Below are 117,803 nucleotides of genomic sequence, written 5' to 3'. Positions count from 1 at the left end.
ACCAGGCAAATCTCTAACAAAAACCCTTGACTTCTGACGGGCGGACTTCCCTCAAATGAGGAGGCTGGTTAGAAGGAGGTTGAAAGGGAGGGTAAAAAGAGTCCAGTCTCTCCAGAGTGCATGGAGGCTGCTTAAAACAACAGTAATAGAGGCCCAGCAGAGGTGTATACCGCAAAGAAAGAAGGGTTCCACTAAATCCAGGAGGGTGCCCGCATGGCTAACCAGCCAAGTTAGAGAGGCTGTGAAGGGCAAGGAAGCTTCCTTCCGTAAATGGAAGTCTTGCCCTAATGAAGAGAATAAAAAGGAACATAAACTGTGGCAAAAGAAATGTAAGAAGGTGATAGGGGAGGCCAAGCGAGACTATGAGGAACGCATGGCCAGCAACATTAAGGGGAATAATAAAAGCTTCTTCAAATATGTTAGAAGCAGGAAACCCGCCAGAGAAGTGGTTGGCCCTCTGGATGGTGAGGGAGGGAAAGGGGAGATAAAAGGAGACTTAGAGATGGCAGAGAAATTAAATGAGTTCTTTGCATCTGTCTTCACGGCAGAAGACCTCGGGCAGATACCGCTGCCCGAACGGCCCCTCCTAACCGAGGAGTTAAGTCAGATAGAGGTTAAAAGAGAAGGTGTTTCAGACCTCATTGATAAATTAAAGATCAATAAGTCACCGGGCCCTGATGGCATACACCCAAGGGTTATTAAGGAATTGAAGAATGAAGTTGCAGATCTCTTGACTAAGGTATGCAACTTGTCCCTCAAAATGGCCACGGTGCCAGAAGATTGGAGGATAGCAAATGTCACGCCTATTTTTAAAAAGGGAAAGAGGGGGGACCCGGGAAACTATAGGCCGGTCAGCCTAACATCTATACCGGGTAAGATGGTGGAATGCCTCATCAAAGATAGGATCTCAAAACACATAGACAAACAGGCCTTGCTGAGGGAGAGTCAGCATGGCTTCTGTAAGGGTAAGTCTTGCCTCACAAACCTTATAGAATTCTTTGAAAAGGTCAACAGGCATGTGGATGCGGGAGAACCCGTGGACATTATATATCTGGACTTTCAGAAGGCGTTTGACACGGTCCCTCACCAAAGGCTACTGAAAAAACTCCACAGTCAGGGAATTAGAGGACAGGTCCTCTCCTGGATTGAGAACTGGTTGGAGGCCAGGAAGCAGAGAGTGGGTGTCAATGGGCAATTTTCACCATGGAGAGAGGTGAAAAGCGGTGTGCCCCAAGGATCTGTCCTGGGACCGGTGCTTTTCAACCTCTTCATAAATGACCTGGAGACAGGGTTGAGCAGTGAAGTGGCTAAGTTTGCAGATGACACCAAACTTTTCCGAGTGGTAAAGACCAGAAGTGATTGTGAGGAGCTCCAGAAGGATCTCTCCAGACTGGCAGAATGGGCAGCAAAATGGCAGATGCGCTTCAATGTCGGTAAGTGTAAAGTCATGCACTGAAGTCTTTTCTTCAGCCTAGAAAAGAGACGCTTGAGGGGGGACATGATTGAGACATACAAAATTATGCAGGGGATGGACAGAGTGGATAGGGAGATGCTCTTTAAACTCTCACATAATACCAGAACCAGGGGCCATCCACTAAAATTGAGTGTTGGGCAGGTTAGGACAGACAAAAGAAAATATTTCTTTACTCAGCGCGTGGTCGGTCTGTGGAACTCCTTGCCACAGGATGTGGTGCTGGCGTCTAGCCTAGACGCCTTTAAAAGGGGATTGGACGAGTTTCTGGAGGAAAAATCCATTATGGGGTACAAGCCATGATGTGTATGCGCAACCTCCTGATTTTAGGAATGGGTTAAGTCAGAATGCCAGATGTAGGGGAGAGCACCAGGATGAGGTCTCTTGTTATCTGGTGTGCTCCCTGGGGCATTTGGTGGGCCGCTGTGAGATACAGGAAGCTGGACTAGATGGGCCTATGGCCTGATCCAGTGGGGCTGTTCTTATGTTCTTATGTTCTTATGTCAGGTCAGCAGGTCTCAAGTCATCTGGTAGGGAGCAGAGCAGCATATCCAGCATTATTTTCCCCAGTTGGATGAAACTACCTGATACTGAGTCAGACCACTGGCTCATCTAACTGGCAGCTGCTTTCCAGAATCTCCGGCAAGGATCTTTCCCAGACCTGCTACCTTTCTAAAAGCTGGGGGGCAATGCCAGGGATTGACCTTAGAACCTTCAACCTGCTATATATGTCACTTGGTTGTGACCCTCCATTAAGGTCTTACAACTTGGAATCTGTGTCCCTAAGCTTATGGCTGCCCACTCCTGATAGAAGCTGTGGACCGTTTCAAACTTTGCATTTTGTGTAAAGTGTGAACGTGCTGAGGAGACCCTGTGAGTGATTGCAGCAGCAGCTCCCCCACTGAGCATACGCACCATGGCAAAACTGGTTTTACGTCTGCTTAATGTATGAAAAGACCCTATAGAACAGGGTCTTTAGGTTAACGCTGGCACAAGCAAACAGGAACCGTACCTCTCCCAGCAGAGCAACAACATAGCAGATGTTCAGGGTCAAGAACAGTCATGGCGCAGGAGGGAGCTGTGTGACGCTGCAGTTTCTATCCATTACATAACGGCGAACGCGCCCAGCAGCAGCACCATGTTATGTAACCAGCCAAAGCCGCATCCCTGAGAATACGAGATACTTGTTTTGACCACTCTTTGTGGGCGGGCCTGCCATCTCACACCCACCCCATCAGTGGTCGGAATAAACCCTGTGCAAACCTCAGCAGCTTCCAGCTCCCATGAACAGACCTTGTCAGCATTGTGCCCGCTAATGTCTTCCGACAGCAATCTAAAATGGATTCATTCAGCCCGACTTGGCTTGAATACAGCTTGTCAGTCCTAGTGAGTGGTCAAAAGAGACGAGGCTCCAACACGTACACAACCAAGCATGGTAAGGTGGTACTTGTGCCAAGGCTTTTACACCAAACCTCAATGACTCCAGATTATGGCTCTGGGGAGGGGCCAGGACCTTGAGAGGGTGCTGTTCATGGCCCTACTCAATGGTGCAACATGTCTGCAGCTGAACCTGTTTCATGCAAACTGGAAATGTGAACATAGTGACCACTGAGAGTTCTCTGGCACAACATTGCCCTCATTTCTGCAAAATTGCTTTAGGCTGCAGCATGGGATTTTTCTTGGCACAGAATTAGGTAGGTAGAAATGATTTATCCATCAGGAAGTTCAGTCACATTGGAGCCATTATGGGATGTTTTAAAGCCCTCCAGGCTTGGAACCAAAGTATCTCTCTCCACATGGGGTCACCATCCTGTTCAGGAGCCCCTCTTGCAGGTTCCACCACCGTCTAAGACACAGTTGGCAACCTTCTCTGTGGTGGCCCCTTAACCCAGTTGGTTGACCTCTCTCTTTCAGCAGGGCTTGGTCCACCTGCTTTGTTGCTGCCTGGTAGTTGGAATGTTTGAGATGCTGCTGCATTCCTCACTCTTGGGAGTTTTGTGTTTTGTTTTTTTTTGCTGTTTTTAGAATTTTGATTTCCATTTTTTATCTCAGCAATTTTCAACATTTTTGTTTTCACAGCACACTGCCCTCTATGGTCTTCTCTATGGCCTTCTCCTTTTGTCAGTGGCGTAGCTAGTGAGAGGTGGGGGGCAGTCCATGCTAGGTACCAGCCTTGGGGGGTGACACCAGAAGTGATCAAAATCGCAAACATCACAGTGGTTAAGAATAATACCATCACGCTATATACCGTTGGATGCAAAATTTCCAGCAGAATGCAATGAAAAAAAAAGCAGAGTGAAATATCTCCATTCTATCAAAAGTTATGGCCAAAAAACTGGAAAATAGGAATTGGGCAGGAGGTCTGGTCTAGAGGGTTGAGCCTCCATTTGCCTGAAGATAACATCCGAAGGCCGCCAGTTCGAGGCCACCGGCACCGTGCAACCTTGAAGGAGCTGACAAGCTGAGCCGAGTGATACCATCTGCTCCAAGCATGGGAGGATGGAGGCCAGAATGTGAAACCAGATCAGAAAGAAACATCTGAATGTTGTGGTTTCTTGAAAGATAGAAACCTTCTTTCAAATTGTAAAAATCCCTATGGGGATTTAAATTTGCCTGCCTATGTAAACCGCCTTGAATAAAGTCTAAGGAGAAATCTGAGGACCAAGAAAGGCGGTATAGAAATACCTGTATTATTATTATTTATTATTAAAACAAAAAATGCATGCAGACCTATAGAAAGTGAATTTTGGCCATATCACGCGTTTACTCGTGAATAGGCGAACGTGCCTTAGTCCTTTGGAAAGGGCAGGCCAAGAGGAATCCAATGACACCAGAACGGTCCTGATCCAATGAATACAGCCCCCCAAAGACACCTGAGAAGGAGGTTCCTCCGTCCAAGCTGACGAAACTAAGCCACATGGCCATGTTTACTCATGAGTAAGCAAACGTTCAACACAAAGCAAACACAACACAAACACAAAAAACACAAATTTTTCAACACAAAGCCCCAACATAGAGTCTCTTGGAGACATCCAAGATCAAAGCACTGGCACCAGCTCGACCTGATCCTCACCAGACGCTCCAGCCTTCCCAGCATCAAGATCACACACAGTTATCATGGTGCTGCCTGCGACACTGACCACTCCCTGGTGTGCAGCAGAGTGAAACTGCAAACAAAGCGACTGTATCACACGAAAAAGGAAGGAAGACCTCGCATTGATACCAGCAAGACCCGGGATCAGAGAAAAGTGGAGGAATTTGCACAAGCGCTTGAGGAATCTCTTCCAGGCCCGGCCGACGCAAACGCATCCAACAGATGGGAACATTTCAAGAATACCGTTTACAACACCGCCTTGTCCATATTCGGCAAGAAGACCAACAAGGCGGCAGACTGGTTTGAAGCCCACTCTGAGGAGTTGACGCCAGTCATTGAGGAAAAGAGGAGAGCTCAAGCAGCATACAAGGCCTGTCCCAGTGAGCGCAACCTGCAGGTCCTCCGAACTGCTCGCAGCAAAGTCCAACAGACTGCCAGGAGATGTGCTAACGACTACTGGCTCCAGCTCTGTTCCGAGATACAGATAGCAGCTGACACGGGCAACATCAAGGGGATGTATGATGGTATCAAGCAGGCCCTAGGTCCAACACAGAAGAAAATTGCCCCTCTGAAGTCTGCCACAGGCGAGGTCATCCAGGATCGGGCGCAGCAGATGGAACGCTGGGTGCAGCACTACTCTGAGCTATATTCCAGAGAAAATGTAGTCACCGAAGAAGCACTGAACAACATTGAGTGCCTGCCTGTGCTGGAAGAGCTTGACAGTGAACCAACCCTAGAAGAACTTCACGTGGCCCTGGACTCCCTTGCCTTTGGCAAGGCACCTGGAAAAGACAGCATCCCTGCTGAAGTCCTAAAATGCTGCAAAGAGATCATCGTCACTGAGCTGCATGAAATCCTCTGTCTCTGCTGGAGAAAAGGTGAAGTACCTCAAGACATGAGGGATGCAAACATCATCACGCTGTACAAGAACAAAGGTGACAGGGGTGACTGCAACAACTACCGCGGCATCTCTCTCCTTAGCGTTGTAGGAAAGCTGTTTGCCCGAGTTGTACTAAAGAGGCTCCAGGTACTTGCAGAGAGCGTCTATCCAGAATCGCAGTGTGGATTCCGAGCCAACAGGTCCACCACTGATATGGTATTCTCCCTTAGACAACTGCAGGAGAAATGCAGGGAACAACGACAGCCACTCTTTATAGCCTTCATAGATCTCACAAAGGCTTTCGACCTGGTCAGCAGAGACGGCCTCTTCAAGATTCTCCCCAAGATTGGATGTCCACCCAGGCTCCTCAGCATCATCAGATCTTTCCACAAGGACATGAAGGGCACTGTTGTCTTCGATGGCTCCACATCAGACCCTTTTGACATCCGAAGCGGAGTGAAGCAGGGCTGTGTTCTTGCACCAACCTTGTTTGGGATTTTCTTCGCTGTCCTGCTGAAGCAGGCCTTTGGAACTGCAACAGAAGGCATCTATCTCCGGACCAGATCAGACGGAAAGCTCTTCAACCTCTCCAGACTGAGAGCAAAATCCAAAGTCCAGCTGAAATGTCTGCGTGACTTCCTCTTTGCCGACGATGCAGCTGTCACTACCCACTCTGCCAAAGATCTCCAGCAGCCCATGGATCGTTTTAGCAAGGCCTGCCAAGATTTTGGACTGACAATCAGCCTGAAGAAAACACAGGTCATGGTTCAGGATGTGGACTCACCTCCCTGCATTACAATCTCTGAGCATGAACTGGAGGTTGTCCATGACTTCGTGTACCTTGGCTCAACGATCTCCGACACTCATTCTCTCGATACCGAGCTAAACAAGCGCATCGGTAAAGCAGCTACCACGTTTTCCAGACTCACAAAGAGAGTCTGGTCCAACAAGAAGCTGACGGAACATACCAAGATCCAGGTCTACAGAGCTTGCGTCCTGAGTACACTTCTGTACTGCAGCGAGTCATGGACTCTTCGCTCACAACAGGAGAGGAAACTGAGCGCTTTCCACATGCGCTGCCTCCGACGCATCCTCGGCATCACCTGGCAGGACAAAGTTCCAAACAACACAGTCCTGGAACGTGCTGGAATCCCTAGCATGTATTCACTGCTAAAACAGAGACGCCTGCGTTGGCTTGGTCATGTCGTGAGAATGGATGATGGCCGGATCCCAAAGGATCTCCTCTATGGAGAACTCGTGCAAGGAAAGCGCCCTACAGGTAGACCACAGCTGCGATACAAGGACATCTGCAAGAGGGATCTGAAGGCCTTAGGGATGGACCTCAACAAGTGGGAAACCCTGGCCTCTGAGCGGCCCGCTTGGAGGCAGGCTGTGCAGCATGGCCTTTCCCAGTTTGAAGAGACACTTTGCCAACAGTCTGAGGCTAAGAGGCAAAGAAGGAAGGCCCATAGCCAGGGAGACAGACCAGGGACAGATTGCACTTGCTCCCGGTGTGGAAGGGATTGTCACTCCCGGATTGGCCTTTTCAGCCACACTAGACGCTGTGCCAGAACCACCTTTCAGAGCGCGATACCATAGTCTTTCGAGACTGAAGGTTGCCAATACAATAAAAAAGCAAACGTGTATTGGCTCCAGGTCAAGTTGGGCACAGGGGAATGCAAGGCTAGCAGCATGGTCCTGATCTGATGAAAGTGGAGCTCAACAAATGCTCCAGAAGGCAGCACCCCCCCAAAAAAGAAAACACAGGCTTGAGCTGGTAAGGTGGGCAATAGGGAGGGCTGAAAATCATACTGATTTATTTGTGTGTGTGGGGGGGGGGGGGTGTTATTGCATGCAGGCTACAGACACAATTCACTTGGTGAAACAGGGTTAACTTCCCCTTATTTAATAATCTGTTTTTCTTTTATTTATAATTATTTTATTTTGCTTGATGATGTCACTTCCAGCCATGAGATCACTTCTGGTGGGTCCAGACAGATTGTCATTCTAAAAAGTGGGTCCCAGTGTTAAAAGTTTGAGAACCACTGCCTTAACTCAAAACAGGCCAATGAGACATCTTTGGGGGGAGGGGGGGTGTGACACTCTAGTGACCAAAGTTGTGAATATTGTGGCTTTTAGGAATACCACTATCATGTTATATACCATTTGATTCAGAATTTCATCCATTGCTTGTGGGGAAAGATTCACTGCATTTATTTTCTGACCATTATTATTATTATTATTATTAATTTCATGTCATGACTATTATTACCTCTCAGTCATACCTACCTCACAGGGTTGTTGGGAGGACAAAATAAGAGGAGCAACCATGCACACCACCCTGAGCTCCTTAGGAAATGTGGTATAAAATGTGCATAATTAATTAATTCATATGGGGGAGGTGACAAAAATTTATGGGCCGCGGATGTCAAAGGACCTAGCTACGCCACTGTCGCTTGTGATATCACTTCTAACTTCCGGGAGACTCTTCCAGGTTCTGGGGAGTTTCTAGGGCAACTGTCTGTAGCAACAAATTGTCTGTGCCCTCTGTCTCCACCAGCACTCTGCAGACAATTCATAACCGCCCACCAACAGTTGCCCTAGATACAAAGCCCAGAACCCAGAAGAGTTTCTCAGATTTTCAACCACTGTGCTCCAAGCTCCCACGGCTCACCTGTGGACCTTTTCATGACACACCAAGGTGCTGTGATACACTGAAAATGGTTGTTTTTCACTGACTATATTGTAAGCTCTTCTGAATCTTAGGAGAAGGGTGGGGCACATCTTTTAAGAAACAAACAAAAGAGAGCTGGTACAGATTGAGGTGCAAAAGCTGGTCTTAGAAACATAATGGAGGAACCCATCTTTATGGTAAGCAGGGTCTAAGATCAACCCACCACCACCAATCAGGAGCTGCTATCCTGGTGTCCCTGGAATGTCTTTCCACCCTAGCAAGTGTCCTCTCCCAGGCAGGGCAATGGCTGCTTTTTCAGTGAGTAAGCTGCTTGTGTTTCTCCATCTGTCTCAGGAGGAGTCTTTTTCCTCCAGGTGCTGGAGGATAATAATGGAAATTGCCATTAACACCAGCACCCTAATGGCTTTTTCAGCTTCCTGTGCGAGTGTGAAGCTTATTCCCTCAAAACACCTTTGAGATTGTTAAGCACAATTACATGAGGAACAGAGCTTCTGGTGCCTTCTGGCTAAGAACTAGGTTTTTAATGAGTTTTTCCTCCACCAGAACAAGAGTGAAGAAAAAGTTATGCAGAAAGTCTCGTCCTCCCAAGATCCTCTGGTCCCTGTCCCAGCATATGTGATCTTGAGGTTGGGTCTTTGAGGGCCTGAGACTGGAGCTTTTGCAGTTGAACCATTCAAACACTGCAGCAGAGAACATTCCAAGCCCGTTGCTTTCTCTTTGGGCTCAAAGCAGAGCCCTGCAAAGTCCTTGCTTTTACTCCCGTCAGCTTCTCTCCTGGAGCTTATAGCAGGTGGGGGGGGGGGTCAAGAAAGGAAAGGATGAAATCACCCCCCCCCCCATTCTGCATGCTGTGGACCAGGGGACATCCACTAAAACTGAGTGTTGGGAGAGTTAGGACAGACAAAAGAAAATATTTCTTTACCCAGCATGTAATTAGTCTGTGTTACTCCTTGCCACAGGAAATAGTGACTGCATCTTGCCTAGACACCTTAAAGAGGGGATTGGACACATTTCTGGAGGAAAAATTCATCACAGGTTACAAGTCATGGTAGGTATGTGCAAGCTCCTGGTTTTAGAGGTAGGTTGCCTCTGATTGTCAGATGCAGGGGAGGGTATCAGAACACAGGTTGTGTCTTGTCTTATGTGCTCCTTGAAGCATTTGGTGGACCACTGTGAGATACAGGAAGCTGGAATAGATGGGCCTTTGGCCTGATCCAGCAGGGCTTATGTTCTTATGACCAGTCTTGATGGCTGCTTTTTTCCTTAAGCCATTTCTGCTCAATGTTGCATATATGCAACAGGGATCAAATGTGTACACTTGTGGGCTGGGCAGAAATGGGTTAAGGAAAAAAATTGGAATGCCAATGATGCATTCAGTGTCCCGTCTTGTTTCACCCTCACCTCCTACAGCTACAGTCAGACCTCAGATGCTGACTGGCTGCTCCCAGCATTTCTCCCTTTCCCAGGTCTTGTTTTAAAAAAGTAGGAATCCTCAGTGTTTGGAGTCTTGTCCTCCTTTTGCTGTCACTTGAACCCCTTGGTTGGTATTTAGGGTTCCTGATCATGCCTAACTCTGTTCCCCCCAGGATCTCCCATGTGCCCCAAAGCCATGCCTCAAGAGTGGCTTGATCTGCAAAAATCAGTACAGGAAGCTTTTCATGGGGTGGAGAGAACATCATCACCTGCCAGTTGTTACTAATCAGAGTACTAGGAAAGGCACAGCTAGTAGCTGCTGACTGGAAAGTTGACTGCCCATCCTACCTCAGCAAACCTGGAAAGAAAAAGAAAACAGAGAGAGAGAGAGAGGAGTAAAAGGGGGAGGGAGTGTGTGAAAGAGATTGGACATGATGAAAGGTTCCCCAGTTTCCATGTGAAGATGGGTTCCAGGCCTGGAAAGTTTTCGCTGCTTAGTCTTATCCTAGGTTCTGAGTCAGTTTGCTTCAAGGGAAGACATGGGGTGCCCCACTTGAAAGTGCCACTGTTGTTCATTCTTCCAGTGTGCACTTTACACCTGGGGCAGTGAAGGACCCAGAAGAGAAGAGCAAACTGCACCAGAGTGGTACTTTTACCAACACACTGCAGGTCTTCATTCAACTTTAGCAGTAAACACCCTGGAGCAGGGGCCTCCAAGTCTTGGTCTGCAGGCCAGATCCAGCATCCCAAGGTTATCCGTCTGGGCATGGCCGTGGCTAAGGCTTCCCATTCTGTATGTACCACAGCCTCCACTGTTCACAGTCGAACTTCGCAGAAACTCACACTCGGCAGCCGCTTCCCCCACAAAATGGGGGGGCAGCGGAAGCAGCTGCCGTCACAAATTTCTGCAAAATGTGGAGGCTGCAACATGGAATGGAAAGACTTTGCCACTGTCATGCTGTGCCCAGATGGGTAATCTTAGAATGCAGTGGGCTGTAGTTTGGAGATCACTGCCCTGGAGGAAAACATGCATTGAGTTCCTTTTCCATTTTCCACCCACTTGATATTGAAATCTGAGGTTGAGCTGAGACTTCACCTCTCTCTCTCTCCTCCCCCCTCACCAATTTTCAATGTCTACATTAAGAACATAAGAACACCTGGGGCATTTGGTGGGCCGCTGTGAGATACAGGAAGCTGGACTAGATGGGCCTATGGCCTGATCCAGTAGGGCTGTTCTTATGGAACAGCTCCACTGGTTCAGGCCATAGGCCCATCTAGTCCAGCTTCCTGTATCTCACAGCAGCCCATCAAATGCCCCAGGGAGCACACCAGATAACAAGAGACCTCATCCTGGTGCCCTCCCTTGCACCTGAGATAGCCCATTTCTAAAATGAGGAGGTTGCACATACACATCATGGCTTGTAACTGGTAATAGATTTTTCCTCCAAAAACTTGTCCAATCCCCTTTTAAAGGCATCCAGGCCAGATGCCATCACCACATCCTGCTGCAAGGAGTTCCACAGACCGACCACACGCTGAGTAAAGAAATATTTTCTTTTGTCTGTCCTAACCCTCCCAACACCCAATTTTGGTGGATGTCCCCTGGTTCTGGTTTATGTGAGAGTGTAAAGAGCATCTCTCTATCCACTAAACATTGTCACAGGTTTAGAGGAGGGCAGTGAAGACGGTCAGGGGTCTGGAAAACAAGTTATGAGAAAAAGTTGAATGAACTGGGTATGTGAAGTCTGGTGAAAAGCAGGCCAAGGATAGCAGGCACAATAGCACTCTTCAAATACCTAAAGGGCTGTCACATAGAAAAGGGCAATGCCCTTTTCTCTGCAACCCCTGGGGGCAAGAATACCTGAAGGGTGTAAGTTACAAGAGGATAGATTTCTGCTGAACATTAAGAGCTACTTCCTAATAATAACAGCAATCTGACAATGGAACTGCTTGTTTAATTGGATGTTGGGCTCTCCCTCCCTGAGGAATTCAAGTAGCAACAGCACAACCATCTCTTAGAGGTCTTCTGGCTCTAGACATCCATGTTGCACAATAAGAACATAAGAACAGCCCCTCTGGATCAGGCCATAGGCCCATCTAGTCCAGCTTCCTGTATCTCACAGCGGCCCACCAAATGCCCCAGGGAGCACACCAGATAACAAGAGACCTGCATCCTGGTGTCCTCCCTTGCATCTGGCATTCTGATACTTGGCCCATTTCTGAAATGGGCTCTTTACTTGCAGCTAGCCTCCTGCAAAGCCCCCTTTGCTGTTCTTAGCATGCAATAGTACAATATTTTTATTTTGCAGTGCAACTTCTGCAAGAAGTTTAATGCCTGGGGGCCCAATCCTATCCAACTTTCCAGCACTGGTGCAGCCACAATGCAGCCCCAGGGTAAGGGAAATAATGTTCCCATACCTTGAGGAGGTCTCTGTGACTGCCTCCCCACCACAGGATGCAGTGCACACCCCATTGGCACAGCTGCAGCTGCACTAGAAAATTGGATAGGATTTGCCCGAAAACATTGCTGAAGAAAATAGGAATGTCATTTTTGAGGAAAGGGCCAAAGCAGAAAGAAACTTGGAGACAGAAGATAGTTAAAAGGAGCAGAAATATTGTATAGCCTTTCCATAGAGAGTCTGCTTTTGTTTCCTGCCTCTAGCCATACATCCCCATTGCCCTTACCTGGATTTGACCATTCAGATGGGATGTTGTGATGAACAACAGCACAATCCTATGCTCCTCTGATCAACAGTAAGTCTTATTGTGTACAATGGGGCTTACTCCCAGGAAAATGTTATAGCAGTGTTTCTCAAACTGTGGGTCATGAGCCAATTTCAGGTGGGTCCCCATTCATTTCAATATTTTAATATATTAGACTTGATGCTGCCATGGTATGTGACTGCATCTGGGGAAATGTTACAGACCTGGACTTTTAATAACCTACTACATATATTCTTTTAACAATGATGATAAATGGGACTTACTCCTGGGCAGGTGTGACTAGGATTGCAGCCTCAGATTGTTAAAAATTTTCCTGCTTAATGATGTCACTTCCAGTCATGACATCTCTTCCAATGGGTCCTGACAGATTCTCAGTCTAAAAAGTGGGTCCCGGTGCTAAATATGTGAGAACCACTGTGTTATAGGATTGCAGCCTCAGCATGTACATTTCCCAACCAAGAGCTCTCTAGACATGCCCTTGGAGCTTATTTGACAGGGGAACCTGCATTTTTCCCATCCATCACAATGGGTTTTATACTGATCAGACATGCTCTATTCTAACTCTGCCACTGACTTATGGCTGTTTAATCCATGCTTGTGTTTCCCCCTTGTGGAGATATGGATCACTGCAACCAGAAAATGTTCTGCATTCATGCCGGAAGTGAGGATGCTTTCACAGTTCTGAAATGTCTCCCATCCAGGGATTTAAAGGGCAGCAGCAGTGACATTGAAGGTCTGAGAAGAGGATCACTCACACTGTCACCTCACCCTATTCCCGCCCTGCCTTCATCAGTCACCAGGACGTGTTTATCATAATAAGAAAACAAGGTCTGTTACTTGCAGCATCCTTGGTCTTTTGTCAGGCGCGCAAGATGTAGCAAGATGCCAGGGACATGCAGTGAGGCAGAGCCTCCCCACTGGAGTCCTTCAAAAAGCGCAGCCACGTGTGAGATGTGCAAGCACACACAACCCGCATGAAGCCCACCAGGTTCAAAGGACTCTGGTGGGGAAGCTCTGCCTCACCTGCCTCCCCATCCACTGCACAACCCTGCAAGATGCGATACAGTGGACAAGTGGCTACAGAGGGGGCGATGCAGTAAGTGTTGTAGGCGCCACAATACACCATGTAAGTGGCCCCCACACTTGCCATCCTGGTGCCATTCAGCTGCCCAGAATGGCTTGGATGGCAAGTGGGAGGAGCTGCTGACATGGGGAGTTGCAGTGCCTAACGCTTAGTGCACTGCCCCCTCTGTAGCTATGCTACTGCACTGCACTTGATCTTCTGAGTTCAGCGTGGGCTGACACTTGACCAGGGCATAGTATGTATGTGAGTCAACCAGACTCTGCAGCCCTCTGTGCGCCACTGTCGTGCCCGGGCCCTGCCACCTGGACAGAAGCAGCCTATCTCCAACATATTGTCCAGACCGCCTCCCTGCTACTGCACTGCAACTGTCCTCCATTCAGGAGATACCAGCTACCGCCCAATGGTCCACCTGGTCCAGTTTTGTCTCCTGACTGTGACTTTTGAGGAGCTCGGCAGAGCAGGGTGCTGGGGCCCCATCACCTACCTCCTCACTCCAGCGGCACCTCTACAGGCCTTAAGACACCCCTCCCAGTGACCCTGGCATTGGAAACTGCTTTAGCTCTATCTACTTGCACAGCAAATATGGTTTTCCTTTTAGAATCTCAGTTACATCCTAATCACCCCCAAGAAGTTGCCTTTTACCTTCCTTCCATCTAGCTCAGAATGGTGAACACTAACCAGTAACACCTCTCCAGGATTCCAGACAGGAACCTTTCTCTGTCCAACCTGGACATGCTGCCAGGGATTGAACTTAATGGGGCCTTCTCCATGCAAACTACCACTGAGCAATGGCCCCTCAGACACATTTATGGCTCTGTACGAGGAGACCATGTAGTTGTCCTAGCTAATGGCCATTGATATTCTCCATGAATTTGCCCGATCTTTTCTAAAAGCAGATCTCCATGTTGTGTGGCAGTAAATCCTTGTATTGATTATGCACAAAAACCCCTTTTCCTAAAGTCCAGGTGCTGCCTTTTTCTCTCAGTCAAATGGCATATGAGTCCTCAGTCTCAGACTCAAGCCACCAAAATATTCTCTTCATTCCAAATACTCTTTGGAATTATTTGTTTATTCTAGTGATTTTCAAGTGGTGTGCCAAATACATTGGTGTGCTGTGAAAGGTCTGCAAGTGTGCCGTGGCGGTTTGGAGCACAGTGATTGAAAATCACTGAAAAACTTCTGCGGTCAGCCACAGAACCCAGAAGAGTCTGCCAGAAGCCAGAAGTGACATCACAAGAGGCAAAGGCCATAGAAAAGACCACAGAGGTCAGTGTGCCGTGAGAAGCAAGACACTGAAAATTGCTGGTTTATACAAGCATGCAACTGTGTGACAATTTGCAAACATGTCACCTGGTTCGGTTGAAAATGGTCCACATTTGGCGCCCCCAAAAAAGGAATGTTGCCAAATCAACATTGTTAGATGCTGCACTCCAGAATGAGCTACAAAATCAGTATATCCCAGCAATGGGTACAAACAGTGAGAAAAACCAGATACTGCATCTATTAGCAAGATACAGGTCAAGAGAGGATGCCAAGATCCTCACTGTAAGAAATCATACCATGCCTAAATCTTGGATGGCTCCAAGATGCTGTTGACACTGAGTTCTCTGCAGAAGATCAAGTTTATATTTGATCCAGCTGAAGAGACCAAGAAGCAAGAGGGCATCCAGCTGGCACATTGCTAAGAGATCCTCACTCATCCAGCCATTCCTTGGCAGAGATCTTTTTCCACCCAGGATTAACGGCCTGGCTCTTGGGTCTGCTTGTGTGCTGAGAATTAAGCAGCTGTCAAGAGAAGTTCGAAAGCTGATAGCAAATGAAACAATTAAAACCTCCTTCCCCTGGCAGAGAAGCAGAAGCTTTAATCTTTCTCCCCACTCTCAAACGTTGGTTCTTGAGCCTGAGGTTCTTCATCTGCTTTCAGAGCCATGTCATGCTGCTGAGGGCCTCTCCAGGAGTGACTCAAACGTCTATGGAATTTGGTCATGGTAGGCCTGCTGTCATAAAAGGCCCAGTGATGGCAGGAAGATCCAGGCCGTGCGGTCCATTTGGATGGCCATTTGGAGCTACTGCAGCACAGCAGAGGCATCTCCAAACCCCAGCTGCTGCAGACCCCAGGCTGAATTATGCCAGACACGCTGGCGGCAGGGGCATGTCACAGACAGGTAGGGCAGGGCGAGTTTGGGGTTGTTCCTAGAGGCACTAGCAGGTGTGCTTCTCTCCTTAGATTTATGCCAGTTATATAGCTGATGTAGATCTGAGAAGACCCATTGACCACCAGCAGGCCTGTGCAGAGATAAGTAGAAAATAGTTCTACTCCTGATCACCCCTCATAGCATAGCATAGAATACGAATTGGAGCATTTGTGAGCCTGAAGTAACTGTAGTCAATTTTTAAAAAATGAAATACAGGTTTCAATTGATTTTTAGGCACCTCCTGCATTTCAAAAACTCATGCTATCAGCATAACATTGTAGGAATTCAAGCTGACAGCAAAAATGTTCACCTACAGATCAGTTCCATTATCACCTGATAGGGCTTTTATTCATAAACACCAGACAGAACTTGTATTTAGTATGTTAGCACAGGGGAAAAAATGTAATTGCTCTCAGAAATCAAAGCAGTTCCAAGTTCTACTCTTGATTGTTTGAAGTATAGAATACTTCATCTTTATTTAAATTTTTTTTAACTGAAGCCAGAGAGAGAGAGAGAGAGAATGTTCTGCACAAACCAGTCCCAGAGACTGTCCATAAATATGTCATATGTTTAAAGGTCTGTTTCCAACCCCACTTCTCCCCTTGTACTGCACCCGTTTGGTCCCCTTGGCCACATTGCAGTGTCCCGTCCCCCCCCCCCCAAGCATCTGAGGTTGTAGGCATCCCCCACGCACTTTCTGGGAAGCGAATCTTCTGAGTGGATTTATGCTGTTTATACAAAGATGTGTTGGAGGCTGTAAATTTAAGTGTCAACTTGGACCACAAGAGCACAGAACTGCATTGCAGAGTGTGCTGTAAATCAGGAAACCAAAGGCCTGCTCTAGGAGCCAGCATAGTCCGGATGTAGGAGGCTAAAGATCAGCAGAGTCTCAATTATTATTATATTATTATTATTATATTATCAAACAACTGTTTTTTTTAAGTTTTAAAAACTTAAGTTCTTCAGGAAGGAGGGCTTGTTCAGATGACCACTAGTTACCTACCATGCCTGGGGAGTCTGTGGAATGGGTGGCCACAGGATGGGGTTAAGGACACTCAACTGGATGACTTCAAAAGGGAATCTGACAAAGTCATGGAGTGGCCATCTGCCTCTGAATACCACTTGCAAGGTGGGAGAGAGGGATGCCTTGCTCTCTTGCTGGTGGGCCAGTGTGGGAAGCGGGATGCTGGACTAGATGGGTCTCTGGCTTGATCCAGTGGGGCTGTTCTTAACTACAATTCCCAGGAGGCCTTGCAGGTTTTCTTGTTGTCTGGTGTGCTCCCTGGGGCATTTGGTGGGCTGCTGTGAGATACAGGAAGCAGGACTAGATGGGTTTCTGGCTTGATCCAGTGAGGCTTTTCTTATGTTCTTATGACTCCTGGATTATTCACCACCACCCCAAATGCCTGAGCAGATGAATCTCCCACAACTCACATCATGCCCTCCTCACTCCTCTTGGAAGTGCAATTCTAAGGCCCCCCCCACCAGGAAACTCTAAAGCACATAGGGATGACTAAAGGGGGGTGGGTGGGTGTAAAAAAGATTCATAAAATGATGCCTGGTGTGGAGAGGGAGTTTTTCTTTCTCACTCAGGATTAGAACCAGAGGCATCACTAGGGTTCGTGTCACCCAGAGCGAGAAGTCATTGTGTCACACACACACACCCTCTTCCTGTACAAGACCATACAGAATAAATTGCAATATCACACACACAGCCTAAATGCAGTGGCATCATTATGGTTGGTGTAACCCCTCCCCCACTAACTTTATTTTTATCAACAAAGCACCAGTGGCTGACTCATACTAACACCTGATTGGTTCCCTGCTGTGTCTTAATAACACCTCATTGGCATTCAGAAGAATCAGTTTCACTGATTAGTGATTAGTTACTGATTAATTTTCAGTTTAGAAAAACCCACTTTTGTTACATAAGGCACTTGTGTTTTCATTTGCCATAACTTTTGATAGACTATAGATATTTCAACATGATATTTCAACACATCGAATTATAGATAACATGATGGTATTATTCAGAAATACCAAGATTTCACAAATTTTGCCAGTTGTTGTGTCACATGCCGCCCCCTCCGAGTGCGTCACCCGGTGTGGTCCACACCCCCACATCCTCCTAGCAATGCCACTGATTAGAACTTCAGGCCACCCCAATTAAATTGATCAGCAGCAGATTCCGCACAAGGAAAAAAAGGCCTTCTCACAACACACCAGTTGTGGGATTCGCTGGCACTGCCGACAGGTGACACGGATGGTTTTGCAAGGGATTTGGGTGGTTCATTCACAAAGGCAGAAAGGTCTGTCACTGGTTATTACTTATCATCATGATGAGCAGATGGAACCTCCAGGATCAGAGGCAGTCAAACTGAACACCATTTGTTGGAGAAAAACAGTGACAGACAGCTACTGCCTTCGCTTGTCGGCTTCCCAGGGCAACTGGATAGCTGTTGTTGGATGCAGGATGTTGGACTACAAAGATTTTTGGTCTCATAATCAAGCCAGATTCTTATCTGAAAGGCAGTCCTAAGGACTGGTTTCAACAGGTGCTTCAAATTGTTTGCTTTCTCAGCATCACAACAGCTGTATGGGTGAACCGGCTCCACTGCACGTGAGGCAATATGTTAGATCTGTTTGTGTTGCTGGACTTGCCATGACCCATTCACACATGCAAGTCATTCCTTGATGCCACAGTCAAGAGATAAGCGTGCATGTGTGAACCACTCCTTAATTAGCTTCCATCCCACCAGGAGAGTATGCAGTCTCCCACCTTAGTTTGGCCCCATTTCCTGGCCACGATCTTGACTCCAGGAACCTCAAGACCATAACATGCCCCAAAGGAGGAGAAAAAATCAGACTACTTTGAAATAACTCCACCCCTTATTTTCTTCATTTGATGTTTTATGAAGCACCCTGCACTGCTAGTCCATAAACCCGAGTGACATGAACTATAAGGGCAGAGATTGCAAGAGACTTTTAATTTGGATTTGGCTGGGTCTTCAGCTTCAAGTTATTGATTTCCTAAGGTGATGGATCACAGCTGCCTTGCCCCGCCTGACAGTCAGTACCCAAGCGTTTTGCTTACTCCTCGCATGTGGAAATATAATGTTTTATTAAGTGTCAGATCAGAGCAGGGGAGGGGAATCAATTGGCTCCTTTATGCTTTTATCCCAAAGATAGGAATAATGACACACACTTAATTTTGATTGCAAAAGGTCAGAGTGATTAATAGCACGGACAATGACTAACAGCTCCTTGACAGAGAGATCTTGCTGAGAAAGGAAAGCGTGGAACTTAATGTCTCCATATAAATTTACATTTGCATTAATCGCCTTGTACATTTTTCTGGGCCAAATGGAACTCGGGTACAATGCCACTGAAATGCAGTTGCCTTCTGTACAGAATGGTTCCCTTAAGATTATTTATACATCACACACACACACTCATCAGCATTGCAGATTTTCTGCAGGAATTTCTAATTATCAGACCCAAGTGTGCCCCCCTCCATCGTCGAAGAGACAAACAATCCTTGGACTGATTGTGGGCGCTGAATGCACACAGGATACCAAGGTCAGGCCTCCCAACCTCAGGTGAAAAACAGCATCAGCCAACAGGGTAGGATGATTTGCAGCAGAGAAAAGGAAGGGCGCTTAACCATCCCCCCCAACTCCATCCAGGATTCTGGAGCCTCTCTTTCAGCCAGCATCCAACCATCAGCCAGCTCTTTCTCACCCCTGAACCTCCACTGGTCTTGGCTGGTCCTCCCACTTCCTGGTTCCACTCTCTGTCTGGTTGCCCTCAGCAAAGCAAAGCCATGCAGCATTTTTTCTTTTTCTTTCCAGGCAGCCTTTCAAGCCAGCAAGACACACCATTGCCACCGGTTGCCCCCAGTGGAATGGTTGGCAACCTTCAGTCTCGAAAGACTATGGTATAAGCCTACAGCACCCGGTATTCCCATGTGGTCTCCCATCCAAGTACTAACCAGGCCTGACCCTGCTTAGCTTCAGAGATCAGATGAGATCAGGCATGTGCAGGGTAACAGTTGCTGCATACTAGTACTCACTTCTTATTTACAGAGGCATCGCCAGGTTTTGCATCACCCACTGCAAAGGCTCATTGCAACACCCCCATGATGAGCCTCCTCCCATACCAGCCCATACACAATAAATTATAATATTATACGCACAACATAGATGCAGCAGCATCACTAGGGTTGCCGTCACTTCCATTGACTTTATAACAGTACAGATCACCCAACAAATCAGTAACCACAAAAATTCAGTGGCCAATTTGGTGACACTCACACAACTGAATACAAGGTCTAATTTTAGCTCGGATACATGGAAATGAGAGCTGACTTACACTAAAACCTTAATGGTTCCCTGCTGTGTCACAGCAACACCTCATTGGCTCTCCGGACAAACAGCCTCATTGGTCAGTTTTCTGTTAGGGAAATCCATTTGTTGTTACATAAGGCAGTTGTGTTTTCCTTTACTGGTTATTTGGCTATAATGTTTGATAGAATACAGATATTTCAACATGGTTTGCTTCATTGCATTCTGAATTAAATTACCGATCTACAGAGTATGGTGGCATTATTTGAAACTACCCAGATTTTCCCAATTTTGGCCAGTAGTGGTGTCACACACATCCCAAGTGAGTCACTGGTGCAGTCTGGACCATTCACACCCCCTAGTGATGCCACTGCTTATTTACACACCCAATGCTTTCTCCTCACTTCATGAGCAGGTATTTTTTCAGGGCTCGGGGAAGCAGAGTTTCAGAGCAAAGGAAAACAAAACTGGAGTGAAGTCGGGGGTGGGAGAGGAAAAGGAAGGGGGGAAAAGAAAAAAAAAAGAGCAGTGCATGTGTCTGAAGAGGGACCCTAGAGATAGAAAGCACATACGAGCACTTCCCGAGGCACCAGAAAGGGGGGGGGGCTTGGCTGCTGAGCCCAGACTTGTGCACCCTCTTGCTGGGGTGTGTGAGTCTCCCAACTTCACACAGCCAATGCTCTCAGAAAGACACACTCAGCAGCTTCTCATCTTCCCCGTTTCAAGTGGCCCCTCCCTTAGAGGCCTCCAGAGGAGAAGTCGGAAATAGGAGGAAGGTGAGAAGCTACTGAGCGTGATCCGGCTGCCATTCACTCTTGGAGGTCTCCAAAGGAGAAAGGCAACCGGATCATGAGGAGGAGGAAGCGGGGGGTGCAATCTGGCCACCCCCCATTCCTTCTCTTTTGGAAGGAGAGCATCCAGAGGAGGAGGAAGCAGGGTGGCAGCCAAACTGGGAAGTGGCAAGGTAATGCCAGGAGAGGTGACAGCCGTGGCACTGCCTCACATGACGCTCTCCAGCATGGAACCCGGGGTCAGGCACCCCCTGTGCCCCCATCTAGGTACACCACTGAAGACAGGAGAAACAACATGGGTACAGAAAAAGAGTGAAGCAGACCCAAGAAACCCCAAGAGGAACTCGCATCCCTGCCGCACTGTCACCTCCATGGGAACCCCCAGCTCATGTGCATTAGCGCCACCTCCGCAGCTCATGTCACATCTTTGAGACAAAAACAAAACAGGACTCACTGTCAAAAATACCACTTGCCTCGCCCTCTCCCTGAGCTCACCCACCTGCTCCTCTCCCGGTGGCAACAGAATCTCTGCTTATCGCAGCCACGAGAGAGCTTCTGCCGTACCACTCACTTAGAGCAGCATGAGGAAAACGGGGCAAGGAAACTGAACGCAGCTCCTACCCGGCTAGTAGGTAACCGTGCTAGTCCACTGGAAAACAACCCAAAAGCCACCGTGTGGCACAGAAGCAAAGCTGAGCTTTGCTGCACACAACTTGGGATCATTTTGGATGTCCCTAAAAATGATTGGGGGGCAAAGAAGCATCAAGTGACACTTTACATGAAATGTGTGAAATAGCCTAGTGGAGTTTAGTGGCCCAGAGTGGCAAAACATGGCAGGGGGTTGGGCCCCTGGTTTCACTCCTAAATCTGTGCCCTCAGCCAGTGGCATAGCTAGAGGGGGTGCAAAGCTGTGCAGGGAGCCTCACCACAGCATGCAAGGGGCCGCCCCTCCCTTGGAACCATTCCAATGGCAGCAGAACGAAGGCATATGCCACTCCCTCTAGTTACGCCACTGTTCTTAGCTCACTATTTTAAAGAGAAAAGAAGCTTCTATGGGCTTTCAATAGAAGTATTTTATGTCTTTAAAATGGCAAGCATGGGGGGAATCAGGAAAGGGACTGCAGTGGGGGGCAAAGTCCTAAGTCCCCCAATCAACCCCCACTGCATGGCTCCCTAAAGGCTTCAAACCCTCCCATATCTTTTCCCTGCTCTAGATCCACAACTGCCATCTCCCCCTTGCTTCCATGAGCCTTTGCAGAGTTTCCATCCCTTGCTGTTTCATGCTTTCTGATCTAAAGAGTGACTTGAGGGGGGTTATGGGTTGCTTCAGATCACTTAAACCAAATGCATCACAGTCACCTGCAGGTCAGGTGTGTGCCGTGTCTCTTTTCTGGGCACTGCAAGACCAGAACCGCCCATGAGATGAAAGCCGTTCTGTTTGGGGTGGGCATTCTCTGATCTTCCCCAAGCCCAGTTTAACAGGCAAATGGTTGGGGCTTTCACCTCTGGTATGCTGGCCTCCACCTCTGATTTCACCTCTGATTTAATCCATTGCCATCAAGTATCCAGGATAAAGTGCCATTTCAACCAGGAGAGAATATAATTCATGGGAAGAAACCTGGGGCACACTTCAGTGGTTCTTCCACTTCATGGGGAATCTGTTGCTTGGGGAACACTCCAGACCCCAGCAACATCCAGGTACATGTTTCACTTGTCCATTTTAAAGGTAACATCTGTGGAGTGAAAGCAATACTTGCAGTATCTCTGGTAGATGTTTACCCTCTCAGTGTAACTTGTGAAAGAGCTTGCCTTGGTCATCATGACTGAGAGAAGTGGCCACACTCTGTATTGAGGCCACTGTGCTCTCAATGTAACTTATGAAAGGGGCCCAAACTATGCAGTGCAACTTATCCAGGGACCAATCTATTTGCACTCAGGGCTCATTATCACCAGGGCTACAGCTTGAGTCTGGAGCACGAGAAGAAATCATTGCACTTGTTTATTTATGGAAAGAATCTACATCTTAAGCCCCCCAAAAAGCAGCCAAAGGAAAGATCATAAAACACAAAAGAAAAGACAACAAAACAGTAAATCTCAACAATGGAATACTAAAAGAGCAGAAGCAGCAGAATACAAAACATAAAAATGTTCAAAGCAGCCATAAAACAACATCCTCGCTGTTTAATGACAAGATTTGGAGAAAGAGATGGCAGGTACTAGAGAGCAATAAATAATTAAACAAACCCAAATAAAAACTAGCTTGAGGTTACAAAAACAGTCCAGCCTAAGAGAACAGAACTAGGAGGGAAAGGACCTAGGAAGGGCCAATTCCCAACCCATTAAGAGCCCCATTAGGCTAATCCAAGCAGTCCATTCAGGAGCCTGCAGAGTAGGTCACGCCCATCAGCAGCCATTTGCCTTCCTGAGCTTTTGTAAACTCACCTGGGAAGGCCAGCCCCCTTTCAATCAGGAAGGAAGGAGGGGGGAGGAGCCAGCCAGGAGTATAAAGCTAGGCGGGCCATCGCGTGAGGCTCTCTGCAGACGCGTGTGGCCTCTGGGAACCAAGTGCCTCTGGGAACTAAGTGCCAGGTAAGGCACAAGAGTTTAGCATCTGGGCTTCATCTGGGCAGCAAAATGGCAGATGCGCTTCAATGTCAGTAAGTGTAAAGTCATGCACATTGGGGCAAAAAATCAAAACTTTAGATATAGGCTGATGGGTTCTGAGCTGTCTGTGACAGATCAGGAGAGAGATCTTGGGGTGGTGGTGGACAGGTCGATGAAAGTGTCGACCCAATGTGCGGCGGCAGTGAAGAAGGCCAATTCTATGCTTGGGATCATTAGGAAGGGTATTGAGAACAAAACGGCTAATATTATAATGCCGTTGTACAAATCGATGGTAAGGCCACACCTGGAGTATTGTGTCCAGTTCTGGTCGCCGCATCTCAAAAAAGACATAGTGGAAATGGAAAAGGTGCAAAAGAGAGCGACTAAGATGATTACGGGGCTGGGGCACCTTCCTTATGAGGAAAGGCTACGGCGTTTGGGCCTCTTCAGCCTAGAAAAGAGACGCTTGAGGGGGGACATGATTGAGACATACAAAATTATGCAGGGGATGGACAGAGTGGATAGGGAGATGCTCTTTACACTCTCACATAATACCAGAACCAGGGGACATCCACTAAAATTGAGTGTTGGGCGGGTTAGGACAGACAAAAGAAAATATTTCTTTACTCAGCGCGTGGTCAGTCTGTGGAACTCCTTGCCACAGGATGTGGTGCTGGCGTCTAGCCTAGACGCCTTTAAAAGGGGATTGGACGAGTTTCTGGAGGAAAAATCCATTATGGGGTACAAGCCATGATGTGTATGCGCAACCTCCTGATTTTAGGAATGGGTTAAGTCAGAATGCCAGATGTAGGGGAGAGCACCAGGACGAGGTCTCTTGTTATCTGGTGTGCTCCCTGGGGCATTTGGTGGGCCGCTGTGAGATACAGGAAGCTGGACTAGATGGGCCTATGGCCTGATCCAGTGGGGCTGTTCTTATGTTCTTATGTTATGTTCTTATGTACTTGGCAGGTGGAACCAAGTAAAGTTGATGCCAGGCCAACCTTCCGGCCTTGGGAGGCTTTCCATAGACCAGGAGTGTCAAACAAAAGGCCCGGGGGCCGGATGCAGCCCGCAGAGGCTTTTTATCCGGCCCTCAGGCTCTCAGCTGCTGAACAGTGCTAAGGAGTTACTGCTGAAAGGGCAGCCCACGTGAAAATTGGGTGTGTGTGAAAACACACAGAGAGCATATAGATTCCGCGCACTATTGAGACATTGGCCATCTCCTCTGACAACTTATGAGGGAGGAGATGAAATGTGCGGCATTTGAGGAACAAAGGGGAGAAAGCCACAGTAACGCAGTGGCTTTGATCTCTGGTTCGAATCTCACTTCTACCTTGAGGTCATTTGGTGGCCTCAAGCCTTCATTTGTAATATGGGGATGTTCTTCTATATTTCATTTGCAGTGGAGATAGAGGGGGTGGAACAAGGATAGATCAAGCTAAACTAAGTGTGTTGTGTCTAAGTCGTGGGTTGAAGGTGAAGGCCACCAAATAAGAGCTTTTAAACTTACTAACTTGCATGGAGAAAAAAAGGCAGGGTAGGCGGATGGCTCAGAAACAGAAATAGCAAAGGCAGCATCTCTCAGTTGCTTTGGGGCAGAAGGTGAGGAAAGTGGGCCTGGAGAAGACATGCAGAGCACCAGTGAGTAATGGAAACTGTTCCAGAGGGTGTCAGCCAAGGGAGATAATGCAACCAATGTGATAAGCTGAGGAAATTACTCAAGGTTTGAAGCCGAGGTGGGATGAGAGTTAGAATCAGTTACTGTAGGGTATCTATCCTGGTTATTTTTCAACTGCATGTGTCATGTAATTGCCACTATAAGGTTGGATTTTGTTTGATGTAATCCTATATGCTGTACTAAATTAAATTGGACTAACCTGTTATCAGCTGAGTCTGTGGTGCACTCATACAGAGTAAAGAATGTTAACATTTTGACAACCAAGACCCCTAAATCTGTTCAGTTTGGGGGGGGGGGGGCAAAACATTATTCTGGGTGACCTGAGGCAGCATAGGTAGATCACCACTGGCACGCAGGCAGCTCGCTCACTTAAAGCAAGTATTTATCAGCACACATCCTAACAGACTCCACTCAAGGCAGAAGACTCTAAGACACACCCCAGTGCCAATGACCTCCCTTCACCAGTACCCACAACGAGGTTTAAAGAACTTAACACTGTCATCTGCATATTTTGTGGTGCAAGGCTGTTCTTGGGGATGTGACTGTGGGGGTCCCATCGCTTCCAAGAGGAGGGGTCTCCCACCACTCGCCCCTACACCCAAGTCCCAACCAGCGTGATGCTTTCCTCTTCCCCGGGGAAGTGTGCTGTGAGTCTGCAGTTTGGCCTCAGGAGCCAGGTGGGGAGGGGGTTAAGACACACCCAGTTCCTCCTCCATGCTTGGCTGTGCTGTCAGTCCTCTGGCAGGTCTTCTTGCAAAGGTAGGGTGATGGGCTGGACCTCTGCCCTCAGTGTTCTGTTGCTTCCTGCACTCAGACTGGTCAGCCTCTGGTCACTGGCCTGGGTGGTTTATACCTTTGAGAGCCCCGAGTGCATCCCCTTAAGCTGCCCCATTCACCTCCCTTTGGGAGATCCACCTCTCCTTGTGTTTCTTCCAGCCTGGTGAGGTGACACATCCCAATTCAGCAGATGACCTTGGGGCTCTCACAGTGACTGTCAGGGGAGTCTTCCCATCTGCCTCTGTGTCCACAGCATGCCCAACTGACATCATGGCAACCAAGGCACGAGCAGGGTTACCAGATGTCATAATCGCAAAAGAGGACAAGCCACCCCAAAATGTAGAACATTCAAGAAAAATGTAGGACATGGTAAAATAAAAGCTAAAAACACTCTTTTATTGATTTCATGTGGTTAATTTAAACACTATATAAAACTATATTACATATAATTTATTTATTACAAGAAGGGGCTGCTTACAGGGAAAAGGAGGACATTTAAGTTCTTTTCATATTTTTTTAAGTTGTAATTTTATTTTAAAAGATCAAAGATTAAAACATACAGACTCAGTAAGGAGGCCCTTTAAGTTCTTTTCCAGGACACGAAGCTAAAAAAGAAGACATGTCCTGGAAAAAGAGGACACCTAGTCACCTTGGGCACGAGCAGTCTCAGCCACCATCTTTGATCTTGCAGCCTCAGCAAGGGACAGCATGTCGGCAATCAATGACTTTACAAAGCCCCAAAAGCAGCCCGTGCTGCAGAAAGCCGGGTGCCACCAGCAGCTGCCTCTGGATGACTGGGGCCAGGTATGCCGAAGCCCAGACAGACATTCCAGGCAGGAATATCATGCTACCCAACACCATTCCTCAATATTTATAAATAAAGCACATATTACAAAGACCTCTCCTTCACTGGAACTAAGGAACCCCATAGTGCTGCAGCCCCTGGTATTTCTCATCACTTGGAAACTGGTGTAGAGAAACATCAAAATACAAAAAGCCCTGTGAATTAACATGTTTGGGCACAATCCTATGCAGGTCTACTCCGAAGTAAATCCTATCTAGTTCAATGGGACTTACTCCCAGGAAAGTGTGGTTAAGACTGCAGCCTTTGTCACCCTCTGTGTCCCATTAGAATCCTCAGAAGTAGCCATCCACCCTCAGGGGCAGAACAGTAACTAATTCAAAAAATGCATCATTCTGGGCCTAATTAGGATCTGAAAGGCTCTTACTACACTATAAAAGCTAGGAAAAGTATTGCTGATATCGAACCCTGAATTTTCCAATGTATCCCTCATCATTAAGACAAGTGTCCCTTTATGATGTCCGTCTTTGACGTGATCACAGATTCATAGCATGCAATACTGTAGCTAGAGGAGGGACAAAACAGTAAGTACTACAGGCACTGCAATGTGCCAGGTAAGCAGCCCCTCCCACTCGCCGCTGGAGCCATTCTGGGCAGTAACAGTGACACCAGGTCACTCACCAAACAGTGACAGCAGGTGCTCACCAAACAGCATCTCCTGTGCGTTGCTGCTGCTGTTGCTGCTAGAATGGCTCCAACAGGAGAGGGAGGAGCCGCTTACACAGCACATTGTGGCACCTGCAGTACTTACTGATTCCCCCTCCCAGTTATGCTAATGATAGCATGGCAACTGGAACTCTTCCTGGAACACAATGAATATGCCCTGGTAACCTCTCCAGTTGACTGCTCTCACATGTTCTACATGAGGCAGTTTTTCAGGGCAATTCTGAAACGCCAGTTCAGCTGGGCTAATGTCTACTGGTAGCCACATAATGCCTATCCTGTATGAGCACCACAGGCTGCCAACTTCTTTCCAGACTAAACTCAAGGTAAGACTTCCCTGAGGGTCTAGGCCCAGGATACTTGGGAACATCATCTTATCTTTCCACTCACTGAGATCTGGAGACAAAACCCACTTGGCAGCCCCAGCATCCATCCGGTTTGTTTCTTTATTTAGGCAATTTGTAACCCCCCTTTCCACTGCACTCAAAGTGGCTAACAATATTTAAAAAAAATACAATAATTATAAATACAAAAAATCAGTAATAAAAGCAGCAATACAACAGGTTAAAACACAAAAATAGACAAAAAGGCAACGCATCGCATAGCTTAAATAGTCCACAGCACATAAAAGCCGCAGACAAGACAGCAGCATGAATCATTAAGTCATAGCAGCATAACAGCAGTGTTAAAAACCGTAACAGTCCATAATAAAAGCAGCCAATAAGCAGCCATAAAACAAGTGGGATAAATGTAAGACACCCAGACAAACCCCCACTCAACACACTAAAAAGCCAATCTAACAAAACCATCTTCAATCTTGGCTGGAATGTCTCTAGGGAGGGAGCAGCACTTCATCTGCAACCACAACTGCAACCACCATTTGATGACCAGGCCAAGCTGCCTGTTTGGTGGTGTCCTCCAACTTTGGAATCCAGGGTGACAAATTCAGGAGATGGGGCCTTTTATACAAGCTGTCAAGACTTTAAATGGCTGATGCTATTATATTGCCAGTTCTTTTTAATCTGCACTTGTTGCAATGCTTTATTGTTATGGTTGAAATTTTATTGATATTTTAATTATCTTTTACCTGTAACCCACTGGGAACCATTGTTGAAAAGTAGGCTATACACTTGCCAAACAAAAACTGATGAAGATAAAAATACATTCTATCAAAGGCAGAGCCTGCATCACATGTACTTTGCCACTGCAACTGGATGCTTTCACTGCTTAGCATAAAACTAACCATTGTGTAATTTTTTCAGGGTAAGTAGTTAGATCCCAGGCACAGAGCAGGCCAAGAACATCACCCACAGGGATCACAGACATGGCTTTTCCCAACAGAATTGAAAGCTTTCAGCAGCAAAGCAAAATGGCAGATGCGTTTCAATATAAGTGTACAGTATTGCACATTGGGGCAAAAAATATATGTGGCAGATCAAGAGAGAGATCTTGGGGTGCTGTTGGACAGAGAGATGAAAGTCAAATCAGAGTGCGGCAATGGTGAAAAAGGCCAACTCCATGCTTGAGATCATTATAAAGGGATTGAGAATAAAACTGCCAATATTATTATGCCATTGTACAAATCAATGGCAAAGCCACATCCGGAGCACTGCATCCAATTCTGGCAGCCACATTTCAAAAAGGATATAGTGGAAATGGAAAAGGTGCAGAAGACAGCAACCAAAATGATTAGTGGGCTCATATGCTTCCCTTATGAGGAAGGGCTACAATGTTTGGGGCTCTTCCATCTAGAAAGAAGGCACCTGAGGGAAGGACATGATTGAGACACATAAAATTAGGCATGGGAAGTTATTTTTCTGCTCACACAACCCCAGAACCAGGGGACATCCACTAAAATTGAGTGGTGGGAGAGTTAAAACTGACAAAAAAATTTCTTTATCCAGCATGTAATGAGTCTGTGAAACTCCTTGTCACATGATGTGGTGAAGGCATCTGGTCTGGATGCCTTTAAAAAGGGACTGGAAAGATTGCTAGAAGAAAAGTTCATCTCAGATTACAAACCGTGATGGGTATGTGAAACCCATCTTCTAGTTATAAGCTACCTCAAAATGCCAGGTGCGAGTGGCAAGAGGATGCAGGTCTCTTGTTGTCTTGCATGCTCCTTGAGGCATCTAGTAGGCCACTGTGAGATACAGGAAGTTGGACAAGATGAGCTCTTGGCCTGTTCCAGCAATGGCTCTTCCTCTCTAAACAACCCAAAATTTAAAACAGTTGGAAGCCAATTCAGAAAGGAAAGGAAACAACTTTGCTGCCCTCTTGTGGAAAACAAATGTGTGCAACCAAGCAATAAGATGGGGCCTGGGCCCAGTCCAGCAAAGGGTGTTCTTCTGTGCCCTACCTGTCCCTTATTTGTACAAGGAATGGTGCAGTGTAAAATCTCATGCATCTAGCAGAGAGAGCCCCAGTCTAGGAAGCTGAGCACAGGGGCAGCAAGATACTGTCCCGCCACTACTGTTTATCAAAGCGAGAACAGCATAGGCAGCAATGTCCCTCCTCTTGTGGGGGGGGGGGGAGAGAATTATAAATAACAATTTCTTATTTATGAAAAGCATTATCATTAACTGTGATTTGCTCCAATGTCTGCACATCAGACTTTTGTGAAAGTCAGAGCTGAAAACTTCAAGCTGCCTTGTATTGAGTCACAGCCCAATCCTATGCATGTCTGCTCGGAAGTAAGTCCCATCAGAGTCAATGGGGCTTATTCCCTGGAAAGTGTGGATAGGATTGGGCTGTCAGACTCCTAGTTCCAGCAATCTCCCCACCCCTGGCTTAGACAAGGGCCTTTTCCAACACTACTGTACCCCTGCTAATTAGGTAAGAGGCACTTTTTCAAGTGAGTGCTCCTTTTTTTTTAGCAGGGGGAGAGTAACTGGCACACCTCACCCCAGCAGTGTCTGTTTTAGTGGCTGTCTACTGGTATTCTTTTTGCATCTTTTTAGATTGTGAGCCCTTTTGGAACAGGGAGCCATTTAGTTATTTGATTTTTCTCTGTAAACCGCTTTGTGAACTTTTAGTTGAAAAGCGGTATATAAATACTGTTAATAATAATAATAATAATAATAATAATAATAAGAAATGTTGCCCAGGATAGAAACTGGGGCCTTCTGCAAGCACAGCATGTGCTCCACCACTTACCTATGGCCCTCTACCTCCCCATAAAGAGATACAGCCACCTGATCCCCCTGGGCAGGGCTTGTTTGGGACTGAACCCAGGAACCTCTGTCATAGGCAAGCTGTCTGGCCTGATGTGCCTCTAGTCTAGAGAAAAAAATCACAAACACATCTCCAGGTGGACAGACTACAGTCCCATGGTCTGAAGGCCTGAAGCAGTCCTGCCAGGTAAGGCAGCCCCTGCTGTTGTGTATACTGAGAAACAATGTTGCCTAGCCAGGTGAGCATGGGCACTACTGATGGGAAAGGTGCAGAAGAGAGCAACCAAAATGATTACTGGGCTGGGGCACCTCCCTTACAAGGAAAGCATCTGGGCTCTTCAGTCTAGAAAAAAGATGCAAGGGGGGATGACACGATTGAGACATACAGAATTATGCAGGGGATGGATAGAGTGGATACAGAGACACTGTTTTCCCTCTCACACAACACCAGAACCAGGGGACATCCACTAAAACTGAGGGTCAGGAGAGTTAGAACAGACGGGGTAAAAAAATCTTTACCCAGCGTGTAATTAGTTTGTGGAACTCCCTGCCACAGGATGTGGTGATGGCACCTGGCCTAGATGCCTTTAAAAAGGGATAGGACAGATTTCTGTAGGAAAAGATCATCCCAGATTACAAGCCATGATGGGTGTGTGCAACTGATTTCAGAAGGAGGCTACCTCAGAATGCCAGATGCAAGGGATGCAGGTCTCTTGTTGCCTTGTGTGCTCCCTGGGGCATCTGGTGAGCCACTGTGCAGGAAGCTGGATGAGAAGGGCCTCTGGCCCCATCCAGCAAGGAGGCTCTTCTCATGTTCTTATGATGCTGCAGATATGTATGGACGGCATGCTGGCACTGATGGGGAGATTAGCAGCTGGCAGGGCAGAAACAGAAAGCATGGGCTTTGCCTAAACCCCAGATGGAGTAACTTTTGCCTTTTAGCAGACAGCGGTCCCTACCGTGGCGTGGAAAGACCACCACCACCACCCCCGCCTTGGAGCCATTCCAGGTGGTGGGTGCAAAACGGAGGCATGCCTCCATTTTCCACCCACCACCCAGAATGACTCCGAAGGGGGGGGCGTTTGCACGCCATGGGGAGGCTCCCTGCAAGACTTGGTGCTTTGCACCCCCTCCAGCTATGCCACTGGGGGGACACTGGGTGTGGGGGGGTGTCTGGAGCAGCTTAGACACCCCACTCCACAAAAGCAGGGGGGTCTAAGCCTCCTCTTGTGCCTTTGGATAACCTGGTGAAGGGGGTCTGGGGTCATATGGGGCCATACATGGGGGGGGTCTTCTGGGAACATATAGGGCCATCCATGGTGGGTCTTCTGGGGACATACTGGGCAATCCATGGGGGGGTCTAGTTAAAAGAACCCCTGTCCCAGACCCCTGCTTCCAACAGGAGGGCTGGACTAGATGGCCTTGAAGACCCCACCCCATCCCCCCTTCCTCCATCATAGCTATTCTGGGGGGGGCATTTTAGCCAGCCACTAAATGGACTTGACAAGACTCCTCCCCCAGCCCCCTTTGAGGGTCTCGCTGAGAGCCCCCCCAGCGCCCTCTGCCCCCCCGACCCCCTTGAGGCAGCCTCCTCCTCGTCCTCCTCCTGCTTGCCCGCCACCAGAACGCGGCCCCTGCGGAACAATGGGTCGCCATGGCCACGGGGGAGGCCTGCGCGCCCCCTCCCCGTCTGCCCCCGCAGGCTCTGGCCCAGGCAGAGGGGGAGGCGGGCTGGCGGGCGGGCGCTGCCCCGGGCCCCACCATGCTCAGCCACAGGTAACTGGGCGGGGCCAGGGCCCTGCTGCCCCCCTCCAGCTAGCACGGGGGGGGGAAGCTCCCCCCTCCAGAAAGGACGGGGGGATCCCCCCAGGGGGCACCTGTACTGTGGGGCTGGGGGGGCGCCTGTCCGGCAGGAGAGGAACACCCACCTCTGCCCCCCACTAGGGAGGGGGGATAGGCATCCACAGCCCCTCCCCATTTTAGCCCATTTCTGACTTGGGGGCTGCCCCCCCAGACTGGGTCCAAGTGAGGGATGAAGTGCCCCCCCTGGCACACCTGGAGAAAGCAGGCACCCCCCCCCCACTCAGTTATGGGGGGAGCTAGGAAGTGGCTCACTTGTGCACGGGGTGGGGGGCCTTCGTTTTTCACCCCCAGAAGCGCAGGACCACCTGCAGGACCCTTGGTGAGGTGGAAGGGGTGTGCTTGGCTGTCTGGCTTTGGGGGGGATTTGAACCCAGCTTCCCCTAGTCTTGGTTAAGCCATTTCTGCCCATCGTTGCATATACGCAACAGGGTTCAAATGTGTACACCTGTGGGATGGGCAGAAATGGGTTGAACACATAAGCCTAGCTAGAGGGGGAGCAAATTTAAATTTTGCACTGCAGTGTGCAAGCGCCCCCCCCTTGGAGCAATTTTGGGATGCTGGAGCAAAACGGAAGCATACTAACGTCCCGGAATGACTCCGAAGGGGAAGGGCCTCTTGCACACCCTGGTGAGGCACCGTGCAAAACCTAGTGCATTGCACACACACCCTAGCTAAGCATGCTAACCACTGCCCCATGCTGGATCTGTGCTGTCCACATCCTGGGACCCACTGCCCGAGCAATGCATCAAGTGATGCAAACTTGGGTGTGCTTTGCCATTCCAGAGATGATTTGGCAATGCACCATCCATGTACAGCAACTGGTTCACACAGTATTTGTTTTGCCATAGGATTGTGGCAATGCTGGGTAGGCCTCTCATGCTGGGCAAACTGATAACAGCTGCTTCCAGCTTCAGTGGCTATTGATAAACTGGCAGATAAGTTTTGAGGTTGTTTAGAGATCCTGCCCATCCATGAGGTTGACTGGGACCCACAGTCCACTTCCATCTGCAGTCTTCCGCTCCTTCTCCTCTTCCATGGATAGGAAATAGAGTGGCAGAAAAAGTATGGAGGATGGCAGGATGGGGTCGTAGAGTGGAGTTTCTCTAACCCACCCATCTTCTCTCCTCCAAACGTCCTGTGCTCTGTCCTCTTCTTTTCCAGTCTAGAAAGTGGGAGGAGAAGCTGGCATGTCCATCACCAGGTATGGGGAGAAAGAATTTGGCATGTTGCCTCAGGCACCCAGAGGTTTTGAGCCAGCTGTGGCCCAGTAGCATAGCCAAAGGGGGGTTGTCCTGTGTGTTGCAGTAGCTGCCCGGGATGTGGGGCTGCTTACATGGTGCATTGCAGTGCCTGCAGTACTTAACGTGTGCCCCCTAGTTACGCTACTTTTCTGGCCATCTTCCCTCATGGAAAGAGACTGAGAAAGATAAAACAGCCTGACTTTAGGGGCTCCGAACCTAGCCAAAGGCAAACAAAACAATTGACCAAGGTCACAGCAGGGGAAAGTCAAAGACTCTATTTAATGGCCTGTTGATTTTGTTGCTAACTCCACAGCAGTTGGATATTATCCAGCATGGAACATCCTAATTTGCCCCTTCAGCTGAGTTCAGGCTAAAGGAGCTCAGCTGTTTGTGGCTGTTATACCTAGTGGCCGAATGACAGAGTTCTGAGCCAGGAAGGTCTCACCTCAGCCCCTGAAGTAGAGATGGTCTTGATGGCCTGCTTTACAGGGTTGTTGCTAACACTGCATATGATACAGTGCAATTAATATTAATTGATAGAACTCAGTGCATTGTTAGATTTGAGTTTAATGAACCAACATATTTTGGCAGGTTATTAGTTCAGTTTTTTGTCATGGTTTATTGATTTATGACCTGCCCATAACACATAATTTTAGAGTACACACCTATTGACTGCATGAGGCAGGGATCCCTGCGCTTGTGATCATGGACACTTAGAGCCCAAAACTATTCCCCCCCCCCAAATGCACTGGCACAAAAATGCCTACCACTGCATCCTGTGTTAGGGAGCAGTTGCAGAGGTCCCTTTGAGGTAAGGGAACAATTGTTATGAAACACATATGTCAGCTGGATACTAATCCCACCATTAATTTTTGAAAGGCAGTCTGTCTCCCGAGTTGTATAATAAGTTAAAATGACTGTAAGTGAGGAGGGACTGAGAAAGGCAGTGAACAATCACACAGATGGTCCTTTTCACTCTCCGTACCTTTTGCCAACATGCAGGGATTTCAGATCTCCCAGCCCCCACTCTCCTATTCCCTGTGATGTGTTTTTTGTGATAACCCTCTTAACTACTGTTTTTAGTAGGTTACATTTTTGACAAATATTGGCAAAGAGATTTTGTGATGGTGGGGGAGTTGATGAAACCTCCAGAAGTGATTGGACCAGCTGCCTGCCTTTCACAGAGGGCTTATATAGCCAGAAGGGTCCCACTGACTGTGTGGTTCTTGAGTTTTTGCCTGTAGAGTCACACATCAGCTATCCCACTCACATCTTAGAGAGAAACGGTGGGCAAAAAGGCCTATGCGAGAAGGCAAGAACTGAAGAGGGGTCTAAGAATGGGATTCTTGGGATCACCGACAGCAGCCAGGCAGGAGAAGCTGGAGGGCCCAGGAAAGTAGGAGGAATCCAGAATAATGAAAGGAAGAGGGGAAAACCAGAAAGCGGGGACAGGAGAGAAAGGGGTAGGGAGCCAGGAGCTTCAGAACAAAGTAAGGTGGCAGAAGTTCACCTATTACAGTAGTTTGAAGTAACAAATCAATTCTTTGCAAACCTGTTCTTGACTAGCTTTTCCTTTGGGTCTTTGTCGTTGGTGCTTTCTAGTCCAGGCATGATGAACATTGGAACTATTGATGTCTATCTGAACAAGTTGGGAACCAACCACCAGGCCATGGTGTACAGTGATGAGGAGCAGGGGAACGAAGCCTGGAAGATGTACATGGAGCGGAAAAATGTTGTTCTGGAATTCCTGCACTCTGGCCTGAGCCTCCACCTGCTCAAACGGCACCACAAGAGGATTGAGCTTCTAAAAAAATGTTCCTATTACATTGAAATCCTGCCTAAGCACTTGGCACTGGGAGATCAGAACCATCTGATGCTCCCCACCACCATGTTCCAACTGATAGACCCCTGGAGGTTCCAGAGAATGAAGAAAGTGGGGACCGTCCAAACTGAAATCCAGCTGCTGCTCCTGTCTGACCTGCTGGAACAGCTGGAGAGAGGTCGAGAAGAGCTGGTCCACATCCTAGAGACCTATGACATGATTACTTTCCTCTCCAGGTGGGACGCTGTCAAAAAACGGTTGTCCAGTCTCTCTGAACAGATGGAGAATTTCCTTACTATGCTGGTACCTGGAAGGTTGTACGTCAAGCACCGCCTGGTATCAGATGTTGGGGTTACCAAAATCCCACACATCAGGCTTGTTCTTAGCACTAAAATGCCAGTAATGTTTGACCGAAAGGAGTCAGTGGCACACGAGAACTGGGTGAGTCTCAAATGGTTTGTCACTAGTCAGCAACCGCAGCTTGAACAGTACGAACTCTGTTTTAAACTGCTGGAGCCTAGAACTCCCCAAGAGAGAGTCCACTGTGGAATAATGCCAGTCACCTCAAACACGTGTGAAATCCGCAATCTGCTGTCCGACCGGTTGTATAGGTTCACAGTCAAAAGAGCAGAGACCTACACCCTTGTCTATGAACTATGGCATGATTCCATCACGCTCAAGACAAAACCATATCTTGAGGAAGCCATGGAGATCTCCATGTCCGAATCCTGACTTTTCCATCTTAGCAAATCACAAGGAATGTAAAATAAGCCAAATTAAAAACTTATTTTTAAAGGTTTTGCATCAATGCATGAGCTTTTTCTTGATATGCAGGGAAACTGGACAAAACTTAAGCTGCCAAGAGAAATACTGTAGTCAGTAGACCAAATTTGACCTGAGATTTCTTCCTAGGAGACTATCTAGGAAGGCTCCTGCTGGTCTAACACAAACCTTCAGTAAACATTTTAGATATCAAGGGGCAAGTTGGCTTGATGAAAAATTAGGTTATGGTTTAAGGCAGATATTTAAAGAGTACTACATTACTTTAAAAGTGGAGCAATTTTTATAGTAGCAGGGCTGTGAACAGGAGTTAGTCTAATTGCCAATCACATAGTCATTTTATCAGCTCTTCCTGGTAGAATTGCTATGAAACAGCCACTCTTTCTTGCTACATCTTGTGGTATTGCATCCCAGGGAAGGGCTGCAGCTCAGTTGAAAAGCACCTGCTTTGCATGCAGGATGTCCTTGGTTGGTCTGATTCAGTAGATGGCTGGCTGTGTTTGTGACTCTTGTATTAGTTTCTGTTCAGGTAGTGTATGCTACATCCACTCTGAATGTCCTTATTCATGTGCTGGGATGTCCCAAGTGAAGACGACGGGGGACATCATTGTGTTGTCTGGTAGCTGGCCCACAAGGGAAAACAATGTTAACAATGTAAGAATGTAGTGCTGGAATGTCATGGGCCACATTTCGTGGATACTGGGCTGTAAAACAATTTCTTGTGACTTATAGGGGAATGATGGGTTGAATATTGCCCAACCGGGCCCAATCCTATCCCCCAATAGCCCAGACCAGTGATTCTCACACATTTAGCACTGGGACCCACTTTTTAGAATGAGAATCTCTCAGGACCCACTGGAAGTGATGTCATGACCGGAAGTGACATCAACAAGCAGGGGAAAAAATTTTCACAATTCTAGGCTGCAATCCTACCCACACTTACCCAGGAGTAAGTCCCATTGACTATCATTGTTAAAAGAATATACCTAGTAGCTTGTTAAAAGTACAGGTCTGCAACATTTCCCCAAATGCAGTCACATACCATGGTACCATCAACATACCATGGTAGCATCAAGTCAATATTTTATATTAAAAATAAAATTTTGAAGTGAATGGGGACCCACCTGAAATGGGCCCAAGACCCACCTAGTGGGTCCCAACTCACAGTTTGATAAACACTGACCCAGACCATGCAGTGCCACTGATGGGAGTGCACACTGCATGCCATGGGGGGGAGAGAGAGACCAGATGGCCCAGGACAGGTATACAAATCTCTTTACTTCCTGCCTGTAGGCTGCCTGACTTCCAGTCTGTTCCCTCTAAGGATCTGCACTGCTGCAGGGACCCTTTGGGCAGCTGTGTGGCATTGTGAGGAGTGGCAATGCTGCCTCTAAACATTGGGCAATAAAGTTATCGCATCATTGCCGAACTTCCAAGCTGTCAAGCTCCACACGTAGGAGAGTTTGGTTGGGAGTTGCATGGCCACACAATCATACTCCTCAGAGAGAACAATGCCATCAGTGTGCCTCCTTGGACTTACACCAGCTCTCTTGCTGGCATAAGTCCACAAAGACTCCTGGGTGTGGTTCTGGGCCAGGAAGGGGAGACAGGATTTCTTGTGTGCGCTGCTAATGCCAAAGTCCTCCCACCCACCCCAAAACTGCCAACAACACGGAAGAGGTTCAACAAGATTATCTCTCCATAGTTCTGAAAATGGCATCTCACAGTCACAAAGACAGTGATGACCACCAGCTTTGATAGTTTTATAAAGGGAATATAATAGATCCATTTGGTCCTATTCTGCAGAGTTCTTCTAATCTAGCTGATCCGTCTTCTTTATCATTGATGAGTCTGACTTTGCTCTGTAGCCTGTTATTCAACTTCAGCAGAATGAGATGGTAGATTGGACTTTGGCACTGCAGATGGAAGATGCCATTTTTAAATACTCCCCAACCTATAGGGAAAAAATGCGCACACCCCAACATCAAGGAGAAGAGTTGTAGCCCAGCCTTCTTTGTTATGCTAGTTCTCTACTTGCAGATATTTTTTTTTTAAAAAACTGTATTTCAAAGCATTCACAAGTGTGATTCCCCTCACACACCTGCAAGTCTGAAATGACACTGTTGATTCTGCTGCTTCAGGATTCTTGCACTTCACTGTACTGCATTTGTAGACCAGGCCTCTGTGGCGCGCAGGAGCACACACACCACAGTTTATCACCATAAAACATGTTTTATTCTGAATACAATTCACAATACATAATCAAAGAGGAATGTCGTGGATCAGATGAACACAAATATTATCAGTTTACAATTTTTAAAAAGGTTTTGAATACCAGAAACTCATCTATAGATATAAAAGATTTAAAATTTATTTTAATATCCAGTCCTCCCCAAAGAATTCTCACAGGAGATTCTATACAAATTCTATTTTTTAAAAAAATATAATAGATCATAAAATAGAATCCAACACAGAAGATTACGATTCAGAAATTGTTTCATCCATTTCAGAGGTAATTGACATTTCAGGTGCAATCCAGAACGCTATCCATCCAAATACATGGAACCCATACAGGAACAGTGTCCCATTCATTTCAGTGGGATTTCTGCAAGAGAGCTTCCTACTGGCTTATACCCTTCCTTTTCATTTAAGCCAAATTACTGCACAAAAAAATAATTTTAAATTGCATCTGCTTTTAAGCTCCTTTTTTAAGGAGAACTGTGTCCCTATAAGATACCAGGCTGAAATGTGACAGTTTTAAATGTTCTGGTGTGTTCTTCAGAGAAGCCAATAATTGTGTATCTGGAAATATGGATATTTCAGTTAGAATTTTGTTGAGAGAAAGGCAAGTTAACTGCAATGCCTGGTTGCTAAAACTGAGGCATGGCCGAGTTTCTTCACATAATGCAATTCCCTTGCTCCAGCAGGTGCTCCCTGCAAAAGAACTTGGCCATAATTCACAAGGAACCTTCCCTTGCACAAGCTCTACTGAAATGATTTGGGCAAGAGCACTGTGTAATCTTCCACATCCCATTCATTCCAGCTGACACATGCAGGAGACATTTCCAGTGGATTTAGCCTAGCAATTTCTCCATTGGAATGGCAATCACAAAACCCTAGGCTTCCAAGTTATAAAACATTTGAATGGCAACTGTGCATATAGTTTACAGTGTGAATGCTACAGGTCAAGAGCAACTTCCTGAATATTTTCTTGACATATTTTCTTCCTTATTTTAAGGACAGGAGAAAGATCTGAAAACATATTGCATCTCAGAAAGGAAAAGCGGGACATCAATAAACGGCAATGGATAATGTTGAAGGGAGTTCAGAAACAATAGAGGCTACTGTGGTTCAGGAATGGCAGTTCCACACAAATGCCCTTTGGAGGGGATAGGAAAGAACAGGTGGAAACAATGACTCTTCACAAGGTGCAGAAGAGCATGGAAGAAGGTGGAAAGGTCAATGTGGGCCTTGGAGATGGCTAGTAGCAGTGGAGCTAGTGTGGAGTGAAATGACAGAGGGTGAAAGGAAAGAGAACATAAGAACAGCCCCACTGGGTCAGGCCATAGGCCCATCTAGTCCAGCTTCCTGTATCTCACAGTGGCCCACCAAATGCCCCAGGGAGCGCACCAGATAACAAGAGACCTGCAAGGCTTCCTGGGCATTGTAGTTAAGAACATAAGAACATAAGAACAGCCCCACTGGGTCAGGCCATAGGCCCATCTAGTCCAGCTTCCTGTATCTCACAGTGGCCCACCAAATGCCCCAGGGAGCGCACCAGATAACAAGAGACCTGCAAGGCCTCCTGGGAATTGTAGTTAAGAACATAAGAATAGCCCCACTGGATCAGGCCATAGGCCCATCTAGTCCAGCTTCCTGTATCTCACAGCGGCCCACCAAAGAGGTGTTGAAACAGAAACTGGCAAAACGTCTAAGACAGGCTTGTAGTAAGCCCCTTGCCTGGTCACCTATAATGAGTTGCATCTTGGTGCCTAGACATGGAAGGGCTTTTTTCATATAATTTTAAGGCCACATTACAAAAGTAGCAGGACTGTGTGTGTGGGAAGGCTAATAAACTTCTGGTGTTGTATGCAAGGCTGCTTGAAGAATCCATTATTAAATCCATTATGGGTTACAAGCCATGATGTGTATGTGCAAGCTTTTCAACCTCTTCATAAATGACCTGGAGAAAGGGTTGAGCAGTGAGGTGGCTAAGTTTGCAGACGACACCAAACTTTTCCAAGTGGTGAAGACCAGAAGTGATTGTGAGGAGCTCCAGAAGGATCTCTCCAGACTGGCAGAATGGGCAGCAAAATGGCAGATGCGCTTCAATGTCAGTAAGTGTAAAGTCATGCACATTGGGGCAAAAAATCAAAACTTTAGATATAGGCTGATGGGTTCTGAGCTGTCTGTGACAGATCAGGAGAGACATCTTGGGGTGGTGGTGGACAAGTCAATGAAAGACGCAATGTGCGGTGGCAGTAAAGGCCAATTCTATTCTTGCAGTCATTAGAAAAGGTATTGAGAACAAAACTGCTAATATTATAATGCCGTTGTACAAATCGATGGTAAGGCCACACCTGGAGTATTGTGTCCAGTTCTGGTCACCACATCTCAAAAAGGACATAGTGGAAATGGAAAAGGTGCAGAAGAGAGCAACTAAGATGATTGCTGGGCTGGGCACCTTCCTTATGAGGAAAGACTACAGCGTTTGGGCCTCTTCAGCCTAGAAAAGAGACACCTGAGGGGGGCATGATTGAGACATACAAAATTATGCAGGGGATGGACAGAGTGGATAGAGAGTTGCTCTTTACACTCTCACATAACACCAGAAGCAGGGGACACCCACTCAAATTGAGTGTTGGGAGGATTAGGTCAGACAAAAGAAAATATTTCTTTACTCAGCGTGTGGTCGGTCTGTGGAACTCCTTGCCGCAGGATGTGGTGACGGCATCTGGCCTAGATGCCTTTAAAAGGGGATTGGACAAGTTTTTGGAGGACAAATCCATTATGGGTTACAAGCCATGATGTGTATGTGCCACCTCCTAATTTTAGAAATGGGCTACGTCAGATGCAAGGGAGGGCACCAAGATGAGGTCTCTTGTTATCTGGTGTGCTCCCTGGGGCGTTTGGTGGGCCGCTGTGAGATACGGGAAGCTGGACTAGATGGCCTATGGCCTGATCCAGTGGGGCTGTTCTTCTGTTCTTAAGAGCCTGTTCTGCAGGGGTTGGCAACCTTCTCAGCAAAGGGATCGGACATTCAGCAAAGACATCATCATACCATCACCAAAACGTCCAGGTTGCCGAGCTCCCAGAAATGACTGTGCAGAGCTCGGCTCCCGTCCCATGTGCCACACACCAGCAAGAAATACTGCACAGCACAGGGACTCTGTAAGCCTGGGCATGCCACTCTGCCATTCCCCGTCCAGTGCATAGCAAATTGGGCAGAAGACTTTGCCTCCCAAGCCAAGCTCCACAGAAGCCAGGTGACCTTGGGTGGCAGGCCAGATCCAGCCCACGGGCCATAGATTGCCAAACCCTTGCTGTAGTGCATGCGTATTATGAGTGTTCTTACAAGCCTGGTTCTCCTTTCCAAAACTTGTTCCCTGTTCCAGTGGCCAATGAAGGGTTGTGGTTGGGAGTGGGGCATTTTTGAATTTATAACAACTGCCAAAAAGCAGCAGCAACAACCAGTACATGGCATTTCACATTCAAAAAGACTGAGGTAGAACAATGGAGAAGAGAGAGCTGCCTCCTTTCCTGTCCACTGCAATTAAGGTCCCTGACAATACATTTATATTTCTGGAGGGGGAAAGCCTCCAGCCGAAGTAAAAATATCAATGGTATCAAATTTGCACAATTTAGTCAATGTGTACAACTTTAGAATTCTAGGATGTTCTTCTCCCTCCCCCATTAAAAAGAAGCTCCATATATTGCCATAAACTGAATACATTAAAATCTAAGAGCCCAGTTCTATCCCTCCCCCAGCAGCAATTATGCAGCCACACTGATGGGGCACATGCAGCATCCAATAGTGGGGGGGGGGGGCCATCGGGAGGCCTGAATGAGGTAAGTAAAAACAGTTCCTACTTATCTCTACTTAACCTATGGGTCTCCTTGGACCTATACCTGCTGTATTAGCTAGTATAAGTCTGAGGAGAGAGAAGGGGAGCGACCAGCTGAACAAGAGGGATAGGATAGGATCCTGGCACAGTAGTGTAGCCAGAATGGGGCAGCCCAGTAAGTACAGCAGGTGCTGCACATGCATCGCTGCCTGGAATGGCTCCAGTGGTGACTGGAAAGAACCACTTACATGGGTAGTTGCTGAGCTTGCTGTACTTACCGTGCTGCGCAATGCTGGCTACACTACTGTCCTGGCTATACTGGTGCCAAAGGGATCTTTCCCTTCCCCGTCCAGAAAACACCCCCCCCAATCAATTTACAGGCACCATTGGAGACTCTGAGAGCTGCTACAAGCATTGCACCACTGTCATTTGTGGCAGCAGCCTGGAAGCCTGCAATGGCAGCCCACTCCAGCAGCAAAAGACCCAGATATGATTGAGCTCAAGTCAGCAAAACAAAGGCAGAACAAATCACAAAGCAACTGCAGGACATCACAGGACTTATTGCACATCCCCCACTGTCCTAGGCATTGAGGAAGAAGCCTAACAACATCCTCTTAGCGCAAACATGGTGCTAAATTCTCTCCTGTGGGCTTTGCAGTTTTTGTGGATACACCAGAGCAGCTAAATTAAGCACAAATGAGGTCTAGCAACAGCTAAATCCAGGTCAGTTTGACTTCCAAGGAGTTAGCCCCAGGTGGTTTTGAAAACCTCATGCATGGAGTTTCATGAATAAAGTAGGCACTTGTGTATTCAAAGCTGAAATGACAAAGACGCTCCCCCCCCCAAACCCTGACGCAGCACATACAATCCACGTGGGGACAGCGCAATGCACATAGACCTGCTTACACAGAAGCACAAGGACTACAGACCACAGCCAGCAAAGCTGTGCATGTTCTCCATGTGGTTACCTGAGCCTGCACACTAGGCACTGCTTATCTGCAGCTTCTCTTGAAGTCTCAGCAATCCTTCTGGGCTGCGGCAGATTGTCATCAAGGTTCATACTGGGTGAAAGAAAGGCAACCTTGCAAGGAGCCAGCCAAAATGTCTTTTCCTTCATTGATGCTAGGCCATCTTCCTATCAGTGTTGGTAGAACAAGAAGTGCAGAAGCCAAGAGGGAAAGCTTCACCAAGTGTTTCTTGGCAAAAGGAAATACTTTCAAGTAAAAGTCAAAAACAAAGCCAAGTGGCCCCTCCCAAAGTGGCAGGATGGGAACCTTTTGATCCCTCATACCAAAAGCTTATCTCTTCTGGAGAGAAGAGAATATGCCATCAAAAAAGAAAGACAAAGAGTTCACTGAAGTTCTCAGAAGAGTCTTGTTCGGGGGGGGGGGGGGTCAGGCTTCTTTGCAAGTCACAAGTCATATCCAAAGACAAGGCTACAGTCCAGCTGCAGCGCCCCTCCCCATGCAGCCAGGTGGTTTTGCCATCCACCTGCTGATCAGAAAGAGTCAAGCTAGAATGCAGTGGATTCCCTGCCACAGTCAGGTCACTGTGTGACCTGAGCCACCAGTACTGCCTGTCTCATGTGGTCACAAAAATGAAGGTTGGAGGAGTCTCACTGTGCCCTGCTTGCCACCCAATGCCTACAAAGGCAATGTCATATGAATGTCTGGTCAATCACTGTCAAAAGAGAGCTAGATGGGCTATTGGTCATTCTTTTAAAAGCTGGAAAGGTGTCTGGAAAACAGTGCAGCCATGTCAAAAGCAGTCCGTATTTTGTCCAGGGTGGAGTCTCATCGTCGAATGGCTGGCATTTGCCTAATTTTAATTGCAGGAGCAGCCGTGTAGCATCTCTGTTTCCTATAATGTTCCACAAGCCTTCGCCATAAGGTGTTGCTTTCTAGGAGGTACCGGTTTCCTAAAAGCAAAATTGGGGACAGGGAGAGTGGAAGAGAGACAAGCAACAATGATGAACAGACCCAAGACTTCAGCTGAAACCAGACTGTGTCGCTCCAGACTGCTTTTCCCTTCCCTACCTAAGAAACTGCCATGGGGTCAAATCATTAGTCCAGCTAGCTCTATTCTGATGTGATGTCTCCAAGGGGTTCAGACAACAATTTTTCTCTTCCCCAACTGGAATTGCTAAGGACTGAGCCTGAGATCTTCTGCAAGCAAAGGAAGAACTATACAGCCGACCCTTCTTAGCCGCAGGCATTACTTACCAATAATACAGAGCCCCTCCTGTGCTCGAGTGATGCAGACATTGATCTGGTTTGGGTCAGTCACAAATCCCAAGTGCTTCTTCTGCCAGGTTTTGGTGGGTCTTTTGTCAATCGCTGTGCGGGGACATGAGCGGACAGTGGACACAATCACATACTTCCACTCACTGCCTGAAAGTCAGAAATTGCAGCAGCGTTAGCCCATTTCAGCTACGAAACTCACTGGGGTACCTTGGTCCGTGCAAAATCTCTCAACAGAAGCTACATCACATCGCTGTTGTGAGGATAAAGTGAGGTGGCCCAGACCCCCAGCACCATGAAGGAAGGGTAATATAATACAAACGAAGAACTGAACAGCATGGCAAATAACTTCAGCAATCGTGCGCATTTGCCAAGGTAATGTAAATGTTGTTAGCTCTTTGCTCTGGCACAGTCAGGCCTGGTTGGAAACAGCTGGTTCAGGGCAAGTTGTAAACATCTGTGATAGCTTGACTACCTGAACACCTGTGCAGCCATGCCCTAATTAACCAGGCAAAAACTAGATTGGGTGCTGAATCCCATTTAAGCCTCTCCACGCAGCTCCACCTTAGAAGTGGGTGAACTGAGAAGCTACTGCTGGAGGCCTTGTCAGAACAAACACTGTAAATGACCATGGACTGACTTTGCCTTAAGGAAACTGGACTATAACTAGGTAACTCTGAATTGCTGTATTACATGTGCATGACCTGGATTGCTCTAACTATTCTGTGTATGGCTCTGTACTCAAAATACAATTGCACCTGAAGACTCTGCTGTGTCCGCATGTTTGATTGCACCCTGCTCTGAAGTAGGACATACCCAGGTTCTTACCTAACAGATGTGTAGGAAGGGGGTGGGGGCTTGTGTATGGGGAAGTTGTCCAATGGGAGAAGGGATGCTTGGCCCTGCTCCACCCCAAGAATACAAAGTGAAAGTAGACTGGAAACCCTGCATTTGCCTTTGCAACATCTAGTTTCACCTGAAGAAACACACACTGAAAAGAGATTAAAGACCACTGTTTACTGGTTTCTTCCCTCAAAAATAAAAGCCTCAATCCCTGGCACTTACAGCTGATCTATTTCAGCACCTAGAGATTCTTGTGAGTCAGCTCCCATGTCACACTCTAAGTACAAACAATCAGGTGGAAAGCAGGCTTTCAACGTTTTTCTTCTCATGGCACACTGAGCTCTCTATGGTCTTCGCCTCTTAGGATGTCACTTATGACTTCCAGGAGACTCTTCCAGGTTCTGCAGCTGTTTTGATGGCAACTGTCTGTAGTAACAAATTGTCTGTCTTCCACTGGCTCTGCCTGTCTTTACGACAGACAGTTGCCCTAGAAACTGAGTCACAGAACACATAAGTTTTCAGCAATTTTCAACTACTGTGCTCCAAACTTCCACAGCACACCTCTGGACCTTCTATGGCACACTGTTAAAAACTGCTGAGCTAAAGGCACCTTGTAAAGGAGGAAAGTCTGGCAAAGCACTCATCATCTCCACCCAAATCAGAGAGTCATGACACATTCTCAGCAAGGAGCAGCAAAAAAGTTACAAGCCAGGCTTTTTTATCTTCCTTTGCATAACTTGTGGAGCTAATCTTCCTTAGCAGTTGGGCAGGGAATAGGGAAAATTAGTAGCATGAGCCAGAGGCGACTTCGGAGCAGAATATTTAAACACATCAGTGCAGAAAAATTTCTTCTGGCACAGAGCACGCACCGCTGCTGTCATGGTTGGCTCACCTCACAGGTCAACAGTGGACAGTCTGTGACAGCCTTGCCTTGCCTACCAGCAACTTACCTTGACTTTTCATGATGGTGCAAACAGTTATAGCCTGCAGTCCTTGCTGGAGAAGAAGCTTCTTGATCTCAACGACCTGAGCATTGTAAGGGGTCAAGACCGCAATCTGCTCTGGCTTAGTGGTACGATCCAGCGTCAGCTGTTTGGCTATCCTCACCTGAAAGTGGACCAGAAAGACACCAAGAAATTTAGAAGCCAGTTCCCAACATGCTGTCAAGTTCCTGCATGAACCAAAAACAGAACCCAGGATGGGACTGCACAGACAGAGGTAGGTTCAGGCTTCAATTCTATCCACATTTACCTGGGAGTAAGCCCCATTGACTAAAATAGCATTTACTTCTGAGCAGACATGCATAGGACTGGGCGCTCTGTTGATGTCCTTTTGCTGGTTTACTCACCACCTGCTCTGCTTCTTCAGGATTTGCCCTGGAGTTCTCATTTCCATCTTCTGTCGAGACCATGAGGCTCTTCTCCCGGCCTTCTATGTGGCCAAAGATGATGGGACAGCACTCTCTGTCTTTGTGGTAGAGGGCGCTGGGACGGCGAATGAGGCTGGGGCAAGTCTTCAGTTTGCTGTGATAAAAGGCCTCAGATGGGAACTGACAGATGTCCTTGTGCTAATGGGACAAAAAGAAAGATGTCCTCACAAGTTACCCTCAGGTTAAGGGAGCTCAGAAACACAGGTATGACACACATCCATCCATCTCCTCGCACAAGATGTCCTAACCTCTGGGACTTCAAATTTGATGCAACACTTTCAGATATTCATAGGAGTTCTACGCTAGAAGGAAACATCTGCACAGGTTCGTTATACAGTTCTGATTAGATGAAATTTAGAATTGTGCTTGTTCTGGTCAGTATGTTTAATGACAGCATGCATACTATGTTCTTTTAAAAGCAAAAAATATTGTCACAGATGTGTGCAGGAGATACCACCATCACCATGCCCCAAAATTTTGTATGCAACAGAAATTAGGCAAAATCAAGAGGGCATAGATCCAACTGAATTGATACATTAGTCTTACAACTGCAGTATATGTGAACAAGTTGGTTTTATCATAACATATATGACCTTGGGGAGGACCATTCTATCTTCACAACAACTTGTGAAGTAGGAGCTTTAGATTGATCCAGTTTGAGAACTTCTGTTTTCAGACAGTTAAGTTCTTACCATTCGATACTGGGTGTCTAACATCAAAGCCTGACGGTTGTAGCGCTCAAAAAGTGATGTCTCCATACCCAAGGCCTTGCACAAGTCATTGTTGACCACAGGCCTCAGTTGCTTATGGTCCCCCAATAAGACAACCTGGAAGAAAAAACCACACACAAGAGTGAGCACTCAGCTTCTCTCCTGCCCAACATATTCTGAGATTATGTGCCCCAATCCAATGATTCACTGCAGGACTGACAGTTCTGTTGTACCCGTTTTACTGAAGTTGAACCAGTTAAGAACTCAGATTACCCAAGGTCAAAAGGTTTGTTTATTATTGTTCATTTACAGTCATTTAAATGTTCCTATATTATAGGTATATTTGCATCCTGCCTTTCCATTTTTGACACAAAAAATGCCCAAAACAGCTACTGCCAGATAAAAGCAAGGTTATGAGAATATTTAATGACTCAATAGAAGTACAGTAAAAACCAGACAGAGCAGCAGAACATTTCAAACTTCCACAGGAAAAATCAAGATAGTCTTCAGAAGATGATGAACAGAGGGCACAATCCAGCCCTTGACTTGGGCTGGCACAAGTCCCTTGTGCCGGCCCAGGAGGGTCACAAATGTGCCATAAGACACATTTGCACCTCCTCGGGAGGAAGCAGGGCCGGCACTCAGAGGAGTGCCGGCCTGAAGAAGCTGACATAAGCCTCCAATCTGGCTTCCTCTCCGAGGCTTGCGTCAGCCCGTTTGGACTGACGCAAGCTTCTGAGATGGGCAGGGAGGAGGCGGGAGGGATGTGTTCCTGGAGGGCAGCCCTGCGAGGAGCAGGAGGCGGGGCTCAGATCCAGCGCTTATGCTGGATCCCAACCCCCATTCCTGGGTAGAACAGAGCAACTTCAAGTCTCTCTGCTCTCCTTGGACTTGTGCCACCTCAAGAGGTGGTGCAAGTCTGAGTAGTCCCATAAGGAAAAGGGCACCTTTTCCAGGGGTAAGGGGAAAAGTTTCCCCTTGCCCCTGGCTGAACCGCTTTTGGCCTCTATCCTGCACTGGATACAGTGCAAGCCTCTTGGACAGAAATGAGCTCAGCAGTACTTTGGGAAGGGTCAGAAGAAGCTTTACAAATTTCAGATCATTATTAAAAACAAACCACTCCTCTGACTAAACACCCTACTACAAGATGAATCTATATCAGCTCATACCAGCTCACTCACCTTCTCCAGTTTCTCATAATTCACCAGAGGAATGAGGGTCTCTGGCTCAGTGGACATGGCGCATTCGTCAATGAGCACCTGCTTGACGTGCAGGTTGTCTGTCAAGGCGCTGGCACAGGAGGCAGAGCACGTGCACAGGATGACATCATGGCGCTTCAACTCATGTACCCGGGCATGACTTAGCAGCTGCTTGTACCTGCAAGGCCACAATGGAAACACTCAGAACCCGGACAGAACCCAGGACACAGCAGGCAGGGCTGCGTCAATTTGGTTTACACACCTGTCCTCGAGGGCTTTGGCAGAACTGCACACATTTTACAATCCATATCAAGCCTTGTCACTAGCCCTGTGATTAATAGTCCATTTTTACAGATAATGAACTAGGGTAGAAAAAATAATTTGCCCCGAGGATATAGATGGTAGCTAGTACCATCCATACTGGAATTCTGGGTTAAGAACATAAGAACAGCCCCACTGGATCAGGCCATAGGCCCATCTAGTCCAGCTTCCTGTATCTCACAGTGGCCCACCAAATGCTCCAGGGAGCACACAAGACAACAAGAGAGCTGCATCCTGGTGCCCTCCCTTGCATCTGGCATTCTGACATAGCCCATTTCTGAAATCAGGAAGTTGCGCATACACATCATGGCTTGTAACCCGTAATGGATTTTTCCTCCAGAAACTTGTCCAATCCCCTTTTAAAGGCATGTAGGCCAGATGCCGTCACCACATCACGTGGCAAGGAGTTCCACAGACCAACTACATGCTGAGTAAAGAAATATTTTCTTTTGTCTGAAATCTCTGATTTGTTCTGAAATCTCCTACGGATGGAGATCAAAGTAGTGACAAGGCTTTGCCATCTAAGGATTGTGTCAAGGCATCCCATTAAATTACAATTCAACCATGGTTTCACAAGACACTCCTAGTCCTAAGAACACATGCTCCCTCTCCTCTCTGCACACAAGGGGAGGAATAACTACTTCTGGCAAGTCCTGGTTTAATTCTAACAACAATTTTCAAAATAAATCATACCCTAACTATGGTTAGAACAAACCAAGATTGACTGGCTTACACATCATGGCTGATCCAGGTATTACGAAGTACAATAGGAAACAGAATTACTCCTCCCTTTGTGTGTGGAAGGGACGGGGGAGCATAGCTTCCCAGAACTATCACACAAAACCATGCTTTAATCCTGGCTTTGAATGATGCCTGATCCAGCCCCATGGAAGCTCTGATATATATTGCACTCACTTCTGAACTTCATCCTCTGTTATCTCTTCTCCATTCTTGACACGTGCATCAAATGCACAGATTTCTTGCCAGTGAGGGTTTGACGGCTGCCTGATCCGGTAGTGCAAGGTTATATCCCTATGGAACAAAAGGGATTTTTGGAAGTATTGAAAGTATCCAAGCTTCCTTAGGTTTTAGCAGCCAATTAATTAGTGCCTACGCTGACTAACCAATACCAATTTTAATTGATGATGCTGAGAGTTAAAGTCTTGTTGTCTTGTTTGTTTTTTGAGTTACCATAATAGGAGATGAACAAGAAAGTAGTGTTTGCCATTCTATTTAACCATTAGTTTTTGTTCCTTAAGTTGCCACACTTCCGTTCGTGTCTCAAAAAGGGACCAGTATGGAGGTTTTGCTAACATGAAATGCATGTAAATACAACTGATCGATCAGTTAAAAGGCAGGTGATTCACAGCCCGATTCTATGCTGGGGCATTACCAGTGGCCAGCATGCTGCCCTGGCAATGGCGGTTGCAAACATGCAATAAAGACACATTGAGGCAGCAGGTCAGGGAGAGGTATCGGCAGGGAAGTCAGTGTAGGCGCTGCTGGGCCTCTGTGCCAGCAGGAGGAACAAGAGGAGTGTGCTATGATAAGTTGCCCGCATGGTGGGAAGGCTCTTCAGGGTGGGAGAAGGGGCAGACCTGGGCAAGGGATGTGGCTTAGGCCTGAGAGGGAGGAAGGGATAGTGGCAGAGGATGCCACCAAATTCTATCCCCCCTTCCAAGCCTCAGAGCTTAACACAGCTTTCTCTGTTCTACACCACCTAAATAGCTGGCGCAGCTCTGAGCAGACCCATCAGGGCTGCCGGAGCTCTACACGGGGTAAGGGAACATCTGTTCCCTTACCTTGAGGAGACCTCCGGCTGCTTCTCTGGCCCTGCAGGATACAGTGGCGGCCATTTCAGCGCTGCTGTACCTCGTGCTGCTGCCGGAGCACAGGATTGGGCCCAAACAGCTGGCAGCCCTACTGATTATGGAAATCCCCTTTTCAGTCCCTGCACACTTCTCAGAGGCAACAGTTCAGTGGGCCTGCAAAGCCAGTCTGGTACTTCTAGAAGAAGCCTCCAACTCACACCCTCCCCTTGCGCGATCAGCTAACATAAGAACATAAGAAGAGCCCCACTGGATCAGGCCATAGGCCCATCTAGTCCAGCTTCCTGTATCTCACAGCGGCCCACCAAATGCCCCAGGGAGCACACCAGATAACAAGAGACCTCATCCTGGTGCCCTCCCTTGCATCTGGCATTCTGACATAACCCATTTCTAAAATCAGGAGGTTGCGCATACACATCATGGCTTGCACCCCATAATGGATTTTTTCTCCAGAAACTTATCCAATCCCCTTTTAAAGGCGTCTAGGCTAGACGCCAGCACCACATCCTGTGGCAAAGAGTTCCACAGACCGACCACACGCTGAGTAAAGAAATATTTTCTTTTGTCTGTCCTAACCCGCCCAACACTCAATTTTAGTGGATGTCCCCTGGTTCTGGTGTTATGTGAGAGTGTAAAGAGCATCTCCCTATCCACTCTGTCCATCCCCTGCATCATTTTGTATGTCTCAATCATGCCCCCCCCAGGCGTCTCTTTTCTAGGCTGAAGAGGCCCAAACACCGCAGCCTTTCCTCATAAGGAAGGTGCCCCAGCCCCATAATCATCTTAGTCGCTCTCTTTTGCACCTTTTCCATTTCCACTATGTCTTTTTTGAGATGCGGCGACCAGAACTGGACACAATACTCCAGGTGTGGCCTTACCATAGATTTGTACAATGGCATTATAATATTAGCCGTTTTGTTCTCAATACCCTTCCTAATGATCCCAAGCATAGAATTGGCCTTCTTCACTGCCGCCACACATTGGGTCGACACTTTCATCAATCTGTCCACCACCACCCCAAGATCTCTCTCCTAATCTGTCACAGACAACTCAGAACCCATTCAGCTCATTCAGTTTCTTTGTTTACCATTACAGTCTGACTGGCCAACTATGGTTTCTGCTTGCCTTGGAAACCATCAGTGCGAGACAACTTCAAATTAGGGCTTCAGGGCAAGTGTCATCCAGAGCTTGCCAGAGGAGATGTAACAACCAACAAATCAGGAACAAGTCAATTAAGCCAAGCACACGAAGGGAGGGACAGAATGCACAAGCCCCAGGTTCCTTCCAAGCTAGTGTTCAGTTATTAATTTTCAACCAGCAACTGATTCAATTTCCAGAGGCTCTTCCTTCTGGTTTCAGGTGGCTAGAACTGAAAACAGCCCTACAAACTGATGAAAGCACTGCCAATTTTTGGGTGGGAGCTTGAGAGGATGAGAGTGAACTTTGCTTTCTTGAAATGTGAAAGGCCATCCTTCTAAGAGAAGCAGCAGAACAAGTACATCTGACAATGCTCAGTGGAGGGTGGGCACCATTTTCTGTCCCAGAGGGCACCAGGGCATCATGCTGCCATCACAGCTCTCAAAAAGAGTGGCTTTTCAAATTGAACAGAAGACAAGGCTGCTACCATCCCTTATGGAAGCCCCCCAAAGGCCCCCTCCAAAAGCCATTAACTTTCATGGGGTTGCCCACCAAACAAGGGAATCCTCCTCCATTTTCTCCAATATTTCACAGCCTGGAGAATATGGTTGGGGAGTTTCCAATCAACCCTAGTGGGTTCATTCTAGTCACACCAAATCTGGGCTAAGCATTTTGTCTAAAAGACCCCAGAACGAATGGATAAGAACAAAGTTGTTATCCATTGAAAGTGCAACATAGCCCCAATCTAGACAGATAACCCAATTAATCCTTCAAATCAAATATGGACAAAAACTCTTGTGTCTAATCTAGCAAGAAAATGGTTCAATCCATACCTGATCTCCAACTTGGGTTTTGAGTCTCTCTGGGATTTCTGGGAGATATGCAGGCTGCTGCCAGGGTAGGGGAAGTCTGTGCTCTCTATAGACTCTCCATACACTCTCAAGGGCCTCAGGAAAGACCTCATCTTCATCAGCATCTCTGTGTGTAGAAGAAGCAAAACAGCCACCTGAAAACAAACTCTGCTGCCTACTCAAGGTGCCCCAGGGACAAACATTTGGAAACTATAGACACAACATTGCCCCTTTTCTACATAACATAATAAGAGTCCCTGGATCAGGTCAAAGGCCCATCTAGTCTTGACGTGCTAAATGACTGTGGCTTAGAGCAGCTAGTCACGGAGCCCACCAGAGGACAAGTGACTCTGGATTTAATATTGTGCGGTATGCAGGACCTGGTTAGAGATGTAAACGTTACTGAGCCATTGGGGAACAGCGATCATGCTGCGATCCGTTTTGACATGCACGTTGGGGGAAGAATACCAGGCAAATCTCTAACAAAAACCCTTGACTTCCGACGGGCAGACTTCCCCCAAATGAGGAGGCTGGTTAGAAGGAGCTTGAAAGGGAGGGTAAAAAGAGTCCAGTCTCTCCAGAGTGCATGGAGGCTGCTTAAAACAACAGTAATAGAGGCCCAGCAGAGGTGTATACTGCAAAGAAAGAAGGGTTCCACTAAATCCAGGAGAGCGCCCGCATGGCTAACCAGCCAAGTCAGAGAGGCTGTGAAGGGCAAGGAAGCTTCCTTCCATAAATGGAAGTCTTGCCCTAATGAGGAGAATAAAAAGAAACATAAACTGTGGCAAAAGAAATGTAAGAAGGTGATATGGGAGGCCAAATGAGACTATGAGGAACGCATGGCCAGCAACATTAAGGGGAACAATTAAAGCTTCTTCAAATACGTTAGAAGCAGGAAACCCGCCAGAGAAGCAGTTGGCCCTCTGGATGGTGAGGGAGGGAAAGGGGAGATAAAAGGAGACTTAGAGATGGCAGAGAAATTAAATGAGTTCTTTGTATCTGTCTTCATGGCAGAAGGCCTCTGGCAGATACCGCTGCCCGAACGGCCCCTCCTGACCGAGGAGTTAAGTCAGATAGAGGTTAAAAGAGAAGATGTTTCAGACCTCATTGATAAATTAAAGATCAATAAGTCACCGGGCCCTGATGGCATCCACCCAAGAGTTATTAAGGAATTGAAGAATGAAGTTGCAGATCTCTTGACTAAGGTATGCAACTTGTCCCTCAAAATGGCCACGGTGCCAGAAGATTGGAGGATAGCAAATGTCACGCCTATTTTTAAAAAGAGAAAGAGGGGGGACCCGGGAAACTATAGGCCGGTCAGCCTAACATCCATACCGGGTAAGATGGTGGAATGCCTCATCAAAGATAGGATCTCAAAACACATAGACGAACAGGCCTTGCTGAGGGAGAGTCAGCATGGCTTCTGTAAGGGTAAGTCTTGCCTCACGAACCTTATAGAATTCTTTGAAAAGGTCAACAGGCATGTGGATGTGGGAGAACCCGTGGACATTATATATCTGGACTTTCAGAAGGCGTTTGACACGGTCCCTCACCAAAGGCTACTGAAAAAACTCCACAGTCAGGGAATTAGAGGACAGGTCCTCTCATGGATTGAGAACTGGTTGGAGGCCAGGAAGCAGAGAGTGGGTGTCAATGGGCAATTTTCACAATGGAGAGAGGTGAAAAGTGGTGTGCCCCAAGGATCTGTCCTGGGACCGGTGCTTTTCAACCTCTCCATAAATGACCTGGAGACAGGGTTGAGCAGTGAAGTGGCTAAGTTTGCAGACGACACCAAACTTTTCCGAGTGGTGAAGACCAGAAGTGATTTGAGGAGCTCCAGAAGGATCTCTCCAGACTGGCAGAATGGGCAGCAAAATGGCAGATGCGCTTCAATGTCAGTAAGTGTAAAGCGATGCACATTGGGGCAAAAAATCAAAACTTTAGATATAGGCTGATGGGTTCTGAGCTGTCTGTGACAGATCAGGAGAGACATCTTGGGGTGGTGGTGGACAGGTCGATGAAAGTGTCGACCCAATGTGCGGCGGCAGTGAAGAAGGCCAATTCTATGCTTGGGATCATTAGGAAGGGTATTGAGAACAAAACGGCTAGTATTATAATGCCGTTGTACAAATCTATGGTAAGGCCACACCTGGAGTATTGTGTCCAGTTCTGGTCGCCGCATCTCAAAAAAGACATAGTGGAAATGGAAAAGGTGCAAAAGAGAGCGACTAAGATGATTACGGGGCTGGGGCACCTTCCTTATGAGGAAAGGCTGCGGCGTTTGGGCCTCTTCAGCCTAGAAAAGAGATGCCTGAGGGGGGCATGATTGAGACATACAAAATGATGCAGGGGATGGACAGAGTGGATAGGGAGATGCTCTTTACACTCTCACATAATACCAGAACCAGGGGACATCCACTAAAATTGAGTGTTGGGCGGGTTAGGACAGACAAAAGAAAATATTTCTTTACTCAGCGTGTGGTCAGTCTGTGGAACTCCTTGCCACAGGATGTGGTGATGGCGTCTAGCCTAGACGCCTTTAAAAGGAGATTGGACAAGTTTCTGGAGGAAAAATCCATTACAGGGTACAAGCCATGATGTGTATACGCAACCTCCTGATTTTAGAAATGGGTTATGTCAGAATGCCAGATGCAAGGGAGGGCACCAGGATGAGGTCTCTTGTTATCTGGTGTGCTCCCTGGGGCATTTGGTGGGCCCCTGTGAGATACAGGAAGCTGGACTAGATGGGCCTATGGCCTGATCCAGTGGGGCTGTTCTTATGTTCTTAGTCCAGCTTCCTGTATCTCACAGTGGCCCACCAAATGCTTCAGAGAGCACACAAGACAACAGACACAACTTGTGTTCTGATGCCCTCCCCTGCATCTGGCAATCAGAGGCAGCCTACCTCTACCTTGCACATACCTACCATGACTTGTAACCCATGATGAACTTTTCCTCCAGAAATCTGTCCAATCCCCTCTTAAAGGCATCCAGGCAAGATGCCATCACTACTCCCTGTGGCAAGGAGTCCCACAGACTAATTACACACTGGGTAAAGAAATATTTTGTTTTGTCTGTACTAACTCTCCCAACACTCAACTTTAGTGTATGCCCCCTGGTTCTGGTGCTATGCGAGAGGGAAAAGAGTGTCTCTATCCACTCTGTCCATCCCCTACATAATTCTGTATGTCTCATCATGTCCCCCCTCAGGCGCCTCTTTTCTAGACTGAAAAACCCCAAATGCTATATCCTTTCCTCATAAGGGAGGTGGCCAGCCTAATAATCATTTTGGTTGCTCTCTTCTGCACCTTTTCCATTTCCACTATATCCTTTTTGAGATGTGGTGACCAGAACTGGACTCCAGGTATGGCCTTACCATCGATTTGTACAACGGCATTATATTAGCCGTCTTGTTCTCAATACCTTTTCTGATTATCCCAAGCATAGAATTGGCCTTCTTCACTGCCGCCGCACATTGCGTCGACACTTTCATCGACCTGTCCACCACCACCCCAAGATCTCTCTCCTGATCTGTCACAGACAGCTCAGAACCCATCAGCCTATAACTGTCATCAACTGCAAGTACAGTCCCTGCCCCAGCAGTTTCTGAAAAGTCACAGAATATTCACAAACAACTTTGGAAAGCCAATGTGGAATGTTGACAACCAGCTATTATAGTGGAAAAAAAGCACAACGCTGCTTTGATTTGTGGGGAGGGGAGAAACTCTTGGATCTGCCTTGGGGCAAGCGGGGTGCTATGCTGCGAGGATGAAAAGTGGGAAGAAAATCCTGGCGTTAAGCCATTTCTGCCCAACACTGCATATACACAACAGGGACCAAATGTGTACACCTGTGGGCTGGGAAAAATGGGTTGACAACCTGCCTCAGGGGCTCTGGTTCCTTGAGAAAGGGCAACAGAGCAGAGACTAGGCTAAAAAGCAGGAATCGGTGGGGGGGGGGGGGAGGAAGACACTATGGGAAATTGAATCCAAACTGACCTCTTGCAAGAACCACCAGATTTTGCAACTAGTTAAGGTGCAGGAGGTAGATGTTGTTGGCAACCTTCAGTCTCGAAAGACTATGGTATTGCGCTCTGAAAGGTGGTTCTGGAACAGCATCTAGTGTGGCTGAAAAGGCCGATTCGGGAGTGACAATCTCTTCCATACCGGGAGCAAGTGCAGTCTGTCCCTGGTCTGTCTCCCTGGCTATGGGCCTTCCTTCTTTGCCTCAGACTGTTAGCCAAGTGTCTCTTCAAACTGGGAAAGGCCATGCTGCACAGCCTGCCTCCAAGCGGGCCGCCCAGAGGTCAAGGTTTCCCACCTGTTGAGGTCCACTCCTAAGGCCTTCAGATAGATAATTAAATCCATTGTTTAACTCAGCCATTTTCAACCACTGTGCCGTGGCACACTGGTGTGCCTCCAGTGGTCCACAGGTGTGCCACAGGAATTTGGGGGAAGGTCATTTATTAATACGGCCAATGGGAGATGAGAGCCCCCACTGGTAGCATGGTGTGCTTGTCAATTGTCAAAAACCTGGTGGTGTGCCTTGACCATTTTAGTGCCTTGTCAGTGTGCCATGAAATGAAAAAGGTTGAAAATCACTGCTTTAAATTTTTCATGCTAGCTCATGCTTGTTAAATAACATTTGCCTTGACTTGGTTGTCTGCTTGTACACTAGCTTTATAGTTCCCTGAAGGACCCAGACTTATTCAGAAGCCCATCCCAGCAGGCACAAACTGAAACGTGAGGTAGATGAACAACTAAATGGCAGGTTTAGGATAACTGGCAGGAAAAAGGGTCTAGTTCAATGGAGCTTACTCCCAGGTAAGTATGCTTAGGACTACAGCCTTAGTGGATCAATGAAGCAGCAACTGACACTGCTGCAGCTGCTGTCCCACCTAAATTTACACAGCGGCCCATTATTTCTCAAAGATTCAATCTCCTGTAGCCAACAAAAATATTTACCAGCAACCACATCAACAGACTTATTCGAGGGCCCACAGTACAGGATGTGCTTCTGTGCTATGTCCACATCATCCAGGGTCTGTTCCTTCTTGCTGCTCTCCTGATTCAGTTGATGAAACCAGTAGACAATGTGAGTACCAACCACAGTTTTTCCTGTTCCTGGGCAAGAAAAAAATATAGCAGTGAGTAGTCTTTCAACACGCCTTGTGGGTGATGGTGTCACAAAGCTAATACAGCTCCATAACAGGTCAGTTTTAGTCTTCTGTGTTCACTTCTAGGTCAGTTTAGTTGCCTCCTTGCCACGGTCAGGACAGCTTGGCCCTGTAGGAAGCCATACTTAAATCTAGACTGGGCAGTATGATCACTAGCTCAAGGTCTCCACAGGCCAGTGACTGAGAGTTGGGATGCAACAGGCAGAAGATACTGCTGACCAAGCCAGGTCCATCTGTCAGTGCCATACATGGTTAATTTAAAAGATTATACACTCATAACACCCATAATCCTTTGCACTGAGTAGAAAAGGGCGCTGCTTGTCTATCCAGCACTGGTTATTTGGGGCCAATGGAACTCACTGAAAGCCTTTTCCCATATCAGCCTTCCTGAGGATTATCAAGCAAGGTTATCTGAGAGCCTTTTAATTAGAGCAGCAATTTTCAACCAAGTGCTGTGGTACAGTGGTGTGCTATGAAAGGTCCACAGGTATGCTGCTGGAGTTTGGAGCACAGCAGCTGAAAACAGCTGGAAACCAGGTTCTGCAGCTCTGTTTCAAGGGCAACTCTGTAGTAGTGCCGTAGTTAGAGGGGGTGCAAAACACTAAGTTTTGCAAGGAGCCTCACCATGTGCAAGCAGCCCCTCTCCCTCAGAGCCATTCCAGGTGGGGGGAGCAAAATGGAGGCGAATGCCAGAGAAGACCTAGAAAAGAAGCAAATGCCTCAGTTTTGCTCCCCCAAGCCAGAATGGCTCTGAAGGGGAGAGGCCACACACACTGTGGTGAGGCTCCCGTAAAACTTAGTGCTTTGCACCCCCCCTATCTGTGCCACTGTTCTGTAGTAACAAATTGTCTCTCCCTCTTCACAGACACAGCCACAATTATCATCTTCTCTCTGTACTCCTGGGGTATGCACCTACCAACTTAACTGAACACTTCATGCACTTGACAAAGTGCACCCTGGCACAGCCAAGCCCCAAGATAACTGCTCATCTTTAATGTGCCACAAGGCAAGATTACAGAGGTCTTTTTACACATTGTGTTTAATCCAAGTCCACTAGAATCCAGTCATTAGAGGAGATTTGTACAGGAGCGGCTGAGTTTAAAAAAGTCAGCCCACAACTGGAGCACGACTGATGGCAGCATCCCCACCAGCTGTATCTCTGGGCTGTCACCTCACCTGGTGGGCCTTGAATCAGAGTGAAAGGCTTCTGCAAAGCCTCCGAAATGGCCTTGTTCTGGCTCGGGTTCAGTTTCCTCTGGCTTCTTGGAAGATCAAAGTTCTTGAGCTTCAAAAGTTTGGATGTAATTGCTACATATAAAAGAAAAACAAAAGGAAAGATGAAACAGAGCATGCAATGCATGCCTCAGGGAGAAGAGACTATGAGGTAGAAAACACTTCAGAAGTCAGAGGGCACTCCAGGGTTGGTTACATTTGCATTCATTTCAAAGGACATGTTATCAATTAACAGCACAATCCTATCTCGTGCTGGAACTGGCAGGCCAGGAGGCCCGTGCTGTAGCCAGCACAAGACTGGGGCCAGAATTAGCTCAGCTGGAGGCAAGGAGAAATTTTTCCCCTTACCCCCGCGTAAGCCACCACAACCCCACTGGGTCTCCTCAGAACTATGCCACCTCAGGAAGTAATGCAAATCTGAGGAGAACGGAGTGGCTTGGAGCCACTCTGCGCTGCTCAGGAAACGGGGTTGGGATTCGGCATAACTGCCCAGTCCTGCCTCCTACTCCCCGCCCGCTCCCTAAAACCTCCTTCCCCGCCCTTCCCAGACCCCTTTACAGCATGTCTGCAAACCTCCTGAGCTGGCACAAGGGACTTGCACACGCCCAACTGATAGTTAGGATTGCAGCCGAAGACTGTCATGCAAAAAATGCAGGCCTTGACTTTTGAGTTTTATGGCCAGGATGCAGGTCTCTTGCTATCTTGTGTGCTCCCTGGGGCATTTGGTGGGCCACTGTGAGATAAAGGAAGTTGGACTAGATGGGCCTATGGCCTGATCCAGTGGGGCTGTTCTTATGTTCTTAACTACAATTCCCAGGAAGCCTTGCAGGTCTCTTGTTATCTGGTGTGCTCCCTGGGGCATTTGGTGGGCCACTGTGAGATAAAAGAAGTTGGACTAGATGGGCCTATGGCCTGATCCAGTGGGGCTGTTCTTATGTTCTTAACTACAATTCCCAGGAAGCCTTGCAGGTCTCTTGTTATCTGGTGTGCTCCCTGGGGCATTTGGTGGGCCACTGTGAGATACAGGAAGCTGGACTAGGTGGGCCTATGGCCTGATCCAGTGGGGCTGTTCTTATGTTCTTAACTACAATTCCCAGGAAGCCTTGCAGGTCTCTTGTTATCTGGTGTGCTCCCTGGGGTATTTGGTGGGCCGCTGTGAGATACAGGAAGCTGGACTAGATGGGCCTATGGCCTGATCCAGTGGGGCTGTTCTTATGTTCTTAACTACAATTCCCAGGAGGCCTTGCAGGTCTCTTGTTATCTGGTGTGCTCCCTGGGGCATTTGGTGGGCCAATGTGAGATAAAAGAAGTTGGACTAGATGGGCCTATGGCCTGATCCAGAGGGGCTGCTCTTATGTTCTCATGGTCCAATCGTATCCCCCTTTCCAGCCAGCATAACTAGCACTGTGCAAGCGGAGGCTGCTTTATAGCAGTTGCAAAGCTGTCTCCAAAACACACAACAGGTCCACTGGCAGGGAGGCTGGAGTGGCCTTATGGACCTGTTGGAGCAGATAAGCTTGCGCAGAGGGTTGAAAGTGGGGGGAACTGAATGGGACAGGGAGGCCAGAACAGGGGAAGGGCTGGCAACAGGGATAGATCATGCAATTGTGATTCATGTCCATGTGCCACCCAGGACCAGGATCGCAGAATGCTACATCCCCCCTCCTAGACGACTGCTGTTCCCCTACTTACCAGTCACTCCAGAACCTTGAGCAACATCCTCTGGTTCTCTGAAAGCCTTCTGAGGCCTCCATAAGGCCTTTAAGCATTGCCTCTGGTTTGTGACAGAAAACCAGAAGTGATGTTTAATGGCCCTCTGGAGGCCCCAGAAGGCTTTTGGAGGGTCAGAGGACATTGTACGAGGCTCCCCAGCCCTCAGAAGGGCTCTGGAGGGGCAGCACCACCACCCTCACAGACATAGCGTCTTGGGGCATTCCCCCCCCAACCCCCACAGGAACGCCAGTGAGATAAGGCCTGGAACGGCGGGGGGGGAGGATCAGTCGGGGAAGTTTGTCGGTGGACACTCCATTTGCTGCCACCACATGCAGGGCCACTCGGGCCTCTGCAAGGGTGTTCCAGAAGCGAGCAGCTCTGCGTGCTTTTGGAAGGCAATTCACAATGGCCAAACAGTGTGCCCCACCACAGGAACACTACTCTTAAATAAAAGTGAAGCATTTACTTTCAGATATCCAACTCCTAATTGTAGTGCCGCACCTTGTTATTCAAGTCCACCTACCTTTCTCAGGAATTCCCTTGCCAAGGGCAATACTCTGTGCAAGCTCCTTTGCATGTTTCAGTTTCCAAATAGCTTTCTCCTGGCGGCTGCACAAACAGGAAGGAAGAAGGTAAGGAAACAGGTCTTGAAGGGAAAATGGTCAGTAATTACAATGCCATCCCAGCCTTCTTCCAGAGAGCTCAGGGCTGCAAACATGGTCTCCACACCCATAAACTCACAACAACCCTGTGAGGTAGGATAAACTCTGAGAGGGGGGAGCAGAGTTACCCAAGTCACTCTGGTCAAGTCAGGATTTTCCCCAAGTCTCAAGCCTGTAGAACAGAATGTAAGCTCTACATTCTGGCCGCTACATTCAGTGGCTTTCGCAGTCCACAAGGACCACACATCCATTTTGTTCTCCGTGCTTAACTTTTTCTTAATCATTCTTGCCAGCTTAATGAGTCTCAAATGTGCTTTTTTTTTTAACCCCATTCAGTAACTGCAGTTCCCATAACTTGGGGTTTTCCAGGAACCTAACCCCAACAGTTAATGAGAATTTATTATACTTTGGTGAAGGAACGGACAGCTATTGGCCAGTGAGATCAGGCACACTTTATACTGGAGTTTTAACTAGACTGACAGCTGAAATGCTCCAACAATGTTGGCTGCTCAGCTCAGAGCAATTGCAGCCTCAGAGGCCCAGATATGAACTCAACCAAGATAATCAGGATAAGGAACCAAGCAAGCTTTCAAGCTGCATGTCCTCCATCCAACGTAAGAGTGTTCATCATATACCAGGTTGAGGCTTCCTCTCACTAGAAACAAAGAGCAAGAGAGCCTGTAATGATTATGTTCTGCTCAGAAAACTGGGCAAAGGGCATCAGATGACATGGGCCTTCTGGAAGAAATACAACACATGAAAAAAAATATGCATTTCCTGCAAACAAAAATATACTGAACTGGGAAGGAGGCATTGCTTTGGTTTTTTGTTCTGCTCTGTGCAAATTCAATGCACAAATTGTGAAATGGTTGGAGGTGGCAGTGTCATGCACAGGTTTAACTGGCTGTCAGGTCCAACTCTGACACATCTGCTTTCAAGCCCAAGGCCTCGGGCCCCAGAATATTCCAAATAGGAATTGACTGAAGTGCCCCTACACGAGAACAGTGTGCATTTCCACCATCACTGTACATGAGGTTTACATCAGGGTTTAAGAAGGGCTTCCATTGTTCAGAGCAGTTCTCAAACTTTTTTCTTGATCTCCTCCAGGATTTCCTCATGGGTCTGAGCAAGCAGGAGACTCGATTCTTGTTGGTTACAGGTTGCCTTTGCCTCAGCTTCACAAAAGCAAAGTCCGATATGGTATTCTGTCGTTTATCATTGTAAACATGTATATAGGGAAGAGAGACATGTATCCTCAAATATTTTATGTATTTACAACAGTGATGGTCATCTCCTAAACTAGAGTAACTCTTGATGTTAAGATCATCCTACTTCCGGGAGCTGAATGAGTAAAAGGCACACCAACTACACTGTACCTATGAGTACAACAGAACAACAACAGGGGAAGGAAGCGGGGATATCATCATTGCGCAGTGGAATTAAGAGGGGAAGCAGTTGCTTTATGTAACATAATCCATCTAATTACCGTGAAGTGTTAACAGAATAGTTTACAATATGAAAAAGCTGATAAAAAAACTAGCCAGGAAGGTGGGGCAGAATAGGAATGTGTGGTGGGTGGGGAGGAAAGTGAAGCAGAGCGCATGGGTTGTGAATGCCTGCACAGCTCACCTTGCTTTTCAAAGGACTCCGGTGGTGAGGCTCTGCCTCACCTGCCTCCCCACCCACCGCATGTCCCTGGGGCACAGACAGGAGACATGGCCGTGATGCAACCAAAATAGCACTAAGGAACACAGACTTACACATCAGGCAGAAGCTCCGGAATCAGCTCCACGGTGAACCTGGAAGTCTCCTGGGTGACCTCAACAGGAACTTTTTCCATAGACATAAAGTGGACGTGGAACTGCACCAGCAGTTCGCCACGCTGATCGGATTTCTCATTGTCTTTACACTCCTCAGTACGCCCATGGGCAACCCAAGTATATGTAGCTGGATCAACTAGGAGTTTGCTGGCTTCCACTTCTTCCTTGGTCAAACTGAGATTCTGGAGACTGTGGCTGAGGGCATCAGTAATGTCTGGCACTCCGTCAACTTTCAAACCCGAGAGGCGGATGCACAGGTAACAGTAGCTGAAATCTAATTCAATGGCACACTGCTTGAGGAAGTCTTTGGTGAAGGGCAGTGTCCCCTGGAGCTGCCCTGTCTTGGTCCTTTTCTTCTGCCAGATGATCTTGACATCATGCAGGATGATTGAGTCATTTTCAGACACAGCGCATGAAACCGCTTCCATGTCTAAGAGAGGCAACCACACTTTGTAATATGCTGAGGCATCAATGTAAATCTCCTTGGATGCCTGGGTGGCATATTTGGAAAAGCAGTCGATGGGCTTTTCAGTGTGCTCCAGACACACATCAAAGCCTGGAGTCACAGTCCAGAGTTGCACGGATGGCATGAGGAAGCCGCGCTGGACATACGAGGTAAGCTGGAGGTGCAAGACATCCCCAGCATTTAGTTCCAGTGACAGTTCCACATAGTGTGAGCACTTGCTCCTCTTCATGCTCCCCACGCTTTTCAGCTGCAAGCTCCTGCCCTTCTCAAGTAGAGAGATTATCTTCTCAAACTCTTTGTTTCGGATAGCTGCTAAGACATCACACCAGGCTTCACTGTTGAAGAGGGCTACACTCTTGTCCCGAAGCACTGACCATTTTGGAGTGCAATCCTTTGCAGTGACCATGGAGTAGATTCTCCTCCTCCAGGTCAGCTTAACAGTGTTCCGACCTTCCATTAAAGATGGCTGTGCCACCAACTGGAGAGCTCTGTAGTTGATGACGTGAGGGTCTGGGATGGATTCCTTTTCCAGAGGAAACAAGACTTTGAAGCTCTTGGCCATGGCTTCGAAATTCATCACAAAGGCAACCTTCTGCTGGACCTGACACTTCAACTGCAGTGCCATCTGCAAAGAATGGGCTTTCTTCTCATAGGCAGCCGCCAGTCCATTCTTCCGGTTGAAATCGTGGCACAGAACCTCAATATCTGCTGGGGAGTACAAGACCGGCTTCTTAAGGAGCACTGAGGTAATTTGTCGCTGGACCACAATATCCATGTAGCGCCGAATGGGAGAAGAGGCCCAAGTGTAAGAGTCCACATGTAAAGAATAGTGGCCTGCTTTGGACTGAGCAGATGAATTGGAGCGAAGAAAGTAAGAGCGCCCCAGAAGCTTCCGGAACTCCAAGTTCACAGGGGCCAGCTTGGGGTGGATGTCGTCTGTTGTAATTATATCAAGCATCTTGGGAAAGTCGCGGGCGCTAGCGGCTGACCTGAGGTGATCCCACAATGCAGTTAGAAGAACAAATTTACCACTGGTCTCCATGTGGGCTGCAGGGGTCTGAGCTCTCAAATGGTGCGAGAGGTGGGTGGACAGAGGGATTAGATCTCTGTATTTGTCCCTCATCTGAGACACCTGCTGTGGACTGGGCTCCCCCTGGCAGCGCAGAGGGGCAAGATTTCTGGTGGGACCCTTGTTGGTGAGGAACTCTCCCACAAAGCTGTTGAACATGATCATGAACTCCTGCACCATCTGGTGCGAATACCTCTGGCCCAGAGGGCAGTCCTTATCCAGCTGGTCGTAATAACAGTCATCCTGGAGTCTGAACATCCGGTGGACCCGGGAGAAGTGGTACGCCACTGCAATGCAGTCTTCCAGGGTGTCAAAGCGAAGAGCTGGTGCTTCTGCCTTGCAGTAGTTCTTAATTACTCCCTCTGCCTCTTCATAGGTCAACTGTCGGTCTGAGCAGATGGTGGACACAGTAAAGAAACCTTTCAGCACCTGGTCGGTCTTCTTATCCACCAAGATAAAAAGAGAAATCACATCCCGATCTTTCTGTGGAAGGAGACTGCAGAGATCTTGGCTGAGAGGGGGCGGGAACATGCACACCGGCTCCTTTCCAGGGGCATAATAAGTGGCTCCTCGGTTCCTGGCTTCTGTGTCCAGTGCACAGTCTTTGGGGATCACAGAGGCCATGTCAGCAATGTGGATCCCAATCTCATAATTGTCACCCAAGTCTCTGACACTGATGGCATCGTCCAGATCTCGAGCACCTGGAGGGTCAACGGTGAAGGTTGGATAGGCTCGGCAGTCCTGTCGACTCCCCTTCGTAAGAACGGATTTGCCAGATGTGATTCTGTCCACCTCACTGTTCACCAAGGCTGGGTATTGCCTTGTAAGGCAGTACTCTACGTCAAGGATGTGCAAACCTTCCTCAAGTGTTGACGCTACAGAAAGCAGCTCTGTAACAATCCCCAGAGGGTAGTAAAAGCCCTCCCGCCAGTTGACAATTTGAACAGCAAAGAGACACCTCTTTTTGCCTTCTTGCGTTATCCTCTTGCGAGCCTTCAGTGTGATCTTTCCCCCTTTCTCCAGCTTGCGGATCGGGACGACGTCTGGCTCATCTCTCAGCCCCGGGACAAAGATCTTCGTGACGGTGTGATCGATGGGGATCATAACACGGAAATCAAACTCATCCATCGTGCAGATGAAGGTACGATCCCTCTCAGCCTTCTTCATCACACCCACCACTTTGCCGTGGAGACCTCCCTCAGGTGTGGCCTTGCTCTGCAGGATCTCCACCAGGACCTGGTCCCCTGTGAAGGCCATTCCACAGTGAACCCTGCCTCTGATCTGGATGTTCAAGGGAGGGACGTCGTCCAGAGTGAAGGCAGAAGCTCTGTCAAATCCCTCCTTGGTTAGCTCACAGCGCTTGTACACGTTGGGCTGCATGGAAAGGTATTTCTTCATGATCTGCACGGAGAAGTTGACATACTCCTGCCCGCTGCTTTGGGGGACAGAGGCCTCAGTCGTCACATTCAACAGCCCTTCGTCAGAGACTGTCACCACCACATCCTTGCTCTCATCCAGGAGTTCTTGCAATATTGGGTCATCGACATTCAGGCTTTCTGCATCAGAGAACCAGGAGTCTGTGTCGCTCTCCTCATCCTCGGGCTCCGGACTCCCCCTGTTCCAGCTGGCCCTGTCACACACGGTCTGCCTGATCTCCTCCAAGGTCAGGGTCTCAGGAGTCACTGTCTTCTTCTCTATGCACTCCTTGATAAGGCCTTTCCAGATCTTGCTGCACTGGCCGTAGGAACACAGCGCCACAGCATCCCCTACAGCAATGACTTGGGACTGGGCCCTTGTCATGATGGTGTTTAGCACTCGCGCATCATTGAAGACATCCAGATTAAAGCAGCCGCTCTGGCCAAGGCTCTCCCTGGTGTGGACAGTGCTGATGATGATAACGCGGAACTGCTTTCCTGCAAGAAAAACGCCAAGGAGAAAGAAGAGTTACTGCTTGATAAAGGGAGACCAAAGGTGCCTATGGATAATTCATGGAGTCTTGTGAAACAAGGAAGTACATGCAGAGCCAGCTGACTACAGCTTGTGACACATATCAAACATGACTGGGAAAAGGCTGGAGGCAGAGAAACTGAATTGATACAGGTATCCAGCCCTACTCTGTTTATAATCCAACAGAAGGGAGCAGTCATTTTCAGCCTTATTCATCTCATGGCACACTGACAAGGTGCTAAAATTGTCAGGGCACACCATCAGTTTTTTGAAAACCGACAAGACACACTGTGCCTCACACCGTGCATCACATCCCCCACCAATGGCCCTACTAATAAATGACCCTTCCCCAAACTTCCACAGCACACCTGCGGACTATTTGTAGCACATCAATGTGCCACAACACTGGTTGAAAATCAAAGGAATAGAGTCAGATTTTCACTGGTGTGGGGAAGAAAAGATTAACATTTCTTAAGGGCTGCTGGCACATTCTCAGATGCCTCACAGGCCTGACAGTGGGATTCTTCCAGCCTTTTACACACATTTTGAAAAAGGATGAGATGACTTTAATCAAAGTGTTCTTAGATTCCACCCAAAATGAAATTGCCTTGTGAGCCACAAGCAACAATTCCCCTTGCACATAAGAAAAATCTGAAAGGAAGACCCTGGTAAGTAACAAGACAAACACATGAGTGCTCACAAGAGTCCCTCAAACCCCCGCAAAAACTTCTCACTCTCACCACTCTGTTGCACAGAAACATGCGCATGGTCTCTTACACCACACAGTCAATACTGTGATGAAACCCACCACCAGGAAAAAAGGGGCCCATGTGTGTAAACAATAAAAAATATGCACCAGCATGCTCTGCACCTGTAGTTTGTGCAACCAATCAGTAAATGGAGCACTCACACAAAAATCATATAATTCGTGAGCCCTGAAAAATAATACAACAGCAAAATAAAAATTTAGGCAGAAAGGGACATTAGATACAGTAGATTCATATTGGACAGTGACTGACAATTCATCAGTCCAAAATTCCTCTCTGCATGAGGGGAAATCCCATAATATCAGATTCCATTCGGAAGTCCAGTTGCATTTTTTAAAAATTCCAAACAATCCAGAATGATCTATAAGCCACTGGATGGCAAAAAATCACAAAATGAGACCTGAATTTTCAAAATGTATTTCTAAGTACATTCACAAATGGGAGAGTCAGAATGGAGATTCCACCTTACCCTTCCTCCCATAAACTCTGTTTCAATGCAAGTTGCCACTGACCTTTAGGGAATTGAGGCACTGAGGGTTTGAAGTGCTCAGCTTCCCAAGGTCACTCAGTATTTTCCAGGGGGTGCCCAGGAAAGTTTTGAAAGTATACAGCAAGAATTACACAGTAGTAGCTATTCTCACATGAGGTGGTGCTTTTGCAAAGGATGCCACTTGCCTGCCGCTGCTCTAACCCAGTAATTAAAAAAAATGTTAGAAGCTGGCAAGGCTTCAGCCCTCATGAGCTGCAGCACTGAAAGGTTGCAAAAGTGCAGGGCACTGCAAGGGGGGCAAATCAGAAGTTCTCCACAAACTGTGGAACACAGGTGGGGGGGCGCAGCTCACACTCACAGCAACCAAATTCCACAGCATGTATCCATGTGGTGCCTGCTGTTTAGAGGGTGCGTCTGCTGCAAGTACGAGCAGAATGTGCTGAGCTGCTCAACAGCCTGGATGGCAGGCAAGTGCTTTTTCAGGGTCATGAATCGGTGGAAGACTTCAAATATGCTTACAGGTCTTTTCACAGATGGTTACTAGGAAAATAGATGTTGTCACAAGGATCCAGGAGATGAAGCTAATCAATATTTCCTTACAGATACTGAAGTTTGCGTGTGCCTGGAAATAGTCCCTTCCTTGCTCTTTGGCTGCAAGACATCAGGCACCCACCTGGCAAATTTTCGTAGCTTTCCACCACTACCTCTCCCAAGCGCAGCTTCCTCAGCTCCTGCCTTGCTGTTGCCACCTGACAAAAGAAAACAAGATACCTGAAGAAAACTCAGAGAGTTAGTGCATTGGAATTGCAGAAGATCTGGCAAGGACGCAGGATGTGGTGTCAGCAGTGGCCCCTTTAAGGTTAAGTCCTGGGCATTCAGCAGAGCATGTGCTGCACAGCTACAGCCACTTGAAAGCAATAGGGCCTTCAGACATAAAAGCACCTGATGAAGGGAGAGTTTGGTGTGGGTAGTAGGAGGAGGAAAGCTTGGTGACTGGATTAAAGAATTAATAGACTGAGGAGCTAATGGACTACTGGAACTGCTGATGGATGAAGGGACTTTGGAGAATGCTGGAACAGAGACTGGTGTGTGCCCAAGACCTGCTGAGGAACAAGGGGCTGCTGTAGTGGTGGAGGAGCTGCTGGTAAGAGAGGGGAGGAAGGAGGACCTCTGTAGGTTGAACAGGTGAGCTATCCTAGTGGTGGGGTCCAGCAGTGCTGCAAGGCAGAAATAGGGCCATTGTTGGGGAAAGAAGAGGAGCTAATTAGCTGAAAGTGGGCATAATTCTCTAAGTGAAATTTGGAGTGGGGATCTGGCAAAACAGCTAGCTAGAACGCCTCTTTAGAATACTCATTGCCAAATTCTGGCATCTTGCAGCAGTTCTCATGTTGGGTTTAGATCTGGAAGAACCAGGTTCAGATCCACACTAAGCCACAAAACTTCCTGGGCAAGGCTGCTGCTAGAAAGGTTAGGTTCCAGCATGCACCATCACTGCCAAGTCCACCCTCTCTACAGCCTCCCCACTCCTCTCCCTCCCCATCCCCCTCCTTCCTCCCCTACCATCTTACCTTCCTCAGTAGGTGGCTGGCACTCTGTGCAGGAAAGCTCCAGCCTTCCCACCATGGCCCAGGCAGCACACTACTCAGTATGCTACCAGAAGGTGCTTTTCTGGCTGCTTTTCATCAGCCAGCGCTGATGGAATGTGTACTCCACCAGTGTTCAAAGCCCACAGGTTTGGGCCACAAGACAACCACTGCAGATACTCGCTTATAAGTTGACCTCACAGAAAAGTTGAGGGCAGGTTCTGAGCAAAAGCAAAAATTCATGGAATTTTCTATGACCCTCGGATAAATTAAACCCTCGGGGGTTAAATTTAGGGAGGTGCCTGACTATAGTTTTGTCAGATTTTGTCTGAGGGCAGATCCTGAAAAATAACCTGCCAGTAATTGTTACCTAAGTACTGTACAGTCTCAAATTTATTAAAAACATAGTAAAAAATCATAAGATACATTTTTACTCTTTTAAAGTTCTGGTCACCACCTTTTTGTAAACACTATCAAAGTAACTGCACTGTAAGCAACATACCAGTAGAACAGTGGTTCCCAACCTGGGGTTTGTGTATTCCCAGGGACACTCAACAGGACCTTTAGGGGTACTTGGAAAAGAATGGAATAATGGCAGAAAAAGGCAGGCAGCGCTCCAGAATGCCTTGCAGGACCAGCAAAGCAGGAAGGAAGGTAGCTAGTTGGCTGTGAGAGCCCCACCAATAGCTAGTTTTTGGTCATCAATTCATCTATGATTGAAAACCAGCACAGCAAAAAAGCTGAAACATAATATGGAAAGTGATCAATCACCCGGAATTTCTCAGCACACTTCTGGTGCAAAACAGTGCAAAGGCAGAGTCTTCTGTTCTTCAAACAAATAAAAAGAGAAAATACTGTGATAAATACATGGAAGTTTGGGCTTTCATATAGAGGAGATGAGGGCTTGTATTATTAATTACAAACATTTTGCTAATATGAAAGGTACAATTTATGGAAATAGGCTGCCAAGGGATATGCAAGTGAAAAAGGTTGGGAACCACTGCAGGAGAACCATTAATCAAATCCACCTCTAAGGTGTCTGGTGTGTTAAGCCAGAAGCTCTACATACAACACGCAACCCATAACACACAACTGGGAGTGTGCAATTCAGTTCACAGCAGAAAGATGAGCAAGTGCAGCTGCATATAGTTGCAATCCTTTTTACTCAGAAGTAGACCCACTGCTTTCCATGGGTATCATTCTTAAGTAATGGTGTACTGAATTGTAGCCTGGGACTTGTTTCAAATGGAAAGGAGGATCCCATCCTGGTGTTGAAAAATAGACCTCTGCCAAATGCAAGCATTTTGCAAAACAGGTGAATAAAAGGTTAACTTGGCTGGAATGTCCCAGGGAACATAGAAATAAACAGTCCTGTAATGATATCTGAATTGCTTCTAATGATTAAGGGGTGTAGTGCCTGAAGCACAACTGCTTAAACAGGACAGGATGGAGTTGAAAAACTCCTCTGATCAACCTTGGAGATAAGGCAAGGTGATAATTTCAGTCTGATTACTCGACCCTGTAAGTATCTACAGTAAAATAGTGCTTTTTATTGACCAAGCATGGATGTTTCTGTAAACTGAAAGAACTGGGTTTTTCTCCCCCTCCTTTCGTATGGCTGATGTATAGTGAACAGGGCTGCAGTCCTAAATACAGTACATTTATCTAGTAGTAAGTCCCACTGAATGCAACTGGGCTTACTTCTACAAAGACATGCAGAACACTGCACTGTAAGACACCTATGTGTGGGCAGGCAATAAAAGAAATTCCTTGTACAACTACTAAGCTTTGTTGATGTTAACTTGCAAGGCTGTCACAAAGATGGGCACAAACCATGAACGCATTGAGGTGTGCTATAATAAAAGGTGGTCTCAGAAGCAAATCCTACACCTTCAAGTCCACATGGGAGAAGACAGCCTTAAAGACCAGGATTAAAGCCCTCCATTGCACTTTCCAATTACTGGCCTCCCCTTGTCACCCACCTGTATCCCAAAGGTCACCACACAGATCTGCCCGAGTTCCAGCGCTCCCCATTCATCCGGCCACCTCTGCCTCATCTCCTGGATCTTCTCAATGACCTGCGCAATCTCAGAGGTATTGTACCAGGATGTCATGGATACATCCCGCTCCGCAGTGCCAGCCACATGGCAGAACATGAGCGGGTGGAACTCTGGGTGAGGAGGTATGTTGCCCATGGCACGGATGGCGTCTCCTTTGCCAACATAGAAATGCCTGGAAACAAAGTCAATGATGCTGCTGGTGGAGCGATAATTCTCACTGAAAATGATCCTACTTTTCAGAGCCACCTCGTGCTTCTCCTTCTGGTAGTACTGGAAGAGGCGGTTCAGGAGCGTGTGGTCAGCCGACTGCTCGCCCGCCTGCAGGCAGAAGAGCTTTTCCGTCACCTGCATGTGGTCGCCTGCTAGGATGACACGAGTCTCCAGAGTAGCAAAGCAGAGTGGAACCAGAGCCTCGCACTCTAGCATCTGGGCAGCCTCATCAATCAGGATGTGGCTGAAATAGCCAGGGGCTACTCCAAGCTCCTGGGAGAACATGCTGGTGATGACAATAATGCGGTGCCGCTCCAGCTCTTCCTTAGTAGGCAGTCTGTAGGAATCCCGATGTGGGGATAGGCAGCAGTACTGCTGTGTGATTGCGTCTGTTGATTTGACCGAACGCTCCACAAATTTTATCCTTAGCGGGATGGCCTCAGGGTGTCCGGATGCCACATAATCATGGAAATATTCCCGAATGTAGATATCAGCTGCACTGCAAGAGAAGGTGGGTTTAGTGCAATGTTTTCAACATTTTTGATCCCTAAGAGCACAGGGGTTTTTGTCTGGGTACAGACTGAATCTTCCCCCTCCCCCCCAGCTGAATCTTCCAATGGGCTTCCTTGGACCCATGCTAGCCATTTAGCTATGGTCAACCTGCACAAGTCTGGGTGCAGCATTTTGAGTCCTGTTAGTGCAACTTGCTACCTGCCTCATTTTAAGAGAAAAAACCAATTGGTGGACAAGCCTGGGAAGCACTCCAAGCCTACCCACTGCAAGACCATCTGGGAAACAGACCCAAATGTATCCACCTGCCCTGCTTACCTGTTGGTATGGGTGCAAATCAGCACACGTGTCCAAGGCTGCTTGATGATCTCCAGGGCAGCCATGGCCAATGTGAAAGTCTTCCCCGTCCCAAAAGGTCCATAGATCAGGAGAGGAGGCACTTGGCGGGTCCCGGCTGCCTGCCCAGTGATGAAGGAGAGGGCTTGGTTCTGCTTCTTGTTGCCTCGTTGCAGCACCAGCCCATGAGACTGTGGGACAGAGCATGCAGCCACATCAGGCAGGACCAGTCGTTCATCCAATAGCTTGTCCACAGCATAGTGCCACTGCCGGAACTTTAGAAGGTCAATCTGGAACTGGATCTTCACTTGGAGGGATGAGTCAGCTTTCAGACTCAGCTCAAAGCAGCAGCGTTTGGGCAGGAGGAGACAGATGTTCCTCTCAGTGGAGAACTTATGCTCCACAATGACTTCATAGACGCGGTTGTTGGTGGGCGGGTCCAGGGCCAGGAAGGCAGTCCTTACAGAACGGTGCAGCAGGTATCCTTCCGTGGAGTCTGGGGTCAGGGAGTAAGGGATAGGGATGAGAGCATACAACTCTCCTGCAGTAGCAAACTTCATACCCTGAGAAAGTGTCTCCACCATTTGCTGAAGGAAGGCGACCACTTGCAAGTTGAGCCTGTGTCAGAAGGCAGATCAGGGGGTCAAGAGGATGGGAAAGGGCAGGGAAGCAAGGGAGACAAAAGGGTCCCGGCATTAGTGCAAGGATCACAGATCTCATAAGAACATAAGAACAGCCCCGCTGGATCAGGCCATAGGCCCATCTAGTCCAGCTTCCTGTATCTCACAGCGGCCCACCAAATGCCCCAGGGGGCACACCAGATAACAAGAGACCTGCATCCTGGTGCCTTCCCTTGCATCTGACATAGCTCATTTCTAAAATCAGGAGGTTGTACATGCACATCATGGCTCATCATGGCTTGTAACCTGTAATGGATTTTTCCTCCAGAAACTTGTCCAATCCCCTTTTAAAGGCATCCAGGCCAGACGCCATCACCACATCCTGTGGCAAGGAGTTCCACAGACCAACCACACGCTGAGTAAAGAAATACTTTCTTTTGTCTGTCCTAACTCTCCCAACACTCAATCTTAGTGGATGTCCCCTGGTTCTGGTGTTATGTGAGAGTGTAAAGAGCATCTCTCTATCTACTTTATCCTTCCCATGCATAATCTCCACTCACACATCTCCTACAATGCTGAACCCACAGGTCAAATAGCAGCCTCATTGGTCTTTATCTGGCCCTCACTGGCCCTAGAGCATCTTAATTATAGTTTGGGGTAAAATCTTCCCTCAGTTTCAACACTGAAAACAAGAAATTTGTTTTCAAAAATGGTGCGTGCATTGAGAAAAACAGAGATTTTTCCACATTTTCCCACATATTCATGCATTGGGCCTCGCAAGAATGTTGGCTTTCATTCAGGAAAGGAAGAACTCGTTCCTTGGCATCTCAAGTTGCAAAGATGGACTTAAGGAGTCAAGAGAATTGCAGAATATGGATTTACTTAGGCTAGAGGGTTGGGCTTCAGGGGCCAACTTAACTCCAGAGGGTTGGATATTTGAAGGGCAGGTGGGGGTGAATCCCAGTGGCAGTTGCGCACACTGGGATCCTATTGCCCTTTTCCCAGCACAATACACCCTCTTGAGGTTCCTCAAACTTAATCCAGCTAAAGAGCCGGCATAGGTCTAAGGAGACCCACTGGCAGCCTGGTGGCTTATAAAGAGGAAAGTTCTTTAAAATTCTTTAAAATTTTGTCCATCTGGTCACCCCTCCATCATAGGCTGCAGTTCCCATTCCGTTGGCACCACTGTATTGTATAAACTGTGAGGGATAGGAACCCCATGAACCTGAATTAGAGGCTGCCCAGAGAGGGCTCCTAGAACCCTGCTGCAGCTCCTGGGTCACTTACCTGGCAATTTCAGCCTGCAGTGCCTCCTCCTCTCTGAACAGAAGGTTGTGCATTTGCTCGCGGTAGTTTAAGCGAGAAATCGGCTTGCCCTCAGCTCCCCGCTGGAAACTCAGGGACAGAGAGGGGGCCTTGTACTTTGCCAGCAGCTCCAGATCCCTGCTGGTGCGCTCTATGCTGGGCACCACCACACGGTTGCCGCTGTGCCAACGCTCAGCATCCACAAAGTGGCTGCTCTGCTCTGCAGACTGATGAACGTGCCAAAGGGTTTCCTTTTTACCAATCTCAGCTTGAAGCTTTCGGACCAGCACAGGGCGGCTGCCAAAGTCAAACACCAGCCACTGCTCATAGGTGCCAAAAGTGCAACACTTCAGGCACACCTCCACCTGGAAGGCCAGCGGAGATGTCTTCTGAATCTGGAATCTCTCTCCTGAGGCATAGGTGAGATCCCGAGACAGTCCAGGTCCTGCTAAGGTAAAGGTTGCTCCAGGGACTCTCTTCAATAGTGCCACGTGCTCTAGTGGCTTCTGAAATGAGAGGAAAAGGAACCGTGTTGGGTGGAAGAAAAATACACACCGCCCCCAACCAGAACTGGCCCTTCTGTACCAGATGCTGAGGCAGAGCGGCTGACTGAAAGTAATTCCCTACAGTATGTCCCCTTATGCTATGACTTCAAACCCCACCTTCTCTGGGACCAAAAGATGCCTGCAACTTTGGAAAAACCAGGATGGACTGTAGATCAGGGGTGCCCAAACCCTGGCCCAGGGGCCACTTGCAGACCTCAGGGGCTCCCAATCAGGCCCTCAGGGAGCCCCCAGTCTTCAACGAGCCCCTGACCCTCCAGAGATTTGCTGGAGCCCATGCTGGCCGGATGCAACTGCTCTCAGGATGAGGACGACTGTTCAACTTCTCATCTGAGCTGTGGGACACGGGGCTCTGTCCATTACTTGCTGTTTCACATCTGTGATGCAGCAGTGGCAGTGAAGGAAAGGCCAGTCTTGCTTTGTGCAAGGCCTTCTATAGGCCTTGAGCTACTGCAAGACCTTCATTCATTCATACAAGTTCCATCTCTAATGTATTCATTTATGCAAATTTATTCAAATTTTAAATGTAAATTTAAATTCTTTTGTAAATGTAAATTAATTCTTTTTTTCCTCGGCCCCCAAGGCAGTGTCAGAGAGATGATGCGGCCCTCCTTCCAAAATGTTTGGACACTCTTGCTGTAGATCGATGATAGCACGTATGAACGCAGAAGTCCTAGATGTGATCCCTGACTGTTCATGCAAGAAACTATGCAGAGTTGACCTCTCCAGCCCATCCAAACAATCTTACACAGAGCAAAAGCGAGGATATGAGAACCTGCCTAACCACCCCTGTGATCTGTTTTATACTTTCAAGTTTACCTGGGAAACAACTTCAAAAATCCACCGGTATTGCAGCTTCTTGTCCTCAGATTGCACCTGCAGAGGCTGCTGGCACGTTATGGTCACACCATCCACCTGTTCTGAAATCTGATGAGAGATGCAACAAGATGAGAATGGTGGCAATAGATCACAGGGGCTTTCCACTTTTTTTTCCAGTCAAGAATGAAAAACAAGATAAATGTAACTAATTATTTGCATTGATCTGTCCATATATACAGTAGAACCTGCAAAGTTGACCAACTCTCTATAATGACCACCTCAAGTTGACCTAATTTTCTAGAGCCTTGGGTTTTTCTAGACCTAATTTTCTATAGCCTTTTTCCCCCCCATATGTTGACCACCTCCCTATGTTGACCAATTCCTCCAGTCCCTTGGGTGGTCAACTTAAAGAGGTTCTACTGTATATATGAAATGCTCTCCTAATGTTGGCATGTGCACACTAGTTCATGGTTGCAGCGTTAGGGCCCAATCCTATCCAACTTTTCAGCACCAGTGCAGCTGAAATGCAGCCCCAAGGTAAGGGAACAGACATTCCCTTATCTTGAGGAGGCCTCTGTGACTGCCTCCTCACCAAAGGATGCAGTGCACATCCCACTGGCACAGCTGCACCGGCACTGGAAAACTGGATAGAATTGGGCTCTCTCTCTCAAATTTAAATATTAGAAACATGCTCTGGACAACTGGCTCAATCTGAATTTTGGGGTGACTTGGAATAGTATCCGAGTATTCCTTCTCCCCCTCCTCCACACACTGCTCACCAAGCCTAAATGGTAACACTTTAATCTGAACTTCAAGGGGAAAAAGCATTCCTAAATTTTTTATCAATTAAGTTTGAGAAAAGAATCATCTTCCAAGTTTTGGATTTTGCATTTCCAAATCGCATTCCAAGGGTAGCCATGCTGACCTGTTCTGTGGTACCTTAGAAGCCTCTTACACTCCTAAACAGCCCTTAAGTGGGGCGCAGGACTCATAGCTAGTTTTGCTACCAGAGACTATCATGGTTATTCTTCTGGATGGACAGTCACAGTTCACTAAACATCTCGCCGTATAGCTCCTTCAGGAAACTGTCCCCAGTGACAGAGTTTGGGCTGCAACCTGCTGCTTTAGGAGACTTATTTGAAAAAGGAACAGGCAAATCAATGGAGGAGTGGTCTAGTCATCAGGATGCTGGGATGGAACCTCCAGTGCTAGATGCAGAGAGTAAGAACAAGGGAGAAGGCTATTGCTTTCATTCTCTGCTTGGAAGACACTCAAAACAGGATGTTTGACCAAAAGGACCTTTGCCTGATCCAGCAGTGCCCTCCTGATGTTTTTCTCATTTTTGCCAAAATAAAAGCTTTCCCTCCACTGCCCAAGACCTTCCAGCCTGCAGTTTTGCTCACCAAACAGCAACTTACAATTAAGACCTCATTGTGGCTTTCGTGGTATTCAGCGAGGAGCCGGGCCTGGTAAGCGAGGAGACCACCCTGCTTGGCATGTTTCTGGTTCTTCACTGCAACTTTTGCTCTCTGGATCCATTCCTCCAGCTCCTCGGCGGAATGGGCCTTGGTGCAATCCTGTCCAAACTCACAGATATCAGCACTGCAGGGAGAAAGCAGCCCACGGGCAGAGAAATGTTACGCAAAAGAATGCAAGGACGGCAACCCATCTTCTTCTCCAACAGCCCAACCCTATTAACAGCCTATAGCAGTGGATCTCACAATCTGCTATCGTAAGTCCCAGCCACTGTCATAAAAGCTGTGCTGCTGCCATGTGCAAATGGCTGGGGGGCCAAGCCAGCAGCTCGCCCAGTCCAACCCAAAGCAGGCTCGCCCAGTCCACCCCAAAGTGTCCAGTTCAGGGGCAGTTCAGGGCAGGGATTAGCCTGAATGGGGGTGGTTCAGCAGCAGTTTAGGGGAGATCTTGGCTGCAGCGGCACATGCCAAGATCTTATTCCCCTTTTTCCGGCCTAACACCCCCCCCCCCGGCACCACCTAAATAGCTGGCATAGGTTCAAGGAGATCTATTGGCAGCCAGGTGGCTTACGGGGAGGCAAGTAGAAATGATTTTTAATTACCCTTCCCTGTCACCTGGTCATGGCCCACCACAGTATTCCACACTCATTCTGTCAGCGGCACATTGCCAGTGCTGTGGTCTAGCAGAGAACAGGATTCGGCCTGCCTGTGCAAGAGGGATGACTTAGCAATTATGCTGCTAACATGGGATGCTGGAAATGGTAACTGGATTCCCTGCTCTGTGCCCCAGTTCCCTTGTCACAGGGCAACTTAAGACTGTCAGTTCACACCAGTTATTCTGAATCAGGAATCCTTATCTGCATAGAAAGGGAATCTGCGGTGCCTGTGTGGTCATGTTAAGCAAAACCCTTCTCATTATCTTTTATCACTTCCAAGCCATGCCTCCCCACAATCCCTAATTGAAGTCTGCAGGCATAATATTTAAGAAGGGGTGAAGACTTCAGTATCCTGCTTTCATTTAAAAATGTTTTTAAAAGCATGCCTTTATTCTTCACAGCTATGAACAGCAGCTTGAACACACCAACCAGAGCGCTTGGTGAACTGTCAGAAGTGCAGCCAAACCAGTGGCTGGAGGCAGGCAGGCAGAAATGCTTTAGGGGGTCTCTAACCCACCTTGTTCACAGCAGTGATCTTGCACAACTTGGATGTATTCCAGCAGAGCTTATGCAGGGGACTTCCTGGTTCATTGTGCTCCAGGATATTCAGACCAGGGGGTGAAATGGCTCCCTGTCCCTGAAGTCCCCGTTCATTCAAAATCAAGCACCCCATCTGCAAAACTCCACCTCTTTAACTACATGGCCCCACCCCTGATGCTGTCAATAGTGAAAGAACATCAGGAGGGTAGAGCAGAATGCTCAGATTCTCATTAAACAAACAGTGAACTCTTGAGCATTAACAACTAAACTCCAAATTTATAGGAAGAAGTCATAAAAAAAGTCCTGCTTACCGGCTACAAAGAGCAAAAGTCCTCAGGCCATAGGGAGGAGCGCGGTGGGCCCACTCGATCATGGTGTCAGTGGCAATCATCTGAGTGTGCTCCACGGAGGAGCAGTGGTTCTCAAAGCTCTCCTGGGAGTTGCAGGTCACCAGGCACACTCTGCAGTAGAAGTGGGCTTCAGGCTGGGAGGGTTGCTCTCCTGGTCTGCAGTTGGCCAGAGGGGTCAGAAGGTCTGTGCGCACTAAGCTGCAGTTCCTCTCTGCCTCCCAGACTGCCATTTCCACATCACTGTGAGCATAGTTGCATCGATGCACCCCATGCCTGCACGGTTTGCCAGCAGAGATGTATGTGCAGTAACGCAATTTCTTCACACCCCTTGGGCAGGGCCGGATTTCTGTGTACTGCTCTTTCATCGTGCCATTGGTAATCACGTGCACCAAAAGCGCATTCCAGTGTCTTGCACAGGTCTCAACCGAGTCCTTAAGGCAGATCCTTGGGGGGCTTTGATAAAAGCAGAACTTGCAGATCTCCTGGAAATGGCCCCCAAACTCACTCCAGATTTCTTCAGTGATGCTGGTCTGTGGAGGCCTGGAAAGACCATTCACAACACTGCCTGTCTGAGACTGCTGTAGCAACTTCTTCAGAATGTGCCTTTCCATGTTGCTATTCTTCTCAAATGTCCACACTACCACCTCCTCCTGACTCCAAGCAAAGGTGCAGTCATTCCGATGCCTTCTGCATCCCAACCCAGCAACATAGTACCTGCAGATGCTATACTGGGCCGGCTTTGGAAAGCCTGGCCTTCGGGCGACCTTCCTCCAAAGTTTCTCTGGTTTCCCCCTGCTTCTGGCCAGGAGGATTTCCATCGCACAGCAATGCTCCACCTCTTTCAGCCAATAGGTGCTCTCGTTTTCCTGCAGGCTGCATTTCGAGCAAACCAGGCGCAGCTCCAGTTGCTCCTGGAGGCCATCCAGCGGCTTCGGAACCACCCGGTTCATCTGGGGCATATTCTCAAAAAGTCCAACAAATCTGGACAATCAAAAATTCCCACAGATGTAGCTCCAGCACATCAGACATCCACAAATGCCCAGCAAGAGGACTTCAAGCCCAATTCTCAAAATCCTAGAAGTTACAAAAAGAAGTTGTTGTAAGTCACCAAGGGACTGGCATCATAAACAGTTGTCCTTTGCTTGCTACCAAACGCACGTTAAGGCAGGCAGATCAGCCTCAGACAAACCTCAAGAAATCTCAGCAGCTTCTCAAATAATGAATGATCGAGGCAAACCTGCCGGGAAGCTGCAACCTGTGGCTGTTACTTCCTGGTGCAGGACAAAGCTGGAGTCTCGACTGGAAAGCCTTCCTTTGGGGAGACCAAGGCAAGGGCCTGGTGGAAGGACCTCAGTGCTGTGGGAGAGCACCTGCAATTGCATGCAGAAGCTTTACAGGCTCGGTGCCCCCCCCATCTCCAATTATCTCAGAGAGCAAAGCTGGGGAAGACTTGGCAGAATCCAAGCTTGGGAGATCTGCCATTAGTTGGAAGAGGCAGTACTGGTCTAGAGAGAGCCCTGGACAGACAGTACAAGGGAACTTCATATGACACTTGAGGACTGGCTCGGGAAAAACCAAGGTCAAAGTGAAATTGCACATCAAGCTAAAAATACACAGGTACTCATATGGAGAAACCACTGAGGTGGTAAATCTGAGTCTGGGCTATACCACTCAAGGTGAAAGCTCACATGATAGGCTGCACCTCCCAAACTAAAAGTTTCTTGCACACAGAAAACCAGCATCCTCTGAGCAACAGCCTAACCCAGATTAGCCTTCTCCATGAGATGCTAGCTTTCCATTTTCAAACTTTGCACTTTTCATCCCCTCTAGCTACACCTGCCTGTTGGCAACCTTCAGTCTCGAAAGACTATGGTATCTCGCTCTGAATGGTGGTTCTGGAACAGCGTATAGTGTGGCTGAAAAGGCCGATTCAGGAGTGAAGCTACACCAGAGTTTTAACAAAAGCTTTCTTAAAGTCCATGTATACATTATCAACTGGTTTACCTTTATCAACATGCCTGTAGACACTCTCTAAAAAGTTACACAGGACCTATAGTTTTTTTGCAGCAGCCATAAGACTTTCCTCACAGCAAGACTTCCAACAAGCGGTGTGGCATTGCACTTGATAAACATGGGATGCGCGTGTGTGTTAAAGGCTATTGCGTATTGAATTGAGGATGTCTCAGAGCAGGCACTGCATTTATCTGCAGCCCCTTGGTGGATATATGAGCTTTTTTCTCCTAGCTCTTTTCTTATGACTTAAGTGAATTTGCTGTTTAAAAGTGCAATGCCACACCACTTGTTGGAAGTCTTGCTGTGACTGGAAATCCACTCCCAAAGGTTTCTTACCCAAATGTCTGGCTGATTTCCACAAGTTTCTCAGAACTGTGCTCCATCAGACACCATCTGGTAAATGCTATGTGACACGGTCAGCTCAACAAAATAAGTTGCAGCATGCAGTCAAACAGGAAGCACTTCTCCTCCTCACATGGCCAAAGGCCAGCAAGACCTCTTTGTCCACACAGGCTGTCTAAATTGGACCAAGTGTGCCCTTGTGTTCACCATCCATGAGCCAAGTCAGGACAGAAAGGGCAAGAATCACCGGGCAGTCTCCATTTATTGCACCATCACAGCATATGAAGCTGCGTGTTACTGGATCAGTCAACAATCGGTTCAGGTGGCCCAGTGCTCTTGAGTGGCAGGGGCTTTCCCCAGTCCTACTACTCATCTGAGTCCTTGGGATTGTCCCCAGGGCAGCAGTTCTCAACCAGCATGCCATGAAAGGTCCATAGCTGTGTTGTAGAGGTTTGGAGCACAGCTCTGAAAATCACTGGAAAACGCATCTGGGTTCTGCGGCTCTGTTTCTAGGGCAACTGTCTGTTGTAAGGTAATGCCTGACCCTCTTCCTCCACCAGCAGAACCACAGACAATTCATTACTATAGACAGTTTTTCTTGTGACAGAGCCACAGTACCCAGAAGAGTCTCCCAGAAGCTGGAAGTGACATCGGAAGAGGCAAAGACCAAAGAGATCAGTGTGCTGTGTGAAGAAAAATGTTGAAAATTGCTCCTCTCCCAGTTGCACAGTCTCCCTACATATCAAAGGGCCTGCCTCTTCCCCCATATCTCCCTGTTTCAGCATACATATATTGCACACCATTTATGGGCCTAATTCAAACCTTTCAGAGAAAAGCTGTTCTCTATTCCCTTAAAGTTTGCCAAAGCCAAAACACCTTCTCTAGGAGCCAGGTCAGCCTTCCCTGTTTGGAAATTTAGGGCACAGTCCCGTCCCCCCCTGCACATCCTTCTGTGTAAGTCCTATTGCCACCAACAGGGAGCAGGCAAGAGTACTCCTGACCCTACAAGGCTGCCTCAGGCTGCCTCAACCTAATCCTCACTTTCATGGGAGTAAGCCCCATTAGCTACGACCAGGCTTACTTCTGAGTAGACATGCATAGGGGTGGGTACGAAGGCAGTTGTTGCCTGCCTGTGTGCTGATTGCCCAACCAGAGAAGCCCGGTGGAGCCAGGAGGTGGGAGCTGCAGTGAGAAGAGGGAGCCAGAAGCAGGCAAGCAGGTATATCAAGCAAGTCTAGTGAGTTTAGCATCTGTGCTTTGCAAGAATAAGGGGAAGGCAAGTGGAACTCTGAGTTTTGGAGAAGGAGAGGGAAGACTCCCTGAGTTGTGAAGAGGAGAGGAGGAAGAGAAGGAGAAGGTAAGTGCACTCTTTCTAACGCCTTGTCTTCTAACCTTAAATCAACCTTAGATCAACATTGAAATTTAGCTTTACCTTTAGCTTAGCTTTATCTGAGCTTTACCTAAGTTAACACCTAATCTGCCAATTGGAGGATAGCAAATGTCACGCCTATCTTTAAAAAGGGAAAGAGGGGGGACCCGGGAAACTATAGGCTGGTCAGCCTAACATCTATGGTGGTAAGATGGTGGAATGCCTCATCAAAGATAGAATCTCAAAACACATGGCCTTGCTGAGGGAGAATCCGCATGGCTTCTGAAAGGGTACGTCTTGCCTCACGAACCGTACAGAATTCTTTGAAAAGGTCAACAGGCATGTGGATGCGGGAGAACCCATGGACATTATATATCTGGACTTTCAGAAGGTGTTTGACATGGTCCCTCACCAAAGCCTGCTGAAAAAAAACTCCATAGTCAGGGAATTAGAGGGCAGGTCCTCTCACGGATTGAGACCTAGTTGAAGACCAGAAAACAGAGAGTGGGTCCCACAGGATGTGGTGAAGGTATCTGGACTAGATGCCTTTAAAGAGGATTGGACAAGTTTCTGGAGGAAAAATCCATTACGGGTTACAAGCCATGATGTGTATGTGCCACCTCCTGATTTTAGAAATGGGCTATGCCAGATGCAAGGGAGGACACCAGGATGCAGGTCTCTTGTGATCTGGTGTGCTCCCTGGGGCATTTGGTGGGCTGCTGTGAGATACAGGAAGCTGGACTAGATGGGCCTATGGCCTGCTCCAGTGGGGCTGTTCTTATGTTCTTAACTACAATTCCCAGGAAGCCTTGCAGGTCTCTTGTTATCTGGTGTGCTCCCTGGGGCATTTGGTGGGGCCACTGTGAGATACAGGAAGCTGGACTAGATGGGCCTATGGCCTGATCCAGTGGGGCTGTTCTTATGTTCTTAAGTCTGCTGAGGCCCCCAACCTAAGGACTGGCTGACTGATAAAGGTCCTTGAAAGTCCCTTTTCCTTGCTAGTTTGCCTACAACTCCCCAAAGCGACCCTCCCTGCACTTTGGGGCTTTCAGAGGAAGGGCGCTGGGCCACAATCCTATCCACACTTTCCTGGAAGTAAGCCCCATTGACTATAATGGGGCTTACTTCTGAGCAGGCATGCATAGGATTGGGCTTTTGGTTGCACTCTTTTTTCTCAAATACACAAGCAGTCAATTGGCACTTCTCTCTTCTCTTCTTCCCCCACCCCACCCTCTTCCCCAGGCATATTTCCCTCCCCCATCTCACAATTACAGTTAGCAACTCTTACTGTCCCTGCCCTCACTTGTCAGCACCTTCCAAAGATACAGAATCACTGCCTCACATTCTCTCTGTCTCTCCCCCATGCCCAGTTTAATCCTGCACTTGTTTCAGTCATGTCTCCTCACTGCCCCTCACCTGCATTTCTCCACTATGTGATTGACCTGCCCTGTCTTTGCCAACACTTTCTGGCACTTTTGATCAGAATTTGAACATAGGATTTTTCCTCCTTTTCAGAAACCACATATACTTCCCTCTCCATGCTTCTTGTCAATTTTTTGTCATGTAATGATTTAATTGTATTAATTCAATATTAACTTTAATGTAGTAATTTAATGTAAGTAAAAAACTGGTAGTGTGCCTTGACAATTTTAGTGCCTAGTCAGTGTGTCGTGAGCTGAAAAAGGTTGAATATGGCTGCACTGGAAGATGTGCTGGAGGGCAGAGTCTTGAGTGGCCAGGAGTGACCTTGTCTGGTGTAGCCAACAGGGCAGCCAAATATCTTTTTGCCAGCCCCATTAGGCAAATAAGAAACTGCGAGTGAAGGTCATTCATCCAGCGGTCAACCCATTGCCAGGTTTCCTAAGCATCATGTGCTTCAAGAGACACCCCTTCTACATCAAGTGCAACAAACCAGGTTATCTCAGTTGCTACCTACTACCAGCAAAACAGGAGCCAGTTATCCATGCTGGGGAGACAGTGCAGAATGGAGACAATCCTGTCAGACTAGGACTGGGACAACCTGGATTCAAATCTCCACTCAGCTATGAGCTCAGTGGGTGGCTTTGTATCCATCACCATTCCTACACTGCAGGGCTGGTGTGCAGATAATATGAGAAGAGAATCATGTGCCCTGAACTCTTACTATCCTTACAGAAGGATAAGACAGATCTATAATAAAACAAATAAATGGTCAGAACAACAGACCTTTAACTACCACTGGCTTTAACTACTTTACTGGCAGAGCAGAGATTTATGGTATACTAGTCAGGGTGTCAGAGGAGGACCAGACAGCCTGGCTTCAAATTCCACAACCTAAATGAGCAGGGTGAATGTAACAAATAGGAGGTTTCTTCAACCAGTAGTGCAGCTATGGGGGGGGCACGGCACTAAGTTTTGCAGGGCACCTCAATGCACAGCGTAAGCTGCCTCTCCTGCATGCCATCAGAGCCATTCCCAGTGGTGAGAGCAAAGCTGAGGAGACACCTCCACTTTGCTCTCACCACCAGGATTGGCTCTGATGGCAAGGACAGAGCTTACACTGCACATTAAGGCATCCTGCAAAACTTAGTGCTGTGCCCCTCCAATAGCTACACTACTGTGCTCAACTGTCTGGCATCATTATTTTATTTATTTATTGGATTTGTATTCTGCCTTTCGCCCAAGGCAGCTGTCTTGGCAGACAGATATCATCATCAAAAATTGACAGACATCATCTGTCTGCAACATGGTATCTATCCCCCTTGAACAGTGAGAGCTGAATGATGGGAAGGTTTCTTTATAATTATATTTGCTTGATTTGTACATGAATGTCATAAGAACTGCCCCACTGGATCAGACCATAGGCCCATCTAGTTCAGCTTCCTGTATCTCACAGCGGCCCACCAAATGCCCCAGGGAGCACACCAGATAACAAGAGACCTCATCCTGGTGCCCTCCCTTGCATCTCCCCTGCTAATTGGGTAAGAGGCACTTTTTCAAGTGGGTGCTCCTTTTTTTAGCAGGGGGAGAGTAACTGGCCCACCTCACCCCAGCACTGTCTGATTTAGTGGCTGTCTGCTGGTATTCTTTTTGCATCTTTTTAGATTGTGAGCCCTTCTGGGACAGGGAGCCATTTAGTTATTTGATTTTTCTCTGTAAACCGCTTTGTGAACATTTAGTTGAAAAGCGGTATATAAATACTGTTATTATTATTATTATTATTATTATTATTATTATTATTATCATCATCATCATCATCATCTGGCATTCTGACATAACCCATTTCTAAAATCAGGAGGTTGCGCATACACATCATGGCTTGTACCCCGTAATGGATTTTTCCTCCAGAAACTTGTCCAATCCCCTTTTAAAGGCGTCTAGGCTAGATGCCATCACCACATCCTGTGGCAAGGAGTTCCACAGACCAACCACACGCTGAGTAAAGAAATATTTTCTTTTGTCTGTTCTAACTCTCCCAACACTCAATTTGAGTGGATGTCCCCTGGTTCTGGTGTTATGTGAGAGTGTAAAGAGCATCTCCCTATCCACTCTGCCCATCCCCTGCATCATTTTGTATGTCTCAATCATGTCCCCCCTCAGGCGTCTCTTTTCTAGGCTGAAGAGGCCCAAATGCCATAGCCTTTCCTCATAAGGAAAGTGCCCCAGCCCTGTAATCATCTTAGTCGCTCTCTTTTGCACCTTTTCCATTTCCACTATGTCTTTTTTGAGATGCGGCGACCAGAACTGGACGCAATACTCCAGGTGTGGCCTTACCGTAGATTTGTACAACTGCATTGTAATACTAGCCGTTTTGTTCTCAATACCCTTCCTAATGATCCCAAGCATAGAATTGGCCTTCTTCACTGCCGCCACACATTGGGTCGACACTTTCATCGACCTGTCCACAACCACCCCAAGATCTCTCCAAGATGATCAAGAATGCAAGATGCAACTACCTATTCTAAAGCAAAGAATCTCCTACTTTTGCAGCTTATAAATTATTGACTATAATAGAGAGGTCTCTGCCCAAAAAGCTTACAATCTAGAAACCAAAAGCAAGGAAGGGAGGGAAGACCAGGAGAGGCAGGTATCAACTAGGAGTGGATGGGGACTAATGGGTACCAAAAGTGACTTCATATCCATGAAGCTATTTCTGACTACTACAGGCACTCAGGAACCTTGACTATTGTTACAAAATTAGCAAAGACTCCGGAGACACTTTGAAGACTAACAGAATTGTGCTTTCTATTGCAGTTGGAAACATTTTACATCTCTCCATATCGGCCCTGCTTCCCCTCCTCTCTGCTGCAGTAGGAAAAAAGTACTGAAGAGATAAACTTAACCAAAGGTTGGCTAAAGTAGCTCAGAGCTCCTGCTCTTCTTTGTGGAAGTGCACAGGGCCTTTCAGCATTCTGAGTGTTTGTACTTTCATACCTCTTACTTCATATTTATATTGAACTTTTAACTTTTCAAAGGGCTTAATGAACAGCACCTTCACAGTTCTTACAGCAACCCTGTAAGGTAGGCCAGTATTGTTATCCCATCTGGCAGAAGAACTGACTTGACCGAGATTCAGTTTGGAGGTTTTCTGACTCACAGATCAGCTGCTTAGCTGCAACATCATCTTTAGAATTAAACTTCCTGGCTGATGAGGAGGAACAACCATCAACTAGGCATAGCCACCATAACTGATCTACCTTTCCACAAGAATTGTCACCTTTCTCTGCTGGGTCAGCACCCAAGTGTTCAACAGTTGACAGGCAGGCAGAAATTCAACAGGCTGTGACAGGGCAATGTGGTGGGGTTTTCTTTCAATGAATGTTATTCATTTTCAGAAAAGAAGAGTTACAAAAAAAAAATTTTGTTTATACCATGCTGTTAATTTGAAAACAACAAAGCAACTTAAGTCTCATAAAATCAATTAAAATACCAACAATAAAAACTAAATGAGCATCAGCAAATAAATAAAACAAAATGAGCACAAAGTCAGTTCATAGCAGAACTTAAGTTTTCCGAAAACAGGAAAGTCTTAATCATTAAAGGCAGACAAAAAGGAGCCAGTCGAATTTCCTTAGGGACCAAATTTTGCAGCTTCAGTGAATATTGACAAGGTTTCTCTCTGGTTACTATCACCTGAATTTCTATTAATGATGGGTTGAAAAATGATCATAGGCATCTGACCTAGCATTCATCAGATCTCACACACATTAGTTAAGCTATTTCTGCCCAACGTTGCATACACGCAGCAGAGATCACATGTGTACACCTGTGGGCTGGACAGAAATGGGTTAACAATTTTTGTTTGCTGTAAGCTAGAGAACAGTTATCAATATTTAACCCAGCCTAAACTCTCTCTTCCAAAAATAAGCAACACCTTTCCAAATAATCTCTTCCCTTTTATGTCTACTATCTCTTGCATGAAAATAATAAAATTTAGGAGTTAGTTTTGGATGCAAAAAGTCTCACCTGCTTAATGTCTCTGTGCTGCAGCTGTGAAACCACTGATCCTCAGACTGCATGCCAGAAAAAATACATTTCTTAAAAAAAAAAAATGCATATGCCTCCCCATAAGCTCAAGAGCTCACACACAAAAGAACCTGCCTGCTGCATCTCTGCACAATTTGTTGCTGTAATTCTTTCCTCCTTCACCAATCAGCCTCCCACCGGAGAGAAGCAAGTCTGCAAGTCTCTAGGACAGTGATTTGCAACCTTTTTCATCTCATGGCACACTGACAAGGTACTAAAATTGTCAAGGCACACCACCAGTTTTTTGACAATTGACAAGGCACACCATACTGTTGGTAGGGAGCTTGCATTCCCCAATGGTCTTACCAATAAATGACCCTCCCTCAAACTCCCAGGGAACACCTGCAGACCATTCGCGGCACACCAGTGCGCCATGGCACAGTGGTTGAAAATAGCTGCTCTAGGAGGAGTATTACTAGCTCAGCCAATCCCAATGTAGAGATGCAACAGAATTACCCAACAACACAGGACACTGTTCATAATATCTCTGGATGAGTCACTGTCCTGGTCTGGTCTTGACTTCTGCCAGTCAGTATTTACTGGGAACCAGCAAGTGAATCTTTCACATTTCTGCACTGAGCATATTTGGATCATTCAGTAACTCTGAATTGGGGTGAATTCAGCACTTGTGTTGAGGGGGCCATGAGTACTCCTTAACTCCAGAACCCAGGTCAACCAGACAGGCAGACCTGGGAGCCAGTTGAACTCTGTGGTCTCCATGACTGAGGTTTGCTGGGCAAGTAGACCTGGGCTCCCACCTGGACTTGGGGCCCAGATCTACCTTCCAGGAAGACCTGGGGTCCCATTCCGACTGCCTTCTGGAGCTACCTCTTTCAGACAAGTAGACCAGGGCTCCCAGCAGTGCTTGGGCTGATCCCCATCCTGGCAGGCTCCTTTCACTGCTGGCATGAGAGTTTGGGGGGGCCACACACCCATGGCGCCCCTGGGATCCACCCTTGCTTTGAATGTGGATACAGTCAGAATGAGTCTCCAAGAAACCTGCCTGCTGTTTTTCTGCATAGGGCTCTAGCCTTGCCTCCTCCCAATCAGGAAGTACAATATTTCTAGATCAGCAGAAACATGAGAAGGGCTGCTCTGACAGTAGACTATTCTGACATACTCACTTTAAACAAAAACTGTTTCAGGTGGAAGCAAAGTTCAAAAAAAAAAAAACACCCTGTGCAACAGAAGTCTTGCAAACACTGAGCTAAATGCATAGGAAATACTATTTTTATTAATCATTTTAATCCAAACTCTTCCTTCAAGGAGCTCTGAGAAGCACTCAGTCCTTCCCCCATTTTTTCACAATAACCCTACAAGGTTGGTTGGGTTGAGAAAGAGTGGCATGAGGGCTGAACGGGCACTTTAAATGCAGGCCTCCTCTGTACTAACTGGATACTCTCACTACTAGACCAAACTAGCTCTCCACACAGGCTGGACCAGCAATTTTCAACATTTTTCTTCTCATGGCACACTGACCTCCATGGTCTTTGCCTCTTGTGATGTCACTTCCAGCTTCGGAGAGACTCTTCCAGGTTCTGTAGCTCTGTTTCTACTGCAGCTCTCTGTAGGCCTGTCCCTCTTCCTCTGCCAGCAAGAATAAGAGGGGCGGCAGCAGAAGAAACAGCAGCAGAACCTAGAAGGGGTTCTAGGTTTCAGCAGTTTTCAACCCCTGCGCTCCAAACCCCTGCGCACACCTGTGCACCTTTCATGGCATGCCAATTGAAAATCGCTGTGCTAGAAGGAAGCACAAGGGAGCTGCAGTTGCATCCCAAAAGCACAGCTCCATGGCAGCAGTTAGATGAGGAAGGGTAGGTGGCTAGCTGCACTAGGGAAGGAGGGGAGCAGCCTCATGGAAGGGGTGAGTGTGCATGTAACTGATGTAATGCTAAACTGATTTTTTTTACAAGCTGAAGTTCATTCATTTTAGTTCATTCTAAAATTACGCAAAAAGTAGCCAAGGAAAATTACAAACCCCTTGAGAGTTGCTTTTCAGGGGCCTGGATTCATGACTCAGTGGATGACTTGATTCAACAACTGGGTGGAGCAAGATCACAAAACATTTGTTTTCAAAGAGATGGCATTTGTGTGGAATGAGATTTGCTTTGTGTACAAACAAACAGCCTGTTTCAGGGAATTGGCCCAGGAAAACTCACCACCACATCTTGGGCTGCCTCTTAAGCGGAACAACTTTTATGAACTTGCTCAGAAGAAAATGGAATATGGAATTACTTCTGGGGTTCTAAATGCAAAGGAAAGACGCTTTTGCTCCCAGAGCCATGAAACACTCATTTAAGACAACCTTTTGCAAACCCTTCTGAAAGAGAGGGGGTTCAAAAGGTATCCTGTCTGCTAGCTTCTACCCAGCCAAGCTGCAAATCTCTTGGTGTCCAAGCACTAAGGAGCTTTCTCTCACAGTCATTTGTTTGAGGATCTGTGGATTGGGTGAAGGGATATATGAACAGGGATGGCACCCAACTGAATACATCCAAGCCAGTTAAACATATGGGTTTTAATTAGATGCATTTGCATAGGGTAAAAGTAATCCTTCTAAACCAGGAAGTAGACCGTTTTTTAGACATTGCACCTACACATCATAACAGACATCATCTCAGAAGAGTCAGCCCTTACTGTGAGAGAGAGAAGGGGAAATGCCTCTTTTCAGATGGTTGTTGCCAACTGTAGTTCTTTTCATAAGTGCTTGTGTGCTTGAACAAGGCTGGAATGGCCAAATTCATGCCATCCTTGTGCCACAAGGCTGTTAGCGAAAGATGATGTTGGTGCAGTTGGGAGGTGGGGGCACTGCCAAGAATTGTACAGGCCCTTGCAGCAGGCCTCAACATCAGGCTGTGCATAGGGGGCTGATGATCTTGAGCCAGCTGACAAACATGTGCCAGCCATAGCTACAGGGGGCATGGTAAGTATTGCAGGTGCTGCAAGCAACCCCTCCCACTGTCAGAGCCACAGCAACTGTGTTGCTGTTGTTGCCCAGAATGGCTCCATAGCGAGTGAGAGGGGCTACTTATGTGACACACTGTAGCACTTGCAATACTTACCAACCTGCCCCACCCCCAATGGTGCCAGCTGCACTTCATTACTCAAGGGCCAATCCTGTTCAATTTTCCAGTGTTGGTGCCGCCATGATAATGGGGTGTGCGCTGCATCCTGTGGTGGGCAAGCAGTCATGGAAGCCTCCTCAAGGGAAGGGAACATTTTTTCCCCTTACCTTGGGGCTGCATCAAAGCTGGATAGCATGGGGCCTAAGGCAGGGAGGACTGAGTCCAAGAGTGGCACAGCTGACCCAGTGAGAGCCAGGAGATGGAGAAGAAAGCAGGTGAGCGAGCCACTGGTAACTTCAGGAACTGTCAGGACAGTTCCTCAGGCTGTCCTGAGGTCACTTGAGGGGAGTCTCCTACTTCTGCTGCCCTTAACTGAGGCAAGGTTGGCAGCCACAAGGGGTCAGGCCTTCTCTGCAATGATGCCACAATTACAAAGAGACTTCCCTCTCTAGGAGTTATAATCTATGCCCTCCCCTTTATCCTTCAGTTTGCTTTTTCCACCGTAATGTTTACTAGCTTTTGGTTTGATTAAGTTCTTTTGTTTCATCTTTTTGGCTATGGGTCTGTGTTTTCTGTTCTTGCTGCTGCTTTTAACAAGTTTTTAAGCATGTTGCTATTTTATGCTGCCTGGTTTTGTCACTGTATTGTATGGGCTGCTTTCTATTTTGTATTCTCTGTTCATTATTGTAGTTTACAGCTGTTCTGTTTGTCCTGTGTTTTAAGTGTTTTATGAGCTGCCTTGAGCACCCCCTTATGGGAAGAAATGCACAATAAAAATCTCCTAAATACATAAATGAACCAACCCCTCTTTATATTTGTGCTCAGACAGAGGTGTTGGGAGGAGATTGAATTCCCCCCACCCCAGTGGGGGTGGGAAAGCAGGCATTAGCCCCATTCACTAACCCAGGTTGCAATCCTATTCACACTTACATAGAGTAAACCCCATTGACTATAGCAGGACTTACTTCTGAGTGGTCGTGCTTAGGCTCTCAGTGGTTTGCAAAAGGCATTCTGAGGAATTTGGAATTATCAGGAAACTTATCAGAGGTTGAAGGTCAAAAATGGTGAACAAGCTTCCCTGGCTAATGGCTTGCCAACATGCTGCTGACCTTCCTTTGCAATGTATAGCCACAAGCAAGCGCTGGGCAAGTCACAGGACATGGTTCTCCGTTCACACTGGGCAAAGGTGAAGCTATGCGGGCAAAGTCAAACCCCACACAAACCAAGTGTGCACCCTAGAACTGCGGTTTTCAAACTCTCCGGGAGTTTGAAACCCGCAGTACGCCTTTGCGGGGGCAGGCAGCAGGGGCAGAAGGAAGGCAGCAGTGCAATCCCCAGGATCGCATCGCTCAGGGGACTGCAGGGACTGGGATGCAGAATGGAATGCCTCTTCTAAGATGGCATCTCCTGTGACACGTCTGCACATTTAGCCAACATCAGGGTGTAAGAACTCACCTTTAATGCCAAATATAAGAAAAGCATGCAAGGCTCTCTATAGAAGCCAAGCCTGACATGGTCTGTGCTTGTGCTCTGAATTTAACTGTGCCCTGATCAATACAGTCTGCTGCCTCTGTGGCCTGGTCAATACACTGGGCACAGTGCAACAAGACATGAAGGCAATCCTGAATACAGATAGGTTTGTTAACCCTCAAAGAACTCAGTGGAACTGAAATAGTCTAATTGTGTGTTCTGCATTAAAGCAAAGATGAACTACATCCTAGCTGGTAAATACTAAACAGTGACATTTCAACACAAATTGTCGCAATTCATTGGACAGACTGTTCTTTTATAGCTTACTTTCATCAGGTTGACGCTTCCAATGGTTCCATTGACACCTCTTCCCTTTCTTCTCAGTTCCTGGGGTTTGCAGCACAGAAAAGTTCCCAGCTTTTCTACTAGACCTGCTTTTGTATCTTTACCTAAGAGTCTCTGAAGATGATCTTAGTATTTGGACTGGCTCAAGTGGGACATAAGATTTGGCACCAGGTGATTCTCCTTGCAGAGAATAGTTGGGAGATGATGACTCAGAGGATGCTACGGTAAAGCAGTGATTTTCAACCCATATGCCGTGACACACTGGTGTGCCATGAAACGTCCGCAGGTGTGCCGCAGGAGTTTGTAGCACAGCAGTTGAAAGTAGGTGAAAAACTCTTCCAGATTCTGTGGCTCTGTTTCTAGGGCAACTGTCTGTAGTAATGAATCACCTGTCCCTCTTCCTCTGCCGGCAGAGCTGCAGAACCCAGAAGAGTCTCCTGGAAGCCAGAAATGAGGCGAAGACCATAGAGCAGGGGTGCTCAATAGGTGGATCGCGATCTACCGGTAGATCGTGAGGCAAAATGAGTAGATCGCGGAGTGCCGACCCCCCCCCCCTTCAGGTGCCTCTGGGAGGAAACGCCGGGAGTAAGGCCCATTGTACTCAATGAGGCTTACTCCCAGGTAAGTGTGGCTAGGATTGCAGCCTCACAGCCTAATCCTAGGCATGTCTACTCAGGAGTAAGTCCTGTTATACTCAGTGGGGCTCAAGGTACACCAACATACATTGTACACATAAATGTTATATGTTATGATGGCGCGAACATTGTAAAAAAAACTCTGGTAGATCTCCGGGCCTTGCTGGGTTTCAAAGTAGCTCTCAAGCCAAAAAAGTGTAAGCACCCCTGCCATAGAGGTCATTTTGCCACATGAAGAAAAACATGGAAAAATCACTGCTGTAAAGTGAATGACCATAGAGAGGACCATTTCAATTATGGCACCCCTGACTGTGGAGTGCCCTTCCCAAGGAATATGGGGATAGTAAAACCTGGTGCCAAATCTTATGTCTTTTCAGGGCTAGTCCTTTTTATGACCCCTGGTCTTCAAGCTATCAATTCCCCATCCTTCTCCCAAAAGGGCAGCTCTATCTCCAGGGATGCTTGGGCAGCCATGGGAGGGGGTAGCAACAGGAACTCAGGCAAGTTTCTGGCCGAAAGAACTTGGGATTTATTGGACAATCAGTACAACCACACAGAAGGCAAACTACATAGCTAAGATGGCAGCAGCAAAGCAACCCACAGAACTGGGATGACCACATGTTCCAGGCTGCCTGGCATCACCACCCTATTCCATCATTCATCTCTCCCCACTTTTTCTTAATTAATATTAATCCTCCCTGATGCAGGGATTAGAGAAAGAGTGCCATATCTTTCTGGTGCCATATCTTTCTGGTGCCATATCATATGACATAGAGTGTCATATCTTCCTTAATTAATATTAAGAATTTTAATTAATTATAATATTATAATTATATTATATTATTATAATATAATTATATTCGCTTTGCGCACTGGAGAAGACACTCTGTTCCAGAACACTATTCAGAGTGCGATACCATAGTCTTCCAAGACTGAAGGATGCCAACAAGATCATATGACACAGAGTGTCATATCTTTCTGGAAGCACTGCTGCCAAGTAGTAGGCACTCATTGCATCAATGGTTCTGCATAAATAATTAAGTATAAATGGCACATCATAATCTCTACCATGCTTATCACTGTTCCCAGGATACTTTTGTCCATCACCAGAGAGAGATTGATCAGCCCTGGAAAGGAAATCAGAAAAGAATGGGCGGGGTTGGGAACCTTTGTTCAGAAAGTTTTGAACTGCGGTTTTCAAACTCTCCTGGAGTTTGAAACCCACAGTAAGTCTTTGCAGGGGCAGAGGGAGGCAGCATGGGCAGGGGGGAGGCAGCAATGTGATCCCTAGGATCGTGTCGCTCAGGGGGCTGCAGGGTGCACCCTCCAGTCCCTGCAACAGCCATTCCTGTGTGGAGGGAGCCCTGCGCAAGCGCCTGCAGGGCGCCCCAGGTCGGGGAAAGGGAGAGTGGAGTGATCTGCACTGTCTCCGCAAAAGACAGTGCTCCCCGCACACAGAGCTCCCCGCACACAGGGACAGCTGCTGCAGGGACTGGAGGGTGCACCCCAGTCCCTGCAGCCTCATCAGAAGGGAAAGCGGAGCGATCGTGCTCCGCTTCCAGTTTTGCGGAGTGGGGTGCAATCGCTTCGCTTTCCCTTTTCCTGACCTGGGGAGCCCTGCCAAAGGTCACGCAGGCCCCCCCCCAGAGGCTGCAGGAGGCTTGGGCAAGTGCACCCAAGCCCCTGCAGCGGCGCGATCGTGCCACTGACTTCGCCCTATCTCCTGGCTGCCCCCGCCCCTTAAGGGGGCAGAGACCAGGACCCACAGGCTTGGGCATCGCGATGCCCCAGTTTGAATACCACTGGTTTGGAATATCAGTACACAGTTCCACAGTTCTGCCAAAAACATGCTATGGCATCTAGGATAAGTCACCTGGCATTCCAAAAATATCTGTGCTACCTTTCAAGTCAGTTATTTTAAAGATCTACCTGCCAGGAACAGTAGATGCACATTTGCTGCTCACCCTGGGATGGAAGGCAACAGTCAAAGCACAGAGATCTAGCGCTCTGCTATAGCTGAGTGACTGAGAGAAGGGATCTGGCTTTCCCTGGTTGAATCTTGCTTCTGCCATGAATTCTCACTAGGAGAGCGTAGTCAGACAACTTCCTTTCAGCCCTCACTGCAACCTGGGGATAGTAAAATTCATTCACCCTACAGGGGTTTTGTAAGGGCAACACCAATACATGTGAAGGGCCTTGCAAACTGAGGCTGAAATGCTATACACATTTTCCAGGAAGTAAGCCCCATTAAACATGGGACTTTCTTCTGAGCAGACATGCATAGGATTGTGCCCTCAGAAACGTAAGTGTTAAGCTTTATTCTCACATGTCCAATGGTCATGCCCCAGAGGCAAAGAAGAAAGGCCCATAGCCAGGGAGACAGACCAGGGACAGACTGCACTTGCTCCCGGTGTGGAAGGGATTGTCACTCCCGAATTGGCCTTTTCAGCCACACCAGACGCTGTTCCAGAACCACCATTCAGAGCGCGATACCAGTCTTTCAAGACTGAAGGTTGCCATCATATTGGTGTCCTACATCTTCCCACTCCGTCAAAAAAAAAACCAGTAACAGGAGAGTTTTGAGCACCTGATCTTCCTGGTGAGGACGTGTATTTTGTAGATTGGACATCTGTTTGCACATGGTAGCAACTACTGGTATGTGTCAATGAGCCAGAAAAGATTAAATCACCCCAGACAGGACTTTGACAATGTCAACACAGAAATGCTTTTCCATATTGGCTCCAACTAGGTGCCAGTAACCAACCCAAGTTCTATTTTTCCCCGTGGAAGAGCAGCAAAGCCACATGACTTCATTATTCCTACATCACAGTTTGTGTGTGAACTGACTGGTTGTGCGATCAGTCACCAAAATCTGAGAGTCCTGGAGTAACAAGCCACTGCTGACTCCATTTGTCAGCCCTTTTACAGAATACTCTTCTGAACAAACCCCAGCCTAAGGCTGCAATCCTATTCTTTCCTGGGAGTAAGACTCATTGAACACAAACAGTAGACATGCACAGGTTTGTGCTGTTATATTGTTAAGACAACAGAAGTTTTCCAGCACCTTAAAGAATAATGAATTTACAGCAGCATAATCTTACATAAAAAGACACAAGAGGCAAAACCAATAAGCTGCAATTACTATTTAGTGGCAATTCCCAACATCTTTTGACAACTTTCATCAGGGGACCCTCTGAGGCTCTTGGGACAAAAACTAAAAGTGATGGGTGAAGAAGGTGATTTCAGAGACGAACCTGTGTCAGCCTCTTGCAGCAAGAACAAGAAAGTTTTTGTGCCAACCTAATGACAAACACTGACTATGACTGAAGTTTTTGCAAACTAGAGCCCACTAGAAGTGTACTGCCTTCTAGGATGGTATACATACAGTGAGTACAGAAAGGAGTGTGGGGAGGGGCAGAGAATGTCTCTTTATAGAAGGAGGCCAGAAAGCCAGGAATGCAAGAGACTGCACTGAAGCACTGGCTAGCAATAGATTTGTTAGGCTTTGACTCTGTTAACTTGCTTTTCCTCTCTGTAATCTTGTCTTTTCAACTCAAGGCCCGCCCTTACCAGATGTGACACCTGGCAACACTAACCATGAACCTGGTGTAGCCCTGTGAGTCCAGGGCAGCAAGGAACAACACAGAGTCTTCTGGGACTTTCTGGGCTGTGGCAGCCTTCCCAGGATAGAGTCCTTTCATCAGAGGCATGATGTACACCTGAGTAGATGAGTGCACACCAAAGGCGTAGGCAGAGGAGCTGCAAAGCACTAAGTTTTGCAGGGAGCCTCAGCACAGTGACCAGGGGCCCCTCCCCCTCAGAGCTATTTTGGGCAGGGGGAGCAAAACATTTGCCTCAGTTTGCTCCCCCTAACCAGAATGGCTCAGAAGGGGAGGAGCAGCTTGCATGCTGTGGTGAGGCTCCCTGCAAAACTTAGTGCTTTGCCCTCCCTCTAGCCACACCACTGGTCCAGTCCACTGACCTCCCTGAGGCAACCCACTCACAACCTGCCCGCAGCCACCCCTCTTTCACAGGGGTACCCTAGTTCCCAATTCATGAAGCTCCCGTTTGTTTCTCCACAAATTTTGGGTTCTCCCTGCCCCCCACTCACAACAACCCTGTGACCTGGCTGCCTGGTCAGCTTAGTGGCAGAGCAGGGATGGGATGCTGGGGCCAGCCTTAGACCCTCTCCAGCAGTGGGGGGGAGTGGGTTTTCTACCCAGAATTCAAATTGCTTTTCCCCACTCTTTTCCCCTGATAACAGTGGTTCTCACACATTTAGCACGGAGACCAACTTTTTAGAATGCGAACCTGTCGGGACCCACTAGAAGAGATGTTATGAGTGACATCATCGAGCACGGAAATTTTTATGAATCCTAGGCTGCAATTCTACCCTCACTTACCCAGGAGTAAGCCCCATTTACTATCATTGTTAAAAGAGTATACAAAGCAACCAGTTAAAAGTACAGAACTTTCACATTTCCCCAAAAGAGCAACACACCATGCATCAAGCCGAAAATCTCAAAAATTTAACATTGAAATGAGTGGGGACCCATCTGAAATGGGCTTGCAACCCACAGTTTGAGAAACACTGCCCTAATGTTTTTTTGGGGGGGTGGGGAAGGGTCATCGGTGACCCCGCTTGGTGCCAGGCGGGGAGGGCGTTCAGCCCAGCCATGCTCCCAGGACTCTCTTCCCTCCCGGCTGGGAGATGCGCACTCCCCACATGCGGAGTTCCACCCTGCTGGGGGAGGGGGACACGAGGCAGCGGCTCCTGTTTGGTGGGAAGTAGCCCTCTGGACACGCTCTCAGAGTGGGGTCTGTCCAGGCACGGGACCCCCGTCCGGATTGGGCGCATGGGAGGCTGCTGCCCTGCTGAGTTGGGGTCCAGGGGCCACCTGGGCGCTCAAGGCTGGTTGAGGAGTGGGAAGCACTCCCAGCCTTGGCTGAGGATGCGCCGCCAGGTGAGGCAGAGCCTCCCCACCGGAGTCCTTCGAAAAGCGCCGCCGCCGTCGCATCCTCAGCCAAGGCTGGGAGTGCTCTAGGACCTCGTGGTCCTCATGGCGGCGCTTTTCGAAGGACTCCGGTGGGGAGGCTCTGCCTCACCTGGCGGCGCATCCTCAGCCAAGGCTGGGACTGCTCTGGGACCTCGTGGTCCTCATGGCGGCGCTTTTCAAAGGACTCCAGTGGGGAGGCTCTGCCTCACCTGGCTGCGCATCCCTCTCGGCGCTGGTCTGCGCTGCGCTCCAGGTGCTTCCGCCCCCCCGCGCGTGGGGAAAGAAAGAGGGGCGGGAGGGGGGCGGGAAACCCCTCTCCCCCCCCCGGTGAAGGCAAAGCCCCGCGCGCGCCCCCTCCCCGCCTGCTCACCTGGCACCCTCGGCGCGCTCTCCGCCCGCAGCCCGACTGGGGAGGCGCCGAGCCGGCGCGCCTCTTTGAAGGCGGCCCGCTTTCGTTTCTCCGCGGGGCCGGCGGCGGCGGACCTATGGCAGCGCGGCTCGGAAGTTGCATCAGGAGATGCTCCAGCCCTGGGGAGGAGCGCGCGGCAAGGCTGAGCGCGCCTCCCCCCCGCTCCTCCCCCCAGCGGGCGGGCGGGGCGGGGCAGCTGAGCCCCGCTGGTGTGCTTCTGGCGCCTTTTCTGCCCCCCTCAGGGCTCTGCCCCGCCATCCCAGGCCTGGCAGTGGTCCTCTCGCGCTGCTGGTCCAGAAGCTCTGGGCTGGAGGGGGCAGAGCTGAGCAGGCTGGCAGGACCTGTTGCCAGTGGGGCTGGAAAGAGTCTTGCCAGCTCAGCTGGAGGGCTCCACTGGCTCCCTTCTACAGCACTGCGCACCTTTCCCCTCAGAATGCCTCATGCCAGGCGGGTGAGGCAGAGCCTCCCCTCAGGAGTCCTTCCAAAGGCACAGATGCCGTGTGAGCACCACGCCACTGCTCTGTGCATGGGTTGTGAGTGCTTGTGCGCCTCATAAGAACAGCCCCACTGGATCAGGCCATAGGCCCATCTAGTCCAGCTTCCTGTATCTCACAGCGGCCCACCAAATACCCCAGGAAGCACACCAGATAACAAGAGACCTCATCCTGGTGCCCTCCCTTGCATCTGGCATTCTGACATAACCCATTTCTAAAATCAGGAGGTTGCACATACACATCATGGCTTGTACCCCATAATGGATTTTTCCTCCAGAAACTTGTCCAATCCCCTTTTAAAGGCGTCCAGGCTAGACGCCAGCACCACATCCTGTGGCAAGGAGTTCCACAGACCGACCACACGCTGAGTAAAGAAATATTTTCTTTTGTCTGTTCTAACTCTCCCAACACTCAATTTTAGTGGATGTCCCCTGGTTCTGGTGTTATGTGCGAGTGTAAAGAGCATCTCCCTATCCACTCTGTCAATCCCCTGCATAATTTTGTATGTCTCAATCATGTCCCCCCTCAGGCGTCTCTTTTCTAGGCTGAAGAGGCCCAAATGCCGTAGCCTTTCCTCATAAGGAAGGTGCCCCAGCCCCGTAATCATCTTAGTTGCTCTCTTTTGCACCTTTTCCATTTCCACTATGTCTTTTTTGAGATGCGGCGACCAGAACTGGACACAATACTCCAGGTGTGACCTTACCATAGATTTGTACAATGGCATTATAATACTAGCCATTTTGTTCTCAATACCCTTCCTAATGATCCCAAGCATAGATCCCGCCTCAGAAGGCGGCAGCGTTTTTCAGAGGACTCCGGTGGGGTGACTGTCTCACCCGCCTTGCCTCACATGATAGTGGCACTTTGCGATTGACTCCAATGGGGAGGCTCTGCCTCACCTCACATGATGGTGGCACTTTGTGAAGGACTCTGCTTCACCTCACACAGCAGTGGCACAAAGGACTTCACTGGGGAGGTTCTGCCTCACCTGCCTCGCCTCAGGTAGTGGTGGCACTTTGCAAATGACTCCTATGGGGAGGCTCTGCCTCACCTCACATGGCGGTGGCACTTTGCAAAGGACTCCATTGGGCACTTTGTGAAGGGCTATGCATCACCTGCCTCACCTCATGCAGTAGCAGCACTTTTCAAAGGACTCCAGTGGGGAGGCTCTGCCTCATCTGCCTCCACACCCCACCACATGTCCCTGCTCATTCGATTCAGAAAGCAGCCCTTAGAGTGGAAATCTGGCTATCAGTGGGAAAAATTCTGACTCTTTCCTGTCATTCCATGTCCACCCCAAAATCACCGTAATGGCCCAGGAGGTCAAGGGAGCCACCAGTCCAAAATGTTTGGGAGCCACTGCTTTAGTTCATATTCAGAATAATTTGTAGAAACTTTGCACAAAAACAGATACACTGTAAACAGAAAAGGCTGTGCATTGTGGCCTTTCCCAGTTTGAAGAGACACTTGGCCAACAGTCTGAGGCTAAGAGGCAAAGAAGGAAGGCCCATAGCCAGGGAGACAGGTCAGGGACAGACTGCACTTGCTCCCGGTGTGGAAGGGATTGTCACTCCCGAATCGGCCTTTTCAGCCACACTAGACGCTGTTCCAGAACCACCTTTCAGAGCGCGATACCATAGTCTTTCGAGACTGAAGGTTGCCAACAAAACAAAACATGTAAACAGAAGCAGGTGATGCATGACCTGGAAAGTGTGGGGATGCACTACTCATCATATACATTGCATTTGCAACCCACACATCTTCAGAGCTGGGCACATGAGCTTACCCCATTTTTCCTCACAACAACATGAAGTAAATTAAGCTGAGAAAGCATGCCTGGACATGTTCACTGTACACATCATAGAAGAGTGGAAATTTGAACCCAGGTTGCTCCATTCCAATTCACTCACCACAACACCAGCTTGGTTTTCTCAGCTGCAAGGAAAGTGCAGTCTATAATGTATACTCTGCAATGTATGCAGACACACCCACCTGCCCTGCTGTCTTTATCCTGCTTCCCAAATAATTCTATCCATCCCAGTTCCATCGCTGTCCCACCTTCATGACATGGGCACAAGGCAGATTACTGCACACCATTGTTGTTGACATTATTTAAACACATATTTAATGCCAGCTGTGTTTGAAATGTTGCACCATACCTCACATGACACAGACCATGTCCCACAGGGTTTGCAGTGTGCATTAAATGTACAAGGACTGAGGAGAGAGATGAGAGATTACAGAATCTCCTCTATTTAAGAAAACATGAGGTTCCAGGGGCCTGTGTTTGTAGGTCATTTTGTATATCCATCCAACATCACTGTTATCTGTGGGTTAACTTGACAAACGCCATTTTGTGCAAACTCCTCCTCTATTTAAGAAAACATGAGGTTCCAGGGGCCTGTGTTTGTAGGTCATTTTGTATATCCGTCCAACATCACTGTTATCTGTGGGTTAACTTGACAAACGCCATTTTGTGCAAACTCCTTTTTGAGTCCAAAACTCCATCTTGAAGCACTTGGGAACATCATCAGGGAGGCTTTTGTCTGCCAGTACCTTGATAACTGCTGTTAATTGGAATTGTTCTCAGGAAAGGCACCTTATCAAATTGGCCAGCGCCTTCAAGGCCAAAAGCCCTTAGATCAATGGTTCTCAAACTGTGGGGTCGGGACCCACTTGGTGGGTCGGGACCCGAGTTCTAGTGGGTCGCAAGAAGCTGGCGGCAGCCATCTTGGAAGATGGCAAAAGACCTAGGCGACGCCATTTTAGAAGTGAGCAAAGCCTGGGCATCGCCATTTTAAACTTCCCGGCATTGAGACGTAACTAAGAGCGGCTTGCACAGGTGCAAAGAAAGCAGCGTGCCACTTTCCCCCAGAAAGCGTGCTGCTGCCTTCCAGTGGGACCTCCCTCTGCACTTGGAGACTTCCCTCAGGGGGGCCAATTGTGGAGTGCAGGCTTGGATTGCAGGCAAAGAAGGGAGAGCCAGCCAGGCTTCTCCCCACCAACCTTTGTCAGCTTGGCTGCCTTGATGGGATGGGCTGCCTCAGGGTTGCAAGACAGAGCAGCTCTACCCTCTCCACAGCCACCCTACCTTTCTCTAAAGTTCCCAATTGGCAAATGCTAGCAGATACCCAGCCAGCCTGCAATACTTTGTCACCTGCCATTGCCGAACAAAGAAGACGGAAGCCCTGGCCAGGCATAGCCTCTTGCTGCTGCCTCCAGCACTTGCAGGCACACTTTCCTCAGGCACACATGACCAGACATGTCTGTATCTTGGGAAGTTTGTAAGCTGAATGTTTGCAAATAGGAATGCATCCCTACTGGGTATATGTATGTTGGCAACCTTCATTCTCGAAAGACTATGGTATCGCGCTCTGAATGGTGGTTCTGGAGCACCTACTGGGTATGGAGAGGCATTAAGAGAGTCAGGATTGGAGGTCAAGGTCAAGTGAGCCTAGGGGTATTCAAGTAAAGTATTTTTTTTTCTCAAACCAGTCCTGTGAGGTAGGTCAGGAGTGAATGTGACTCAGTAGTGAGTTTAGTGGCTGAATGCACAAGGATTTGCTCTAAATTGTGAGAACAAGAGAGCAGCATTCTGAGTCTCTGTAGCGTAGCTGGGGGGATGATACAGGTGCCGCAATGTACTGTATAACTCAGGGGTGTCAAACATAAGGCATGGGAGCTGGATGTGGTCCATGGAAGCTTTTTATCTGGCCCTCTGACTCTCAGCTGCTGAGCAGTGCTGAGGTGTTACTGCTGTAAGGGCAGCCCACATGAAAATTGGGCTCTCTCACATCTTGAAATATGATCAAGATTTGTGTATTTTCTCTTCTGTCATTTGCAGTGAATGAGCTCCTAAATGAGAAAAAAGTGCTTATTTTTGGTTATCACCTGTTTAATGACATCACTTCCTGCCTAATGACATAACTTTGGCCCTCAGCAGGCATCACGAATGGTATTCAGCCCTCGGTATGAAGCGAGTTTGACACCCCTAGTATAAGTGGCCCCTCCAACTCGCCACTGGAGCCATTCCAGGCAGTGACAGCATTGCCATTGCTGACAATTATATGGTGAGATGTGGTGCCTGCAGTACTTACCATTTTGCCCCCCCATTAGCTATGTTACTGCTGAGTCTGATTGACTGCTTATTCTCCAAGATTTTGGTAAAAGGCCTGATTGACTGTTTGCACAGAGCTGAATATCTGCGCACTCCCCCTCTGTGACCTGGATGCTGATCATAATGCTGCTATAAAACTCCTACATTCATTGCAGATCCAAAGTACTTTTGTTTTGTTTTTAAACCTTTTCCCTTTCTCTTCACTGAGTGGATTTGCATTTTATCTTCCTCTTTTCCAGGAAAGAAAAACCAGCTCCTAGGTTTCCATTTGTAACTGCTTTCAGTTTCTGTTTCCTGCTGGTGTTTTCAAGCAATTGCAAGGAATGTCATCATGTATTGGAAATTGGAGAAATCTGATCCAAAAATAGCTTGGAAGCAAGGACTCTCCCTCCCACCCCAAAATGTATGTTGTAAGACTGTCCTTCCTGCTGTGGATTTAACTAATGTCTTTCAGCCCAATTCTAACCAACTTTCCAGCACTGATGCAGCCATGCCAATGGGGCAAGCTTTGCATTCTGTGGTGGAGGGGCAGTCATGGAGGCCTCCTCAAGGCAATGGAATGTCTGTTCCCTTACCTAAGGACTTAGTTGCAGTTGCATCAGCACTGGAAATGTGGTTAGATTGGGCTGTTTGTCTGCTACCTTTGTTGTAGCTCTTCTCTTTTTCAATTAATGTTATGCACCTCAACCTATCTAGGCTAATGAATACCAGCCAGCTTGCTTACTTATTCAGTAAAATAATTGTAGGAAAAGTTCAGATATTAACAGGCCATTCCTAACTCTTCATGACAGTGGAACACAATTCTGCTGTCCTACATGTTTCGATGGTGGCCTGCACAGCAGCCATTTTGGAACCGCCACCTCAAATGGCCATGGTGTTCCTCAGAGGCCCATTGCCACTACCAGCTACCCTCAGGAGCTCAGGTAAGCCAAGGAAGACAGTGGGTGGCGGGAGGAATGCGGAGGTGGAGGAAGTCTGGCCAGGTAAGAGGCAGAATGGAGGAGGAAGGAGATTGATCCCAGCAGCACTGGTGTGTGCCAGGATCTTATTCCCTCTCCTCTTCCCTCTTCCTCGTGTGTTGGCAACCTTCAGTCTCGAAAGACTCTGGTATCGCGCTCTGAATGGTGGTTCTGGAACAGCATCTAGTGTGGCTGAAAAGGCCGATTCGGGAGTGACAATCTCTTCCACACTGGGAGCAAGTGCAGTCTGTCCCTGGTCTGTCTCCCTGGCTATGGGCCTTCCTTCTTTGCCTCTTAGCCTCAGTCTGTTGGCCAAGTGTCTCTTCAAACTGGGAAAGGCCATGCTGCACAGCCTGCCTCCAAGCGGGACGCTCAGAGGCCAGGGTTTCCAGCTGTTGAGGTCCACTCCTAAGGCCTTCAGATCCCTCTTGCAGATGTCCTTGTATCGCAGCTGTGGTCTACCTGTAGGGTGCTTTCCTTGCACGAGTTCTCCATAGAGGAGATCCTTTGGGATCCGGCCATCATCCATTCTCACAACATGACCGAGCCAACACAGGCGTCTCTGTTTCAGCAGTGCATACATGCTAGGGATTCCAGCACGTTCCAGATCTCAGGATAGATATTAAGCAAAATAGAATATCTTTTTGCTTAGCAAAATAGCAAAAAGATATAGAGATATAGTGAGATATAGAGATCTGTTATATAGCTCTATATCTCTATATCTATCTATGATATATTGACATATAGAGATATATGACAAATATATAGAAAGAGAAACAATGAAAACACCCTCACCACAATTTAGGCCAAAAGCTAATTAAACAGCAGGAAGTAAAACAAAACCGCCTTGGGTGCCCTTCGGGGAGAAAAGTGGAATATAAATCGAATAAATAAATATAAATAAATAAATAAAACAAAAAACAGTCAATATCCTTTTAAAAGACTGTAAAAACAGTGAAGGTTTATTAGAATAAAATGGACTTCATTGGTTGTTGAAAAATAAAAAGTGATGGGGTTAGGTGAACCACTTTTGAGAGGCTGTTCTAGATCTTGGGTGCCACAGCTCAAAAGGTGCTGTCTCAAGCCAGCTCACAGGAATCTGATCTCAGATGTGGAATGAAAAATCAAGCTTTCTTTTGTGGTTGAAAAAGCAAACAAGGGAGTTTTATAGCAGCCCTGGGTTCTGCTCTCTGAATCTAAAGCCCCCAGCCCATGTTATCATTCTTTGATCAACAGCTAAAGTAAGAAGAAAAACCAAGTTAAGCATTTTAATATTTGAAATCGTCCAAGTTATGTATCTGGATATATCATTAAAAAAAAAACAACATATCAAGATACTGTGTATTTTGCTCCAGGCTAAGACAACTCTCCCTTGAAATCTTAATGCTGCCTTCTGTAAATCAAATAAATAATGATCCAGGTGCTACCTGCTTGGAGATCTTGTTTCAGTGGGTCTAATTATACCTGCTTATACTGTATATGCAAAAGAGCTGCAACACCACATTAATATACTATATATTTGTATATCAGCCGCTGGGGGAGGGAAGAGAACTCAGATAGCAGGAGCCAGGGAGGGGTGTTGAACTACTTTGTGTCCTTTTTGCCACTCCAAATCACCCCCTTTCGCAAATGCACACTTGCTGCATTTGTTGTGCGGTTGTCTAATTTGTTGTATTAGACACAGTGCAGGAGCTTGTTATGATACTCTCCCATAGCCACTCCCCACTGAGAGTGTTATTAAATTTTTTTTCTCCTGCCACTTAATCCTCCTTTGAAACTTCCCATTCTTCATTTAAAGATCTTCTAGCTCATTTCATTCCAGACTCTTGGAGTGGGCTGCAATAATTAAACAAATGTACAAAAACTGAAGAAAAAAATAGAATTAAAAATTCCAGATAACTATAAAAGGTTTATTAGAGAGTTTGCCTCTGCCTGTTTACTCAGAAGTCTACTGTTTTCTGTAGAACTCTCAGGTGAAGTTGAATAGGATTCTAATCTTAATGAAACATGAATTATCTGCCATCTCTCAGGCAGCCCTTGGGAAAGATGATGACGTAGACCAGCTATTTTCAATGTTTTTCTTTGCACCGCATGCTGGCCTCTATGATCTTCTCTATGGACCTCGTTAGGTCACTTCCAGCTTCTGGGAGACTCTTCTGGGATCTGCAGCTCTGTTTCTAGGGCAACTATCTGGAGAAAGAAACTGTCTGTTCCTTTTCCTTCAAAGAAGGACAGACCATTCCTTACTACAGGTAGTTGCCCTAGAAACTGAGCTGAAGAACCCAAAAGAGTGTTTCAGTGATTTTCAACCACTGTACTAAAAACTCCCATGGCACATCTGTGGACCTTTCCCTGCTATGGCACACTGGTTGAAAATAGCTGGTCTAGACATATGGCCACAAGATTCAACATATGACCACAAGATTCAAAAGCAGTGCCTGAGCACTCCTGCTGTATAAGTCCCAGAGCTCTGCTCCTCCTGCTTCTTCCCTGAAACTATATCCTGATTACACCTAGAGGGTGTCTTGTTGGGTGGTTTCCTAAGTTACTTCTTTTATTCATTCTTCATCCTGCAGCTGTGAAACTGAACCATTTTTTCTCTAAATTCATGGGTGAATGTGTTGTTCCATGAGAAGAAAAATCCATGCACCAAGTCAGATAATGCTTTATTTAGCACCAACCAAAACTGACAAAGCAAAAAACAGCGAGTTTTCAAGTTATACAAAATTCTTCATCAAGCAGATGGTTACCAAAGATGGGGGGTGTCGAGAAAATGGGGAACTGTTGGGGGAGCCACAACAATTTGCAGTCTTTAAAATGTATCAACAGAGTTTTGAAGGTTTCTTGGAGATCTGAGAATCAGCAGAAAAGTATGAAATATTTCAGTACACACAAAGGGCAAAGAAAGAAAAACATGAATGACAGCTGTCTCTCTGTGTTATTTAGTCCAAGACTTTGTATGTACAGATCAGGCAGGGTTCAGCCACAGTTTGCTTCCTTTGTCTACTCTAAGCAGCCCTGCCTGTGTGATGAAATTGCATCACCCATTTCAGAAGCTGATTGCAAGCTCCACTTCCTTACTCTTGTTTACCATTTTCTGATGCAGAATTCTGCAGAAATCCACAGCTCCCTGTTTTTCAATTTGTTGTTTTTGGTTAGTCCAAAATAAAGCATTGCCTTATTCCCACACACAAAGAGTTGCCTCAATGGTTTCCTTAAAGGGATTACTGGAAATAAAAACTATTGTTAAACTATCATGATGAGTTCATTTAAATATATAGGTGTAGCCTGATGAGAGGAGTCATTTCTTTTGTTATTTTGATGGTATGGGAAGGTCCTGGAGGGACATGGATGGAAGGCGAGAGTGATGAGTAGATTATTTCTCTCTCTGAAAGGGGTAGCAAGATGTTTGCTCCAGATCTAATTTACATTTTTAAGTGTATGCCTTTAAAAAATCAATCCCCTGCCCTGGCAGGTCAGAAAGAACACAACTTCCTCACTAATTCTCCACTGCTACCTGTAAACCTTCCAGCAAATTTCTGATTAATTTCTTGCCATTCACTCTGAACATAAAACCTGCTAGTTTGAATTGCTGGTCTTTTTTTAACCATTTTAAAATCTCGCACCCACTTTAGGGGTCCCTTTTGAAAGAGGAAAGCAGCGCAAAAGTCCTAATGTAAAAGAAACAATCAGATACAAATGTGGTGTCCTGTTTAACAACTGGTGTCCTGTCAATATCCTGGTAAGATACTATGGAGAGTTCTTTGTTCAAGACCCCTGACTCCATGCACAGAACTACAACTGCCAAGGTTCTCTAGAGAAAGGGAAGGATTCTTAAGGCAGTTAAGGTTCTGAGCTGGAGACAGCTACATGTTATCTACTCTTCCACTTAATCTACGCACAGCCACATTTCTGCCTCCCAACTGCTTAATGGAGGATGAGGCAGTAAGCCCAAAGGCAGAGGTGATTTTCTGAAACTCTGAAGACACAATCAATGGGAGAGTCCATTTCCCAGGTCTGTGCACATGCATGCTTTACTGAGGCTGCAGGCCTAAGCGCACTTCCCTCTGAGACAGCTCCATTGAATATAATGGGACTTACTTCTGACATGTCACACACTCCAGCTGTGTGTCACACACTAGATGTGATGGCTGCAGAAAACGACAGGGTCACATTGGTGTTTCCTCAGCCATCAGTATGCAGGGTGTCGCCCTAGTTCAGTGTGCTATGCAACTGGGGCAGTCGCACATGCCCTCTTTTGTGGCAGCCCCATCCTGTGCACAAAGACCCCTTCCAGGTGGCTTCTAAAGGAGAAGGCGGGCCAAAGGGTCCCAGCCCTGGCTGCTACAAATAGGCTGGTGCGGAAGGTGCCATAGGGTGCATTGCTACCAGTGTGGTCGCCAGAGGGGGGCAAAGCACTAAGTCTTGCCAGGAGCCTGCCCGCAGCTCCCCCTCCCCGAGGGGCATTGGCCTCCTGGCCCAGAATGGCTCTGAGGGGAGGGGCCGCTTGAGGCTCCTTGCAAAACTCCAGGCTTGGCACCCCCTCTGGCGACGCCCCGGCTTGCAGCGCACCAGCGAACTCGAAGATGATGGAGACCTCCAGGGCGCGATCAGCACTCGGGCCGAGAGGCGCTCTGCACATGCTCAGAGGAACCGTGTTGAAAGGATGCCACGCGGTCTCCCCAGGCGGAGTCCCAGCGCTCCAAACGGAGCTTTGGGGGTGGGGGCTGCCTCTGCCCCCCCGCGTGTTCCACCTTTCCTGCCCCTTGCTTCCCTTCAGTCCCTGCCCCGAGGGGCTCCAGCCCCGCTTTACAAGGGATGAGCGATCAGGCGAGAGCAAAGGCTGCAGCGCGGCCAGCTGGCGCTTAGGTTTCGGTTTCCATTTCTCAGCCGGTCCGGGGCTCGGTGACGTCACTCTCCTCCCGCAGGCTGCCCGTCGGGGGGGGGAGAGACGCCTTCCCCTGGGCTGACACGCCCTCCTGTCGGTGGCGTAGCTAGAGGGGGCGAAGTTCTAAGTTTCGCAGGGGGCCTCCCTCCGCAGAGGGCAAGAGGCCTCTCCCCCTCCCCTTCGTGTTGCTCCCCCCTGCCTGGAATGGCTCCGCGGGGAGGCTCCCCGCGAAATTTAGTTCTTTGCCCCCCTCTAGCTACGCCACTGCCTCCTGCTCTTTTTTTCTGGCCCACGTGGATGGGGGAGGTACCACCAGCAGAACCTGGGTGGAAGCTCAGGCTCTCCCTTCTGAACCCTGTTCTGACTCATCCTCACCCTCGTGATTCATGAGCAGGAGGAAAGGCTGCATTTGGGGCTCTTCTGACCAGAGAAAGGCGCCTGGGGGCATCACTGAGACAGATAAAATTATGCAGGGGAGGGACAGAGTGGGCAGAGGGTGTTCCTTCCCTTCTCACACAACACCAGGACCAGGGGACAGCCGCTCAGATTGACTGGTGGGAGAGTCACAAGGCGTGAAAGGAAAGATGTCTTTACCCAGCAGGAACTCCTGTGGAACTCCTTGCCACAGGATGTGGTGTTGGGGTCTGGCCTAACTGGCTTTAAAAGGGACAGTAGAGTAGCTGGGGGGTTTGGTTCCTGGGGCTAGGTAATGAAATGATGTACCCCTCCCTCACTGCATGTGTCTCCCTTCCCCCCTGCCAGCACTGTGTCCCCCTCTGTGCATGCACAGCCCTGGCAATGGCCTACAGGATCTCTCACGCCCCCTGCTTTCCTCCAGGACTCCTGGCCATCCACCACCTTGACCTTCTTTCCCCTTCTTTCTAATCTAGACCATTTATGCTGTGCTTCTAAAGCTCCCACTCCCCCCAGCTTCCCAGTCCACTTCCCTCTCTGCCTGCTGTCCTGTCCCCTGCAGGCTGTCAGTCTTCCCTCCTCCTTTCCACAGCACCTCCAGGTTCTCTGGTTAGATTAACCTTTCACACTCTTGCTCTTCTGTGTGTGTGTGTGTGTGTGTGTTGGGCAACTGTGCAATAGGCAGGGATGGTTTTGTTTGCCTGGATGGTTTTTGCATATTTGTGCCCACCCATAGAAGCAGTGATTGCTTAGAGTTATTAACAGCCTTATCACTGTATGCTGTTCCTTTTATTCAGCATATCAATTTTATATTTTCTGTTATTGCTTTTAGTCATTATACAGTATTTTTTTAATAAATTAGTTGTTTGCAACTGAATGGACTCTGACTCAATTCCTAGTCTCTTTCTGTCCTTATGGTGACAGTTTGTGGACATGTGCATCATAACCAAAGGCTGTACAATCCCTAGACATGCATGTTTGGGGGGACATGTCCATACACTGTACATGTATCTCCATTGCAAATACGTTAACAACAGGATTGCAACCGGACAGTCTTGCTTTGAAAGAGCTCTGTGTGCATGCACACAACCCAAAAGAACTATCCTAAAAGAGGCTAGAGATAGAGAAGGGGTAGTAGGCAACCTCAGTCTCGAAAGACTCTGGTATCACGCTCTGAATGTTGGTTCTGGAACAGCGTCTAGTGTGGCTGAAAAGGCCAATCCGGGAGTGACAATCCCTTCCACACTGGGAGCAAGTGCAGTCTGTCCCTGGTCTGTCTCCCTGGCTATGGGCCTTCCTTCTTTGCCTCTTAGCCTCAGACTGTTGGCAAAGTGTCTCTTCAAACTGGGAAAGGCCATGCTGCACAGCCTGCCTCCAAGTGGGCTGCTCAGAGGCCAGGGTTTCCCACTTGTTGAGGTCCACTCCTAAGGCCTTCAGATCCCTCTTGCAGATGTCCTTGTATCGCAGCTGTGGTCTACCTGTAGGGCACTTTCCTTGCACGAGTTCTCCATAGAGGAGATCCTTTGGGATCCGGCCATCATACATTCTCACGACATGACCGAGCCAACACAGGCGTCTCTGTTTCAGCAGTGCATACATGCTAGGGATTCCAGCACAAGATCAGAGATTACCCTGAGTAGAGCAATATGAGCCTTGTGGTTCTTCGGTTGTTCACCCAAAAGGGTAGACAGTGTTTTAGAACCGTGGTTCTCAAACATTTTGGCACTGGGACCCACTTTTTAGCATGACAATCCATCTGGATCCATTGGGGTAGTAATGTCATTAACCTGGAAGTGATGTCATGACTGGCAATGACATCATCAAGCAGGAAAATTTTTAACACCTCCATATGGCAAAATCAAATCAATCAAGTTTACAACATGTATAAGTTTAAAAATTTATTTTAAATAAAGAACCCTCCTAACCCTCCCAAGCAGTTGCTGATCTGTTTAAAAAAAAAAAAAAATCCCCAAACATCTCAAAGGCTGCAATCCTATCCACACTTACCCTGGAGTAAGCACCATTGACTATCATTGTTAAAAGCATATACAGGTCCAGGCTTGTTATACATGGATTTTTTTATACATGGATTTGACTCAACATGAATGGCCCCTGCGAATGAGAAGGTTTGTGCTGATCCCTGTAGAAGGGGAAAAATGCACCCCTTTAAAAACACAGTTTAAAAAACTGCTTTTTACTGTTGCAGAGAGACAGTCATACAAGTGATTACAATTATAACCTAATTATCCACAGTTTTTTCTATCTCAAAGAAGGGCCCTTTAAACGAGAAGGGCCCCTGCTAACTGGTTAAGAGGCGCTTTTTTAAGTGGGTGCTCCTCTTTTATTTAGCGGGGGAGAGTAACTGGCCCACCTCACCCCAGCAGTGTCTTTTCTAGTGGCTGTCTGCTGGTGTTGCATCCATTAGATATTTGATTTTCTCTGTAAACCGCTTTGTGAACTTTTTGTTGAAAAGCGGTATATAAATACTGTTGTTGTTGTTGTTTAAATTAAAGGAAAACAGTCATTTAATAATGCCAGATTGGGCAGCCAGCTAACAATCATTCTCTCTGCAGGCTTCACTGCTCCCTTCCCCCTGAGCACATGAAAGAAGGCTAAATGGCAGCGATTATCACCTTCTCCATTCTTTCCCCTTTGCAGGGGCTCCTGGTGAAGGGAGGAATTGTTGCCTCCTAGTGAAGCCTAAGCCCCTGGAGAGAGACAGAGACCCTCTGTGTGCACAACAAAGATCAGCAAGGCTGTTTTTAAATCACCAGAGCAAAGAAACTTCGTTTTTTTAAATTGATTTGCTATAGTGCGTTTTTTTGCCATTCACTTGAGTTCTTGGAAAGGAATAATGAGACTCAACCTGTACACCAGGGGTGTCCAAACTTTTTGGCAGGAGGGCCACATCATCTCTCTGACACTGTGGGTGGGGGGGGGGGGGAGAAAAAAATGAATTAATTTACATTTCAAATTTGAATAAATTATCATAAATGAGTACATTAGGGATAGAACTTATATGAATGAATGAAGGTCTTGGAATAGCTCAAGGTCTATTAAAGGCCTTGAACAAAGCAAGGCCGGCCTTTCCTTTGCTGCCGCCGCTGCATCACAGACATGAAACAGCAAGCAGTGGAGGGAGCCCTCTCCCACAATGTACATGAGAGGTTGAGGCCTTCATGCTGAGAGAAGTTACATCAGGCCAGCCCAGGCTCCAGCAAGTCTCCAAAGGGCCAGAGGCTCACTGGAGACTGGGGGCTCCCTGAGGGATGGATTGGGAGTCCTCGAGGGCCGCAAACAGACCCAGGGCCGGGGTTTGGGCACCCCTGCTGTACATAGTAGCCTGTTAATAGTACAGATGTGTAACATTTTCCCAAATGCAATCACATACCATGGTAGCATCAAGACTGACATTGAAATGAATGGGGACCCACCTGAAATTGGCTCATGACTCAGCCCACAGTCTGAGAAACACTGTGAAGAAATGGACTCTGGAGCAAGCGAGAGTGAGAGAGCTCAGTGTGAGGTGCAAAGAAACACAGAACGTGGCCAAGGTGCAAGGATGCATCCATGGCTCTATAGATGCCTTGCCTTTGTGGGGATGTCCAGGGAAGAGGCTGGTTCTAAAGGACCTTCTATGGCACAGGAGTTTGCTCTCTGCTACAAGAATTCTGAACCAATGCCTCTGAGGGAGCACGGAATGGCCTGACTTCCATCCATTGGGATACAAAGGCAGTTTGTTCCATACTGTCATACAGCTTGGAGGCCTTGCTAGATCAGTTCAATTCAGGCAGTGTTCTTTAACCTGTGGGTGAAGCCTTATTTGGAGGGGGGGGCATAGCAACCTTTCAAAGCCTGTGCAGGGGAGGGTTCAGATTCCATCCAGTAATGGTGCAGCTAAAACTAAGTTTTTGATACAATCTTGAACAATCTCTTCTTGCTCTGCAGCTCCAAAGTCTGGCCCTGCTCAGACTGTTGCCTCACAGGGTTGTTGTTAAGATACAAAAGTAGGGGGAAACAGAGCAGATGGGGATGGGTGGATCAGGTCGCAAGAGGGGGTGGGTGGGATCAGTAGCGGGGCCCACACCCTCATATATTATTTACTTATTTGGGTTGTGGCACGAAAAAGGTTGAAGACCACTGAGTTACGGGACCCCTGCTCTAGAGAGCCTGGAGGCTGATTCGCCAGGCCTGCTTACCTTGGGTTGAAAAACAGGAAGACCTAAAGGGGAGAGGGGGGGAGGCCATATAATTACTGGGCTGCATGCAGGAAAAGGAAGACAGAGACAGCTTAGATAGAACAAGGGCAATGACCAAGAGGTTTCACCTCTCCCATTTGTTGAGCCAAGTTGCTATCTGGGTGTGCTCTGGAAGCTGCAGCTATTTGGGGGATATGAGCATAGCTGAGACAATAGAGGAAAAACAGTGCAGTTCCCTTCCCAGAACTCAGGTGTATGACAAAAACAGCATTAAAGCGAATCAATTTAAAAAACAATATCCCTTTGCTAGGCAATTTAAAAACAGCCTTGCTGACCTTTGTGATGTAAGACAGAGTCATTAGGCAGACAATCCATCCATCAGTCTATCTCCAGGAGCTTAGAAAGGCTTCACTCTGAGCCAGTGATCCTCCCTTCACCCACTGGGAAAGGATGCAAAGTGATTATCATTCTTTCATGTGTTCAGGGGGAAGGGAGAGGTCCCTTGCCTTGGAATGGAGCTGTTCTAAGTGCCTGGGGAGAAAATTATTATTAGTATTTGTTATGTATGTGAGTATTATCACCTGTGGGAAAAGCAACAGGTTATATGTGATTGGCTGTCCAATCAAGAGGGATGTAGGCTTGTTGGAATTGTATATATATATGGGGTATTTGTGTATGTGTGTGTGTGTGATTTTAACTCATTTGGAGTAGGAATAAACTATGATGGAACTTTTATTCAAGTCTACTGATGTGTGAGACCCGATATATAACACTTGCGACGAAGGTGGGATTCAGTCTGAGCAACAGGAATTATTTCAAGTGATAATGATTTGACCCTGCATTCCCTGAACTGTGGGATAACTATGCAGAAGGTTTGGAATTTTTTTTAGAAGCAATAGGAATTACTGAGGCTGCTTTGAAAAGGGCAACTCTGCTGAGTGTTTGTGGGGCTGCCACATTTGAAATTGCCCAAAGTTTGGTGGCACCAAATGAATTAAGGACTACTTCCTATAGAGACATTATGACTCTTTTAAAAAGTCATTTTTCACCTCTACCCTCTGATTGCACGGCGTCATGCCTTCTACAAAAGAGATCAGGCAGCTGGGGAGCCCATCCCTGTGTTTGTAGCTGCTCTTCGTCAGTTGGTATGGAGGTGTGAGTTCCATAATTTGGAGGAGTCACTCCTTGTTGTGGGGTAAGAGATGTAAAACTACAGCAGAAGTTATTTGCAAAGGAGGAATTGACCTTCCAAGGAGCTCTCAAAGAAGCTTTGTCCTTTGAAAACGCTGAGGGCATTACAGAACAATTATGTCCCTCCCTTAAGCCAGCTGTAAATCATTGTGAGGAGGCTGTTTCTGAAGGTGCCAATAGGGGAGAGGTGTTACAAATTCATTGAGAAGGACTGAGATGGAGTAACCATCATAGAGTACCAGCTTTCCGACTAAGGGTCCGGCAAGATTCTGAGACGCCTAGTCAGGGATTTTGTGCAAGCTGTGGGGAAGCATATGAACATCAGAACTGTCGTTATAGGAATTTTAAATGTAAAAATTGTTTAAAGTGGGGACATTTAGCGTGAGTTTGCCACAGTAAGCCAGCAGGGGGAATTCCCCTGGTAGTAGGGGGCAGTAGTAGAGAAATCCATCAAGGGTCCATCCTTCAGGAGGAGCTTTATACTACTTCAATTTATCCTGTGCAGAGTATTAAGTTGACCACTAGAGAAAAAATACATGTGATGGTAGAGATTCAAGGGTCCCTGTGTAAAATGGAGGTAGATTCAGGGTCCGCACTTTCCATCATCTCTATGGATACCCTTAAGCGCCTTTGCCCCCAAAATGGTCCCCGGTTGGAATCTGCAGGGTTATTGCTTACAGATTTTCAAGGAAATCATGTCCCTGTTCAGGGTGTGGGCAAGTTTAGAGTCCGTTATAAAGAATTTGATGGGCTTTTGGATTTGGTTGTTATGGAAGGACGCCGTACTAGCCTGCTGGGATTGGCCTGGTTTGGCCCATTGGGTATTCAGGTAACTGGGGTTCAGACTATGGGCCAACAGGATCTTGAGGCAGTTTGTAAAGAGTTTGCCCAGGTCTTTGAGGAAACACTTGATTGTTATACAGGTCCCCCAGTATCTTTACAGTTAAATCCAGCTATTTTGCCTATACGTATGAAGGCACGGCGAGTTCCATTCGCACTAAAGTCCAAGATAGAGGAAGAACTAGACCGTCTGGTTGAGCAGGGAGTTTTGGAACCCGTGTCTCATGCACAGTGGGAGACACCTATTGTCACCCCCCTTAAACCAAATGGGGATGTAAGGATTTGTGCAGATTACAAATGTACTATTAATAAGGTCCTGCAGCAGCATGCATATCCAGTCCCAGTTGTTAGCCATCTCTTGACCTCTCTTGCAGGTTCTAAGGTTTTTGGGAAATTGGATCTAGCTCAAGCTTATCAGCAGTTGCCTGTTGATGAGGATACGGCAGAAGCCCAGACCATTGTGACGCACCGGGGTGCATTTAAAGTTAAGCGCCTTCAATTTGGGGTTTCTGTGGCACCAGGAATTTTCCAAAATTTCATGGATACACTTCTGAAGGGAATTCCTGGGGTTATTTCTTTTTTTGATGATGTATTGATAGCAGCGTCATCAGATAGTTAATTTATTGGTTGTCTGCGGGAAGTTCGCTGTCGTTTTCATTCAGTGGGATTAAGGGTTAAAAGAAAGAAGTGTATTTTGGGGACATCAAAGGTGGAGTTTTTGGGGTACCTTATTGATGCAAATGGGGTGCACCCTGCTCCCGAGAAGGTGCGGGCTATTGTGAATGCTCCACCTCCTACATCTAAGCAGGAACTACAGGCTTTTTTAGGACTTTTAAATTTTTACCATTCTTTTCTGCCTCATAAGGCGGCAGTGGCAGAGCCACTCCATCGCCTTTTGGATAGAGGGGCTCCATGGGTTTGGGGTCAATGTCAGGAGGTTGCCTTTCAAGAAGTGAAGAGACTACTTACTTCTAATTCCTTATTGGCTCATTTTGATGAGTCACTGCCTGTGGTTTTGGCATGTGATGCTTCCCCTTATGGTATTGGTGCAGTTCTTAGTCATAAACTGCAGGATGGCTGAGAGGCACCTGTAGCTTATTATTCACAGACCTTATCCCCAACAGAGCGAAATTATGCTCAAATAGATAAAGAAGCCTCAGCAATAGTGGCAGGGGTTAAAAAATTCCATGATTATTTGTATGGTCGTTGTTTTTCCATTATAACAGATCATAAGCCCCTGTGGGCCTTTTTGCCCCTGATAAGCAAACACCACAGATTTTGTCCCCTCGCATATTGCGGTGGTCTATTTTTTTGTCAGCTTATCAGTATTCTTTGTATTATCGACCAGGGAAGGCTATTGGACATGCAGATGCTCTTAGTCGTCTGCCATTGCCTGTTTCCGGACCAGAT

The 117,803-nt window shown here is 47.6% G+C and overlaps 2 protein-coding genes and 1 pseudogene across 2 annotated transcripts; 1 reads left to right on the top strand and 2 right to left on the bottom strand.

Annotated features, from left to right (window-relative positions):
* Positions 1-19,498: 19,498 nt before the first annotated feature.
* Positions 19,499-19,618, bottom strand: LOC136650719 (5S ribosomal RNA; annotated as a pseudogene).
* A 12,591-nt stretch (positions 19,619-32,209) lies between these two features.
* Positions 32,210-36,105, top strand: FNDC11 (fibronectin type III domain containing 11). Its single transcript, XM_066624736.1, has 2 exons — positions 32,210-32,223; positions 35,154-36,105. The coding sequence occupies exons 1-2, from the start codon at positions 32,210-32,212 to the stop codon at positions 36,103-36,105; spliced, it is 966 nt and encodes a 321-aa protein (XP_066480833.1).
* A 2,260-nt stretch (positions 36,106-38,365) lies between these two features.
* Positions 38,366-99,281, bottom strand: HELZ2 (helicase with zinc finger 2). The gene is made up of 20 exons (XM_066623735.1): positions 99,253-99,281; positions 79,109-80,221; positions 77,545-77,728; positions 76,127-76,234; positions 74,727-75,250; positions 72,802-73,437; positions 71,686-72,472; positions 68,794-68,869; positions 63,322-66,829; positions 61,423-61,508; positions 59,130-59,261; positions 57,742-57,900; positions 52,760-52,904; positions 49,876-49,992; positions 48,622-48,817; positions 47,423-47,557; positions 46,650-46,868; positions 46,252-46,408; positions 44,441-44,608; positions 38,366-44,136 (listed from the first exon to the last, which is right to left on the bottom strand). Exons 2-20 carry the CDS (start codon positions 80,104-80,106, stop codon positions 44,012-44,014), a joined length of 8,460 nt encoding a protein of 2,819 aa, XP_066479832.1. The 5' UTR covers positions 80,107-80,221; positions 99,253-99,281; the 3' UTR covers positions 38,366-44,011.
* Between the last annotated feature and the right edge of the window lie 18,522 nt (positions 99,282-117,803).

Source organism: Tiliqua scincoides, chromosome 4, assembly GCF_035046505.1.
Source record: "Tiliqua scincoides isolate rTilSci1 chromosome 4, rTilSci1.hap2, whole genome shotgun sequence".
NCBI lineage: Eukaryota > Metazoa > Chordata > Lepidosauria > Squamata > Scincidae > Tiliqua > Tiliqua scincoides.
This window is presented reverse-complemented; position numbering and strand designations above follow the sequence as displayed.

What these genes read in the sequence shown, in the direction of transcription:
- HELZ2 (XM_066623735.1), bottom strand. Translation starts at nt 80,106, where the DNA reads ATGCCCCAGATGAACCGGGTGGTTCCGAAGCCGCTGGATGGCCTCCAG. An exon ending in TCTGATTCAAGGCCCACCAG is followed by an intron (nt 57,901 to 59,129) that starts GTGAGGTGACAG and finishes TTTCTTGCCCAG; the next exon opens with GAACAGGAAAAACTGTGGTT. An exon ending in GGAGGGGCTCTGTATTATTG is followed by an intron (nt 44,137 to 44,440) that starts GTAAGTAATGCC and finishes TTTTGCTTTTAG; the next exon opens with GAAACCGGTACCTCCTAGAA.